The sequence below is a fragment of the Helianthus annuus genome, chromosome 17 (genome assembly GCF_002127325.2).
Source record: "Helianthus annuus cultivar XRQ/B chromosome 17, HanXRQr2.0-SUNRISE, whole genome shotgun sequence".
NCBI lineage: Eukaryota > Viridiplantae > Streptophyta > Magnoliopsida > Asterales > Asteraceae > Helianthus > Helianthus annuus.
This window is the reverse complement of record NC_035449.2, coordinates 181,796,288-181,940,466: the sequence shown is the minus strand read 5'-3', so window position 1 is coordinate 181,940,466 and position 144,179 is coordinate 181,796,288. Positions and strand designations below refer to the sequence as shown.

The 144,179-nt window shown below is 37.0% G+C and overlaps 7 protein-coding genes and 2 long non-coding RNA genes across 10 annotated transcripts; 6 read left to right on the top strand and 3 right to left on the bottom strand.

Annotated features, from left to right (window-relative positions):
• Positions 1-34,114: 34,114 nt before the first annotated feature.
• On the bottom strand, positions 34,115-40,956 carry LOC110920801 (chaperone protein dnaJ 15). Its single transcript, XM_022165000.2, has 12 exons — positions 40,859-40,956; positions 40,474-40,661; positions 38,976-39,099; positions 38,798-38,880; positions 37,802-37,913; positions 37,617-37,721; positions 37,045-37,095; positions 36,806-36,895; positions 36,390-36,498; positions 36,160-36,308; positions 35,885-35,938; positions 34,115-34,534 (listed from the first exon to the last, which is right to left on the bottom strand). The coding sequence occupies exons 2-12, from the start codon at positions 40,614-40,616 to the stop codon at positions 34,295-34,297; spliced, it is 1,260 nt and encodes a 419-aa protein (XP_022020692.1). The 5' UTR covers positions 40,617-40,661; positions 40,859-40,956; the 3' UTR covers positions 34,115-34,294.
• A 2,645-nt stretch (positions 40,957-43,601) lies between these two features.
• Positions 43,602-45,593, top strand: LOC110925316 (glycosyltransferase BC10). Its single transcript, XM_022169271.2, has 2 exons — positions 43,602-44,060; positions 44,949-45,593. The coding sequence occupies exons 1-2, from the start codon at positions 43,602-43,604 to the stop codon at positions 45,591-45,593; spliced, it is 1,104 nt and encodes a 367-aa protein (XP_022024963.1).
• Positions 45,594-64,474: 18,881 nt separating this feature from the next.
• On the top strand, positions 64,475-67,331 carry LOC110925903 (glycosyltransferase BC10). The gene is made up of 2 exons (XM_022169702.2): positions 64,475-65,014; positions 66,642-67,331. Exons 1-2 carry the CDS (start codon positions 64,520-64,522, stop codon positions 67,284-67,286), a joined length of 1,140 nt encoding a protein of 379 aa, XP_022025394.1. The 5' UTR covers positions 64,475-64,519; the 3' UTR covers positions 67,287-67,331.
• A 196-nt stretch (positions 67,332-67,527) lies between these two features.
• Positions 67,528-70,331, bottom strand: LOC110923342. Its single transcript, XR_002583996.2, has 3 exons — positions 69,552-70,331; positions 68,925-69,037; positions 67,528-68,162 (listed from the first exon to the last, which is right to left on the bottom strand). It is a non-coding gene; the product is annotated as an uncharacterized LOC110923342 (long non-coding RNA).
• A 15,810-nt stretch (positions 70,332-86,141) lies between these two features.
• Positions 86,142-88,450, bottom strand: LOC110923429. 2 transcript variants are annotated; one of them, XR_002584084.2, is made up of 3 exons: positions 88,172-88,450; positions 87,855-88,087; positions 86,142-87,415 (listed from the first exon to the last, which is right to left on the bottom strand). It is a non-coding gene; the product is annotated as an uncharacterized LOC110923429 (long non-coding RNA). The 2 variants fall into 2 exon arrangements; XR_004885413.1 differs by having other exon boundaries at positions 87,904-88,087.
• A 21,488-nt stretch (positions 88,451-109,938) lies between these two features.
• On the top strand, positions 109,939-110,532 carry LOC110925319. The gene is made up of 2 exons (XM_022169274.1): positions 109,939-110,101; positions 110,234-110,532. The coding sequence occupies exons 1-2, from the start codon at positions 109,939-109,941 to the stop codon at positions 110,530-110,532; spliced, it is 462 nt and encodes a 153-aa protein (XP_022024966.1).
• Positions 110,533-110,700: 168 nt separating this feature from the next.
• On the top strand, positions 110,701-111,332 carry LOC110925320. Its single transcript, XM_022169275.1, has 2 exons — positions 110,701-111,061; positions 111,157-111,332. The coding sequence occupies exons 1-2, from the start codon at positions 110,701-110,703 to the stop codon at positions 111,330-111,332; spliced, it is 537 nt and encodes a 178-aa protein (XP_022024967.1).
• A 3,128-nt stretch (positions 111,333-114,460) lies between these two features.
• Positions 114,461-115,764, top strand: LOC110921685 (reticulon-like protein B6). The gene is made up of 5 exons (XM_022166038.2): positions 114,461-114,615; positions 114,825-115,038; positions 115,105-115,171; positions 115,248-115,320; positions 115,398-115,764. The coding sequence occupies exons 1-5, from the start codon at positions 114,504-114,506 to the stop codon at positions 115,538-115,540; spliced, it is 609 nt and encodes a 202-aa protein (XP_022021730.1). The 5' UTR covers positions 114,461-114,503; the 3' UTR covers positions 115,541-115,764.
• Positions 115,765-127,957: 12,193 nt separating this feature from the next.
• LOC110925321 lies at positions 127,958-129,460 on the top strand. Its single transcript, XM_022169276.1, has one exon. It carries the CDS (start codon positions 127,958-127,960, stop codon positions 129,458-129,460), a length of 1,503 nt encoding a protein of 500 aa, XP_022024968.1.
• The last annotated feature ends 14,719 nt before the right edge of the window (positions 129,461-144,179 follow it).

Sequence of the window (144,179 nt, the reverse complement as noted above, 5' to 3'; positions counted from 1 at the left end):
CCCCAACCCCAAGCTAAAATGCTAAAAACTAAACCCCCAAAAAACCTAAAAAAATCTAAAAAACCTAAAAAAATCTAAAAAATATCTTAAAAAATCAAAAAAAAAATAATATTTTTTATGCTCAAATTGCTACTTTTAGTGGCCAAAAAAAATTTTTTTTTTTAAAATTGATTTTTTTTTTGCTTCGAAAAGTAGCGATTTTTATATAAAAAATATTAAAAAAATATTTGTGTGATTTTTAGCTATTTTTAGGTATTTTTGGTTGTGTTCACATTGGTTCTCGCAATAACAGGTGGTTCTCGCATGATCTTCTCCCTATATATATATATGGGACCGCTAAAATGGAAACCACCTCTAGTTGTAAGAACCATGGGAACCACTTTTTAGCCCTTAGATCAACTAGATGGATGTATGAGATTAAAAGTAGTTAATATCAATATTAAAAGTTTTTTGTCTTATTATGTTTTTAAGATTTTATTGTAAAAGGGTATTTAGGTAAAATTGCTTTTTTTGTCTTTTTATAGATATTATTTTTAAATGTCTTTTTTGTCCCATTCATTAATTACTTTTTTTGTCTTAAAAATTTTTTATTAAGAAACTGATTTGTTTGTGTAAAAACTTTTTTGAAATCAGATTTTTATAATATTTTTTTTAAGATTAGTTTAAAAAAACGTTTTGAAGAGCCGTTTTTTACGCCCCGTTCTTACGCCCGGCTTTTTTAGGCGTCGTTTTTTTAACGCGCCGACATTTACGTTAAAAACTTTACCCGCCGTCTTTTGCCGTGCCGTTTTTTACGTCACGATTTTACAAGCCGTTTTTACGCCTCATTTTTTACGTCCCGTTTTTACGCCCAGCTTTTTCACGGCTCGTTTTTAGCCCGACTTTTTCACGCGCCATTTTTACGTTTTACGCGCCGGTTTCTTACGTTAACGTTTTTCTACGTTTTACGCGTCGGTTTTTTAGTTTTACGTTAAAATTTTTACGTTTTACGTTAAACTTTTTACATTTTACTTTTCACGTTTTACGTAAAAAGTTTTACGTTTTACGTTTTACATAAAACTTTTTACGTTTTACGTTTTACGTAAAAGAGTTTACGGTTTACTTTAAAAAAGTTTACGGTTTAAGTTTTTTTTCTTTTACAAAAATTTCTTTTACGCAAAAACGAACGCACCCAGAAAATGGCAAACTCAGGAGGTGTCTCAGATATATTGTTATCATCATCGACTAGGGGGGAAAACATAAAAAACCAACAACATCAAAACAAAGTGTATCTCGAAAAAAAATGGGTTTTGGCTCAGATTATCCGATAATCAAAAGGCTGCAAAAAGTGGGGTTGCAGGTTCAAAAAACCTACCCTACGCTGTCCTTGCCGCGCCATCGTCATTAAAATCTAAGTTTTTTTTTCATCATCGCCGCCCATCCAACGAATCAAAACCCACAACAATCAAGAATACAAACCCAAAAAACAGAAAATCAAAGAACCCCAATTCAAACCCTCAAAATATATCAAAAATACCCATCATAATCATGAACACAACCAAAACCCCCCATCGGTTTCCAATCGGTCTACTGTAAAAAAACCCACAGAATCATGCAAACCACCCCCCCCAAAAGGGCACAAAGCTTCCAACAAGCCCCTTCGCCCACCGAATCAAGCAAACCACTACATAAATCACCTCAAAAATGAACCCCTGCACATTTTTACCAAATCGCAAACACAATTGATCAAAACCCAACTGATTCAAAACACAACTTGAATCAAGCAAAATCCATCTTGAATAAAAAACACAACACAACGGAATCAAAACCCACCTGCTGACGTCACTTGCCGGAGCCCCACCGGCTGCTACGCCGCCGCCGTCCCCTTTATCTCAACCACTGCCACAGTTGCCGTCTTTTGTACCCACCACCGTCTGAGTTGTAGGTGGGGTTTGTACCCACCACCAACTTTTGAACTGCCAAACACCACTCACACAATCCAACACCCACCCTTCATCGGCTATAGGAACGACCACCACCATTCGGTGGTGATGAGTGACGGCCTGCAGCGAACAGACAGAGAAAAGGGACGGAGAGAGAGAGAAACTCGAAGAGAGAGAGAGAGGTGGCGGAGGAATTGTGCGGCTGCAGCAGCGTCGTGGGGACGGCCGGCAACGACCACCGACGCCGGCGATGGCGACGGTAATGGTGGTTGAAAGAGAGAGAAACAGGGGGTGGGGTTTTAAAAAATGGATAGGTAATGGTGATTTGAAGTCTGCATCTTTTAAATAGAGAGGAGAGAGGAAGGATTTGACATTTAGGGTAAATGACTAATATACCCTTTTTGTTGGCTGAATATGATTGGTGGAGAGTGGTTCTCACGGTTCTTACAACTGGGGGTGGTTCTTATTTTAGCGGCTCCCTATATATATATAGGGGGGCTGCTAGAATGAGAACCGCCCCGAGTTGTAAGAACCGCGAGAACCACACCATCCGGGTCGCCGTTTACCACACCATACGGATGTGTTTATAATTTACACATCTAGTTGTAAAAAAAATCATGGTAAACGGCGACCCGGATGGTGTGGTTCTCGCGGTTCTTACAACTCGGGGTGGTTCTCATTCTAGCGGCTCCCTATATATATATATATATATATATATATATATAGGGAAAGGTTATCATACAAAACACCTTATCGTACATTAACATACGCGAAGGGTGTAACCGTTCGATCAGGTAAGTAATCACGCATGGAACAGTTTTTTTTTGATAATCACGCATGGGAGGCACAAATCACGCATGGAACCCTAATTAATCACGCATGGGGGCCTTTATTATACAAATCACGCACGTTGTATGTTAATCACGCACGTTGTAATCTTGTCGCGTACGTTAACGTACGTTTAGGCTTTTTGTACATTATACTTATTCTATATATATATATAGGGAGGGGCTCATGCGAGAACTCCATTTATTGCGAGAACCGCGAGAACCAATGTGAACACAACCTAAAATAGCTAAAATAAACCTAAAAAAACCTAACCCCCCCCCCAAAAAAAAAAAAAAAAAAACCTAAACACCCCCCCCCTAAAAAAACCTAACCCCCCCCCCCCAAGCTAAATGCTAAAAACTAAAACCCCCAAAAAACCTAAAAAAAACCTAACCCCCCCCCCAAAAAAAAAAAAAAAACCTAAACCCCCCTCCCCCACCCCCAAGCTAAAATGCTAAAAACTAAACCCCCAAAAAATCTAAAAAAAAAAATTTTAATATTTTTTATGCTCAAATCGCTAATTTTAGTGGCCAAAAATTTTTTTTTTTTAAATTTAATTTTTTTTATTTATTTATTTTTTTTTACTTCGAAAAGTAGCGATTTTTATATAAAAAATATTAAAAAAATTTGTGTGATTTTTAGTTAATTTTAGGCATTTTTTGTTGTGTTCACATTGGTTCTCGCAATAAGAGGTGGTTCTCGCATGATCTTCTCCCAATATATATATATATATATATATATATATATATATATATATATATATATATATATATATATATATATATATATATATATATATATATATGTATGTATATATGTATATATATATAGGGGATGGATCATGAGAAAACTAATTTAAATGAGAAAAGCAAAAAACTAACTAAAAAAGCCTAAAAAACATAGCAAATTTTTTTTTAATTTTTTTAAAAAAATAGCAGGTTTTTATGCATGGAAAAAAATTTTCAAAAAATACAATAATTTTTTTTTCTTTTGTTGTATTGCACATGTGCACTATTACGGATATAGTGCACATGTGTAGTACACATATAATGCACATGTGTAGTAGAACAAATTTTTAATTTTTTTTTTTTGAAAAAAAAAATTAGATATAAAAACTAGCGATTTTTTTATAAAAAATTGTAAAAAAAAATTGGTATGCGTTTTAGCTTTTTTTAGGTTTTTTTAGTTAGTTTTCTAGTTTTCTCATTTATATGTAGTTTTCTCATGATCCTCTCCCCTATATATATATGTAGGAACAGGATCAGGAGAGAACGATTTGAAGTGTGAGAATAGTGAGAACGATTTTCAGCCATAGGATCTTTGTGATTTGTGGCTAAGATGATGCGGTGACATTTTTGTAAATAATGAGAACCTTATAACTATCAGGAGGGGTAAAATTGGAAGATCTAAACAAAGGTGCACATGCTAATCACATGTCATTTTCCTCCATCATATTTAAACGCCAATAACTTTTTTATACGTGATTATTTTTCTAAAAAATTACACCATTGATATATTTTTCTAAAAAATTACACCATTTTCCTCCATCAGCATTTTTTTATCTTTCCAACGAGTATACTATTGATATACTTTTCTAAAAAAATGAAATGGGTTTTATGGCGTTTTTCTGAACTGGGTGTTTTATAGCGTTTTTCTGAACTATGTGTTTTTATGGCGTTTTAACTAGGTATTTTCATGGCGTTTTTCTGAACTGATAGTTTAATGGCGTTTTAAACTGAGTTTTTCATGGTTTTTTTTTCTGAACTGAGTGTTTTATGGCATTTTAACTGGGTATTTTCATGGCGTTTTTCTGAATTTGGTGTTTTTATGGCGTTTTATTTGAACACCCAGTTCATGTGTGTGGGTTTTTTGACAATATTACCCCATAGTGTAATTTAGCATCAATGCCACATGTCAACTCCAAAATCGTTCTCACCGTTCTCACACTTTTCACCGTTCTCTCTAGATCCTGAATATATATATATATATATATATATATATATATATATATATATATATATATATATATATATATATATATATATATATATATATATATATATATATATATATATATATATATATACAGGGGAAGGTTCTATAAAGAACACTAAATATTGCGATAACACGTAGAACAAAATGAATCATTATTTTTTTCAATCCTAAAACCTAAAAAAATAAATGAAAATGTTATAAATGTAAGATTTATTATTTCTCACACTAGAATTTAAAACAAAATATGAAAAATCTTCAGTTTTTAAATAACCTACACGTGTAGGTTATGTGTAGGCTAAATTACCTACATGTATGTAGACTATGCGTAGGGGAAAAGGCATGTTTTTTTTATGTATATATAATACACATATAAATGTAAGAAACATAAAATTTAAGAAATATTAACCTAAATCCCAAAATTTAATGATTTAAAGTTGTTCATTTTATTCTCGCAATAATTAGTTTTCTGTAATGATCCTTATCCTATATATATATATAAATGGGACCAGGAGAAAACGCCAAAAAGTGTGAGAACGGTGAGAACGGATTCTGGCGTAACATGTGTCACGCGACATAATGAAGGGCGGAGGGGCTTTTTTGTCCTTTTATTTTTTTTAAACGCGTGTCATATCACCTTTCCATTTTTTGGCGTTTAACAAAGACGCGGCGTTTTTTTTTTTTTTGTTTTTTAGATCAGGAGCATAGTAAATATTTGGCGTTTTAACTAACTATGGCTTTGATTGTTTTGCCAAGTAGGATGCAGACCTATAATGTAAAAACATCAGTAATTTTCTTGATGTTTATTTTTTTTCTATCAATTGTTGTGCCATGTAGGATGCAGGCCTATAATGTGACAGGCAATTATGGCGTTTTGAAAAGATAAACAAATTCAATTTTCCATGTAGTGGCTTTTAATATAATAAATGTTTGGCAATAATGTTACCGTCTCTTCATTTTACTGTTTTGCAATTACTGTTTTGTTCAGTTTCTGATACGTGGTCGAAAACCAGTGTTCGTTAATGTTTAAGTTCATGTATTAGCTTAACTTTTAATCTCGAATAGCCTACTTTTAATGGGATTTGTGTTTTGCAGGTCTTACGGAGTTTAGGGAGCTATTTGGGAGCTTTACGGAGCACCGGGAGCGAACGGGATCAACCAGGGATGTGTAATAAACAAAACCGGGTTAATCACGAAGATTGGATGTGTTTTGGGGGATGTTAATGGGTTTAAAATGAATATATTGGAAGATGGCATGATAGAGGGCTGAATTACGAGTACGTGGGCGAAAACGGTGAGTAAAACGGAGCTCTAACGAAGAAGTTATAAAGAAAACAAGAAATCATGAAATCCGCACCTACAGGGGGCATCGGGGACGCCCTAAATGGCCGTCGGCGACGCCCTCCCTGTATGTGTGTCGCGAATTTTGTTGTTTAATGAGTTGGGGACGATTTTAAGGTGAGGTTTTGACCAATTTTCGGGGGTTACGAGTTGGGGAAGCTGAAAACACCATCTTGGAACCATTCTTGATCATCTTCTTCACCTCTAACCTACCTCTAACATCCCTAACCTCTAACCCATCACCATCCACACTTCAACACCCTAGTTCACCATCACCATCATCTTCATCCATTCTCCACCATCCAAACCCTAACCCCTACCATTCAACTCTCCCTCAAGACTCAAGATTATGGTATGGTGTTCGTGTTCGTCATCCGGTGATCGCGGCCATTCAACCATGAGCGGCTAGTCTCCTTGGTTTCACCCCAGTGTAGATTGTTGTAAGATTTTCTAGGGTTTATACTTTTGTATTTTGATTTGATTTTTTGACAAGTAGTTTAGTATTTGAACCCTTTGATAATTGTCTTGCATTTGAATTTAATTTGTGAATTGTCGAATTATTATAAAATTTGACTTTGCGAAATGAATTTGTGCACTTATGCCTTATTTTAGGTTAGGATTTACATGTCCGAGGTAATAAAGTGCATTACGGTACGTTGTCTATGATGTTGATAGCAATTGGCACCTAAGCTTCGTGATAGAAATTCGTTAATCGCTATATGCAATTGAATCAAGTTAAAACATAGGAACCCTAGGTCTTACAATTACCGAACCGGGTGTGATCCGTTTTCCCAATTCTCATTTTCAATTAAGTAATTTAGCGTTGCAATCTTAGTTAGTAAGTAGTTGTTTTAGATAATATCAATTTGTCAGTTCACTCCGATTTCTTTTCAAAAATCAAACAAACAACTAAAAATTAGCAAGCTTCATAATCACTTTATACATTTTTGTAAATAGTCTAACTAATCGAACAGGTCGTGCGATACTGACCAAATGCTCTTCATGGATACGATACCCGACTTACCCTAGCTACCTAGGTTTAATTGGGTTTTTGACTGATCGGGACGACACGGTCACGTCAGTTTCATCTGTCAATTAGTGTTGCTTTTTCCAGTAATACTTTGTTTGGCATTTTTTGGCGTTTTATATAGCAACAACGTGCTTTGCTAGCATCCATTCTCACAGTTTTCATACTATCAGGCGTTTTGGTGTTTGTAGTTTTTTGGCGTTTTATACTCAAATTTTTTTATTAGTAGAGAATTAGATAATAAACAATAGAGAATTAGATAACAAACAATAAAAAATTAAAAAAAAATAAAAATTCTAATCTAGTTTCTCATCCAAATCTTCACTGTCATCAACCTCTTCTACTTTAACCTTTTTGGCGTTTTGAACCTGTTTTGAATACCTTATCTAGATCCTTATTTTCCTACATAATGCCTGTCTTTAGAAGATGCTTATTATTAGTGGCATCCTGTATTGTGGTTTGATATATACTTGTTTGGTGACATGTTGAAGATCAACGTCTGCTCGAATGTATTGATCCCTTCATGCCATCCATATCTCCATCAAGAACAAAGTGACATGATGACATATCAGTGTCATCAGTCTCTTTTTCATGAATTACTTGTTGTTGGTGTAGACTTTCTGTCCGATGTTGTTCGAATAGATTCGATTTATTTTATGATGAATTTGTAATAGTTAGTGAAACGGTCTAACGAACGTGTATAGACCCGCTCGTTTGAAGTGGTCAAACGAGAGGGTTATTCGTTTGACCGTGTGTGTGTTTGCAAGACAAAGGGGGGTAGCTATAAATAGCAACCCTTTGTCATTGTAAACACTTGAAGCTTTAGGAGATTTTAGACCTCAGAGGGAGAGATCACCACTTGGTCTCTCTCCGGATGTGTACTCCTTTGGTATGGTTCGGTTAGCTTGTTAATCAGGCCGGCTTGTAATCTTATGTTGTAGAATCAATACAAGTAAGTACTTTTATCTGTCTCTAATCGTCCCGTCTATGAACTGATCACACACCGATCATAGTTTTGGTCCAGAAACACGGTCCTACAAGTGGTATCAGAGCCATGGTACCCGATTTAGTAAATCTAACCGTTTGCTAAATCACATGTGCTCTAGGTCTGTGATTTTTGTTCAAGATGTAAAAAATGGGGAAACATGAAGAAAACCCAGATCTGGACCGTATATGCGGATCTGAGCTGAAACGGAACACACCAGTGGGTTAGGTTTCATGTTTTACACCAAAATCATCAAGTTTTCATCACTTTGAGGTATTTTTCGTCAAATCTGCAAATCTACAGATGGTGTTCTTCACTGTGTTCTTGATGAGTATGGCGGCTGTTAAGAAAGAACTAGGGTTTCTCCAGTTACCCTTACGAAGAACCTCATCAGATACACTTACGAAGAACCAGTCAATCATTTCCACTCACGAATAATCCACTTATGAAGAACCAGTCAATCATGGTGACTTACGAAGAACCATACTCATATGTTTCCTACGAAGAACTTGAAACTGCCGAAGAACCTCAGCATACCAAACGTGACGAAGAACCTAGTTAACATGTCACCACGAAGAACTCTTGAAGATGTCATCTACGAAGAACTATAAGGTCTTTTGTGGGTCTTAGCATCAACAGGTCTTTCATGGGTTTGATGTTATACGAAGAACCTTGTTTGTGAAAGACCTTCGTCAAAGCGCCCTTCACCTACGAAGAACCATATCAGCCGAAAAACCCTGACTGCGAAGAATCTGAGAACACGAAGAATACCTTTTATGATGGTTATTCTCTGTTGTTTGCTAAAGAGAATATCATGAAGAACCCCATCAGTTCTTCGTAGCATACATTCTTCGTGGGAGATGATATAGTCGACTGAAACAGGGTAGATGATGGTGGCGGCAGCTCAAATTTTTTTTTTGGGGGGGATTTGGATGTTTTGGTTGTGTATCGCAGAGAACTGTCGATATCAGCTGGAAGATGTTAGCGGCTGGTGTGTTTGAGGGTACCAACTGATGTTCTTTGAAGGTGGAATCGGAGGGATGTGTATGTGAAAAAGGCAGAGATAGAGAGTTTAGAAGTGAGAGACAGCTGGAATCTTTGAACAGGGGTTTGCAAAAGTAAAGTGATAGGTTTTGAATTAAAATGATAAATGGGCTGATGACATCACATTACAAATTGAATTGAATTTTAGTTTGCAACTTTAGTGGGCCAACTTCAACTTATTCAATTTACACTTGGGCCTACTTGTTTTCACGTATTGGTGGGTAACAATTGTTGTGGCCATAATTTATTTACTAGGCTATGTAGACCATTTTGTTACCAAAAGAATGTTAAGTGATTTGCAAAGCGAGGTCAGGTGTTCGTGAAGCTTATTTGAATTAAGCTTTAACGCCAAATTCATACGGGTTCGGGAGCGCGCGGGGTGATGAAGCATGATGAAAACAGATGAAGATATTTTGAAAAATGTGGGGTAGTCACGGTTGCCGATGCAAACGTGAAATTTGGTGACTTGACTACTATGGGCCAAAAACGGTATGTTTACTTCCGCACGTCAATGTTTATGTTGTTATCGGTTTTTGTAAATGCTCGAAAGCATTTTGTTTGTTGTCATATTCTCGAATTTGGTAACGATTGAATGAACCTAGAGAGTCAAGACAGGTCCTAACGAGTTCACAAAGTCAAAGAGTTATGCCTATGATGAAAGTTTTCGGATTAGGTGTTAGCAGAACTTTGGGGGGATACAAGTCGGATCCTACGGGGCTAGGGGACTTTCATTATCAACTAGAATATGCAAAGAAGAAATCCGTTTTCGTGATTTTTCGAAAAACCGAGAACATTTGAAAGATTGTACTCAATGGAGAGAATTTGTTCAGTAAAGTTGACGACAGTTCCGCTCAGCGGATGTAATTGGTGAACATTTGAAAGATTCTACTTAGTGGAGAGAACTTGTTCAATAAAATTGACAACAATTCCGAAGTGGAGGGAATCTGTTAAGGTTTAGAGATTTTACCATAGAAATGGGGGGATAAAAATTTTCATATGTTGAATTTCTTCGGTAAATTTCTAAACACAATCACAGGTGGTAGAGTTGTGATTTTCTGGTGATACTAACGGTTCGACATGGAATCTTTTGCACAGACACATATTTGAGGATTTTAATTAATTCTCCAGCCAGCGTGAAGGGTTTTGCATGGAAACATACAGGTATCTAAAGTCTAACAGTAGTTTTAAATCGCTGTTCACTGAAGACCTAGGGAATCTTTATGAAAGTTGATAGTTCAAGGCTGAAGACCTGCAGGATTCGGTTTTGGGTTTGATGTTTCTTTGGGATTTTACAGGGATCTGGGGGTAACTCAATTCGTTGAGTTTGCATACGATGTACTTGGTCAAGCCGACTTCCTGAGTACTGATGCTGAAGATCCGTAGTGCATTACGTGGTCAACTTCACAAAGGCGAGACAATGAGATCTGGATGTAGTTCAACTAAGTGTGATGTTTGGTTGAGCTTGCAAGGGATATACTCGGTCTAGCTGACTTCCTGAATGTTGATGCTGAGGATTAAAGTGCATTACTTGGTCGATTCCACAAAGACGGTTTACAGAAGACAGTTCACCAGAAATCTCTACCAATGTAGTACGCTTGAATGAAATAGAGTTCTTATGACAGATCAAGACTTGATGGAATTCTTAAAGAATGGAACCCTTATCAAATGCCGGTTGGAGTATTGGAAGATCAGCGGAAGATCGGTCAATTGAGCCTTGTGAGGACATTGCACAACACCCAACATGGATACGTGTACTTTAAGGGGGAAATATTATACAAGGAGCGTCAAGATACTACTTACCTGGATCATCGGTCAAGGGGGAATTTGTTAACACAAAGAAGATAAACACTTGACTGAAGATCGATTGCAACTGCATTTTCAGCATTCGACAACAACGGACAAGGGGGAATTTGTTGGTGCAGATTTTGTGTCCAATGCTGTTCGAATAGATTAGATTTATTTTATGCTGAATTTGTAATAGTTAGTGAAACGGTCTAACGAACATGTATAGACCTGCTCGTTTGAAGTGGTCAAAGGAGAGGGTTATTCGTTTGACCGTGTGTGTGTTTGCAAGACAAAGGGGTGTAGCTATAAATAGCAACCCTTTGTCTTTGTAAACACTTGAAGCTTTAGGAGGTTTTAGACCTCAGAGGGAGAGATCACCACTTGGTCTCTCCTCGGATGTGTACTCCTTTGGTATGGTTCGGTTCGCTTGTTAATCGGACCGACTTGTAATCTTATGTTGTAGAATCAATATAAGTAAGTACTTTTATCTGTCTCTAATCTTCCCGTCTATGAACTGATCACACACCGATCACAGTTTCGGTCTAGAAACACGGTCCTACATTTGTCCATCTCATTCAGCAAAAGCTTATAGAGATACCCACCTTAGAGAAGAATCCATTCAGTGAAACTCCATTCAGAACAATACTCAATATAAAAGAAACGAGGTTTCCCATCTGTGGCTTTTTAACTATTTTTTGGCGTTTTAAAGTGAATGGTTTCTAGGAAACATGGCGTTGTTTTTGGGTGTGATCAATTGATTGTGCTGAGATGTCTCTCTTATAGGATGTTTTTGGCGCGTAGTTTAGGCGGGATTTTATTTAGAATAAATGATATTAATAAAGTAGCCGTCTTTTCAGTTACTGTGTGTATTTTTACTGTTTTTGTTCAGCTTTTTATGAGTTTTTAGGGTGATAGACGTGCCATCTTCCAAGTTTGGCGTTTTTTAATAGCGTTAAGTAGTTTTTGGCGTTTTTTTTTTCATTTTTAGTTTTTAATAATACTTGTCCAAATTACTTTTATTATAGTTTGGGAGTTTTTGACGTTTTATTGCATTATGGCGTTTCACAATCATTATGTCTGTTTGGCGTTTTCATTAAAATAATGTATTTTTTGTTTTTAGCTGAAAAATACATAACAAACAACAGAAAAAGAAAATTAGAAAAATAACAATAGAAACAATTCATCTTCCAAATCTTCACTGTCATCAGTCTCTTTCTTCTTTGAAACATTTTCACTGGCGGTTTGACTTTGGCATGCGTGAGTTTTTGTTGTTGAAGTAGGCTTTTTTGTGGCCGTTTGGAAAGACAAAATGACGTGAGTTTTTTGTTTGAATATTTATCTTCAAATCACTCATCAGTGCCATTCGTCTCTTCATGCCATTATAATATTCATCAAGAACAAAACACAAAAAATGACATAAGTCTGATACCAGCATCTTTTTGTTGAATATTTTCCATCTCATGCAGCAAAATGTTATCGAGTCACAGCACCTCAGGGAAGAATGCATTCTGTGAAACTTCGCGTAGAACAATATTGAATACACAAGAAACGATGTTTGCCATTTTGGCGTTTTACTGAGGAAATAGTGTATCTAAAAGAAACGTCGATTTTTTGGAATCTTTGATGTTTAAGTGTTTTGGCGCTTTCTAAGATGATTGGTATATAGTAAAATATGGCGTTTTGAGTTGGTGTGTTTGATGTTTTAGGTTTTTTGGTGTTTCTAACATGAATGGCATATATTAGTAAATATGGCGTTTCCGGTTCGGGGGGTGTGTTTAATGAATGTTTGAGATGTTTTGTTTATATAGGGATGTGTTTTGGCCCGTAATGGCGTTTTATTCATTAGTTTGGCGTTTTTGGCAGAGAATTCTAAAGACCCTTTTACCTTTAATGAAGCGTGTCCACTTAATAGAATTCGTGTTATTTACGAAAACGCCACCGCGCCAATCTAGTCCATAGAGTGTTTTGTTCGGACTATCCATAAGCGTTCTCACCGTTCCCACACTTTCCACCGTTTTCTCTAAATCCTAACCCTATATATATATATATATATATATATATATATATATATATATATATATATATATATATATATATATATGGAGAATGGTTATTGTACAAGAGATCTAACTCGTATAAAGTGTAGGAGACTTTCAAAAGATAAAGGTATTGTAAGGAGATCCAATATTGTTGACTCATCCAGCCATTTTCTCAACGGCTATAACTTTTTCATACAATAATTTAAAAATACACCGAATTAACGAGTATTTAATTCTCTTTAATTTGAGTAGACTATTTCTATAGTTTTCTTAATTTTTAATTTTTTACAAGATACGTGATTACACATTCAATATGATTTGTTATAATATGTTATTACAATTATAAATCATTACATGATTACACATTCATATGATTGTTAAAAAATGATGTATTACAATTATGCTTATTATGCTATTACATATTCAATAATGAGAACTTAATTTTTTATATGTTATTACATGACTAAATCTGTAATTTACGACATTACGTGGTTATTATAGGTTGATTGGTTAATGTTTTGGGTTACATTTATACTTAATACGTGATTAGACCTATAATACTATGCATTCCGTGAAATATTATGTATAATATGTTTTGTTATTTATTACAATTATGGTTAGTACGTAACTACATAATCACTTATTGGGTTTTCAAATGATACTATAATAAAATCACTTAATCACGTATGGATATTCAAAATCGTGTAATCACGTAATGACACATAGTCGACTAATGTTACGTAATTACGTACTGATACATAATCATGTAATGTTACACTTGTTTCAAGAATAAAGTGTATATTATGTAATAACGTGCTGGTACATAATCACGTAACGTTACAAATCACGTAACGTTATGGATTTTAAAAAAAATTAAAAAATTAAGAAAACTACTGCAATGGCCTACTCAAATTAAAGAGAATGAAATGTTGTTAATACGGTGTAATTTTTTTAAAAATTTTATCGTATGAAAAAATTATAATCGTTTGAAAATCCTGACGGACATGGGTTTATAAGTCAACAACTGATCTTCATATTTTACCATTTCCCCATTTATTTCCCTTTTTGTATCACGTGATTTCTACTTTTGAGTACCATCTAATCTCAACCATTATATTGTTTAATCAAACGTCAAAAAACTGACACGCTAAAGAATTGTTATACATGACCCTTCCCTATACTATATCGTTTATTCCAGTGAAATTTAAGCATTTAATTTTTTTAATATATACATGACCATTCTCTATGCTATATCATTTATTCCATTGAAATTTAAGCATTTAATTTTTAATATATTTCGTTATATCAATTCATATAATTAATTTAAAGACTAATTAAATAACCAATGCATTCACTTACATAAAAAGTAGGAACATTACCTACATGAATGTCTAGTTTTAGAAATGTGATGCTAGAATCTTTATAACCGAAGTTGGTCTTATTAAAGACAAAAACGTTGCTTTAAGTACGTATACTTTTGTCTCTAGCTTTGTTATTTCTCAACGTAAGATAATACCATGTAGGTTAATTATTTGTATAACTAATTATGTGGTAGTTGCCCAATTGCATGTATAATATCCTCTTCTATTAAAAATTTATGTTGATGTATTGCACTTTGCCCTTTGTAACCTAGAGGAGTCCTTTTTATATTATTGCATCTGATGTTATGTCTAATTTACGAGTATTCTAATGATCTAATATTATAAGCCATAATGGGGTTGCAATGATCTTGATATGGATTCACTTGAAGAGTTGTAGGGCCTTAAAAACTTAGTAAGTGATATAAAACTGGGTTTGTATTGTACTTTTTCTCTTACCATATATTATATGCACTATATTGACATGTTTATACAGCTTTCTGTTGAAAATTGAGGACTACATTGTATATATCTTGCATACAAAACAGGAAAAACGAGCCTTTATTTATAGGCTTTACAAGAACGAATAAAAAAGGAAAGACTTAAATATGGAGATGATGTTGAGGAATCCATAATTTTCTCTAAATTATTTTTTCCTTTTCTAACACTCCCCCTCAAGTTGAATTGTGGGATATCCACGATTCAACTTAATTTTCTCTAAATTATGTTTGGTTTTTTTGGTTTGGCTACCGTCTTCTTGACATGGTAGTTTGAGCTATTGAGTTACCGCCTTTAGACATGGTAACCTTTGATTTGACTTGAGTACCGCCTTTCGACATGGTAACTTTTGGTTTGATTGAGGCTACCGTCTTCTTGACATGGCAACCTATTTTGGGTTTTGGTTTCCCCTCAAGTTGAAAAAATTCAACTTGGCCATTTGGGTCTTGGCATTGAGTTTTGGTTTTGAGGTTTGGATTTTTGGTTTTGATGGTCTTTTAGGTTTTTGCTTTTGGTTTGGTTTGAGCCACCGTCGGCAGACATGGTGGCTTGGTTTTGGTTTGGAGACACCGTCAATAAACATGGTGCCTTGGTTTTGGTTCTCCCCCGCAAGCTAAGTGCGGAGCGTTTTTTTTTTCTTGCGCCTAAAGAAACAGCTGTTCTCCTTGTACCTTTTGTCGTCCACTAAACTTTTGTTTCAGCCGTCAAAATATTGATGTCTTCGAAAAATAATGGCCACCTCCTCCACTTATTTTCGAAAACAATATAATATAATAGCCAATACCTTAAATTGCCGCCCCCGCTGAGTTGTCTCGAAAACAATAATAGCCACTAAACTGAGTTGTTACGGCAGGAAGAAGCTGAAGACTGAGTTTTCTGAAGCTTTTGAAGGGGTAGGTTGTTGAAATTTTTTTTTTTATCTTTTGGAGTTTGATTTTGATTTTGAGTTATGGAAGAGAGGATTTCTGAATCGGTTTTGTTTTGTGGTTTGAAGGAGATGGGTTTTCACTGAATGGCTTTGTTTTGTGGTTTGAGCGGATTGATCTCAAGATCGTATGCACCGCTCTGATACCATGTTGAAAATTGAAGACTACATTGCATATATCTTGCATACAAAACAGGAAAAACGAGCCTTTATTTATAGGCTTTACAAGAACGAATAAAAAAGGAAAGACTTAAATATGGAGATGATGTTGAGGAATCCATAATTTTCTCTAAATTATTTTTTTCCTTTTCTAACACTTTCACGATACACACTTGAAAGTTGATTCTGTATTAAACGCATCCAGGTAGTTTTGATAAATGTTTTAAACTTAACAAAGGTGGTGTTTTGAGTTTAAAGTTAATGTCTGAAACAGTTTTTTGGGTTTTTATAAGCTAAAGTATAAATTCAATCCATAGTTTTAAAAAAAAAGTAACTTGGTTTGTGGTCACCTTTGCAAAAAGTTGTAATAATATACTTGTGGTAGCGACTCATATGCAGCTTTACTTTTGCTTGTAAGCTCGAATGTCCGATGTCAGGCAAGATATAATAACATTAGCCTTGTCATGAAGGTTGTTCTCGTGATCACACTCTGATAAGGGAATAAGTCTAGGTAAAAAGATTGAGAAAGTAGTTCAGTCTTGAATCTTACCTTTAGAAGGGTTACATTCAATAATGAAGATTGTAAATAGGCAAATTGAAAAATAATAATCCCATCTTTCTGAAATTTGCCAATAATAATCCCAAGTCACGAATTAGCCGCCAATAATCCGACCTCGTCCAATTTTTTTGTAAAATACTCCATAATTAATTTAGGCTAACGTCGTTAATAAAAATGCTGACGTGGCTAATTAATTCCATCTATCTACCACATGTATCTGCCACATGTTAAATGATTAATGACATGGATTATTTTAATCCAAAATTGATGAGTGACTATACAAAAGGGGCATTAACACTTGAACGATCAAAATATTACACAGTTGAACGATCAAAACACATCTCTTCAAAACCCTAAAATCCTTCTCAAGAAGAAAGCTGCAAACGAACGATCAGGTATGATAAAATTGTTGCTACATTCTTGTTGTTTATGTGATTGAATCTTGATTTAATCCTTCTCTCACTCTTTAAACCAACAGGCAATGTTGCAGAAATCGGCCTAGGCGGCCGATTAATCGGCGCCTAGGCGCTAGTCGGTGGGTTACGGCCTAAATTTAAGCTAGTCGGTCAAAAAATCGGTTATGGTCAAAATCGGTAAAAGTCGGACAAAATCGGTAAAAATCGAACTAATCGGGCCCATGTTTTTTGACCCAAAAAAACCAATTTTTAAAACCTGGCCCATGGTTTAAAGCCCAAATTTTAGTTATAAACCTATTTTAACATTTAAGTTTAGGTATTTTAACATTTAGCCCCCTCTATCTTTCACTAGTTTACATATGGTTCCTAAACTTTTAAATTTATTAATAAAAAGTATAAAGTTATCTCTCTCTCTCTCTCTCTCTCTCTCTCTCTCTATATATATATATATATATATATATATATATATATATATTGTAAAATTATACTTAAAAAGTCCAATCCGATTAATCCCGATTATCCCTAGGCGGTACCTTACCGCCAGACTAGCGCCTAGCGCCTTCTACAACATTGCCAACAGGATGGATGACAAGGTTATTGTCGAAGCTAGGCACGGTGGTAAGCTGAAAAAAAAAACCTAAATTGCACTATGAAGGAGGTGATACTCATATGTTTGAAGTAGAAGTAGACAAGATGTCTTATTTTGTGCTGATCGATTATGTGATTGAGTGTGGGTCTTACCAAGATAAGAATATTGAAATTTTCTACTTGATGCCTGGAAAGAATTTTGAAGATGGTCTTGTGCAGATTACCAATGACCAAGATATCATGGATATGCTGAAAATTTTGGGGGAGAAAGATGCCTGGCACATCCTTCATTTGTATGCACAAGGTAAGAGATTTGTAGCCTTCAAAGCCCAAATTGTAGCCTTTAAAGGGTTTACCAAGAGAGTTGCAAACAGGAATTTAACACCTACAAAACAACTTCTTGAAACCATACCTGATGCCATACCTGAAGCCCATACTGTAGCCCATACTGTAGGCCAAACTGAAGCCCAAAGTGTAGCCCAAACTGAACCACAAACTGAAACCCTAACAGTCTTCAAAGGCTTTACAAGAAGTATGGCAAACAGGAACCTAACACCTACCAAACAACTTGTACAGTTTACTAATTCACCTGACACAAACATAAGTCCTGTTGGTTTCACACAGGCAATTCAGATTAGGTGGTCAACACCTACCAAACAACCATTTGGATCTGATGAAGATAAGGATGGATCTAAATCAGAAAGAGGAGAAGAAGATGCAGACTGGATGCCAGATCAGTTAGATGGTGGTTCTGATGATGATGAGGAGGAGGAGTGGAGGGCATCTGTGACTGCATTAAAGCAAAACAATTTATCAAAGAAACAAATTGTTGAAAGGTTATTGAAAGACTTCAAATGTAACAAGGCTGTTGAAGAAACAAAATTTAGTGAAGCAAAACAGTTTATGCCTTTAATATGCAGCCTTGATTTTGTCCAGTTTATGTACAACTTATGTCCAGTTTATGCCCAGAATATGGCTTATGTCCAGTTTGGTTTATGTAAGTATGGTTTATGTCCAGTACACCAAACACATGCAACCATTGCAATAAAGGGGGTCAATATTACCAAAATCACAGTCGAAACATGATATATTGAAAAACAACCTATTACATAGTCGATACATGACTAAAGAGGGTCATTACAACCAAAAAAAACCTATTACATAGTCGATACATGACTAAAGCGTCAATATAACCAAAACAACCTATTACATAGTCGATACATGACTAAATCGGGTCAATATAACCAAAACAACACTACTGCAATGCAAACAACAGCAAGAAAACATGCTTTCTTTGATTGCTTTTTCAAACTCTTATTCTCTTCTTCTATCAACGTCTTCTCCAATACCAGTCTTTCATTGTCCATCTCAACAAAATGACAGTTGCATTCACTTAATAACACAGCATCGACTTCTTGTTTCCACATAAAGAATTTGCAATCAGATCCTTATAGACATGCGTTACAAACAATTGGTTAAGATTTGAAATTCAATATCTTTTTTTTTGTAAATTAACTTGCAGGCCATAGAGGGCATCCATAAAACTCTTCTCCTTGCCTTGAACCTCGATTTTGGAGCCACCCTACGGATTGCAACTAATTCATGGTTACAATAAACTCTTCCATCCGCGCCAAGTCTGAAAATTTTGGGCGTTTTTGAACGAATTGAAGTAGACGATGATGATGAACTCATATTTTCGTTATTGGGATCGATTGAAGAAGCTTAATTTTGTAGATTGAGGGTTGGCTTATGAATTAGGGTTCATCTTGGTGTGCTCTAATCATTCATATTGGGTCAATTCCCCTTTTTATAATCAGTCAACAAAACAACTAAAAGATTTAATATAATCCAAGTCATTTAAAAAAAATCCATGTGGTAGATAGATGGAATTAATTAGCCACGTCAACATTTTTATTAACGACGTTAGCCTAAATTAACTATGGAGTATTTTACAAAAAAAATTGGACAAGGTCGGATTATTGGCGGCTAATTCGTGACTTGGGATTATTATTGGCCAATTTCAGAAAGATGGGATTATGATTTTTCAATTTGCCTTGTAAATAATAAGCCCAACCAATTGTTATTAAAGCCCAGTTATAATGCTATATGTTAGCCCAAACCAGTTATAATGTTATATGTTAGCCCAAAATCGAAGGATCAAACGTCGCGCCACTGAAGGATACCAAACGTCGACTCAGATTGAACTTCTGTTGTGCTGTCGTTGTGGCCTGTGAACGACGCAGACTGAGGCAGAAGAAGTGTTGAACTACTGATCATCCATTCATCCGCAAACAGCAAATCACTGATCAGTTGAATCAAACATCCATTCATTCATCCGCAAACTGAGTTGATCCATTCATCCGCAAATTGAAGATCCACAAACTGAAGATCCATTCATCCGAAAATTGAGTTGATCATCCGCAAATCTTACACACACACATTGTGAGTATTCCTTATTTCTTTTCTTCTTGAGTTCTTGAATTATTTGATTGTGATTAGTTGTATTCTTGGTAATTTTTATGTTTATACTTTTCTAATTTTCGTTGTTAAACTAGGTATTGTTATTCAATCTTGAATTATTTGAAGTGACGACAAAACCACAATCTAAAAAATAATCTTTTATTGGAAACTTTTTCAAAAGAAAATACGAAAAAAATAGTGAAAATCGGGTTGAACATGCAAATTCAAGAATTAGAAAATCCATTTAGTGAGGTAACAACTAGTTTGATAAAAAAAAATATGTCGGTTTTAAATCCTTGTAATGGTTTTTCTAAGTTTGACCCATCGAAGATATTGGCGTTTGCTAAGATGTACCTGAATGATTTTAGGAAAATTGGTAATTAATAAACCAACCTTTAACCAGTTGATAAAGAATAATCCTACCTACAGAATTGGTAAATAATAATACTACCTTTCAATATGTTGGTACTCAATGGACCTCCGTTAGTTTTTTTTAACTGAAGTTAGTTTTTAACTTTTATTTATTACACAAACAGTCCCTGTAGTTATAATTTACTAGTTTTAACTATGAGTTATTAGCCAAAATGGTCCCTGAGGTTTGCACCGCCACCACCACCACCACCACCACCGCACCGCCACCACCACTACCACCGCCACCACCACCACCGCACCGCCGCCACCACCACAGCACCGCCGCCACCACAGCACCGCCGCCACCACGCGGCGGTGGTGGTGGTGGTGGTGGCGGTGCTGTGGCGATGGTGGTGGTGGTGGTGGTGGCGGCGGCGGTGCTCTGGTGCGGTGGTGGTGGTGGTGGTGGTGGCGGTGCGATGGTGGTGGTGGTGGTGGTGGTGCAAACCTCAGGGACCATTTTGGCTATTAACTCATAGTTAAAACTAGTAAATTATAACTACAGGGACTGTTTGTGTAATAAATAAAAGTTAAAAACTAACTTCAGTTAAAAAAAACTAACGGAGGTCCATTGAGTACCAACATATTGAAAGGTAGTATTATTATTTACCAATTCTGTAGGTAGGATTATTCTTTACCAACTGGTTAAAAGTTGGTTTATTAAATACCAATTTTCCATGATTTTACTACACAAGAAATAGGGACTCTTTTGGGTGATATTGAGCCATTTCATCACACTATAAGCGATGATGATAATTTTGCAAACTTGAATGGAATAAGTGATCTTGCGCGTGTTATAGTTGAAACGGGAACGCACCTTTCGTGTCCTTCAGTTTATCGAGTAGTGAAGCTAGCTTTGCTTTTACCAGTTGCAACCGAAACCGTTGAAAGATGTTTTTCAAAATTGAAGCTTGTCAAAACGGATTTACGCAATCGAATGGGCACAGAATTTTTGAATAATGCTATGGTTTGTGCGGTCGAAAAGGTTTTTTTACATGAAGTAAAAGACAACGATGTGATGGAACAATTTCAAGCTATGAAAAAAGGAAGAGTACAAATCTATGAGGTATTTGTTTTACTTTATTTATTTATTGTCGTTTTTTTAATATTGTATGATTGTACGGTGAATTTTTTTTATTTTTTTTGGGATACTACTGAGTTAATTTTCTAGTTCCGCCACTGATCATTGTGTTAGCATAATAAAGAAGTTTAGATTAATTGTGGGCTTTTGCCCATTAGCTAGTAAGCATGTAGCTCGGCTATATAATTTATATTTCTATTTCATGGTTCTTTGTGATTTTCTAATGCAATAAATCCTAGCCTTTTTTTTCCTCTAGTGCTTTGGTCAATTGAACACTTGTCATATTTCTAATTATAATGGTTGCAAACTTGTAAAAAAACCTGCTTTACCATTTGATAAAACCTGTTTTACCATTTGATAAAAGTATATGGTGCATTCTGATGTGTGGGGTTCATCACCAACATTAACTAAGGGTGGCTCGATCTATTATGTATCTTTAATAGATAATTATACCTGTTATACATGGGTGTATCTAATGAAACATAGATTTCAGTTTTTCAGCTTTTACAAATAATTTAGAGACTATGTTAAAACGCAACATTCGGTTTTGATAAAGTGTTTCAGGTGTGACTTAGAGGGTGAATATACCTCTAGTGATTTTACTCAGTTTTTTGTGTATGATGGTACAATACACCAGTCATCTTGTACCGACACCTGATGATTGTCGTGAGTGTCATACAAAAACCTAAATAACTATTTAGATAGTGTAAATAGGGTATCGAACCAGAGGAGTATGGTTGAAAGCGTTGTTGATTAAGTATAAAGAAACTACTTGCAGAAATATAAAATCGGTTGTTTGATTGTTTGATTAAACTAAAAACTACTAAAACGAGTTTGTAACAATGAGAGAAAACAATGGTTCCTCCGGATTTTAGATTCAAAATAGACTTCAATTATGTGTTCGATTGCTACAATCACATAGACATGATTGCATAATTCAATTAATCGATTGTGATTATCGAAAGACTACTAACTTCGATTGAAAAACAATGGAAGGTTATCATACAAATAATCAATTGACATTACCAACCCTAGCCCCTATCAAGTATATCCCAATTGCTAGAATTCTCGGGAATTGAATGAATTAGAATTAAGTTTTAACGTAAGACCAGTCGTTACAATCCAATCAATCGAATCAAATGGTAAAAAGCATCGAATGATTAGATTACCAAGTTCAAATACAATTTGAAACACATAAAATTAGTCTACTTACAAGAATCATCCACCCGGAGGAAACCACTATGAAATTAGCCACTCATCTCGATGAATCGATCTTCAAAAGCTTGAACAATGGTTGATTGCATATTCAATATCTTGAATTTGGTAAGAAATTATGATGGAAGAGATGAAAAGTGCTCAAAATTGGGCTACTAGATCCCTAAATTTGTTCCCAAGCATGAGTGAATGATTAGGGTTTCAAAAATTTGTTTTTATACCTTAAAAAGTTAAAACCACGCAACTTTCAACCAGCCTCGCCGTAACCTATGCTCACCAGCTGTAGGTTACGGCTGACAGCTTCTACCTCTTTTGTATTTACAGGCCGTAAGCTACGACTAGTCTGTCGTAGCTTATGGTGGGTTTTTTCATGTCCTTTTCCTTCACAATTCCACTTTCACAAAATGACCAGCAGGCCCCCGAACTTTATTCTTTCGCATTTCCCATGTTTCCAAGCTATCTTCTAAGCTATAACTCATCCCGAACAACGGCTTTAGCTATGCTTATCATCTTCGGATGTTCTGCTTCATCTTCGAGCACTTTAATTCTACCGATTTAAGCGATTATCCTGCAAAATCATAATTTATCGTAGCTATCACATTCAAACAATATAATCACCTAAAACGCAATAAAGACCCATAATATAAACACATTAATGCTTGGGTTTCTCCCCATTCATCAACACCCCTCAGCAAAATAATGTTTCCGAAAAGAAACACCTTCATCTTATGGAGACTGCTTGCTCGTTTCTTCTATTTGATGATGTTGCAAGTGTTCTTTGGGGAAAAGCACTACTAACTGGCATTGCCATGCGATTAATCAGATCCCCACTTCTCATAAATATGGGAAATCTCCATTTGAAAAAAAAAACTACACCGGGAACTCCCAGGTTATGATGGATTGAAGGTTTTTGGATGTACTTACTTTAATCTACATCCTCATATTGAATGAGGCAAATTGAAATAAGGCAGCCTTATGTGTATTTATGGGTTATGCCAGTGGTCTAAAAGGTTTTAGCACTGGACATAAAGGTTATCATTTGTTTGATCACCTAAGAAGCTATATGTATGATGGCATGTTGCCTTCCTTGAGCATATTCCTTTCTATTCGATTCCAGCTAATCGCATAATGTAACAAAGTCGGATCTTCAAAATATTGATCCTTTTTGTTGTTGACATTGATGAATTAGCATTGTCTGATGTTCCAGATACATCTATTGCACCTGATGTGTCAATTCAAGACACCCCTACATCATTAGGCACAACTTCAGCTCCATCTATGCATGAGATGACTACTTCGTCTGTTGAGACTGGAACTCCTTCGTCTGTTGAGACTGGAGATCCTTCACCTTAGATAAGGTCCATTCATGAACGTAAATCTACCAAACTACCATAATTTCCTTACTTTGCTTATTCGACTTTGTTTGCTTCCTCTATAACAAATATAAATCATCTATATGAACCTGATTCGCATAGAGAGGTTGTCTCTAACCCTCTTTGGCAGAATGCTATGGCTAAAGAGCTTACCGCTCTTCATCAGACACGCACATGGGATTTGGTTTCATTACCACATGGAAGGTTGTCGTTGGGTACTTAAGTTTAAAACAAAGTCTGATTAGTTTGTTGAGCGATACAAGGCCATACGTGTAACAAAAGGATACTCTCATAGATGTTGCATCTGTTCTTCAGCAGAAGATGTGTCAAATGGATGTCAAGAATGCCTTTCTAAATGGTGGTCTTCATAAGGAGGTTTACATGAATCCTCCCTGGTAATTAATCATCAGCCTAGTGAAGTTTGTCGGCTTCGAAAAGCATTATATGGCCTCAAGTTGGCCCCTCATGCTTTGTTATTAAAATTCTCTATAGTGATTGCTTCTCTTAGTTTTGTTCCTAGCAATCTGATTCAACATTGTTTGTTCGATGTACCATTGCAGGACGCATTCTTTTGTCTTTGTATGTGGATGATACAATTATTGCAGGTAATAGTAATAATGGCATTAAGCCTTTAAAGTGTGATTTGGCTACTATGAAGGATTTGGGCCTGCTGCGGGTTTTTTTTTTTTGGCATCGAGGTGGATTAGTCTAAGAAAGGATACATCATTCCTCGAATAATATATATATATATGATCTGTTACAGCGGGTGATATACGCAAAATACAACATATAAATTATATCAAATAAGGTATAAAATCAACCCTTTTATGTACTAATGTTGGAAAAGTGTGTTTTTTGTATACTTTTGATTTTCAGGATTAAAGGAGCTTAAATGTACAAAAGGAACAAATCTAAAGGCAAAAACCAACATAAATACAAAAGAAGAGAAGTTGACACGCCATGCCTACCCTCCAAGCTTCACACCAAGACCAAAACAACAAATCAGAAGACAAGCACGGGGTCGTGCCACCAAGGCATGGGGTCGTGCCCCATTCCACAATCCATGAAGAAAAAGACAAACAGAAGCAAACAAGAGACACGGGGTCGTGTCCCATGGACACGGGCCGTGGTCAACTCCCAGATATGCAAAATTTCCTAAAGTACAGCAAGTACAAGACCACAGGGTCGTGCCCTCTGACACACGAGTCGTGTGAGCATACGAACTGACACGGCTCGTTAAATGAAGACAGAGAAGAAGAAGAAGATTGATTGTAAGAGTTTTTTTCAAACAAAGGCCATGTTTGGCTAATCTCTTACATTACTTGGTGAAGACAAATCTTTTATGTATTACTTTTGATTTCCAAGCTTTGGTTAACTTTTTATTTGGGTGTGTATTAATGACTTTAATAACTATTTTTTCAAACAAACACCTTGACAGATGAATTAGTGCGTACACGAGAAGAAGACCAGAGAAGAAACCTAGCTCAAAGGCTTACCCAAAAAGTTCGATATGGAAATTCCAACCGTGGGAAAAATCTAGGTTCTACCTCTGCACCCTACTGCAAGGCTTGCAAGAAAAAGCATTCGGGAAAATACTCCACTTACTGCAATTTCTGCAAAATACCAGGGCACAAGGAAGAAGATTGCAGGAGGAAACCTAATAATGGAATGTGCTTCAACTGTGGAGAAAAAGGTCACATCAAGCCAAACTGTCTGAAACTAGTTCCAGCCATGGGCAATAAGACTACCAAAAATGCTAGAGCATTTGTTCTGACGGCAGATGAAGCCAAGATGATTCCGGACGTGATAGCCGGTAGGTTTTTAGTTAATGATGTTTTTGCTAAAGTATTATTTTGACTCTTGTGCGAACCAAAGTTTTATTAATACTTCATTTTGCAAACTTCTCAATCAACTATTAACTAAACTCCCACAAGAATGTCTAGTAGAGACAGCAAATGGGGAAACCATTAAGATTTTTGAAATCTTGCAGGGAGCAAGAATAGAATTTTTAAATCAAAAGTTTATTGCAAACCTTTATCCAATGAATCTGACAGGATTTGATGTTGTATTAGGAATGGATTGGTTAATAGCCAATAAAGCCAGTATTTTATGTGATCAAAAGTCAATCCAAGTAAATTCACCCAGGGGTGAAAAGATCACAATAAAAGGAGATAAGCCATCTAGATCCACAAAATTCATCTCTGTGATGAAAACAGCAAGTTATATAAGAAAAGGATCATTAGTGTATTTGATTTCTATAATCACTAACACTAAAGGAAAAGAACTAAAAGATATTCCAGTAGTATCTCAGTTTCCAGATGTGTTTCCAGAAGAATTACCAGGACTACCTCCTGACAGGGAAGTTGAATTCAGAATCCACCTACTACCAGGAACAGCGCCAATTGCCAAAGCACCTTACCGTTTGGCACCCGCAGGAATGCAGGAACTAAAGAAGCAATTAGATGAAGTGTTGGAGAAAGGATTCATACAGCCAAGTTCATCGCCGTAGGGAGCACCAATCTTATTCGTTAAAAAGAAAGACGGATCAATGCGTATGTGCATTGACTACCGCGAATTGAACAAGGTCACGATTAAAAATCGGTATCCATTACCAAGAATCGATGATCTGTTCGATCAATTACAAGGAGCTCGATTTTTCTCTAAAATCGATTTACGGTCAGGATATCATCAATTAAAGGTACAGGAAGAGGACATTCCTAAGACCGCATTTAGAACAAGGTACGGCCATTATGAATTTACTGTCATGACATTTGGTTTAACCAATGCCCCAGCTGCATTTATGGACATGGTGAACCGAATATGTAAGCCATGTTTGGATAAATTCATAATTGTTTTTATAGATGATATTCTCATTTACTCTAAGAGTAAAGAGGAACATGCAAAGCATTTGCACGCACTTCTATGTTTATTAAGGAAAGAAAAGCTTTATGCAAAGTTTTCAAAGTGCGAATTTTGGTTAGAACAGGTACAGTTTCTTGGACACCTAGTCAATCATGAAGGAATTCATGTGGATCCCACCAAGATCGAGGCAATTACCAAATGGAAAACCCCTGAGTCACCAACCGAGGTTAGAAGTTTCTTAGGATTGGCCGGTTATTATAGAAGATTTATTCGAGATTTTTCTAGAATAGCCATTCCCTTAACTAAGCTAACCTGTAAATCTGTTAAGTTTTAATGGGGACCAAAACAAGAAGAAGCTTTTAGAATTCTTAAGCACAGACTAACCAATGCACCCATACCAGCATTACCAGAAGGAACTGAAGACTTTGTAGTCTATTGTGACACTTCTAAGTTACGTTATGGATGTGATTGATGCAACAACAAAAGGTTATAGCCTATGCATCTAGACAACTTAAGAATCATGAAAAGAATTATTCAACCCATGATTTAGAATTTGGAGCTATAATTTTTTGCTTTGAAAATTTGGAGGTATTACCTTTACGGTGGTAAGTTTACCATTTTCACTGATCATAAGAGTTTAAGGTATATCTTTGGGCAAAAGGAGTTGAATATGAGGCAAAGACGCTGGATGGAATTTCTTAGTGATTATGATTGTAATATCCAGTATCATGCAGGAAAGGCAAATGTAGTGGCTGATGCTTTAAGTCGAAAGTATCATGAAAAGCCAAAAAGAGTGTGTTCTCTTAAATTAAATCTACAAGTAGATTTAAATGAACAGATTAGAAAATCACAAGAATCAGTAATCAAGGATGATACTGAAAAATTAAAAGGAATGGCCAAAGAAGTAAAACTAGGAACAGATGGAATTTGGAGATTCCATAAGAAAAGAATGCGTATACCTAAATTAGGGAACCTACGCCACCGCATACTAGAAGAAGCTCATAAGTCTAAGTATACGATGCATCCTGGAAGTGATAAGATGTATCAGGATTTAAGAAAGAATTTTTGGTGGATAGGAATGAAAAAGGATATAGGAGCTTATGTTTCCAAGTGTTTAACCTGTTCACAGGTTAAAGCTGAACATCAGAAACCCTCAGGTTTATTGCAGCAGTTAGAAATACCAGTGTGGAAATGGGAATTGATAACAATGGATTTTGTTACCAAATTATCCAAAACAAGAGAAGGTAATGATACAATCTGGGTGATTGTAGACAGGCTAACTAAGTCAGCTCATTTCCTACCAATGAAGGAAACTTTCAGTATGGAACAGTTAGCTAAGTTGTATGTAAATGAAATAGTTTCATTACATGGAATTCCTTTATCAATTGTTTCTCATAGGGATAGCCGTTTTACCTCTCATTTTTGGACAAGTTTCCAAAAAGCCATGGGACCAAGTTAAATCTAAGCACAGCTTATCATCCTCAAACAGACGGACAAAGCGAAAGGACAATTCGGACAATGATGCTTAGAGCTTGTGTAATTGATTTCGGAGGTAATTGGGACGATCACTTACCATTAATTGAATTTTCTTATAATAACAGTTATCACACCATTATCAATGCTGCACCATTCGAAGCACTTTATGGACGAAAGTGCCGAACGCCAGTCTGTTGGGCAGAAATCGGAGAAAAACAACTCTCTGGACAAGAAATAGTACAAGAAACGACAGACAAAGTCATTCAAATCAAGGAACGACTGAAAGCAGCACGTGATCGACAAAAGAGTTATGCTGATAACAGATGAAAGCCGTTAGAATTTCAGGTGGGTGACAAAGTGTTATTGAAAGTCTCTCCATGGAAAGGAGTTGTAAGATTCATCAAAAGGGGAAAGCTAAGCCCCAGGTATGTTGGACCTTTTGGGATTATTAGAAGAATAGGACCTGTAGCTTATCAGCTACAACTGCCAGAGGAAATGGCAGGAATACATGATATATTTCATGCATCTAATCTCAAAGAAATGCTTAGCTGATGAATCACTGGTAATACCTTTTAAAGACATAGAGGTAAATGAGCAGTTAAAATTTGTAGAAAGGCCTCTACAGAATGAAGACAGAAAAGTCAAGAATCTCAAACACAAGAGATTAGTTCTGGTCAAAGTGAAATGGGACTCCAAAAGAGGACCAGAGTATACATGGGAGCTTGAATCAGAAATGCAAAGGAAATATCCACACTTATTCCAGTAGACCTCGAGGACGAGTTCTGAAACAAGGTGGGGAGGATATAACAACCCTCCTAAATATTTTCAACATCCCTAATATAATTAAAATATCCCAATATGTCCCAAAATACACCCCGTATACGAAAACGGGCCCCAAATACCTTTAATTTAATAAAATAAAAATAAAAACAAAATTTAAGGGGTTGTCGCGGGGCGCATAGCCCTTGGCTACCTCTTACGCGGGCCGCGACAGATAGGCCACCAGGCTTAACCCGGTGCCGCCACATGTCGGGCTCGTGGCGAAGCTAGTTCGATGACTGGGCCAGGCTAGGGCCTACCCAGCCTATTACGCGGGCCACGTAGCCCTTGGCTACATCTTACGCGGGCCGCGAGGGAAGTCGAAGAGGCGCAATAATAGAGGCCTTCAGCCTCAGTTCTAAACTCGCTCACTTCTCTAGATCTCTCTCAAAATTCTGCATAGCTATTATAATCTCGGGCATAATACCCCCCTAAATTAACGAAGTTTTGCCCCGTTGTAAGTATCATAACCCCGGTTACGTATTAGATACACTGCCCGATTGATCCAGGGTTCCGTAACGGCTGTCGAGGTTCTGCCCGACGTAGTCGTTGGAATGCCGTCTCGGGGAGGGTATTACTAATGTAAATATTGGGTTATTATACTAACACGTATGCATTTGTGTATTTAATAGATAATCACCAGGAAAACCTAAAGGAAAACCTAAGACAGCAATGTGAGTAATCTCCTTTTTACAAATTGTTTTTACAAAACCTCACACGATTAATAATATATTAAACAGTTATTTAGTATTTGTATTCTACAATTATCGTTGGTATGTTGGGGTTTTGTATACAAAATTTGTAACTACTTTGCGAGGAGTAACATGACCACAAGTCGGGTTGAAAGTACCGTGGGTGGTAATTAAGTAGATGGAAACAAATGTAATTGCGTGACCGCCCTCAATACTGTACAATGGTTTTTCTTAACTCAATTAAATTGAGATTTACTCACCAGTATTTCCCACTGACAAAATGTTTTTAAACGCGTTTCAGGTAACAAAATATGAAAGCCAAATAGAAGCCAGCTGGACAGCACTGAAGGCTTGGAAAAGTGGCTATAAAGTTACCTAAAATAAAGAGATGTTTTATTAAATAAAATAGGGTTTGTCCCTATAAAAATGTGTGTACTTAAAAACTTGGGATTTTCCCACGTGTTTAATATTATGAAAATGTAGTATTTTACTCTGATAAAATATTTCCTAACTACGGTCCTGATGAAATTTCCGCTGCCAAAATGATAAACATAAATACCACCGAAACTAGCCGCGGCCGCCCGTTCCCGGGTTTGTTAGGGGACGGGGGTTGCGACATGTATGGCCTTCAAATAATTTGTGGTTTTAGCAAATTTTAACGTACATACACATGATCGTCTCCAATAGTCAGTTCACGTTTAATGCTTGCTATGATTAAGCCTTAACTTATGGAATCTCGACCTCTGAACATAATATGTCCCTTTACATACCCATCTTTCCAAACCAAAATTGGTCCAGACATGTCATACTAGGGTAGCATATGGAGCTAATGATTTGTCTTGTGTCATGTTAACATATAATGTATATATGTGTGGACGCTCGGGGGGACAAAAGTGAAAGTGCACTAATTTTAACGTTATTTTACTAATTTCATGAAAATAACGTTAAAAGAGGGGATGGTTAATCATGCAACATGTGGTGGCGTTGATAGCCGAAAGACAAAAGGGTACATGTACTAATCGGCCTTTGTCCCGATTGTTGAGTGTTATGCGCCTTGTGTCCAAGGCTTGATGCAAAACTACTATCGAGCCGGGGGTCTCACTGGAAGCAGGCTCTTTATTCCTACAGGGTAAATGTAAGGCTGTCTACATCTTACCCTTCTCAGACCCTACCTTAACTTTGCTATGAGTGATATTTACTGAATATGATGATGATGATGATGAATGTTAAGATACTTCCTTTAAGATATTTTGATGTTTAGAAGTCTAATTTGATGTTGGAACAAACTTTTTTTTAGGTGAAATACATTATAGCATTCAAAATGAATTCATTTTTCTTATCTATATAAGGTCATAGGGGGTGGTGCGTTGTTTTTGCGAGATAACCAACGACAACGCGTTATAGCACCACGAATTCAGATTTCGTTATTTTCTTCACGGCACGTGATGGTTTTTTGTGAGGGTAATTGTTGGTTGGGGGGAATTGTTGGGTGTGGTGGTGAGTGATGACCATTGCCACCAAAAAAGGTTGTGAGTGATGGAAAAATGGTTGATGACATGGCGGAACTTGATTGGGTGCTTGTGAGTGATAGAATTCTATCACTAGTGACCACCCCCACCCCCTAATTACATTGAAAATCACTAGTTTTTCTCTGTCATTTTCAAATAAATAATATTCTTTTACTTTTATCATTACTTTTTCTCTCTCTTCCACTCAAAACCGCTTTCAAAAATATTAAAATATTTATAAGGCCACCCGTAGTCGTGCCCAAGGGGGCGTTTTTTGCGCCGGAAAACGCCCAAACACGCCGCCCCACCACCCCCTGGGCGCGTTTGGCTGGAATTGTTGTTTTGGCATTGTTTAAATCACGCTATGTGGGCATTGTTTTGGCCAATCACAGCTATCTTCTTTAGGTTTGACCAATACCTTTTTTTGGTTAGTTTTTTTATTTTATTTAATTATTTACACCCTTTTAACATAATGCCCACATCCTCACTACACTCATTTTAGAAAAACGCTCAATAATGCCCCTTGCTGACTGTACTGTCACATGGCGGAAAACGCCCAAGGGTGGGGGCATTATTCACCCTTACCACTACGCGTGGTCTAAGGTTTGAACAGTGTTCCCATATATTTACAGATAAACAGTAGCATTTTCTCTCTACTCCACTCAGAACTACTCAAAACCACTGACAGTCATTCCTTATAATATAATTATCTCACTCACATAAATATAGAAATTCTATTGTGAATGGTCTTAAAAACCTTGTTAAAAAATTAAAATTATAAAATCACTATCCACATAAAACACAAGATTTTAAAATAATAATTTATTAATTAAATTAAAAGATAAGTATAGTTAAGAGCAATACCTGCGAAAAGTTGACAATAATTACAATTATTTAAATACAAATTCTAGTCAGCTACCACTAAATTCAGGGATTTAATTAAGTCCTCTCCACAAAAACCTCTTCTTTCCAGATTTCAAGTCAAAATTATATATAGACAAGTCAACTACGGCTCTTATGGACTTTCAGACATTTTATTTTCTTTTTAGACCACACAGTGTGTGGCGGGCGTTGTGATGACATGGAAGGCTCCACCACGTCAGCATATCACGCCATGTCTTGGCTAGGTGGTGGCGTGGTGATGGGGTGGTAGTAATCTCATCGACGTGGAGGGCAAATGGTAAGGTGATGTGGCTGCGTTTCATTTGTAGGTGAATTTTGGTTAGTTTTGATTGGTTCTTGTTTAATTTATTTTTATAAAAGCATCATTTTCACGCCCCTCCCACCTCCCACCCTGTGTTTTTTTACCACACCTTCTTGCTGACGTAGCTGCCACGTGGCGCTTAATGCCCTATCTTTATGCTCTCCCATACCGTATAGTCTAATATAGTTCCTTTTATTTTTTATAAAGCATATAAATGTTTATATTTCTAAACTTTTAAGTTTTTAAGTAAAGTTTCCAAATTTTTAGCTTTGCATTTTCAAATTTATTAGAAGTTTATTATATTATATGTATTACAAGTTTGTAATATTCCTATAGATAAATCATAAATATTTAATATTTGATGACTGTGCAAAGTCGGTTAACCGATGATCGGTTAACTGAGGGTTCGGTTAATTGAAAAGTATTAACCATAATCATAACCGATGGTCGGTTAACTGTTGTTCGGTTAATCATTGGTTATGGATCGGTTTCGATTAATTATCCAATGTATATAAAACTTGCAAAATTATAACTCATGAATATAAAACTTGCAAAATTATATAGATACCACATGGATATTGGTAATGGGCTCTATGTACATAATAAAACAAACACTTATGGACCTTCAATTGGACTAAAAGGTTAAAAAGATCTAGTGGGCCGTGAACTTATAAATAATATTACATTAAGAGAGTTTGATGTGTGTGTATGTATATATATGTTTGGCTAATCGGTTCGGTTACTTTTTGTTTTAGGGAAATGATTAATCGAAACCGAAAGTTCAATTATTCGGTACGGTTAATTCGATTTCAGTTAATTTGGTTTTACGCTCACCCCAATTTGATGTTACGTCCCAAAATCCAAATATAATAAGATTACATATACTTTGACCAACATGTGCTTTGATTGGTCAAAACTTTACTTGATTGGGCTTGAAAACTTTGAGAAAGTGACACATATTTGATTTCGTATCCAACCTTTTCTTTTAAGTATATCTTATATCCTATAGAATATCTTATATGCAGTACATACAAATGTTTATACGATGTCGATTTCTCGTGTATTGGTCACCCCATGACCTTTTAAAGTGGAGGTCACGGATTCGAGTCTCGATTGGAGCAAAAATACTCTATGCTCTAGGATGAGCCAGAAGTTTTACCGCAATGAGCTACCTGGTGGTGGATTTCCTCTGAAATAGTGGTGGGATAGCGCTGGGCTGTGTCATCAGCGCCGTCTACGTTTATGAACATGTATGGCCTTTTCCATTAGATTTACCCCAGTGATCGGGCTATTGTTGGTCGTTAAAAAATAACAAATGTTTCTACGGTTTATGTGCTTAAGGCTGAATTTGACACACCATCAAATTTGACAACTTTCTACATGTGTTGATGTTGATTTTTTTTTTCTTTTTAATAAAACTAAAGTATAATCCAATCCAAATCAATGTTGAAAAGTAACTTGGTCTGTGAATCATCATCATTCACATAAATCAAAATAAAACATAAATAATACCACAAAGCCAAAAAGTAAGAACCAACCATCCTTCATTTAAAAAATGAAATTAATTAATCAAACACATGGAGGTACTAAAAAAACATAAAAAAACCCTGTATAAATAAGTAAAACAAAAAAAAAACATAAACAAATTGTATGCATCAAGACACAACAAGATTCATCGAATAAAATCGTCGTCCTAAAGTTTTGAATCAAACCTATGAAAAATGATCTCAAACCGACTTTCTCTCACCTTTGAGGTTAAGATTGAACCATTTCTTCTTAGTTTTGGAATCCGAGGTTCCTTCTTCATATGGACTGTTGCTGTTTTCACCGTCACCGCCATCTGGAGCTTTGGTGTGGTTTCCTCCGTTGCTGCTAGCTTGAGCGTTACTCCCACTACCGACAACCACAGACCGACCTGCTGTGAACGATGATTGGATGCTGTCTCGTTGTTTTAGAAGTTCGTCCACCTGTAATATTTATCATTAAAAAACATCTGATTTTTTTGAAGAACAATATAGATGGTGTTTGGATATGTGTTTTGTTGTTTGACGTTGTAACAAGATTCAAAACGCGTATCCAAGCAGCCCATAGAGATTAATTACCAAAAACAAATGTACTAAAGAAACATTTCAGTAGTGACGTAAATGAGCAGAGCCAAGCTCGAGCACGGACTCGGCCTGTTTATTAATTATTAAATACATATATAATTGTTTTTATATATTATGAAGTATAGGGGAAGGTTCATTGGGGAACACTAAAAAGTGGGGAACTGACTCAAACGAACTCCGATTGGACTCATTCCAGCGGCATTGGAACCGGCTCGTCGAACCCTAACTAGGATCTTTTAACCCTAAACCTTAAATCCTAACTCCTAAACTCTAAACCCTAAAGCTAAAAACTAAGGCTAAAACCTAAGCTAAACCGTAAAATCTAAACTATAAACCCTAAAAGCTAAACCCTAAAGGCTAAACCTAAAGCTAAACCATAAAGCTAAACCTTAAACCCTAAAATTAAACCCTAAAGCTAAACCCTAAACCCTAAAACTATACCCTAAAGCTAAACCCTAAAAGCAAACCCTAATATATTTAGGGTTTAGTGTTAAGAGATCCTAGTTAGGGTTCGACGAGCCGGTTCCAACGCCGTTGGAATGAGTCCAATCGGAGTTCGTTTGAGTCTGTTCCCCACTTTTTTAGTGTTCCCCAATGAGCCTCACACATGAAGTATATTGCTTTATATATAACATAATATATATTGTTTAGTTATCTATCATAATTAGATTTATAAAAATATGTATTATGTAATGATATACTCATTATATTAAATGATATTATATTTATATAAGAAAATAGCTTTGTTTAGGCTCACGAGCTTAGTCAAGTCTGGTATACAAAGCCCGGGCTCGAGCTCAAGCTCGATTATCATATGAGCTTCATTTTAGGGGCTCGAGCCTCATTTATTAAATGAGCTTCAATTCAGGCTCGAGCTTGGCTTGTTTATGCGACCGGTCTCAAGTAGCTCAAGAGCTCGTTTACGCCCCTATGTACTAGATTGCTTATGCAATACAAAAATATTTGTGTTTTGTTTTAGATTCTCAGATATTTGTGCAAATATTAAATCAAAATCATTACGGTGGTTAAGCGGTGTGTTCCACAACCAAAAAGGTTGGGAGTTCAAATCCTGCGGCGTGCAGGCTACGGTGTATTTTTTTTCTAGAAAATCTATGAAGGGTTATTCAAAAAAAATGAAAATCATTCATTGGAGAACAAGAACAAATTTTTAAAATTTTATTAAATATATACAAAAGCGTAAGCACTTACGTTCTGTTTTTCCTGGGTGTATCTATTGGTCACTTCTTGGAATCGCGCCAAAGCCTGCAAAATAGCCAAATGAGAAACATACGGACCACAATCGTGACACGCTCATAAATAATTAATGCGTTAATTATGTTGACAAAAAAAATGTATTTTCACTAAAAAAGACTTTTAAGCAACTTCCAACTTGTTCGACCCATTTGACACGTTCCTGTTTTATGTATATTTTATTTGACTCATTTGACCCGACTCGTTTATAAGTAAACAAGCCAAAACTACACCTGTCTGTATTCTGTCTCAAACTGACGTAGCTCGGTTCTTTTTCTCAAAATCTGCTGCTCAATATCCTTGAGTTTATGAGTCGTATCCTCATATGTAGTGGCGCATATAGCCTCGATCGTATAAGATGCTGTTTTAAAAAAATTATCTCCTGCAATAAAAACGAAAGTTCATATCCTACACAAAGATAAAATACCAAAAACATATTAAAAACCAAAGAAAAAAGCCTTACCGTAAACGGCAAATATGTGAGTGCCGGACCTCAGTTCCGAGACCTCACATGGTTGAAGACCTTCCAACCTTTTAAAGAAAGCTGCTTCGGGATCCTTAGCCATTGCTAACTGCCCAATTAATAAAAATATTAATAACCCAAAATGATTTTTAAAGTGTAGAAAGTATTAAACTATGCAGTTAATGCGGTAAAAAATCGGATAGCAATAAGAAGAAAAACGTAAGAAGAAAGGTATTGATATCGGGAAAATCAGTGATGTATCGTTTAAACATCGGTCAAATATCGGTCAATATCGCTGATAATATTGGTACCGATATTTGACATGGGGACCGTTAACCGATATAACGGTGATATATCACCGATGTTAACAGTATAGTTAAATAGTGGTAGTATTAAGGTTGTTGGCGAATGCTTACTGCATTAACAGTTGAATCCATTCGGTATACTTGAAAATGCAAGAAATACATGCCCGCTGATGTCACCTTACCCGTCTTTTCGCTATCTTCCTGCACGAGATGATGCCGTAAATCAGAATTTTGAAATTGCTTAGTGCCATTTGTAATTTAGGCTTAATAATCATTAAGCATTATCACACGATATTATAAGCGGGGAAAAAAAAAACATGAAATCAGCTGAATAAAAAAAAACGAATTACCTGCAAAGCGAGACTATAGCCCCCACCGTTATCTTGCTCAAAATAAAGTAGCTGCAATGTTAAATTAACAAACATGATTAATATTAGTAAACTATAAGAATTAAGCATATTAAAGTTTAGAGTAAAATACCATTTTCGTTCCTGAGGTTTGGCCAAATTTGCGACTTTTGTCTAAAGGTTTGTTTCTCCGCCTCTGGATCCAAAAGTTTTGAAATTTTGTCATTTTCATCCGACTCGTTAACTCCATCCATTTTTCTACGTTAAATGAGGGGCATTTCCGTCTTTTTAGATATTTTTATTAAAATAAAAAACACTATAAGAAATAAAGATCCACCTCAGTGGACTTTCTCCCCACCCAAACCCTTTAATTTAATCATCACAAAAAATGTCTAAAAGGACGAAAAATACCCATGACTTAACGTTAAAAATGGATGGAGTTACCGAGTCGGATAAAAATGGCAAGATTTCAAACCTTTTGGATCCAGATGCAGAAAAACAAACCTTTGGACGAAAGTCGCAAAAGTGGCCAAACCTTAGGGAAGAAAATGTCATTTTACTCAAGTTTAAAGTACCTTAAATTTGCTTTGTGCAGATGAAGTAACTCTAACAACAATTCCTGATCGAGCTTGTTCTTCACTTATCGTAACACTAAAAAAATGTGCGCTTTGCTTCTCGACCTGCAAATTTTATATATTTCAGGTAACAAATTTACTAAATAAAGATTTTGTAACACATAAATATTAATATTAATATACACCTTTCCACTAACTGATGATCCTATTGGAAGGGGTCGGACAGTGACAGTTCCGTTTAATGCTTCTTCAAGAACATTGGCAGAAATCGTTGTCTTAATAGGAACTCCAAGCTTACTTAAAATGACAAAGAAAAAAAATAGTATTTTTAGCAAAAGTGAATTATAAAAATATGAGTAAAATGCCATTTTCGTCCCTGAGGTTTGGCTAGTTTTGCGACTTTCATCCAAAGGTTTGTTTTTCCACATCTGGATCCAAAAGGTTTGAAATCTTGCTATTTTCATCCGGCTCGTTATGTCCATCTATTTTTCTCCGTTAAGTCAGGGGTATTTTCGTCTTTTTTGTTAACTTAAAGGGCAATTTGGTCTTTTTCACTTAAATAGCAATACTTGTAAATTATGGTAAATGCTTGTACATAAAGTGAAAATAACGAATTGCCCTTTAAGTCATAGTTGTCGATAGCGAATAGCGACAAATAGCGACAAGGCACCTATAGGCTACGTAGCGAATAGCGACGGCTATTTTATAAATAGCGATTACACTAGAAAAAGAATTTTGAAAATTTTTATATGTATATTACATCAAAATACCCTTGTATATATGCTATTTTACATGTATATTTAACAAAAACCTATAAATCCAGCTATTTTATAGCTATATCTAATTGATATTAACATCAAAAAAAAAAGAAAAAAAAAAGCCTAACTGTCGCTAAGTTCTCTATTCATCGCTAAGACCCATATAGCGACACTTGGTCGCTTGGCTACATAGTGTGCTATAGCAGTCGCTATAGCCGCTATTAACAACTATGCTTTAAGTTAACAAAAAGAAAAAAATACCCCTAACTTATCGAAGAAAAATGGATGGAGTTAACGAGCCGGATGAAAATGGCAAGATTGCAGAAAAACAAACCTTTGGACGAAAGTCGCAAAACTGGACGAGCCTCGGGAACGAAAATGGCATTTTACTCTAAAAATATGTTTCTTTTTAACAATAATTACCTGAATAGTGCGGCAAACATAGTATTCACGGTTCCGAGATTTGATAAGTCGATTTCCATGTCCACGCCTTCGGCATCAATAGCCTATTCGGTTGATAAAATGTAATGAAATGAAATATAAAGGATAGAAAATATAAAACTAATCGATTTCACATAATATTTGACAAGAAAAGGACTACCTCAAACCCTGAATTATCATATTGTCGTCTTTTTTCCGGGTCGGATAATATGTTGTAAGAATATGCAACCTCTTTGAATAGTTCAGAGGCTTCGGGATTACTAGCATTTTTGTCTGGGTGATACCTGTATATGATCGATATTTGACAAGAAACCAATAACTCTGATTATTCTTGGTGGATTCAAAGTTACAAGTTTACCCTTAAGGTGAGATGAATTGTTTTTAAGAAGTTGATCATCTGCTTATGCTTAAGTATAAGTTGTAAAAATAAGCAAATCCTAACACCCCGTTAAACGAATTTATAAAAATAAAGTTACGAATTAAATCAAGGAATATTGGATTTTAATAATCCCAACTATTCGCAGTTGGCCGCCAACAGTCCCAACTTCAAAAATAACCACTGCCCACTGGCAGTCCCAACTATTGACATATTGGCCACCAATGGACCCTGACTAACAGAACCCTAACACTGTTAGTATCCGGTTGCCGGAAAACCGTTTTTGTCCAGAAAAAGGTTTCTAAAGGTCCGATCTAAGGTTACAAAGAGGTTTCGGACGAAAATGTTGAGGTCTAAAACCGAGCTGATTATACAAAATATACTATGTGTAGAGGTTTTAAAAAGCGAAAAGTGCAAAAAAGCGACGAGGTCTAAAACCGAGGCACGAAGCACAAAGTGCCAAAGCGGCGGGCTTTTTGTAGCCGAGGCGCAAGATGATTATATGATTTTTTTATATATATCCCATAGGTTTTTAGCATCCCTCATGGTTGTAAAAATCCCGATTAGTCGCCGTTTAATCACTAATCGGAGTTTCACCAATTAATAACCGATTAATCGCTAGGCGGTCCTATTCTGGCAAAATTATGGCCAGACACCAGCCAAATTTCGACCAAATCTTATAAATTCCTTCCAATTACTTAAAAAATGGGTCAATGAGGGGTTAAAACATGTCTACTTTAAAAAAACTACACATAAAAATGTGTGTATGTATATATAACTAAAAATTATATATATAAAAATCTTAGTCCGATTAATCCCTATTAATCCCGATCAATCGCTAGTCAGTACCCCACCGCCCGACTAGCGCCTAACGATTCTTACAACTCTGGCATCCCTTATCCAAAATATTGCTATAAGTATGACTTTACCTACATGCACAAGCCAAAAACCGATTGTACAACAGTTTGATGCATAAAAACACCCAATATAAAATTCATCACCAAGACTCCTACACAAACAACAACAATCCCAAATAATTAAAAAAAACAACAATTCCCAACAAACTTCTCAACAACTATGCAAATCAAGAACCACAAATCAAACAAAACAAGTAAAAAAAGAAGAAAGCCACTAACCCAACAATTTAAAATAAAAAATTGTTAATTTCCAACAATAAATCAATGAATATGAGCTAAAATCAAACATCATCAAGGCTCACACACAAATCAAGAACCATAAATCAAACAAAAACAAGTAAAAAAAAAAGAAGAAAGTCACTAACTTTAGAGCAAGTTTCCTATAAGCAGATTTAATCTCCTGATCAGAAGCCTCTCTTGAAACACTCAAAACCTCATAAGGGTCTCTTCTATTTGCAATCACAGGTGTTGTGGAAGAGGTTCCCCCTTCCATCTTTGACCCACCCATCGACAATTCTCTTCAAATCCACCCAATAATCTGTCAATCTCAGACCTTTTTCAACAACAACAACAACATTCAAGATCAATTGGTGAAGAGGGGGGATTATGGAGATTTTGAACAGGGAAAAGGGGCAAGATCCGAAGCAAGATTCATATACATGAAAAGAAAAAACAAAAAGTAATTAGGGTATTTTGAAATGGTAAAGAATCTTGCACTGTGAAAGATGGATTTGGGTTTTTGATTTTCACCTTTAATTTGCGTTGGTGAAGAACGTTGTCTGAGCTGTAGTTTAGCCCACCTCAAGAAATCTGTGATCTGGGCTAACAAAAATGCTTTTTTGTATATAGTTTTGAAATAATATTTATTTATTTATTATTTAACAAAGATTTGTAATATTAAATGTGTTTATTTTCGTATTTATGGTTTATTGGAATCTTGAAATCTAGAATTGATTAGGTGTAAATTGAGTCATAAGCTAATTAAAAGGAAAACATTGGTTGTTTATTTGTATTATAAGTTTAAAAATTTAAAAATACGTGGGGTGTAATTCGGATAACTGAGTCAGATTAGGTTATTCATGTTCGGAAATAGAACTATAGTTATGTAAGTAGATATAAATCTTAGTAATCATTAAGCATCTGAATAATACTTGTAAGGTGTTTTAAGAGATTAATGTAGAATAGAATTTTACTTTGAATCATTGACTATAACGAGGTCCGAAGAAATTTAAGCTATGAAAATGTGATGAAATTGATGTAAGGGTTATGTATATCGGAGTAACTTGTAAATTTTGTTTCAGAGGTTTGCACTGGTTAACATGTTCAGTTCATCAGTAACACATATGTCCATTGATGTTTAGTGTTTTAACATTGTGTGTCCCTAAGCCTAATGGTCGTTAGTTTTTTTTGGTGAAATTACTAATATACCATCCTTCCATCTTCTTCAACCAGCCCCCATCATCAAAACCCCTATCTGCCATCACCAACCACCAACACCAGCCGACCACCACCACCTCCATCAATTTGAACACCAAACCACACCAAGAAGCTACCACCTTCGTCGATTTGTTCATTCATTTGACCATCGCACCACCGTTTCACCATCTAAAACCTCTCCACCGTCCTACCTACAAACCCCCCAAAAACTAACAGGAAAACTAACAACCGTTAGATCTAGGGATGCATAGTGTTAAAACATTAAACGTCAGGAGGGAAAGGTGTTAAGGGTGGACTCAACATGTTAATTAGTGCAAACATCAGGGACGAAAATTGCAATTTTTTCTACATTGGTATGTACAAGTTTCATTTCCTAACCTTGGGTGATGTTCTCGTATTTGCATAAGTAACTTTATTTTTTGTTTATCAATCCTCTTAACGATTGGTTAAGGTTAACCACAAATATCGACATAATGTTATTAGTTTAACCGACTAAAAAACAATGTAGTCTAAAAAGGTTCATTAATACAAGTTTAAATACTAATCTTGGTTTTGCAATAAATAGGTTGATGTCTTTTAAATGTTTGGAAAATCTACTTAACGAAACTTAATGTTATCTTATCTGTAAAATTCCTTTTTAACGTATGTGGTACTCGTTTTTCATGTGTAATATGCGTATATGACTTTAAAGTGACTATTTTGCTGTCGATTTTCGAAAGTTGGCACTAGATCCACCATTATTGTTCAGTGTTTAGTTAATAATGATTAAAAACATGAATCCTTCAAAGATTATATATGCAAAGTAGGCTTTACTTGCTTTTAAACAAAAGGAAGAGCTTTACTCCTATTAACTTTTAAAAAAATTGCCCTTATAACGTGAAAGATCTCAAAAAAATATAATAATTTCGTATAGGTTGGGTTCGTGTCGTCTTTTTTAAAAGCGTTTTTACGTGATTTTCTTCCATCATAAAGTGGGCACATTTTTTACACTAGTTTCTTCGTTAAAAAGCTTCTATGATTAAAAACTACATAATAAATGAAAGAACATGAACAAGGAATTTCATTCAATTAGTTAAATGAACGAACATGAACAAAGGACGTGTTCGTTCAATTGCCTTAGTGAACATTTAATAAGATGTTCGTTTACGTTGGTTCATGGTCAATTGGTCATTGGCTTAGTTTATGCACAGTCATTAAAAGGTTTTTTTTATATTTTTTATTTTTAATGTTTAGTTTATCACGCAAGCGTTTAAAATAGAAGTCTTAGTCATTTGAAGCTTATATCTTGTTAAAATAATGATCTTTGAAACATTAGTTTTAAATAATTATGTTTCTACTTAATATTACTAACTTGTGCCTTTTTTGGGAAAATCATGTTGATGATTATCATCTCAAGTGCTTACCAAGGAGATTGTGTCAAGTGTTTGGGACTAAGAACATTGTTTTTTTTTTAAATGGCATACGTTTGTTTGCGTTTGTAAACCGATCGTGAACAAATTCAATTCCTTAATGGACAAATACGAACATGAATTTTCGTTCGGTTATATGTCCATGAACCATTCGTGAACAAGTTCAATGCTAAACAAATGAACACGAACAAGGCTTTATTCGACTCAGTTTAGTTCGTTTACATCCCTACTTACTTTTATGTCACCCCGTTAATGGTTAACTACAAATCATATGGTTTATCAGAATAAAGGAGGGTTGTTATGTTACTTTCCCTATTACCATGATTTTGTGACACGTTAAGCTTATATCACACATTACATAATTTAAGACTAAAGAAACAATACTAATCATGATAGCATTAAGATTAGTGTGAAACTTTCATGTTATATCATGTGTAGTGATCAAACCATTCTTGCAAGCAAAAAATGGAAAAGCATTTGTTTTGTACCTTTTTTATAATTCGGTTACTTAATTTGTATTATAAAAAGATTTAAGATATCATTCGAAACTCTACAAGCTTTTCAAAATGCGTGTCAAAACTAATACAAAACAATGGATCAATGAAGGCTACATCCATATAACCTCGACCATAACCATGTGTTTAGTCATGTCGCTAATCGTGTTCGTTCTTGGCACATTCGTCGTTGATCATTACAAGACGATTGTAATCCCACATGATTTGTATTTCCCTCCATTCACCGCGATCACACAAACTCAGACTACTTCTATCCACTCGTGTCATGAACCGTCAAGATCTTCATCTACTTCTTCAGCAACTCATCAAATTGTCGAATTTACTGATTCGACTGGTGTTGTGGATCTTTGGCACTCGATGAGCGACAGTGACCTCATGGAAAAAGCCGCAAGGGTCCCACGTGTCGCGAACGATCCATGGAAAGTAGCCTTCATGTTCTTGATAAGGGGAAGTTTACCCTTGGGTCCATTTTGGGAAAGGTTCTTTAAAGGGTATGAAGGTCTTTTCTCAATTTATCTTCATACGTCTCCGGATTTTAACTATGAACCTCCAAATTCATCGGTGTTTTATAAACGACGAATTCCAAGCAAGGTTTGATATGTAAAATCTTTGATTTGAGAGCAGTTTCTTAGAGTTTAGTTCACGTACAAAGTGACTTATTGTACAAAACGTACGTAAGGCATGAAAAAAAAGAAACGCGGTGGCATTTTCGTAATTATTTGCTCATAGGGTAATTATCAAAATTACTCTAAAAAAGATCTTGTAGGGTAATTATCAAAATTATTCTACAAGTGTATCTTGTGGAGTAATTTTGATCTTGTATGGTAATGATCAAAATTACTCTACAAGTGTATCAAAATTACTCTGCATCAAAATTACTCTACAAGTGTATCAAAGTTAATCTGCAAGTTTATCAAACAACATACAATTCAAAATTACTCTACAAAATCATTTGTAGAGTAATTATGATACTCTACAAAATTACTAGATCAAAATTACCCTACAAGAACATTTTACAAAATTACTCTACAAGATCAAAATTACTCTACAAGATCATTTGTAGAGTAATTTTGATAATGACTCTACGAGTAAATAATTACGATAATGTCACCGCGGTTTTTACATTTTCACTCTATTCGTACGTTTTGTATGATAAGAGTATTTGTATTTGATATTTTGTCTAGTTTCTTAATAATTTAGTTTTTATAATTTACTCCTAAAAAGCAATGTTACACTTTATATTAATTTTTCACATAACTTGTGACACATTTTTATTCTTTATTATTTCTTTTTATAAATTCAACAAATGTAAATGGATTCTAGAACTAGTATCATTCGTTAATTTTGCAACCAATTATGATAAGTCGTTAATTTTCAACCAATTATGATAAGTCGTATATCAGTCGTTAACTATGTTACCGAGTTCTTAATTACATCCTAATATTCAATTTAATATGACATTTTTCGTGTTTTCGACAGCATGTCCAGTGGGGGAAATCAACTATGATTGATGCTGAGAGACGACTACTAGCAAATGCACTACTCGACTTCTCCAATCAAAGATTCATATTACTATCTGAAACTTGCATTCCTTTGTTCAATTTCACGACCATCTATAACTACCTTATTAACGCCAACCAAAGTTTCCTTAGTTCCTTTGACGATCCAAGGAAGATCGGTCGTGGGAGATACAACAAGCGAATGGGTCCCACAATAACGCTACAAGATTGGCGTAAAGGCTCACAATGGTTCGAAAGCAATAGAGAACTCGCAATTGAAATAATCTCGGATAAGTTGTATTATCATGTGTTTCAAAACCATTGTTCTCCACCTTGTTATATGGATGAACATTACCTACCTACGCTTGTGAACAAGGTTCGTCCGGACTTGACCACCAATAGGACCGTTACATGGACCGACTGGTCTGGTGGTGGGTCCCACCCGGCAACCTTCAGAAAAATAAACATTACAGCAGCGTTTCTAAATCGAGTTAGATATGAGTCCAATTGTACGTATAATGGTCGTAATAGCTCGATTTGCTTTTTATTTGCTAGGAAGTTTCATCCGAGCACTTTAGAGTCATTGTTGAAGATAGCTCCAAAGTTGTTCGAGTTTAGTGGGTAAGTTATTTGTAGTATTAGTATATTAGATAGTTATTTGGTGTCTTCTTTCTGCACTAGTATAACTATACATTGATTTGTCTTTCCCTTTCATAGTACACTCATTGAAAGAATAGGTTCCTTGCCCTTCTTTATTGATAATTATCAGTATAAATAATACAAAGAGTTTCACTATTTTTGGTACATATAAATATATAATCACAAATTGATGCACATAATCAATGCCTAAGATATACGCTATTATACCCCCGCAGTCGAAGCGGGAGGAGACCGTATGCTGAGACTGGATCTGAAATCTTTAAATAGCATGCGTGGTAACCCCTTGGTAAAGATGTCCGCTATTTGATACCGGGAAGGGACATGAAGAACACGTACTTGACCTCGCTGAACCTGTTCACGAACAAAGTGTATGTCTGGCTCTATGTGTTTGGTTCGCTGATGTTGAACCGGGTTACCTGACAGATATATAGCACTAACATTGTCACAGTAAACGAGTGTAGCACGGGATAGCGGCAACTGAAGCTCAAGTAGTAAATTCCGTAGCCAGCAAGTTTCAGCAACTACATTTGCCACGCCACGGTATTCAGCTTCCGCACTAGAGCGGGAGACGGTAGACTGGTGTTTGGAAGACCATGAGATGAGGTTATCGCCGAAATAAATGCAGTAGCCGCTGGTTGAACGACGGGTGTCAGGGCAGTCGGCCCAGTCGGCGTCCGTATAAGAAACTAAGGAAGGAGATGGCGAACCTGTGAGCATCAAGCCGAGAGTGGCAGACCCCTTGACATACCTGATGATCCTTTTTAGAGCATTCCAGTGATCAATGTGAGGTGCATGCACGTGCATGCAAATCTGTTATACCACGTAAGTAATGTCCGGTCGGGTGAATGTGAGATATTGAAGAGCGCCAGCGAGACTACGGTAGAGAGTGGGGTCGTGAAATAGATCACTGGATGTGCTACTAAGCTTCGAATTTGTGTCGACTGACGTGGCAACCGGGTTGCAGGACTGCATTCCTGCTCGAGCAATGATGTCAGCAGCATAAGATTGCTGCGAAAGGAACATAGTGTGAGCAGTCTTGGAAACAGAAATCCCCAAAAAATAGCTGAGAGGGCCTAAATCTTTCATTGCAAATTCATGAGCAAGACTTGACATTAAGCGCTGACGAAGGAGGTCGGATGACGTGACTAAGAGGATGTCATCAACGTAAAGAAGCAAGAAGGCTGTATCGCTGCCATGGTGGAAGGTGAAGAGAGAAGCATCACAGCGACTGTGTTTAAAACCCAGAGTGAGAACGTAGTCTGTGAATCTTTGGTACCAAGCCCGAGGTGCCTGTTTTAGCCCATAAAGAGATTTCTTGAGACGACACACGTGATCAGGGAACTGTTTGTGTCGAAAGCCCATAGGCTGATACATGTAAACCGTCTCGTTTAAATTCCCATGTAGAAAGGCGTTAGTAACGTCTAACTGATGAACCGACCACCGTTTTGATAGAGCAATGGACAATACTGTACGAATTGTCGCTGGCTTCACAACCGGGCTAAAAGTTTCCCCGCAATCTATACCAACCTGTTGTGACCTACCGTCACACACCAAACGTGCTTTGTATCGTTCCAATGACCCATCCGATTTGAATTTATGCTTATATAGCCACATACACCGAATAATATTCATATCTGATGAACGAGGTACTAACTCCCAAGTTCCGTTTCTAATTAGCGCGTTGTACTCCGTAGTCATGGCGGAGTACCATTCCGGTATATTAAGGGCATCAGTGGGTTTTTTGGGAATGGGTTGAATAGTGGTGGATGTGGTGGTAATGTGTAAGTTGAGTGGGTGTTTGGGTTTGAAAATTCCGCTCATAGAGCGGGTGTGCATGGTTCGTTGCGGCTGGGCGGTGGACGGTTGAGTGGGTGGGGTTGGGTCAGGGATCGAATGGGTGTGAGAGGGGACCGCGGAACCGGTTGGAGGGTGGCCAGCATTGCTGGTGGTCAACGGCTGCGAGGGGTGGACTAGGTGTAGTGGGCTGTGGGTACAGGGAATGGAGGTGGTTGGGCTGTGGTGAAGTGGACTAGATGGATTAGGTGATCTGGGTACCGAGGGGAATTAAAGGGGATGGGCTGGTTGGATAATGTGTAGTAGTAGTTGGTTGTTGGGTGGGGGTTGTAGGAAATCGGATTGGGCCGAGTGGGTTTGTAGGGTTATTAGGGCCTGGTGAAGTGTTTGGGTGGGCTGAGGAGATGTGAGGACATAGGTGAAATGGGAAGGGATTGGACAGAAAGTCGTATGAAAGAGTTGGGCCGATTTGTTGACTAAACGGGAAGGTGGTTTCATCAAACGCCACATGGCGTGAGATGAAAATTTGTTTTGTTTGTAGGTCGAGACATCGATACCCGCGGTGAGTAGCGGGATATCCGAGAAAAACGCATGGTTGAGAATGATATTGAAGTTTATGTATGGATGTGGATGGGGTAAGAGGGTAACAAAGGCACCCCAAAACCCGAAGGTGATCGAATGTGGGTGTGGTTTGGTATAATATTTCTGTCGGTGATTTGGTTTGGGAACGGGTGTTAGGTAAAATGTTGAGAAGATAGGTGGCGGTTTCGAGAGCAAAATGCCATAAGTGGGTCGGTAGGGAAGCATGAGCAAGTAAGGTACGAACCATGTTATTTATTGTGCGAATTTTTCTTTCGGCTTTACCGTTTTGAGAGGAAGTGTAGGGACATGAGAGGCGGTAAAGAATACCATTGGTGGTGAAAAGGTTTGAAAAGAGGTGTTAACATATTCACGTCCATTGTCGCATTGAAATATTTTAATGATTCATTCGAATTGGGTTTTGATGGTGGATGCAAACTGTTGAAACGATGGGAAAACTTTGGATTTGTTTGCGATGGGATACGTCCACAAGAAATTAGAATAGTCATCTAAGAATAGCACATAATATTTGTGACCACCTGAGCTAATAATAGGAGACGTCCAAACATCACTATGAATAATATCAAACGGTTGAACATTATAATTATTTGATGCGAAAAATGGTAACCAAATACTTTTACCAAAAACACAAGACTGGCATACATTATTATGAAGTTTATCAAAAACAATAGAACTAGAAGTTTTTAAAGAATGCAAAGAAGAGCGTCCAGGATGGCCTAGACGGTGATGCCAGAGTTGTGCGGAAATAGCAGCAAGAGCAGTAGGTTGAGATGGAGATGACCCGAGCACCAGAGGGTAAAGATCACCGCTGTTGTTGCATCTGAGGAGCGGCTTCTTGGTCTTATAATCCTTCACAAGAAAACCAAATGGGTCAAATTCCACAGAAACAGAATTATCGATAGTAAAGCGACGAACGGATATTAGGTTTTTGACAATTTTAGGTGAGTATAGGACGTTTTTAAGGATAAAGGGTGGGAAGGGTTTGGGAAGGTATTTTGTGCCCTGTCCTAATACCGAAATGGTGTCGCCATTTCCTACAATAATGCTTTGAGACACGCACGAATTAGAAAAAAATGGTAGTTACCTGATTCATGAGATGCATTGGGCGTTGCTCCCGTGTCCATATACTGAGTAGGGTCGGGCTGCTGCAAGGACATGGTGTACATGGCTTGTTCGATGTCCGTCGGGCTGTAGGCAGTGTGAGCCTGAGAGAGGCGTGGGTCGAGGATACCTGAAGTGTGGGACGAAGCACTGTTGGGCCGAGTTGTAGTTGGATACATGGCTTGTGGAGATGGGCCGAATGGTGGATATGGGCTGTAGGGTGGGCCGGTCATCCACTGGTTATGAAACTGATTGGGCCAAGGGTTTAGTGAACGCCCCCTGCCATAGTAATCGCGTCCCCTGCCACGTCTGCCCGACCGACCGCGGCCCCTGCCGCCGGTCCGGTCATCTTGCCGATGCATATCGGACAGCGCTGCACGCTGTGTGGTGGCCGTGAGGGCCGCGCCAGCCGCTTTGGAAGCATGTAAAGCTTGTTCGGCTTTACGACTTTCGACCTGAATAATCTTGGAGCGAGCAGTGTTGAAAGATGGTAACGGTCCCTGTTGTTGCAAGATAGTGGCAATTCCGTCATATTCTTCATTCAAACCGGCAAGCAACTGAAGTACAAGTCGTTCACCGTCCACGGGAGCATTGACATTGGCCAGTTGATCAGCCAAGACTTTGAGTTCTTGGCAGTAAGCGGACACATTCGGGAAGCCGTCCAGCCTGGTGTTGGAAAACTTGTGCATGAGATGAATTACACGAGCACTCATGTTGTCATGAAAAAGATTTTCGATGGCAACCTAGGCGTCGTATGTGGTGGCAGTCTTGTTAATAATGGTGTGTAAGAGGTCGTTTGAGATTGTGTTGTATATCCATTGCAGTACAATAGCATCCAGTCGTTCCCAATCATCAGACTTTTTAGTGGTTTCGGTGGAAGAGGAAGTGGTTTCCGGTTTGCTGGTGATATGGTCATAGACAAGAAAAGCTTTGCAGTGAAGTTTGAAGATAGTGGCCCAAGAGTTATATTGGCCAGATTCGATTTCAAGAGTAATGGGTATAAGGGTTTTTATGTTTGTGATGGTTGTGGCGGGGTGAATCTTGGATTCAATAGTGATCGGAGCAGTGGTATTCTAGCCAGTCTGGCGGCGGCGGAAGAGGATGGGGAGGAGAGGGGTGAGCCGATTAAGGTTTAGAGAGAAAGAGGGAGAGGATCAAAGGCTGATACCATGAAAGAATAGGTTCCTTGCCCTTCTCTATTGATAATTATCAGTATAAATAATACAAAGAGTTCCACTATTTTTGGTACATATAATCACAAATTGATACACATAATCAATGCCTAAGATATACGCTATTACTCATGTTTCAACGTTTTCCGCCACAGTTTTCTTACTTTTTATTGTTATTTATGATTGTATGTTTTTACCTATTAACATATTGTATGAGCAGTATAAGATTCAATATATTAGTTAAGGTCTAGTTTATATCAAGATTAGGAGATAGATTTAGTTAGGTTTCATTATAATTATTTACGTTGAAGAGTGTGGAGAAGGAGATGGGTTGGTGGGCCTTGGGTCGGACGTCGCCAACAAGGAATATTTGGTTTGTCTCCTCTGACATGACCATTAGTGCTTGCAGAGGATTGGTGTCACGTGGCCTGTCAATTGTCCTTGTTGTCGAGTTTGTCACCAGCTGCGAGTGGAGATCATGGAGCAATGAATGGTGCAGTACACACTGATTGGTTACACGTCACTTTCCTTTTGTACTTCTTGTCTTCTGCACGATTGATCATCGTGGGAACTGTGTGGCCAGAGCCTGACTCACGCTGATTGGCTGCAGCTCCTACCACTGTACTATTTGTATTTGTATTAGCTGTCACTGCATTGTGTTCGCATACGAGAGCTTGCACATTAGCTCAGGTGATAGTTGTGTGTTGTGTTGCTAAGTTTGGGTATGGTCTTCTGTGTGCATGCTTTGTAAGGCTTTTCGCAGGATTTAGGACCATACCCTTCACTCGTTATATCCTTACATATACTCGATTATTAATATTAATTATTTGGTTTAGGATCAAATATAAAGGCTTCTAAAAATAAGAAGTCGTACAAAGGGTATTAAACGAACTCTGATTAACCTCATTCAAGCAGCATTGGAACCGTCTCATCGAACTCTACGATGTGAGATTTTAGGTTTCCACTTTTGAATTTATAGGTTGTAGATTTTAAAATTTTTGTTTATTATCATTGTGTTTTTTATTTATCATTGTGTCTTTTCTAAATTTGCGTCATTGTGTCTTTTTTGCGACTCATTATGTCTTTTTTCCTCGACGTTGTGTTATACTTTATTGGCATTGTGTTATATTTTCTTCGATATTGTGTCATCTTATGCGATTCATTCTGTCTTTGTACGCTTCTTATTTTTAGAATTCTTTATAGAATAACTTAACCCTAATTATTTATGCGTAATATTTTGTAGAATTTTCATTATGTTATATTTACGTGACATAAATTCAATTTGCTTCATACACAATAACCATGTAATAAAATCACATAATACAATATAAAAATAAATCTTATAAATGGAGATTAACAATTATATATATATATATAGGGGACCGCTAAAATGAAAACCACCTCCAGTTGTAAGAATCATGAGAACTACACCGTACGGGGCGAGTTGGACCAATTTTTTTTCATAAACGTAGATGCGTGTATTATAAACACATTTGTAAAAAAAAATCAAAAAAAAAATGTCGTGTGTGTAGTTTTGAGCACCACAGTACCCGTAAACACAAACTTGTGGTGCTCAAAACTACACACACGACATTTTTTTTGAATTTTTTTTACAAATGTGTTTATAATACACGCATCTACGTTTATGAAAAAAAATTTGGTCCAGCTCGCCCCGAATCAAAAAATTCTCATGGTTCTTACAACTGGAGGTGGTTTTCATTTTAGCGGTCCCATATATATATATATATATATATTGTTGACCAGCATTGATGAATAGTAACTTTATTTTTATAATAATATATAGCTTTTTATTATTTTATTATTTAATATGTTATATTTAGGTAGAGGATCCTGTACATTAATCTAATATTGTGAGAATGGTGAGAAATAATGTGGTGATGACAAATGTCCTAGATCTAAATTAATTCAGAAGTGTGAATTAGTAATTTTCTATTTCTTTCAATAATTAACTGATTAAAAGATAACTGCCCAAAATAACCGCCACCATTTATTATAGGAATTCGAATTTAAGAATTAATCTACGAATTTGTGTCAATCTCGTTCACCGGTTATTAATTCTGTAGTGTTATATAATTCTGTAGTGCAACCACCATTCAGAACTGTATAGTGTTATATATTTTTATATAGTGTTATATAGTGTTATATGGTGTTATATAATAGTTTTTGGTGTTATATAATTCCGTAGTGTTATATAATTATGTAGTGCAACCATCAAAAAACACTATATAACACCATCAATTATTAATTCTGTAGTGAAACCATCATTCAGAACTGTATAGTGTTATATATTTTTATATAGTGTTATATAGTGTTACATTGTGTTATATGGTGTTATATAGTGTTCTTTGGTTTACATAGTGTTATATGATAGATGCATAGTGTTATATAGTGTTATATTTTTCTGGTAGCATGTCTATGATGGATGTATAGTGTTATATATGTTATATATGTTACATAGTGTTATATGGTGTTACGTAGTGTTATATGGTGTTACATAGTTTATATGGTGTTATATGGTGTTATATAGTGTTATATAGTGTTATATGATGGATGTATAGTGTTATATGATCGATGTATAGTGTTATACATTTCTTGTAGCAGTTACATATTTCTGTATTTTTAGAATTTAGGATCGACAGAATTTAGCAGTTAAATTTGAATCGCTAGAATTTAGGAGAGAATCACTAGAATTTAGGAGAGGTTATCTAATTTGAAACATATACAAAGACACTATTACCCCTACAATTATAATTTGGTCCCTATTGATCTCAACTATTAGATAAAAAATCTAATGGTTTAAAACACTTCTTACACTTCTAACACTTTAGACACTTTGTACACTATCCATACCCATTATATATATATATATATATATATATATATATATATATATATAGTGGAGGGTTCAAATGAGAAGAATTTTTTTGTAAGAAGAAAAAAGAAGAAGTTTCAACCAATAAGAATGTTTTATTTTACTTCATTTGATATTTGCATTTAATTTTAATATAAGGGTATGTTGGTAAACTTACATAAATCATTAATTTGTATTCTTCCCCCTTTAATAACTAACTAAATTAAATTTGTAACTCTTTTTCAAAATATATATTTTTTCCAAATTAAAAAAACAACTTAATTTAAAGTGTAGAATAAATTACTAATTGTGTAGGATAAATTACGAGTTGTTATGATATATTTCAAGGTGTGTAGGATAAATTTCGATTGTGTAGGGTAAAATTCTATAATGTGTAGGGTATATGTAGAAAAATTTTGATATGTGTAAGTTTTGTAGATTATATGTAGGATAATTAATTTTTAGTTGACTAATTAATTAAAGAGAGAAAAATTAATGATATGAGTTATAAATGAAATAGTATTTTACTAATATGCCATTTCTTCTTTTTCTTCTCACATTAAATTTCTTCTCAAACGAACCTTCCCCTATATATATATATATATATATATATATATATATATATATATATATATATATATAGGATAATGCTAGATAAAAAACCCTAAAATTCTTAGAAAACTCTGGAAACCCAAATGGGAAGCCATTTTTACCCAACCTCCCGACATTTTTTTTTTTTGAAAAAAATTACACATGTAATATACATGTTTTAGAGTGTTTTGGGCCAAAAAAAACAAAAAAGCGCCGAAGGGATTTTTTTAAAAAAAATAAACAAATTTCAGCTCCTAACACGTGTTAAGCAAAAAAGACAGAATTTCGCTGAAAATTGCTGAAACTTGTTTTTTTTTTAAAAAAATATCCCTTCGGCGCTTTTTTGATTTTTTTGGCCCAAAAGTCTTAAAAACATGTATATTACATGTGTTATTTTTTTCAAATAAAAAAATGTCGGGAGCTTGGGTTTTCTCGGGTTTTTTATATATATAGGGTTTTCTATCTAGCCCTACCCTATATATATATATATATATATATATATATATATATATATATATATATATATATATATATATATATATATATATTCAGAATATACATTTACCATGGCAGGGAACAGTTCTTCCCTGCCATTGGTCAAAATAGGCGGCCGCCCCTCTTCTATTGGACCAACCATTTTATTATTTTATATCCACTTTAAATTTACGGTTTTGCCCACAGTTTAAAATTACGCTTTTCTCCCGACTAAAAAATATAATAACCCTTTTGCCAGCAGCTCAAAATTACGATTTTGCACTCGGTTCAAAAATTACGATTTTACCCTCAGCTTTTTATTTTATACCCACTTTAAAATTACAGTTTTGCCCCCAGTTTAAAATTACGTCTTCGCCCCAAGTTCAAATAAAATTATGCTTTTGCCCCCAGTTTAAAAATACGATTTCGCCATCGGTAAAAAATTACGTTTTTACCCTCAGCCAAAATTACGTTTTCGCCCCAGCTCAAAATAAAATTTTGTTTTTCCTCCGGCTCAAAATTACGATTTTACACCAGTTTATTATTTTATATCCACTTTAAAATTACGTTTTTGCCCCAGCTGAAAATAAAATTTTGTTTTCCCCTCGATTCAAAATTACGATTTTGCACCAGTTTAAAATTACGTCTTTGCCCCCAGTTCAAAATAAAATTATGCTTTTGCCCACAACTAAAATTTACGATTTTCCCCTCGGTTCAAAATTACGATATTACCCTCAATTCAAACTTATGTTTTTTTGCCCCGGTGCAAAATAAAAATATGGTTTTCCCCTAGCTAAAAATTAGGATTTTACCATAGGGAAAAAATTTGACTTTCCCCCAAGTAAAAATAAAAATATGACTTTGCTCGCAGCTAAAAATTGTGTCAATGTGCTGCCTAACACTCTTTTTACTTTTTCTTTCTAGCAAAACTATGGTACTGTTTTTTTTTAATTGATTGAGAATTATTCGGACATCGCCCCGCAACGCGGGCGGAGAAACACCTAGTATATATATATATATATATATATATATATATATATATATATATATATATATATATATTGTTGACGAAGATTGATGAATAGTAACTTTATTTTTATAATAATATATAGTTTTTATTATTTTATTATTTTATTATTTAATATGTTATAATAGTTTATCATTATATTTACTTTTAATAACATATTTTTCTTTTAAACATATATTTCCTTTACTTTCTTTTTAATAATTGTTTTTTTCTTTTTTGAACATATATTAATTTGTCGATTAATTTGATACTTCTTTAATAATTTACGTTTATAAATTTTTTCTAAAAACTTAAGTACGTAGTTGTGCTTGATTTCTTTCCCTGATATTTTGTTATAAGTTTTGTTAAAACCGAAATTGTACTCAAAATAAAGTATTTATTTGGTATCACAAAACAAAAACGGTACGATGATAAACTAAATCTTTCTAATGGTTTGACAGTTTGACTTTCTAAACAACATACTTTATTTTTAAATCACGTTTGTTTTACATTATCATTTGCTCAGTTTCGCCGCAACGCGCGATATCAGAAAACTAGTTAAGTTTGCATCACACATTGTTATGACTTATGAGTCTTAGACTATCATTTTACGTTATTATATTTTTTTAATGGCAATTGTTACACAAGAATAGTTCTTAAATATTCTTTTTACTCAGGTTTGAACCTGAGATTTCCCTTTTAAGAGACAAGTATAAGATAACCTGACCAAGTCTTAATTGAGGCATGTTTCATTGTATTTCTATACCGGTACGTGTGTATATCATCGGACCTTCTTGGCTGGTTCCCGCCTATCTTTGGTGGTGTTTGGCGGCAAACCAACATTAAGGAAGAGGACCCTGTCCGAGTAAACGACCTATTTCAATATTTTTTGATCTTTTGATCAACTACATAATGCTAATTAACGGCTTTTATGTAATATTTCAAAAGCCAAATTTATATCATAAGTTGTAATAACATAAAGTCTATGACATATTATACGAGGGATGTATAGAGTAAAGAACTAATTTTAAGCAAACAATCTTAAAAATTGCATAGACATTTATAACAATGTAAAATATGATACACTTTTTAGCAACCCTTTTTTCTCTATCATAGTAATTGTGATTAACATTCATTTACTACGTACAATATGCGTTTATCGCATTTGTTTACGTAATATAAATGATAATATTAAAAAAAGTAACCTTATTAGACTATGCATTGTGAATTAAAGGAGGGATGTCACATGACCCATTAATGGGCTCAACATTTCCCCCCTCCATTAATGGCTTTAGCTCATGGGGATTCAACCATTGGGTTAACTATGGTTAATGGAAAAAGGTGGGGTCATGTCTTTTCCAACCAATCACATGTTTTTTTATAGTTTTGATTTAGTTATTGGTATTTAGGTGTTTAGTTATACCATAACATATTATTAACATGTATTTAGTTAATGGTTAAGTTCTTATGTGACAGTGATTTGACGATAACGTGACAGTAGGCTTAGTTAATCGACAACACATAGCCTTATCGACAACACATAGCCAATAATACTATGTCACGTCAACTTGTGCCACATACCACTACCCTTCTCTTTCTACACTGGCTGGTGAACTAGGATTTGAAACCTTCAAAAAGGTTGAAGGCAATTGCGGCGGTGTTGCTACCTTACCCCTTCAACCAGTGCTAGGAACCAGGGAACCCCCTGTACACCTTAGAGACACATATTATTTTTTTAAAAAAAATAATTACCATACTATAAATTAGCAACATTTTGTTGCTTTATGTTATGGTACCGTATGCATAGAGAGTTTTTCAAAAAAAAAAAAACATTTTGATTTTTACTTTTAACCCAAAGGTTTTTATCTTTTACATTTTATCCCCTTTGATTTTTTTACTTTTAAACTAAAGCTTTTCATTTTTGCAATTTAACACAAACACTTTTTTTTTTTATTTTCAACTTTAGTTCCTCGTACTTTTATCTTTCGCATTTTTTTTTCGTTTTGTTCTAAATTTTTAGTTAACACGCCACAACGTGCGTGTGAGGTTCAACTTTTTTTCATCTGTTTTTCCCTTTTGACAGGCCCGTTACAACACGTCTATTTTTCTTCATTTGAGAAGTTCATCGCAACGTGCGGGCCCTAGATCGACTGGTTATTCTTTTCTACGTTTTACGTTACAATCTATTTTTTCGCATTAACATGGCGCAACAGGCGTATGTGGTTCAATGATTTTACTTATGTGTTTTCGTTTGGTGTTATTTTTTCCTCTTTTATTTATTTTATTTTTACGAGCTCTTCTGATGTTGGTGGTCGCTGGCAGTGATATGGCACTGGTGCTACTTGGCACGATTTTACGAACGTATTTAACATATTAAGTATTTACTAATAATTTGTTTCGAGTTTACCACTGTACCTCCTTTACATAAAAAAATTAGTGCATATTTTTATGTGCGTGTCGGTATGAATTCGGTTGCTCTACGTTTCGACGTAAATTTTTTCTAGAAATGAGTCAGGTTAAATATAATGCGTTTTCGTTTTAAAAAAAAAAAACCATTTTGACGTGCATATTTTTATGTACATTTCGGTATAAACGAGTTGGTGTGTGTTACGACGTAAATTTTTTTGGAAACGAGTCAAATCGAATATAATATGTTTTCGTACTTGTAACACCCCGTGTTTTCGAATGTCAAAGTCAAAGTCAAAGTCCAAGTCAACTTTGACTTCTTTGACTATTAATGTTTCTTTTGCTTCTGTATTATGTGGAGTAAGTGTTGTCTAAATGAAATGATCGAATGTTTAACCAAAGCGACCGATTTACGACTGTGAATAGTAGGAAGTAACAATGCGATAAAGTTAACTAATCAGTAATCAAACCGATCTAACTATCATCGAACTCGAAACTCGAATTACGCGAATTTTGGTATGGTTATACGTGTGTGTGTGTGCCTTATGTGTTACCTGTGCGTGTTTACTTTATGATTTGTGTGGTGATCAATCGAAACTCGAATCAAAAGCAATCAAACTCAATCAAAATCGAAGTCGAACGGTGAATTAAAGATGATTGTATGTTAGATATAGTTGTTGGGACTGAAAGTAATTTGACTAGGAACTCTACCGTATTCGTATCATCGTCCATCGAAATCGAAATATCGAAAACCGTCGCGAAACACTCGAAAAGGGTTGCTGATCAAACAGGAAGCACCCTGATCGAACAGGGCAGCCGATCGAACAGGTTGTTTGATCGAGCAGGCCATTCGATCGGAGGTCCTGGCCGATCGGTTGACACTTTCCTCTTTTGGAGCCTATAAATAGCCCTGTCATTGTCACTCTTTCTACTTTTGGAAAGCTCTGACCGAACCAGCCCTTGTTCTTCACCTTTTCTCAGATTTCTCTCAACTCCGGTAAGTTTTCACTCTAATTCTTGTACGTTTTTGATCATTACATGATTCTACACCTTTCTATCTTTCAAAACTTGAATTCTAACTGTGAAATCACCAAGATCTAAGTGTTCTTGGATGATGTCATCATGGTGTTCTTGAAGAACATCATACCTTGGCCTCATTCAACCATGAATAGCTTATATCTAACCGATTTCCACATAAACAAACTAAGATTTGCAAGAATCTTAACATTTTCGGGTTAAACATCAAACTACCGTTCCGAACAATTCACCGGCCGGACTTGGGTGATTCCTGTCCGAACCGGTAAAGCAAGTAAGAACCCACGTTCTATGGTTTAACTCGCTGTCAAAATACCTTGAAATCATAGCAAATAATCAAACAGCCAAGTGTTAGACGAAAGGCCGACCAGGTCAGAATTGCTGGCCGAACGGCTAGGCTGTTCGAACGAACAGCCCAGCCGATTGGACATACCAGCCGATCGACCGGTCCAGCCGATCGGCTAGCACGTGGTCCCACACTTTTCAAACTTCATGAAGTATGCTATTGACGAAGTGGTGTTCGATCGAATATGCTACTCGATTGGTAAACATTACTCTTCGGATCATGAGATACTATGCTTCAACACTTAATCGATTTTACAAACTCGTTCGTAGTATGGAGTGCCACCCGATCGAGCATGCTGTACGATCGAGTGACATCCTGCTGAGGACTACTTCTGAAGTTCCTAACCGATCGATTAAGCCGGCCGATCGAACAGACCGTTCGATCGATCGACCTGAAAGGTAAGAACACTTCAGGGTTCCCAAATGCTACAACGAAAACTTCAAAAGTTCAAACCATCATACACAAACACATCAGAGGAAGAAACAATCCACTCGGATGGTCCAGCCGATCGAGCCTACCAGCCGATCGAACAGGACTGTTCAAACGGACTTCCAAACCGAACGAACAGCCCGTTCGATCGAACCTGCTGTTCGATCGACCAGGCTATCCGATCCGTTTACCCTTGTTTGCATTTCCGCGATACTCATCATTATGCTATCGAACTATTCAGGCTAACCCTACACTCAGCGCTCCCTTCAATCTATAATCAACCACTGTGAGTTTACTCGAATCCCTTTTTGCTTTAGCACTTTTGGGTGTTACATACGTTACTTATCAAAATCACAATCGAACACACTATTCAAACTATTTGATCGCTAACCGATTGCATGTATTACGTGACTAAATGTATGCTTGTTGTTATGTTTACACGTGGAATGCTGTCTACCTGCCTTAGTAACGTAGTACTATAGTTTGGACTCAGCACCCGTTCTCACGGGGGTTGTTAAGGACAATTACTTGCATGGATTACAGTGGTAGTCATGTATTGCGAACTGTCTCGGACAGTCAACGCGCAGTCGTTGGTATCGATAGATCCATGTCGATAATTAACATGCATCATTTCCCTCTGTGTACGTGCTGGTTATGCGTAAACTATTCGAACTCTATATGCTAGTATTAAACTTGTATGCTCACCTTTACATTTTATGTATTGACTTTATCTTAACGTATGTGACAGGTGTTTAAGATATTTGCTTGCTAGGGAAGTGAAGCTAGAATAAAGCTTTAGAGGCCCCCAACAAATAGTTGTCTGTCAGGAACAAGCAACTAGGGCATAGTTGTCTGTAGATCTTGTCAGGCTGGGTCTTTAGGAGCATTTGAACAATATTTATGTTTTGTATTAACTTAAATCTGAGTTGTCGGAACAGAACTACTTGTTTGGATGTTATCTGTAATAATGTATTTGTTTATTCGGGATACGGTATGGGACGTATCTTTAACTGGATTATATAGATAGTTGTTATGGAAACTTCTGAACAATCTGTTTCGCTCAGTGCCACGCCCCGATGATTCCGCCATCGGTTGGGGTGTGACAGTACTTATTTTATGAATGTTTCGTAAAATTTGTTTAGAATAGAGTGGAGTCAAATTGTGGTTTTTTTCCTTTTTTTCAAAAGCTTTAATTAATCTCTTTTAATTATACATGTCAACTTTTCCGTTATACATGTTAACATTTTCTATGTATGAGCTGGGTCACATATAATACGTTATGTTTGTACGGTATAATTTGATTTACTTTATTTTTTGATCCAATCACAATGCTTATATAGGTTACACTAAGTTCAATGAGATACATCGTAACGCGCATTTTCATATGGTTAACGCATTATATAACGTTTGGACTAATACATTCGATGTTTGCGACGTATCTGCGCCGCAATGCGCGCGAGTCTTATTGATAGTTTAGATAACTTTGTATAATTTAACTATTAATGAATGATGAGCATGTGCCCTCATATGTTGGTATTACATTGAAAGAGAAGTGCGACATTAGCAAAATGTGTCGGTGATCCGTTGGTAATCTGTTGCAAATCATATTAACCATCGTATATGTATCTCATGGCCATTTACCGAAGGATTTCCATTGGTAACGACTTTCACCAACAGATTGCCAACGAAACCGGTCATTAGTGATACTCATTTGTTTTGTAGTGTCAAATGATACATATACCACTTGAGATCAGTATTTAGGCCGAGTCTCATTCACCATACTACTACCTCCATCTCTTCCATCTCTAATAGCTAGGTGTTTCATCGATGATATATTTGTTTTTCGATGACTCTCATAGGGATCGAGGCCTCGGCCTCGAAATCTCAGAAACAACAAGGAATGGTATAACCCAATAAGCAAGACCTACTCGATAAATCCTTGTGTCAATACATCAAAGTATTAAACTACACATAATTTTCAGTTTTTATATAACAGCAGTTTAGCAAAATTGATTCCAAAATATATAATTTTTTTTTCAAAACTTAAATTGCATTTTAAAATACAATTCATTTTTCACGACAGAATACCCTCAAAACAATACACAACTAGTTCATTTTTTACCTTTTTATTCATTAATAAATAATTCAAAAGACTGCTCTACAATGGTCCTATATACCTAAGTTTAGTAGTATATTCTTACACAAATATTAAATGTAAAAATTAAATAAAGTAGAATTAAGTATTTTTATTGGTTGAAATTTTATCTTTTTTATTCTTACAAAAAATTTCTTCTAATTTGAACTCCCCACTATATATAGGGTGGTGGTCCATTAGCAAAGGCAAAACCTTTAAAAACACATAGGTTGGGAAGGGGAATATCTTAGATTCAAGTCTCACAAACGACATGAGATTAAAGAAATTAGCCATACACTATATAGAAACGGTTTTATTTTTAAATTTCAACATATAATCATTTTTCAATCTGGAGTAACCTTTAATTGTTTATTTGTCCTCACTCGGTCACTCTTGATGCTTCCCGCCATTATGAAACAAACTTTTTTTTTTTTTTTCTGAAAAGTGAACTTCATTAGAAAACGGGTGCGCCCTCGAAGCAAGGGCCGTCAAAGAAACACTTACAAGATATACAATGGATTAATTAAGAACCCAATCCTTCCAAACAATATTGGTAAATTTAGACATACCTTTTAACCACAAAAAGACCAAGACTTTACCATCGCGACAACCTCAACGACCTTCGGACTCGTCCCCTGGAAAACTCTAGCGTTCCGAGCTTTCCATAACGCCCAGCATGTAGTCATAACAATCCCTCTTATCACTTTTTTAGCTCATTTACATCCTGAAACTGAAACTTGCTGGTGAATACCCAACAAATCCTTAAAATCAAAAGCCATAATTGGCATAATTTTACACCAGTGACCCACTGCTGACCAAACACCGAAAGAAAAGCCAACCTGTGAAGAGATGCATCACGCCCTCCTCCACCGTATCGCACAAACTACACGAACCATCTTGAACACGTCCTCATCCACGTATATTTTTATAACTTGAAAACTTTAAATATATTATATCGTATTATATCATTTTTGGTATCGTTTTTGTAATATCATATTTATAACTTAAATTGTTTATAATTTAAAATTTAGTATAAAAGGTTTTTGTGTCTTAAATTGATCATAAGAAAGTGATAGACCGCATACAAATGTTAAAAAGACAGATTAGTGATAAGTTGCGAGATACGACTCTAGCAGTCGTGATCCTTCCTAATATTTACTAAACTTCAAATATAGCTTAGCTCTGTCTGTTTCATTCACATAATAAATCAGTGTTGTGAAAATCACGATTAGTCGGTGATTAATTGTTAGTCGGCCAAAGGCTGGGTAATTTTCCGTTAATCAGTTCATTAATCGGTAGTCGGGCCTAGTCCCCCGGCAAAAATCGGCGATTCCGGCCAAAAACCTGTAAATTCCGGCCACTTTCCAACCAAACCATGTGAATTTCTGCAATTAATTTGTATACTTAAAAAAATGAGGTGGGGAAGGGTTAAAATTTGTCTACTTTAAAATATTTACCTATAAAAATGTGTATATGTATACATAAAATTGAAAATTACATATAAACATCCTAATACCATTAATCCTGATTGATAGAGGAGAGACATCGTGTAAGAAAGCAGTGACAAAAGATTCATAAAGTAATACCATTTTGTTCTAGGTTCGTTCTTGATCTTTATAGGGTTCTAGTTTCGTTCTCTTTTTATTGTAGTTATCATTCTACATTTTAGATTATATGCTTTGTTGAGTAAGACGTCAAGAAGCAGTTGATTGGTTGTAAGTTAAAAGGGGTTTAGAAACGTGTTTTTGAAATGAATAAAATTTGGATTTTTCATGTTCAAACAAAAGGTTTGAACTAAAACTTTATATACTATTGTTGTTTGGGCTTTTTCCAGGAGATGTGTTTTAATGAACTTTACTTAAAAAAAAAAAGGCCTTTGTATACCATGTTAGAAGATCTCAACCTAATGATGACAATTAAAAAAAGAACAAAAATACAGTAACATATTTATGAAATCAATTAAAGTGCGGATTCCATTTATTAGAAGATCCCATATATATGTACATTTACTATTTTACCACTTGCGTAGATTCATAATTAATTGGTCACAAGATGCATGAACATAAACATGATATGCACTATGCACACATCATGTTAGGAATTTATATTTATATACAATAATTTATAAATAATACAATCAAATTATTTAACTTTTTTTACTAAAACATTTCAATAATAACTTTTTACAATATATATATAAATATATCCGATTTCGTTTATAACAAATCAAAAGATGACAAATATAATATTTAACATAGTTTTTTAGACGAAACGTCGAAACCGTAAAACTTGAATTACATTAATAGTAAGATGATTTAACGTTGATCCCACTCCGCTTTCAAAAGACCATTTGAAAGCGCTTTCAACAGTTGTCCAAGAAGACAAGGTTGACGTCATTTGCTAACATGTTTTTGAACATTTGATTATCCCGATTTATGTCTTTGAACTGTAATTAAATATCTGACTATTCTGAGTCATTTTAATAGGATGCCTAAGAATAAAGTTAATGACGTTGGGCATAAAATACAACAGGTTCATTCACGTATAAAGGCCGACATCACACTTATCAAAGTCAGCTCTGATACATTCAAATAATCAAACAGTCGAAAAAGTATACCGAGACAACCGTTTGTTACAAAGCTCAGTCGCCAAAACTACCAAACCACCGTCTCAGTCTAATAAGTTTTAACCATTGGGTTAGTGTGAAATCAAAGGGAAGGTTTAATTTGTAAAAATATAATATAATATAATACAATAATGTAATAATAATAATAATAATAATAATAATAATAATAATAATAATAATAATAATAATAATAAAATAATAATTTGAAAATATCCTTTAAGAAGAACGTTGATGGCTTCAACTTTTTGAATCATAAACCCCCTTCTTCTCCATCCGCCATTTTCAAAATCCAATCAAACTCAACAATGAAGAGCACTCAAAATCTCCTATCTGTGATGCTCGTCTTCGCTTTCGGTTTATTTTTCGGTGTCACTCTCATTTTCCACCTCAAAGACATCTCATTCAGTCTCCGATTCACCCAATTCTCTCTCTCCACCACCCCCTCCGCCACCTCCACCGCCGCCCCTGCCGGAGTAGATTTGGTAGCACCACCGTTGCCGGTTGATTTGGGATTAAAAGGGTTCCTGAAGCCGCCGGAACTTATGCACCATATGACCGATGAAGAGTTGATTTGGAGAGCTTCCATGGTTCCGAAAGTTAGAGATTATCCGTTTGAAAGAACGCCGAAGGTGGCGTTTTTGTTTCTGACCCGAGGTCCGGTGGTGTTGGCGCCACTTTGGGAGAGGTTTTTTAAAGGGTATGATGGTCTTTTCACCATCTACGTTCATAGCTCCGATTCGTCGGCGAAGGTGACGGTACCGAAGGATTCCGTGTTTTACGGCCGGAGAATTCCGAGCAAGGTAAGTATTTTAGGGGCGTCTTAGTTTGTCATTAGAAAAAAAAATCTATTTATTTATTATTATTTTATTTAACATGTTTTTTTAGAGTAAATTGTGATTTTAGTATTTGAAGTTTGACCAAAGTTGTCACTTTAATCTAAATAGTTTTTTTTCTTACCATTTTAGTCTAAATAGTTTTGTTTTATTTCATTTTAGTCTCTGACTTTTATCATTTTTGCCATTTTCATTGACCACCACCACCTCCCACCATCCACCCCATCAAAACCTTCTATCATTGCCACCACATGCCTGCACTGTTTGTTTTTAAAATCTTTCTTTTTTAAAAAAAATTGAACAGTTCATTTTTTATCTTTCTTTTAAAAACTATATGTTTTATAAACTTTTTTTTGAAACAATTCAATTTTTAAAGTCGTTCAGTTTTAAAACACGTTTATTATTAAAGCGTTACTTTTAGAACCGTTTTTGTAAAGCATTCCTTTTATTTTAAAAGCGTTATTTGATTCGTTTATCTTTTTCAAATTCCTCTATTTTTTGGACTCTTTGTTTGTTCGAAATTCGTTCATTTTTAAACCTTTTTTTTATTAAAATCATTCGCTTTTTAAAAACTTATATTTTTAACATAATCTTTTAATACCTTTTGTTTTTTTATAAACGTTGTTTTTAAAATCTTCGAAAAAACCGTCCGTTTGTATAAAATTCTTTATTTTTCACCTTTCGTTTTTTAACAATCGTTTTTTAAACTTTGTATTATATAATTTATTTATTGTCGATAGCAAAAATAAACTTCAAAAAATGAACGATTTTAAAACTCAGAGGAATTTAAAAATGAACGATTTTAAACAAACGAACGGTTTTTTCAAAGATCTAAAAAACGACGTTTATAAAAATAAAGCATAAGGTACTAAAAATTATGCTAAAAATATAAGGTTTTAAAAAGAGTATGATTTTAATAAATAAGAGGTTTAAAAATAAAGGAATTTCAAACAAACAAACAAACGGTCCAAAAAAATGGAAGATTTAAAAAAAAATAAACAAGTCGAATAACGCTTTAAAAATAAAAGTAACATAGTTAGTGTTAGGGGCCAAAACCGTTATAAAATGTAATCTCAAGGTCTGTTATGTCAAAAGATTCCTTGTTGGACTGAAGAGGTTAAACTGGTTAAACCACAGGGGCCAAAATAGTAATTTACTTTTTTTTTAAGTTAAATGCCATTTTAGTCCCAGTGGTTAGGGCCATTTTGCCAGTTTAGTCCAAATTTTTTATTTTTCGCATGTGGGTCCAAAAAAATTTCACTGTTGCCATTTTAGTCTACTGTGTTAACTTCATCCATTATTTATGTTAATGAGAAGGGCGATTCAGTCATTTTATTTGGCCGAATTGCCTTTCTAGTTAACAGAATTACATATAAAATGACCGAATTGCCCTTCTGGTTAACAAAAAAACTAGATGAAGTTAACCCAGTTGACTAAAATGGCAACGGTGAAACCTTTTTAGACACACAGGAGAAAAATGAAATATTTGGACTAAACTGCCAAAATGGCTCAAACCACATGGTCTAAAATGGCATTTAACTCTTTTACTTTTTGTTGTTAGTTTTTAAAAGATTTGGGATGTGTACTTTTGTAGGATGTTGAATGGGGAAAAGTCAACATGGTCGAGGCCGAACGTCGACTACTAGCAAACGCGTTGTTGGATTTCTCGAACCAACGATTTGTTCTTCTGTCTGAAGCTTGCATTCCTTTGTTCAACTTTTCAACTGTTTACTCGTACCTCGTCAACTCAAAGCATAACTTTGTGGAGTCCTATGATCTGGAGGGGGCCGTTGGTCGTGGTCGTTATAGTAAGAAAATGGCCCCCATAGTGAAAATTAAAGAATGGCGAAAAGGGTCACAATGGTTCGAGATGGACCGTGACCTGGCCATTGAGGTGATAGCTGACAAAATGTACTTCTCAGTTTTTCATGACTTTTGCAATGGTAAATGTTATGCAGACGAGCATTACATACCGACATTTGTCACTAAGAAATTCGGGGAAACGAATTCTAATAGAACTTTGACTTTTGTTGACTGGGCGAAAGGCGGACCCCACCCAACTAAATACACGAGAAACGATGTGACTAAAGATTTTTTGATGAAGTTAAGGAATGATAAAAGTTGCGAGTATAACGGGAAGAAAAACCAAACATGTCACTTATTTGCAAGGAAGTTCACATCTCATGCTTTGGATAGATTGTTAAGAATTGCACCAAAACTTATGCAATTCAACCTATAGCTTTCTTTTCTAAAATGTTTATTTTGATTTATCTTCTTGAAATTATTTTATTCTATAATTGAAAAGGGAAAAATTTTCCCTTTAATCTGTGTTACATTAATATATTTTGAATTATTAAATTTCCTAAATCAATAATTAATGAAATTAAGCTAATTATGAGATAACATTCTAAATCAATTTAACTAGATTTTTTACCGGACGCGCGTTGCGGCGGCGTAGACGCACAACATAGAAACATAAGTAACTCAATTGCGCTTTGCTTTAGCATACGACGAAAGCCAAAATTCAAAATCGGCTGTTAACAAATACAAAAACTGCCTCTAATCCAATTTAACACAACTTTAAGTGCTCTAATCATAAATATTTGAGTTAATAACACAAATAGGTGATATATAACATGAAGATACTTGAATTATTTTTACAAGAGGATACTCTAGTTCCAAGCATTTCAAGAGTTAGACCTGCCTGGATTTGTCCCAGCCGATCAATCGCCAATGTTTCTCGACTCTCCGGCTTAGAGAAATCTTCTCACCCTTGCTAGTACACACAATTGATGTCAGCTGAAGTTTTGCTAAATTGTTCTTAACGGACAAAACATGTGCCGCAGTACATACATCCTATGTTAACAGCGAACACTGCTAGATAGGTTCAGACAGTTTCAAGATAAGATCTTAAATTAATGCCCATAACCGACATACCTTGATAAAGACCGCCATCTCTTGGTCCATCCAATATGCTTCGTCAGTTACACATTATATACATGAGACTCCCCTCACATTCTTGTAATGGCACTTAGTTCCTTTGAGAATGAGTCAAAATTTAATCGTCCACCTTCCTTTATAAGTCGTCATTGACATTCGGGCAGCAAGAGCCATGCTGCAATTAGAATACAATAATGTGATTAAATAATAACAAATCAAATTTGCATCTAATTAACCAGCTATAAGGACCAGATCTGAAATATTATAAGTAGGTTAAATAGAAGTAAAGCAAATTGCATCTAATTAACCAGCTTAAAAAGGACCAGATTTGAAATATTTTAAGTTGGTTAAATTTAAATAGAAGCAAATCTAATTAGTAGAACATAATTAACCATCTTGAAATAAAACAAAAAGGAATACCTCTGCTTCATATGGTTGTAAAGAATGCTTTATGTACTATACTAATAGCTACAATATTTCTTACTTACAGACATAAATATCTATAATTATAATTAGAACATGAAGTCTTATGTTGCATTTTAGCAGGAACCATGGTTAGTTACTTGGTTGTAGTTAAATGTGAAGAAGAATAGACCTCACAAATCTGATCCGAACCAAAAAGATTACAAAGTATGTGGTGTGCCTAATTCAGCAAGCAAATAAAACCCAAAATAGAGTTTAAGGCCTCTTCTAGAGCTTTTTTTTCATTGAGTACGCTCACCAAATACATGTAATCATGACCCCCTTAAATAATTACACTTGCCAGTCAACATCCCTCTGCATATCCCATTTTTGGTTTAATAAGCAAGATTGTTCACATATGTGTTTTCATTAAAATATTGCCACATAAAAATCAACCACTTATTAAGAAAAAAAGTAAATAAAACAAAAGAAGCACGTACGTTTACTCTACTTGTAAGCTACAAAATATATATACCTTACGGTGAACGATTGACTCATGAAAAGCATAACCAAGAGACTGTGTCACCCACAACAGCTCATTGTGTGGAAGCTGCCCAAATCTTGCAAGTAGCGGAACCATCCCAAGGTCTATAATACATGAATTTAGATAGATTATTATTATAAAACCTTTATATTCGTAATAAGTATACTATATACGATATTAACATCTACCAACATCAATTAAATGGGACCAAAGTTGAGTAAGCGGCTGGCACTCAATCATGGAAATTTGCTAAACTCAACCACCAAAGTTGAGTAAGCGGTTGGCACTCAATTATGGAAATTTGCTGAACTCAACCAAGGGGAGTGGCACTAATCATGGAAATATGTTTATATTCAGGAAAAAAACTTCATGATATTCTTTTAATTCATCTGTTTATTTCAATATAGTCAACTAACACAAAAAATAATACCAAGATATTCACTTTATGGTTAATGTTTATACAGTTTCAAAACATATTAAGCAATCACGACGTATGAACATTGGTGGAATTGAGTACAAACAATAAGAATTCGCTGCAAAAGACAACCGATTGAATATAAATAAGAAATAAGCCTAAAACAAAATAGCAACCTTAAACGATCGACAAAAGAAGTATACCTGCTTCTTATCTAAGATGAAAACGACAGAAGTAACCATAGCGCCTATTGACAGAGTCGAATCCCCCCCGCTAATTGTTACCGCCGACAGAAGTAACCAGATTTTCCACACCCGAACCATCTTAACATTGACGCCATCTATTCCAATCATCTCCGACGAAAAGTGTCACCGTTGTAACCACCATCATCTGAACTCATAAACAGATCGCAGGCGCCGTTCTTTTCTACTACACTTGCAAGCGACACATGTTAAACCCTAACAATCGTCACCGTCTCCGACTACATCTACCACTGACGGATCTTCCACACCCGAACCATCTTAACGTTGACGCCATCTGTTCCAATCATCTCCGACGAAAATTGTCACCATTGTAACCACCATCATCGTAACTCATAAACAGATCGCAGCCGCCGTTCTTTTCTACTACACTTGCAAGCGACACATGTTAAACCCTAACCATCATCACCGTCTCCGACTACATCTACCACTGACGCTGGTCACCGTCGACAACTACCACATCCCTTACTCGGAACCACCGCCATCATCACCATTAATTACAAACATCATCGATCACCACCACCGACGGCGCCCGACGGAACCCTCAATGTCACCGTCGCCTGTAACCACCTCCGCAACCACCATAACCAGAATAAAATGCCCGGCCGGTCGGAAACCATGGTCGGCCTTCTTCTTCTTCTCTGATTCTCTCTCTCCCTCACTCTAAAACGGTTTGTCCCTCATTCCCCTTGTCTCTCAAGTTTTTTGAGTGTGGTTTTGTCATTTGGGGCTGCTTCTTTACACGCGAAATTCCCAAAACACCCCTGTTTTTACTGTTCAAAGCGTTCACTGTTCAAAGCGTTCATTTTTTAATATGTAGTATGCGTTCACTGTTCAAAGCGTTCATTTTTTAATATGTAATAGCCTAGTGGTATCTTGGTGGTGGGATAAGGCTTATGACCATTTGGTCATGGGTTCGATTCTCACAAAGGGGGTTTTTCCCAGATTTATTGGGTTTCCTCTTGAATTGGTGTATAGGCATTATATTGCCTAGTGGAGATGGATATGATCGGGTGGTTCTGCTGGTGGCACGATGATACTCCAGTGGTCCGTTAGTGATCCAAATTTACCGTTCAAAAAAAAAATATAATATAATATAATATAATAAAAGAGTATGATCCAACAATTTCATTTTTAAATGCATTAGAGCATACGAGCCGTTCATTAAAGCGCCAATTTTAAAGAGAATTGTGCAAAAGCTATAATGCACTTTTATATTTATGTGATACATACAATAGTTATATAATCGTCTCTCTTTTTCTTTCGCACTACTTCTGATTAACTTTCATTTCTGATTAACTTTCATTCACTATACATAATCGTATTATAAGGTTCACGTAACTCTTTATGTAAACTTTGTTTTATTTAAACAGGCTTTATAGAATTTATTTGATTACAAAAATACAAAAAAATGACACTATCAACCGATTTTACCCTTCTTTAGACAATTTTGAACCGTTTTATCCACTTGCAAGTCAGAATCAATGTAGTAAATTGACACTCAAAAAGCACATGTTTTAAAACCACAATTTCTGAAAAGGGTAAATTACACTTTTCGTCCTTTATGTTTGTAGCAGGTTGTAATAGATAACCTTTAACTTCAATAATTACAGTCATGGTCCTTTATTTGGAAAACCCGTTGTAGGTTTTGTCCTTTGCCCCTAACCTGGTTAAAATTTTCAGTTAAATATGACATGTGCGTTGCACATCAGGGCTATTTGGTCATTTTACATATTAAAAAATATATTATAATAAATAGAATAGAAATACTTTAAAACAATTAATTAATTATTTAATATATGTTTTATATATATATATATATATATATATATATATATTATATGTATCATTTCACATAACCTGCACATCTAAACCACGACTATCATCCATCTCCATTACCTCCACCACCCCACCACCACCGCCCCCACCCCTGACGACCACGAGCACCACCGAACCCTCAGTTCAGAAACCCTTGTAGATCTCAACCTCAGATCTTAATCTTAAGAGAAACTATCCTGTTTCACATCACCACCAAAACCCCCCAATCACCACCAACCCCCCCCCCCCCCAATCAAGATCTGCTGACTTGGAATGGTGACGACGCTTATGGTGGTCATCGCCAGTTCAAGGGAAAATATTGTTTGTGATCCAGATCTGGATCTGATTTACATGGTGATAGTGGTTCAACAAACGGAAGATAGATGGAAAAATATCTAAATCGAATGTTTATCTCAAAAGCCTAAATTGTTCTTAAGTGAATAGACTTAACTGAAAAATTTCACCTGGTTAGTGCTAAAGTATGAAAGGTGTACTGAGTTTTCCAAATAAAGGACTGTGACTGTAACTATTGTAGTTAAAGGTCATCCATTGTAACCTGCTACAAACATAAAGGACGAAAAGTGTAATTTACCCTTCTGAAAATGGTAGTTTAAGAGAATGGTAAATTAAATTTTGAGTCCTTGTGTTTTAAGAGTTTTAACCACTTGAGTCGAAAATCAAAATATTTAATGCCCTGAGTCCCTACAACCACTTTTCTTAACCATTTGAATCCAAATTTCTAACACCATCCACCAAGTCTGTTAACTACGAGAGTAATTTAGTCATTTACACAAAAAGTACAAGTCTTATATGCACATGAATACAATGAACAAGTCTTTAATGCATACAGTTTTAATATATATATATATATATAATATAAACACGCACACACATCTACACACCCTTTCTCTTTCATCCTTGCACACTTTTCTCTCTCTTTAAACACCATCACACCACCATCTCCACCACTGCCCCACCGTTATCCCCACCAGAATCACAGTTCAGATTTAGAAACCAGCAGATCTCTAATAGGCGGCAAAGGTGGCTAAGGGTCCGAAAGGACCTAGTCGTTTGGCCAGAAGAGGTTCCAATGGAGATGTTTAGATCTTGTTTTAGGGTCACCAGAAAATCATTGTAGCGACAGTGAGGTGGTTTCACGGCTAAGGTTGGTTAGAAAAGGTAAGAAAAGTTAAAAGGGGAGTCTTGGGTGTGCGTGTTTGTTGCGTTGTGATGTGAAGGAGGGTTGCCGGTGTGGAGTTGCAGGTCACTGGAGTTGGATTTCCTTGCCAGAGTAATGTGGGGGTTGCTGGAATCTCTTATAAACAGTTAATAAAGGTCAAGGGTTGCATCTACAACTTCAAGATAACCTTCAATTAACCTTCTTTTATATATTAATTTCTAAATTTTGAATGTGGGATTTCTTAATCTTTTTATCCAGATTTCCTGTGATCATGTTGCTGTAGATTTTAAGAAGACAGTATCTGCGGCTAAAATGGCGTTGAAACAAGGGATGTATTAGGGAACTGTCAAGCAGTAGATGCAGCTGCTCTAGTGATACATGAAGATAAATCCTGGACATTAGTAGTTTTTATGTTTTTAAGTGGTTTGTCAAATGTCAATCAATCAATTGTTGTTAAGTTGTTGGATGGTTTTGTTTTACAGAAGTTATGAAGGTGTTGCGAGCAAAGCGACAAGCGAAGATGAATAAGGAACAGCCGGAAACAATTGTGGAAAAGGAAAATGATGGTAACGAATTGGAGAGTTCGAGTTGGGTGAGTGTCACACCCCGATTTCCGGTGGGCCCGGATGGGTTTAGTTGTGACGGTTGGGTAGCAGTTATCACAATTAAATAATAATAATGCAACAGAAGTATTAAGAGTAAAAATATTCATTCATCACATTAAAGTGTCGAATATTCAAAATACAAAGATTGCTCAATTGTTCAATAATAACCCACAGGCGGATCGAAGTAAACGAAGCATAGACATTATTGGCCATAAGCTAGGAGTTGCAAATTCCAATGCTTTTATCATAGTGACTCGGATTCCCAGCCTAATAGTCAAGGTTTGGTACCTGCAGTTTTGTCTTTTGAAAATGTGTCAGCTTTCGCTGGTAAATACAATTAACTGACTCATTTTGAAAATAGTTTTTCAAAAATGGTTTTAATACATAGAGAAAACCTATAGGTAATCATTTAATATTTCTTGGGATTTAGTCTTGTCACCAAATTTACATATTTGCCATACAATGGGAACCAGATATCAAACCCGGTCATTTTCAGTGCTATAATGATTAGGGTACACACCAAAGTTGAATAACGTGTCTTACAGTCGGTATGCCTACCCCGACACGTTATTCTGTATGGCCATAATAGTTCATGAGTCGGGACGCCCGGACACGGTACCAATAACCCCCAATTGTTACAATTATCAAATATAACGAATTAAACTGGGTTCTTACATTTATGAGCAATCATAGGCGACTCATTTATGTAATACCCGCTCCAAGTGGCGTATTCGCCATACCCCAAGTTTTCAAAGAAAATAAGTTAAAAGTATTTACCTTTTAGCTAGCTTCCAATCGTTACCGGTTTTCAAATACAATAAAAGCCATAAAGACAAAGTACTAAACTCAAGTCTGATTATATGGGGGTTCTATAGTCCAGAGTGAACAGATTTAGCTATCTGTTAGAATTTATACGGGGTCATAGGTTAGTTCCTTTGACACGACCCGTTACATAAGAATAAGATTAATCGTTAGGTTAAGCATAAATGATTAGAATGTGGTTTATACCTATCCGAGTGTATGGACTCATTGGATAAAGGTAATTTAAACCAACATTCTGATTTGGAATGATTTAAAATGGTTTTGACCCGTTATGCCTAGTTTATGCGAACTAGGTTCGCATAACTAGTTATGTGCATAAAGACGAGTACGGAAGGTCGGATGGGCATAAGACAAGTCTAAGTAGTAAAATACCTTCTTAGTTGAAGTACTTACTGTTATAAAGTCAATTTATAAGTTTAGTTTAGTTTAAAATCATTCATTTAGCTATTTTGACCATACAAGGATATTGTGGTCATTTTTAACATTATGATTACGACTTGTCATTAAACCCATCAAACGAACTGACCATGTGGTATAACTTCAGTGACTTATACTCAACAATAACATGGTTCTAAAAACAAGTTTAAAACAGGCCTAGACGTTGACCAAACGGGCCAGAATCAAAAGTCAAACTGCTTGACTTTTGACATAGAATAAGACCCCAAACTGAATTGAACAAGTTGAGCAGGTTATAATCACTTTATATTAGTTATAAAGCTTATATAAATGATAAAACGTCTGAATTTTAAGTTACAGAAACCTTTTATGCATTTTAGTCGAAAACTTCATGTTTTACGTAATATGCTCAACTTACAATTCAACTAGTAAACGTGATTGTCCGAAGGTATGATCACGGAGGGATCATACCAACATTATTATGATCACGTAGGAAAGTTCGGATTGAACTTAACCTTGACCCAAATGGTCAGAAGCTAAAGTCAAACAAAGTCAACTTTATGACTTTATCTTCAAAATAATTAAATAAAATGAAATTGCACCAAAGTAAACACTTACTTGGAAGTGTTTGGCAGAAAAGAACTTGAGAATAGGAGTCCTATTGTCCAGAGGAGAGCTCCAAGCAGTTTTAGAGTGAAAGAATGAGTATGAGCAATGAATGAATGAGATTCAAGGCCTATTTATACTTGAGGATAGAGCACAAGATCAATCCAAGTGTTATGATATATTGTAGGATGTCCCCAAGTGTCCTAAGACGTGTAAGGAGCAGAGAAAGGTGGCACAAATGTGAGAGAAGTGGCAGAATGGCATATGGCCTTGGGCTGCAAGCAAAACTTACGGACCGTAAAATATAAGTGCTTACGGTCTGTAAGGACCTTAAGCGCGCAGTGATTCAAACTAGCTTATGGACCGTAACCCGTAAGGCTTTGCGGTTTGTATACGACCACCAAAAATGAATTTTTAAGATTTTTACATGTTTAGTGCTTGGACTTTACATCTTTGGCCGTTTGGCACTTTTAGTCCCTATCTTTCCTCGTAGTTGGGATTAGTCGGAGATCCGGGACGCATTTTAGCTAACGCACAATAAAAATTTCTTTTTCTCCTTCCCAGATTCGGGATTAGTCGGAGATTCAAAATTCTTTTCAGTTAACGTTCAGGGTAGATCCTTCCTCCTTCCACATAGTCGGGATTAATTGGAGGTTTCTCCCTCTACATAGACGGGATTAATTGGAGAACTGGACACGTGTCATCACATAATTGGACGGAATTTTCGGGGTGTTAGAGTGAGCCATCTTCATCTGATTAATATTTTTACTAATCACTAATTAGCAATATATATATATATATATATGACTTTAAAAGTCAAAGATGAAGATTATGCAGTATCTTATATACTTTGTTCTAAATTATCAGGTGTTGGCACATGATAGAACAAGCAGGCAACGGCCCGGTTCGTTTTCAAAGTCAAAAACATGGAGACAGTCGTTGCAGAGTATCTCTGAGGCTGCAACTGCTAGCTGATAAAGTTCAATTTTTGCACAAGGGATGAATTATTTTTAGGTAGTAAGAAACACGAACTGTAGGGGTGTTAAATTGGTGGTGATCGTTGTGGCGGTGGTGGTGGTTTTGTTGAGAGAGAAAGATAAGTAAGAGAGAGAAAGATATTAGGGAGAGAGTGATGTGTTTGGAATTTGTACATGTATATATTTAATAATAGTTTTAATAATAATAAATTGGTTTTTTAAGTATAGGGGTAATTTGGTCATTTAACAAAATTTAACAGAATAATTCTAACAATGTTCGAAATTTGGACTCAAATGGTTAAGAAAAGAGCTTATAGGGACTCAGGGCGTTAAACATTTTGATTTTAGACTCAAGTGTTTAAAACCCCTAAAATACAGAGACTCAAAAAGTATTTTTCCCTTAAGAGAAAGATAAAGTCTCCAAAACAGAGTATTTGTCACTTTATCATATTTTACGATTAAAAAACAAGAGATTCTTAAAGAATATCTTTAAAAAATGTAAAAAGGATTTTAGAACATTGATTAGATCAATCTATTAACTATGCTAAAATAAAACAATCTTATGCCACATGACATAGACTTAAGCCTATTATTGCCATGTGTCAATCCCTACTCCACATCTCTTTGGTTTAGGGTGGGGGACAATTTTGTTTTAATTCCATTCTTCATCTTAATAACCTTCATTATTTACTTAATGACCTCCCTTATTTGTTGTGTCTTTAGAGTTTAGACTACTATACTATTTAAAAGATATATGCGAGATATGCTATTGATGGAAAGACTTATAATTGGAGTTGAATATACTTATTAATTATTCCCCTTATGAAAAGATGGGATTTGTTAATATTCTACTCTATAGTTTAATAAACAAGCACATTATTTTCGGATCGCGATTTTTACATATAGACTGTTATTGATTATTGCAGTGATTATTGTTTTAGTATTATAGTGAAATTGCTTCCAAGGTAACAAAGACAATTTAATCATGTATACATATTCTTTTTTTTAAATATGTCATTTATCATACAATAAATATTATAATTGTCACATAAGCAAATAACATCAGTATATTACCAGATGGTAGAAAATTGGAGGCCGCAAATTTCAACAGATGTTATACGGGTCCTATAAATTTTGATAAACCCGACTCTTGAAGAAGGTGATCTCGACCACCATGCTCCTGTAACTCGAGTGAAAAATGTGTTTTATATTATTTTACAAACGCTGCTCCTAAGTCCGAAATACACTAAGTTCTATATTGGAAAAAAGTTATATAAATGAATGAAAAACTAATTAAAGTACCTGATCCGAATATTTGCAGTTCCGGATGATTTTTGTTTTAGCAACAAAATGGAGTTTTAGTGGAATAATCAATGTAGTTTTACTGATAAGGAACCAAAACAGTGATCGTCGTGGGTATTGAGATGCGACGACGGACATAAGTTGTTCCTTGATCGAAAATGAGTGGTTCCGGTCATTGTAGGAAAGGGTCTAGCCATCGTTTGAAGCATATCGGACATCTGCTCCGCCTGGGGTCACACTTAAATTGTATTATTGGTTGTTTTAATTGATCAATCGATATCTATTGCTTCAGCACAATCTGGAAATGTTGGACCTGGCAATTCATTCGAAACCGCTTAGCAGGCTGAATGTTATATATTGCTTCCTAAAAAATAAAATGATGTTTGTTCATACATGCCTTTCCGATAGACTGTATACTATAACTTTCTAATAGACTGTATACTGATGTGCGTAAAGTGTGTTATAATTTAAATGTATATTTTAAGCCCTTTTTACACTTTTAGCCAAGTTTTAAATTTATAAAACACGATATTTACTAACACTAAACACACATATGGGCAAGTGCACCCATCGTGGACGTAGTATAGTGTTGGTAAGATACCGAGGTTGTCCAAGGACACAAGAGCTTTTAATACCGTTTTATCCTCAACGTCTAATCAAATCAAAATGTTAGAAAATGATTTTAAACTAAGAAAATAAAACTTAACTAAAATGCTGAAAATAAAAATAAAAATAAAAACAGATAGACAAGATGAATCACTTGGATCCGACTTGTGTGTTAGTGTAACCTTTGATTATTTTCGCACTTTTGCACTTGTTTAAGAGATTATCTTAGTTATTGTAGTAGGCCCCTCTTTTGAAGGCGACGTTACCCTCAACCCCAGTAGTTTGAGTCAGCAAGGATACAATCCTAAAGGGTCGGATTATTGAAAGATAATTAATTAAGTTATTAATGCATAATGTGGTAGGCCCCTCTTTTGAAGGCGACGTTACCCTCAGCTAAGTAGTCTGAGTCAGCAGGGATACAGTCCTAAGTAGCTGGGTTAAAGTTTTAATAGTAGTTTAACTTATGAGGGGATCAAAGAGTTTGGACCCCCGTCATCCAATACCTTTGGGTATTGAAGGAGGTCCTACTAAATTTGACCCAGGTCCCTTGCATGATCTCTAAACGCTGAACAATGGCAAGACTTTTACCAAACCGTTTCCTTAACCCCCGACCAGGTAGCCAACATGCCTCCAATATAGACCGTGGAGATATGAATGGTGAAAATCTTTTATTTTATATAGACAGTAAAATAATGTCAAGACACCACGGACAAACGATAAGGAAGAATCACCTTCAACATAAGAAACTAGTAATTAAAGTCATTAATACAAAACCAATTAAAAAGTGCAAAAGATTAAAAATAAAAAGTATTACACTAAACACTTGTCTTCACCAAGTGATGTAAGAGACTTAGGCAAACATGGCCTTTGATTGTCAAGAACTCTTACGATCAATCTTGGATCTCGAGACGACTCACACACTCTATGATGGGTAATGGATGATGGTGGTGGATGATGGTGTTATGGTGGTGGTGGGTGGTGGGTGAAGTGTGAGAGAGGTGGTGTGCCAAGGGATAAGTTGAAATGTCTCCAAGCACTCCTATTTATAGGCTGAATAGAAGCTCGGGCACGGCCCCGTGTCCATCCTTGTCTCTCTCCTCATTAATTGTAATTCACAATTACAATAAATGCGTCTGCAGGAGTCTAACCACGCCCCCGTGTTCACTGGGCACGGCCTCGTGGTGGGCAATAGAAGCTTCTAAAGGTTTGTCTTTTCTGCTGCTTCTTGGGCACGGCCCCGTGCTCGCTGAGCACGGGGCGTGTTCAGTCTTCTGTTTCCTTGGTTTTGCTTGGGAAGATGCTGTTGAGGGGTCGGGCATTCCACTTTTGTTCGTTTTCTTGTATTTATGTTAGATTTTGCTGTCTTTTTGCTTCTTTTGTTAATTTGAGCTCATTTAATCCTGAAAATACAAAAGGAAGACAAAAACACACTTTTTCCAACATTAGTACTAAAAAAGGGTTAGTTTTATGCCACATTTGATATAATTTATATGTTGTATTTTGCGCATATCATATACTACAACTTTATAACTAATATACCATTAAGCAATTAGGTTTGACTAAAACTTATATTGACATTTCTATGATTGATTGTTCATTTGTGGCTAACCAAGTGTACTGTTTTTTCAATAAATATGATGCTCCTTAAGAGTTTGGTATTTTGCTAATTTGATTTCTTTTTTTAGTCTTTGTTTAATAAATAAATTGGTTATTATCCACATGGCTTCACAAGATATAAAGGAAACATCATTTACGGAAAATTAATTGCACAAACAATTTGTTTCGAAATCATCTATGAAGTCAGTATGTTGGTTATCATGTAATTACTTATACCTAAAATTAATTTGATACATTTGGGTAAAAAGATTCCTTTCGCATTTCAAATGAGGCAATTCCCATTAGCTATATGTTTCGCGAGGCCAATCAACAAAAACCAAGGATAATCATTTTTAGGGTTGGTTTGTACTTGAAACAACTCGTTTTCACTCATGGTCATTCTACGTCACTCTATCAAGAATAAAAACCAGAGATGGAGTAATTTCTTTCAATTCAGCGTAATTTAATATTTACGTTAGTAATTGAACATTTCTTTGTTAAAAAATTATGTCAACGGTATTAAATAATATATTTTAGGGAAATTGGCCTGTAATAATCCCACCTAGACCTTATTGGCCATTAATAATCCCACCTCAGAATATTCCCCCCACCAGTCCCACCTTTCACCTATTTTTCCTATAATGGTCCCCCGTTAAAAAAACTTAACGGAGTTAAGCTTTTTTCCAAATTACAAACAAATTTTTTAGGGCTTTTGATTAGAACGACGATACGAGTCCATTGATGTAAAACTTGTCTCGAAACGGTGGTCCAAATGATGAAAACGACGCTTCAATTCGGGTGCTTAAATTTCCAATTAACCAAAATCAAGTCACTTGGAGCACCATTTCGAAGTAAGTTTTACATCAATGGACTCGTATCATCGTTCTGAGCAAAAGCCCTAAAAATATGTTTGTAATTTGGAAAAAAAGCATAACTCCGTTAAGTTTTTTTAACGGGAGGCCATTGTAGGAAAAATAGGTGAAAGGTGGGACTGGTGGGGGGAATATTCTGAGGTGGGATTACTAATGGCCAATAAGGTCTAGGTGGGATTATTACAGGCCAATTCCCCTATATTTTATTATGAGGACACCCATGTAACACACGGGAACTTAAACTAGTTTAATCGAAATCTAATCTAATGTAATCTAAATATTAATAAAATACTCCAATTAATGCCACATGACAATCTTTCATTCAATCTTATAATTTTACTTTTATTTTATTTAAAAATAATTTTATTATCCTTATTATTATTTATTATAAATTCTCTCAATGTTAATTTTAATATTATCTAATCTTCTATCTAAACTCTAATAAACCATTCCAATAAATGCCACATGCGAATTCCTTATGCTATCTAAATATAATATTAATTTATATTCCATTTATATATTTAAAATACTTTACGGATAACTAATTAAAAATATTATATGGATAACTACAATTAATATATTTTACTACAAGTAACTTCTATTTTGTTTAATCTTATTATGTTTAACTACAATTACCACATGACATTTTTTTGTTAAATTTTGTTATCATTAACAAATAAATATATTTTACTACAATTAAAAATATTCTATTTTGTTTAAGTCAAACTGGATTTAAATAATCCCAACTTCTCAATTTAGCGGATAATAATCCCAATTTAGTTATTTGCCGATAATAATCCGAACTTGTCCACTTTTGGGCGATAATAGTCCGCCGTTAAAAATAGCTTAACGGAGTTAAGTTTTTTTTCCAAATTACAAACCGATGTTTTAGGGATTTTGATCAGAAAGAGGATACGAGTCGATTTTATGTAAAACTTACCTCGAAACGTTGCTTCAAACGACTTGATTTTTGTAATCGAAAGTAAACACCCGAATTGAAGCACCGTTTTCGTCGTTTGGGGCGAGATAAATTTTACATCAATCAACTTGTATCCTCGTTCTAATCAAAAGCCCCAATCGGTTTGTAATACAAAAAAAAACTTAACTCTGTTACGCAATTTTTAACGCAAACTATTATCGGCCAAAAGTGGACCAATTCGGATTATTATCGGCAAATAACAGAATTGGGATTATTATCGGCCAAATTGAGAAAATTGGGATTATTTAAATCCAATTTGCCTTTGTTTAATCGTTATTATGTATAACTGCAATTATCACATGACAATTTTTCGTTCAATTTTGTCATCCTTAACAAATAAATATATTTTGCTACAATTAAAAATATTCAGCAATATAGATAACGATTAAAAATAATAAGATATAGTCAAATATGTCGTAGATTCTCCGATGTATTTAATGAAAAATATTTCATTATCCTTACCTTGTTGGCTAACGGTACAAAAATAATTAAAAAGTTTCCTAAAGAATTGATGACCGCGACAAACACTTTACAAGTGAGTTGGGTATTCATTGCTATGAGTAAAAGATTACAAACTTGTGGAATAACTATTATGTACGTCTACTTGTTTTGTTTACAAATAAACTATTTTTATTACTCATCTGTATACACTTAACCTAGTTATTAATATAGGTTTGTTGATAAGATTGTAACTAATGAAAATTATTATGTTTATAAGATAGTGCTACAATTTACGACACAAATTATTAACACAATTGATTTGACACGGAGTTAAATGACCTAGCATTTGAGGTAAACGAGCCTCATAAATTAGTTGACATGTTAGTGTCACGATCAAAAACACATTCAAACAAATTCAATTCGCTTAACCTATTTCTAACATGTGTAACTTATCATGTTAAATAGGGTAATAGGTCAACACAACATGTTTATGACTATATTTATCAAAACAACATAGTTTTGTAAATAATAAATATGAATTGTAATTTTTGGATAACTTTTATTTTATCGTGTTAATTATATTTTATTATTATTTAATCATATTAACCATGTCGTGTCATTCATGTTATGAACAACTTATATTTAATCGTGCTAAGAGTGTGGAGTCTTGTCATTCTTATAACTGAACCAATTACTTTTGATCGTCTTGTCATGTAACCCGCTTATTAAACATATTAATGACACGATCAAAAACATGTTCTAAGAGCATTCATATTGGAGACTCTTTACTTATACTAGTGGGAATGCTCGCGCGTTGCTGCGGGTTTCACGTAAGAACCTTGATTGTTTGTTTGGTTTGATAATTGATCAATTCATTTAGCATAAGATTCTTTAGCTTTATCATGAACACTGATTTATTAGGTTTGATATTGATAATACTCGCACATTGGTATTCGTTTTTCATCTGTTTTTTGCTACTAAGGTGAATTTATGAATATTAACAATTAAAAAGTCTTGATGCAAAATATACCAAAATTGCATGCACTATAATGTTACAGAAACAATAAAAACAACGAAAAGATTACCTATAATTTAACCAAGAGAAGCATGAGCATCCAACGGCGTTTCATCAACGAACACCCCAACAAAATTTAACGAAAAAGCTAATCTTTTTAGGGTTCCTCTGATAGGGTTTGTGAAATTAGGGCAATACAATCAGGAAACGTAAACGGTTTATTGAATGATTCAAGGGCAGGTTACAAGATGATGATGATATACGTAAAGATAAAAGAATGGAAACAGAGATAGTCCAGGGCCTAGCCCTCTCTCACTGCACAACGCAGGAGCCCTAATCGATTAACAAACTCAATCCTACCTCTTAACACGCCTTATTCTCTGCTACTTATAATACCCCCAATATTACACTTTAGCCCCTTAAGAATACCTACAAGTCACTTCCCTCTCATAGTTGATTCCCATCATTACTCCCCCCTTCGAAACAGTCTTGTCCTCAAGACTGGGATCGGCTGCGACGTCTGATGGCCGACCCTGCCCATGCAGCACCCATAAATGATAGGATCCAACAAGTAACTCCATAACAGGATTGTGAAGAGTGACATATGGACAAAAAAATAAAGGTATTGTACCGCCTTTCCAACCAAGGCGTCTATCGTCGATTTTGAATGTACACACCACTGTTGCCATCGAAAGCTGTTTTTCCAATGGTGGAGGTCGCTGAGACAAAATTAGAGTGAGTAGGAAATCCTCGGAACCCCCGAGTCGACCAGCAGATTGGGTAGGCACGCCCACAAGTGAATTTAAATTCCATTGCAACCCAGCCATATAGGAGCCAAATCTGTCTGGAAGAGTGTTCTCACATAACAGACCCAAATCTTGAGAGTCCGAGACCACAATAAATGTCTTCTCCTCACCATGGCCCACCACTATGCTGGAGCCCAACATCCCTTGTAAATCACCCGTCATGACCCCATTAGGGCTATGGGACATCAAACAACCAAGGCCAATTGAGTTTCCTTCATATCTAGAAATTATAGCCTTCCCTGGAGCTAATATTGACGGAGAATTAGGGAGAGATGACGGAGATCTGATCAAAGGATCTGCAGAACTGCCTGAACAATATGAATAAGTATGACTTGTCGACATCAAATGGCCATAACCACTCTAGCGTTATTCGGATCTGGAGACTATCTCCTCCGATTTAGCGATTACACATTGAAGCGATGAATCAGAAGGCGAAGCTGGAAGATGTGAAGTTGATCTGGAATTAAACCTCGAATCCCGTTGGTGCATCCAATTGAGAACCAACTTTCAAAACTCCCTGGATTCAACGAGATCCTCTTCTAACACTTTCAAAGAGGTTTCGATTTTAGCAACATCACCTTGAAGTTGTTTGATCTGCTGTTCCTGAGCATCCAATCGAGAATTATGATCCTGAGCATCAAATCGCAAGGTTTGATTCACCATGATTGAATCGGAATTTGGAAGAACACCAGTTGATGAAATCGGATCTGGAAAGTGAATCGGCTGAAAGCAGAAATCAGAAATTAGATTCGAATCAGAGATTGAAATCGGAGAGTGAAATCAGATATTGAATCGATAATGAATCGATTGGAGATTGAATCTGAGATAGATCGATTGGCTGTTGAATCTGAGATCGATTAGTGGTAGAGCAGAAGTTGCAGATCGGACCAATGATAGGGTTTGTGAAATTAGGGCAACACAATCAGGAAACGTAAACGGTTTATTGAATGATTCAAGGGCAGGTTACAAGATGATGATGATATACGTAAAGATAAAAGAATGGAAACAGAGATAGTCTAGGGCCTAGCCCTCTCTCACTGCACAATGCAGGAGCCCTAATCGATTAACAAACTCAATCCTACCTCCTAACACGCCTTATTCTCTATTACTTATAATACCCCCTATATTACACTTTAGCCCCTTAAGAATACCTACAAGTCACTTCCCTCTCATAGTTGATTCCCATCATTACTCCCCCCTTCGAAACAGTCTTGTCCTCAAGACTGAGATCGGCTGCGACGTCTGGTGGCTGACCCTGCCCATGCACCACCCATAAATGATAGAATCCAACAAGTAACTCCATAACAGGATTGTGAAGAGTGACATATGGACAAAAAAATAAAGGTACTGTACCGCCTTTCCAACCAAGCGTCTATCGTCGATTTTGAATGTACACACCACTGTTGCCATCGAAAGCTATTTTTCCAACGGTGGAGGTCGCTGAGACAGAATTAGAATGAGTAGGAAATCCTTGGAACCCCCGAGTCGACCAGCAGATTGGGTAGGCACGCCCACAAGTGAATTTAAATTCCATTGCAACCCAGTCATATAGGAGCCAAATCTGGCTGGAAGAGTGTTCTCACATAACAAGCCCAAATCTGGAGAGTCCGGACCACAATAAATGTCTGCTCCTCACCATGGCCCACCACTGTGCCGGAGTCCAACATCCCTTGTAAATCACCCGTCATGACCCCATTAGGGCTATGGGACATCAAACAACCAAGGCGAATTGAGTTTCCTTCAGATCTAGAAATTATAGCCTTCCCTGGAGCTAATATTGATGGAGAATTAGGGAGAGATGACGGAGATCTGATCAAAGGATCTGCAGAACTGCCTGAACAATATGAATAAGTATGACTTGTCGACATCAAATGGCCATAACCACTCTAGCGTTATTCGGATCTGGAGACTATCTCCTCCGATTTAGCGATTACACATTGAAGCGATGAATCAGAAGACGAAGCTGGAAGATGTGAAGTTGATCTAGAATTAAACCTCGAATCCCGTTGGTGCATCCAATTGAGAACCAACTTTCAAAACTCCCTGGATTCAACGAGATCCTCTTCTAACACTTTCAAAGAGGTTTCGATTTTAGCAACATCACCTTGAAGTTGTTTGATCTGCTGTTCCTGAGCATCCAATCGAGAATTATGATCCTGAGCATCAAATCGCAAGGTTTGATTCACCATGATTGAATCGGAATTTGGAAGAACACCAGTTGATGAAATCGGAGTTGATGAAATCGGATCTGGAAAGTGAATCGGCTGAAAGCAGAAATCAGAAATTAGATTCGAATCAGAGATTGAAATCGGAGAGTGAAATCAGATATTGAATCGATAATGAATCGATTGGAGATTGAATCTGAGATAGATCGATTGGCTGTTGAATCTGAGATCGATTGGTGGTAGAGCAGAAGTTGCAGATCGGACCAATGATAGGGTTTGTGAAATTAGGGCAACACAATCAGGAAACGTAAACGGTTTATTGAATGATTCAAGGGCAGGTTACAAGATGATGATGATATACGTAAAGATAAAAGAATGGAAACAGAGATAGTCCAGGGCCTAGCCCTCTCTCACTGCACAACGCAGGAGCCCTAATCGATTAACAAACTCAATCCTACCTCCTAACACGCCTTATTCTCTATTACTTATAGTACCCCCTATATTACACTTTAGCCCCTTAAGAATACCTACAAGTCACTTCCCTCTCATAGTTGATTCCCATCATCCTCATATACGAATCTAGCACAATTCCAGAACGACTTATCCCGAGAGTTTCCCCGTACTCGTCAATTTTCAAAATCCACAATCGCGAATGTGCACATAAGTTATTTTATGAAGATCAAAAGAAGTGGCATATGAAGGTCGATGTGAACAGAAATGACATTTTGTTACCAGCTTTATTTTTACAAAAAACAAGAACCAAATGGCCTGAACCCAAGTTCTATCAGCATAATCGTATTGACTCTTGACAGCTACATAACTTGCCAGGTCTAGTAAGCTTTGTAGCAGACAAACCACGCAAGATCATTGTGAATACTTCATGAATAAGAAGAACCTGTTAATCTGAAGCCCGTCGTCAAGTCACTCAATAGCATGTACATTGCGTAAAACTACAGGTGGCAAATCGGGTTATAACAAGAATCGATTAGGGTGAAGGAAACATTGTTTATCAAAACATTGTTTCGGTTCATTACAATACTGAAAAATCCAAAAAATAAAAAATAAAGGCGTAATACGCCAAAAAGGATATCAAAACGATCGAGAACCATAAAAAAATATTACGGGTACCAGTTTCGATTATAGCGCTATCGATTTTGGTTTGACATCACATCCCATATCCCATCACACGCAATGATCATAAACTCATTATTATCCGTCAACACCATTTGTCTCACATCCGGTTCAGCAATCACCAACTTCTCCTTCTTCATGTGCTAGTCTCCAAGCGCACGGGTCACACTTAGTTGACCGTTCAGGTACCCGTCTTCATCAAAGTAACCACCTCACCGCTCGCATCTTTCCTTTTCTTGTAAACAAGTTAACCCCTTGTGGTCTTGAGTCATCTTTGTTGCAGACCCGTTCTTACATACGACCGCACGAGAGTCACCAGCATTGGCTATTATTATATGTCTTCCCATGATCAAAACAGTTAAAGCTGTCGTCCCACAATGATCGCTCACACTGCATTCGTCAGCCTGTAAAAATGCTTTGTTATGTGATTCTTTAACCATTGTGACTTCTAATTCTCCGAGGTTTATTCTTCCTGTGGCGAAACCTTGACCTGCAATGTAGACATCGAGAATTAAGAAGATTGAATGGAAGTCTGATTTTGACTTTAAAAAGTCAAACTTTCAAAACCAAATGGGTTCAGCACTACTGCATTAGTTTATTAAATCGGTTTTTAAGTTATTTGAATCAGATTTTGATTTTTCGGAGGTGAATTCAGATTCGGTTAGATTCGAATAAACTGATTTATGAGAAAAATATATAATTTACATAAAATAAAAAAATATATATGTGTTTGTTTATTGAAAGTATATGTAAGATTCATAACCATACCCATATCTATTATTCATCAGTTTAGTTCATTTATCTGAAAAATATCTTTTGTGATCAATATCAGGCTTAGCTGACCACAAAAAGTCAAACTTAAATTACTATAACAAGAAACTTCACTATCCCATTGACTTCCAAATTTGATCCAAGATCATGAGTCATACTTGATCTTAGTTGAATATATATATAGCAACATATATATATAGCAAGGACCTCATTAGCAGCTCCTTTAACCTGCAATATATATATAGCAACAAACAAGAGAACATGCTTGAACTTAACAACCAAAGCATTTCAGTACTTTGACTAACATTCAGTCAAATCAAATGGAAACCGAAAGAAATTGTTGGGCCCTCTCTATAAACATTGATGCAAACATCAAAGGTCCCATTGCGACCTACATAAACAATCCCAAATTCAGATTCTTCTAGTTTGAATCACTGGTAAATATCTATGCAAAACAGAGGGAAAAAAGTGGAACCTGATGGTACGCCATTACTCATTCCGTATGTATGTGCTTCAATTTACTATGGTTTGGTCCGAGGGCCGTCACGACTCTCGCCTATAGGGTTAATCTTCACTGACCGATTCAATAACTTTTAAGCTTCTCACTTGCCGATTCATTGTGAGGTAGGAGGCGGTGGTCATTGGAGAGGAAATGGTAATGCTTGATTGTGGTGAGTTTCGGATGTGTGGGGAAAGTGAAAGAGATGATTAGATATGAAGAGTTACATTGATGATGGCTGCCTGTAAGACTCACATTGATGGCTAAGCAAGCAGATCCCGAATTTAGTGTACGTAGGGTATAAGGAGTGGTTAAACACTTTAAAGTGGCAAACCAAAAAACCGACCAATGAGAGTGCGCCATGTCAATTAGGCAAAAGTGTTTAAACTTTGGTGAAAAATGTTGGCAATGGTTTAAACACTTGGTGAAGTGGTAAACTATTTTTAAAAAAAAAAAGGAAAAATATGTGATTGGTTGAGATAGGAATGGACCCCACCCACAATACCCTCCCTCTCTCTCCTTCTCCCTCTTGCCGAATCGGTGTTCCATCACCGATTTACCCAACTGAATCGGCAAACTATATGTTGGCGGTGGGGTGGCCACACTTTACCGAATCGGTAAAGGTGGTTTACCGAAACCACTCCGCATCCCCGTAGTATAGATAAAAGGGTAGAGCCGTAGAGGGTTAGGAATGAAAGAAAATGGTAAAAAGTTATGCATTTTAACTTGACTCTTTGTATGTCATTTTAAAAATTTGTATGAAAATGACAATTCTATCCATAGAAAATGCTTTATATAGTATTATAAATTATTGATATTATATATAATATAAGGTAAAAATTAGAGAAAATATAAAAAACACTTACATTAGAGTCTCTATAGTAGAGAAAGATTTATAAAGAGTAAAGTACAACCTTTATATTTAGAGGATCATATTAACTCTAGTTATATTTTTGTTGTGAGTATGTAGGAAAGAGAAAAAATAATAAAATAATAAAATAAGTGTTTGTGAGTAACTGAGTATGATAAAGATAGAGATAGAGAGCTGGATGTGAGAGGTTTTTGAAAAATAAACAAAATACAGTGAAGAGTGTGTTTTTTAGTTGAATTATATAGATTGAGATGAAGCCTCCAATGTGAATGCTCTAACAAGTTCAACCTGCTTAACCTATTACTAACATGCATACCATAAGTAACTTACCGTGTTAAATATGTTAATAGGTTGACACACCATGTTTATGACTCCGTTTATCAAAACAACATAGTTTTATAAATAATAAATAAGAAGTGTAATTTTTGGATAATTTTTTATTTTATAGTGTTAATTATTTATGATTATTTAATCGTGTTAAACATACCATGTCATTCATTGTATGAATAACTTATATTAATCGACTTAAGTGTGTGGAGTCTTGTTATTCTTGTAACTGAACCAATTACCTTTTATCGTTTGTCATGTAACTCGCTTATTAAATATGTCCATAATAGTGTTTAAGAAAGCGACACGTTAAGTTAAACATGTCATATCATCTTTGAACGGTTTAACACAACACGACACATTTTATTAACCGTATTGGAGGACGCAAAAAAGGAAATCCACATATACGGTTTAGTTCCCTTTTATATATATCTACACCAAAAGTAGTTTGCATCATATCTTTTTAATCTTTCATATCGTCAATTTATTTTTATTCTTTTTAATTTTACATTATTTTGTAGTGTTTAAAATACCTTGTTTTATCTTTCATATGGTTAATTTTACACCTTTGCCTAACTTCCTCTCAACCTTATTTTTTGGTGATCCGCCCACTTGAACCTAAAAATCAACCAATAAATGACTCAATAAAATTAGCTAGTGCTGTATTTAAACGATCAACTGGAATATATAGACAGCTTGGTAGTTAAGACTCCAATAATTTCTTACAGAAATATAACTTGCAGGATCATATTAGAACATCATCAACCTTAAGTGCAACCTAAATGGCTGGCTATATGAAGATTTTCTAGGCATCATGTAGCAACACGGGTAGCTTATCAATATATTAATGACTCCATAGGTAGGGAACACCCCCAAGGTTATGAATTAGTAACTGAAAATGAGAAGCACAAGCTAGACAATCACAATTTCTGAAGGTTGTAAATGCTTTCAGTTATTCAACCTTCGATAGATGTACCAATTTGTGTATAAAATCAAAAGAGCTAATTACTGTTTTCGTCCCTGTGGTTTGTCAAAAATCACTATTTCAGTCCATTAGTTTAAAAATTGCGATTTCAGTCCCTGTGGTTTCACTTTCGTAACCATTTCAGTCCCTGTGGTTTCACTTTCGTAACCATTTCAATCCATTATTCTGTTAAGTACAGGGACTGAAATGGTTACGAGGTGGACTGAAATGGTTACGAAAGTGAAACCACAGGGACTGAAATCGCAATTTTTAATCTAATGGACTGAAATAGTGATTTTTGACAAACCACAGGGACGAAAACAGTAATTAACTCAAATCAAAACATTCTAATGCATTTGATAAATAGCAAGAAATAATTCACTCCTGATCTAGAACCCTAAGTAAAACACAATTAGCCAATCTAAACCAATCTTGTAGTTGAAAAAAAAAAAGATGAACCAACCAAGGGAGAATGAAAAGAGAAAATAACCAAAACAAGCATCACCACCAAATAAAAACTTCAAAAAGTATAACTGATTAACCTAAAACCATAAATAGAGGCTCAGTCACAGGTTTAAAATCCAAAACATACAACTAATTGATAAAATTGAACAAAATGGTGAAGTAGAAAAGAGATACCTAACAGTCGACGTTATGAGAGGATGAATTGGAAGAGGAAGAGTCGTGATGGTGACCAGTGTTGTAAAACATCTCTGCTATTCGGTGAAATATAAATAAATTCATAATCATCAAAATAAAACAAATGATAGTAGTAAATAAAACAATTCTTTAACAATAATGTGTGTTTTATAACAATGAAGTTTAGATGTCACACCCCGATTTCCACGTGTCTCACCGGTGGGCCCGGTGGGGGATTACCGTGACGACGTTGGCAACAATATAGTCAAACCACACAATTATATAATGCACAGCGGAAGCTTAAGATAAATATATAAACTTCAACCTCTGGTTGTAATATCAAATGTATTACAGAAGTTGAATAAATCCACAGCGGATCAAAATAAATAAATATTGTTCATTCAGATACGGCATCGAGTTTGCGAGACTATTCGTGATGCTTAGGCAGCTAATACCAGCCAATTTCGTCTAGCACCTGCACTTAATCTTTTTGGGGAAAATACGTCAGTTTACACTGGTAAATACATTCAACTGACACATTTGAAAATGTTTATTAAAATTGATTTGAATGCACAAGGCACAAACTCTTTTATAACTTGGGAAAATTATAATAAAATCTTGTGAACGTTTTACATGTTCTTTTATGCGTTCAGTAGCCCGGGTCGTGCCGGGTTAAAGATTTATAGACACACCACGTTTGCGTAAAACCGTAGTATAAAAACCAACGACTACGTCTTTTAATTTAATGTCGACACTTTATACCGGGTGTACGCCTACACCGGGATGTCGATGGTCGTGGCCATTTCGTAAAATGATGCCAAGGATATCCGGGACAACGGTCATTAAACCCCCCAAAGGCTTATAAGCAACAAAACTGTTTAAATGAGCCGATCATATTATTTAATTAACCACCTAAGCGATGGAAGAATATAATGCTCAATCAAGCGGTATTAATATACCGTAACCCAAGCCCATATAGGGGAAATAAGTTAAAGTATTTACCTTTGCAAGTATATTTCCTTAATTGGATTAAATCACCGATAGCTTTTACTGGGGCTCCTAATCTGGAACGAAGGTTTTAATTAACCTCTTAGAATCCTAACGAGTCTTTATAATGGCCGTAGCCTAGACCGGTTGGTTCCGATATATATAGATATGGTTTAATCGCGCGAAAAGGCGAAAACCGAGAATGAAGTGTGATTCTGACCCAACAAGTTCAGAGACTTGTTTTATACGGGTTTATGGTTCACACTCTGGATTTTGGGGTTCAAATAATATAATTTGACCCGTATCGGCTAATTTATGAAAACTAGTTTCATAAGCCGAACTGTGCGCGCAATAGGCGAAACGGTTAATCATGAGAGTCGTATGCTTATTTCCTAAGTCAATATGCCTTAAATGGGTTGTGGTATCAGTAGGATACCTTCCGTGACGCCCGTAACGAGTTTAAATTAATATTATGCCCCGTAGGGACTTTTCGGTCATTTTAAAGAATTTTAAAAGGGCTTTTCGAGTTCTACAGGAAATCTGAGTTTCCCGAACAGCTTATAAAGCTTAAAATACTTTATTTATTATTTAAAACCAGTAGCAACTGGAATCGGGTCAAAAGACCTTGTAGAACTCATGTTTTGGCCAAAAAGGGCATATTCGGTATTTACCGAACCGTAGCCATAACCGCAGGTTATGAGCGAGGTAAAAATTATTAAAAATCTTTAAAATTCCCAAAATATTATTTTAATACAGTGGGTAAAAGTTTTAGTGACGAAATCTTGGTTTAGATGGGTGTTATGCTAATTGCGTCGTTTATTACAAAAGTTTATTTAATTTGCGCTATTTAGCATAACTCTCATTTTAGACCTCGGATTGACGTGAAACTTTAAGGACATGCTTATAATTTAATAAGCAAGGTTTTGGTCCGTTCACGTGTCCGGAATACTCGTTTTAATCTCAAAAGGCCGTTACGGTCAACTTTTAGGCGAATGACGGAAATGCGCAAAAGACTCGGATAACTCATGAACCGATCACAGAGGTTTATACCAACATGTGACCTGGTCCTAAGAGAGTCCTAAGGCATATCTATACCTCACTAAAACGGGTCAGAACTGAAGTCAAAACAAAAGTCAAACTTTTGCGACATTCGGCTCCGAACCGGGTCAATATAGCAAATGGTCGATTCAAACGAGCGCAAACAAGTTTATATACTTAATATCATATTTTATAAGTGTCAAAACAGGTTTCATAACATATACATTACAGATTCTGCATAATTCGCTAAAATAGCTTTCTGTTGACTTTTTAACCGCACGTTTGACTCGATATTTGACGTAGTTAGAGTGGTGATCAGGGGGAACCTTTTTAGAGGTTTATTACCCACATAATTACCTACTCAAAACTACTTTTGATCCGTCATAAGACTGAACCATTTGCAAGATATTGTAATGACAACCGTTAGTTACGACGGTTGAGTTTCTAAGCTAAAACTATGGAAATGTATGACCAAAATGGTTATGAACGACTTACAGAAGTGTGTTCTTGCTTATAGAGCAGAGAAAAGGACTTGAGAGCTCTTGCAATGATCAGAGATGTGTGTTTTTGATGTTGTGAATGTTATGTGCATAATGTGGCTATTTATAGCCAATGCCAAGCATCTACGATCATTACAAACACTCACAACAGTCCAGAGATGATGGGTAGGTGTCCCTGAGAGCTATGGGTCGAGTAGGGGGCACCCATGCCTCATTGATTGATGTTTGGTCGTTCAAATGCTCCAAAAGGCAAGTAGTTACAACTTTCTGCATCTGGGCGTCTAATGCGGCCCGCATGGGAGTTCCATGCGTTTCTAATGCGGGCCGCCTGGGATTTAAATACCAGGCGAGTAAAAGAGGAGGCTCGCGGCCCGCCTCAACTTAACCACAAATGCAATGCGGGTCGCGTGGGGCCTGTTTTTCAGATTTTTAAAATCTTTTGAAATGATTACGAAATCCTGGTAATTAATAACGAAATCTTTCGTAATGATTTACCTGACCTTTCGGGTTTGAAGGGGTAACTTTGCGGTTTGGCCCTCGGTTATTTACCGATAGGGGCCTCGTGTTATTTACCCGCATTATAAAGTCACCGGTTAGTTTATTAATTATTTGGAAAGCCTTAACTTTCACTGTTGACGCTTTTAACCCTTCTCATACGAATCTGAGTATAACTCTCTCGTTTTATGACGGAACTTCGCGGAATTTATATAGTATATTCTGGTGAGCGTATAACACTGTTACGAAGTCTTGGGAACGTTAAAGGGTCACTCAGAGGTATAATTAAACATGTTGACACAGTTAACCCCTGTAGTTCGAAATCTCTCACTTTCTTCCGCGTTTCGCTTCCGTACGATCTATGATTTATTCGTTTGAAGGTTCAAGCGTTATTTAGGGTTACTATACAGCATATTTACCCTTGTTGACATTTATAACCCTCGAATTTATATACTTTCAAGGTTTGTCAAAATTAGTCCTTTATTTATTATAGATGCCACGTGTAAACAAATGACACGTGTTAACACATCATTGGACACAAAATTTCGAGGTGTTACATCCTCACCCCCTTAAAATAAATCTCGACCCGAGATTTACTCAAATAAATAGGGGTACTTTTCTTTCATTGTAGCTTCGACTTCCCACGTATATTCAGGACCTCTACGAGCATCCCATTTGACTTTTACAATCAGTACGTGCTTTCTGCGAAGCTTCTTCACCTGTCGATCTTCAATCGACAAAGGTTTTTCTATAAATTTTAAGCTCTCATCTATATGCACATCTGTGTGTGGAATCACCAATGATTCATCGGCGAAGCACTTTTTGAGATTGCAGATGTGGAACACATTGTGAATTCCATTGAGCTTTTCAGGCAAGTTCAACTTATAGGCAACTGATCCGATACGTTCAATGACCTCAAAAGGTCCTATGTATCTCGGACTCAGCTTGCCCTTCTTGCCGAAACGCATCACCCCCTTCCAGGGTGACACCTTAAGCAATACTTTTTCACCCACTTCGAAGTGAAAATCCTTACGCTTTGGATCAGCGTAGCTCTTCTGCCTATCGCGGGCAGCCTTGAGACGTTCCCGGATCTGGACAATCTTGTCCGTCGTCTGGAGAACAATCTCTGGTCCCGATAATTGGACCTCTCCTACTTCCGCCCAACAAACAGGCGATCTACATTTCCTACCATATAATGCCTCAAAAGGCGCAGCCTTTATGCTGGTGTGGTAGCTATTATTGTAGGAGAATTCGATCAGGGGTAGGTTCTTATCCCAGTTACCACCTAAATCGATCGCACATGCACGAAGCATGTCTTCTAGCGTTTGGATAGTACGCTCACTTTGGCCGTCCGTCTGTGGATGGTAAGCCGTACTAAAGTTTAGACGCGTGCCCAAAGATTGCTGGAAACTCTTCCAGAAGTGAGATGTGTATCTAGTATCCCTGTCGGAAATAATAGACACAGGTATGCCGTGTAAGGCTACAATCTTATCAACATAAAGTTGGGCTAACATATCGGAGCTATACGTCTCCTTGATGGGTAGAAAATGAGCTGATTTAGTCAGCCTATCGACTATGACCCATATTGTATCGTTTCCTTTCCTGGTTTTGGGTAACTTGGTTATGAAGTCCATAGTTACGCATTCCCACTTCCACTCGGGAAGTTCAGGCTGTTGTAGCAAGCCAGACGGCTTTTGGTGCTCGGCTTTGACTTGAGCACAAGTCAAGCACTTTGCTACGTGGGCGGCTACAGACTTTTTCAAGCCTATCCACCAATAATTTGCCTTCAAATCTTGGTACATTTTGTCTGCACCAGGATGGACTGAGTATTTGGAACTATGGGCTTCCTGGAGAACAACATCTCGTAGTCCTCCATAAATCGGAACCCATATACGTCCGTTCAGCCTCAAGATTCCATCCTTGCTAAGAGTCAACTGCTCCTCAGTTACTCCTAGCTTTTCATTTGGATAATTAGCTTCCAACACAGCCTCTCGCTGTGCAGCCAAAATCCTTTCAATTAAATTGTTCTTGACCTCAATGCTCTTGGCATTGATTCGAATAGGTTTTACCCTTTCTTTTCTGCTCAAGGCATCGGCGACCACATTCGCCTTGCCGGGATGGTACCTGATCTCACAGTCATAATCATTCAGGGTCTCCATCCAACGGCGCTGTCTCATGTTCAACTCTTTCTGGTTGAACAAGTGCTGGAGGCTTTTGTGATCAGAATAAATCACAAATTTAATACCATAAAGGTAGTGCCTCCACAACTTTAGTGCAAATACAACGGCACCCAACTCCAAATCATGGGTGGTGTAATTCTTTTCGTGCACCTTTAATTGCCTTGAAGCATAGGCAATCACCTTGCCCTTCTGCATAAGCACACACCCCATGCCCGTGTGTGATGCATCGCAGTAAACTACGAATTCATCTGTACCTTCTGGCAATGTCAGCACAGGTGCGTTGCTTAGCTTTTGCTTCAGTATTTCGAAGGACTCTTGCTGCTTTGGGCCCCAAATGTACTTTTCTTTCTTCTTGGTCAAGGAAGTCAAGGGCGCAGCAATCCTCGAAAAATTTTCAATAAACCTCCGGTAGTATCCTGCTAACCCCAGGAAGCTACGGATTTCGGTAGGCGTCTTTGGCTCTTGCCAGTTCATGACTGCCTCTACCTTAGCGGGATCTACTTGAATACCACGCTCACTCACAACGTGTCCTAAAAACTGGACTTCTCGTAGCCAGAATTCACATTTCGAGAATTTGGCGTAGAGTTTCTCACGCTGTAGTAATTCGAGAATGCAACGGAGGTGCTTCTCGTGGTCAGCTTGATTCTTGGAATTAGATAAGGATATCGTCGATGAAGACTATGACGAATTTGTCCAAGTACGGCTTGCAAACGCGATTCATGAGATCCATGAATGCAGCCGGTGCATTTGTGAGCCCAAAAGGCATCACTAGGAACTCGTAATGACCATAGCGAGTCCTAAATGCTGTTTTATGTACATCTTCATCTCTCACCCTTAGTTGATGATAGCCCGACCTCAAGTCGATCTTTGAGAAGTAGCTTGCTCCTTGCAGCTGATCGAATAGATCATCGATCCTTGGTAAAGGATATCTATTCTTTATGGTAACTTTGTTCAGCTCACGGTAGTCGATGCACAACCGCATCGATCCGTCTTTCTTCTTTACAAACAGGACAGGAGCTCCCCAGGGAGATGAACTAGGTCTGATAAAACCTTTCGCCAGTAGTTCATCCAACTGGGTCCTCAGTTCTTTCATTTCCGTTGGAGCTAGCCTGTAAGGTGCTCTTGCTATCGGAGCTGCTCCAGGAATGATGTCTATTCTGAACTCCACTTGTCTATCTGGTGGCAAACCAGGTAGTTCTTCGGGAAAAACCTCAGGATATTCAGAAATGACAGGAAGATCCTCGATCTTCGGCTTCGGTTCTTCAATTATTACCTGAGCCATGTAAATTACACAGCCTCTGTTCAAACACCTAGAAGCTTTCAGCATAGATACGTCTTCGGGCAACCCGTACTGCGTATCTCCTCGAATGGTAAGAGATTCACCACTCGGAGTCTTTAAAACTATCTGTCTCTTGCCGCAAATGATTTGGGCCTGATTATGGGATAACCAGTCCATGCCTAGCACAATGTCAAAACCCGCTAATTTGAAGGGAAGTAGAGATAAAGGAAAAGAATGGTTCCTAATGGACATTTCACATCCTTCTAGAACAGTAGAGACGGTTTCTATCGTGCCGTCTGCTAGCTCTACTTCGTATTTCGCATCAAGGGTTTTGATAGGCATATTTAGTAGTTGGCAAAATTTCTGGTCTACAAAGGATTTATCAGCGCCAGAATCGAATAGTACTCTTGCAAATATATTATTTACGAGAAAAGTACCTGTAAGCACATTGTCGTCCTTAACCGCTTCCTTTGCATCCATGCGAAAAACTCTCGCATTTGACTTCTTTGTCTCTTCCGCCTTCTTGGCATACTTTGGGCAGTTACTCTTGATGTGCCCTTTTTCATTACAACCATAGCAGGTTGCATCCTTGATCTTTTTGCACTCCACAGTCTTATAATCCTTGGACTTGCAGAGTCCACAGGAAGGAGTCTTTGATTGTGACTGTGAGTTTGATGCAAATCTGCATTTCCCAGAGTGGGGTTTCTTGCAGATCTTACAGTTGGGCCTTTCACCAGTTTGCCCATCCTTCTTTGCCTCCGACCCTCTTTTGCCTTCACCGTTTCCACGGTGCTTCTTCCCTGATCTTCGTGAGGTATCATCCTCACGTTTTCTCTTCTCAGCCTCCTTGTTCCTTAGTGTCCTTAGACGGACAGCGTCCAAGGTGAGAGACAAGGAGAGGTCAGTAACTGACCTGAAGGTCGTCGGCCGAGATGCCTTTACACTCGCCTTTATTGCGGGCTCCAAGCCCCCAATAAAACGGGCGATTCTTCGAGGTTCTGGTGTCACAAGGTATGGGACCAGACGAGACATGGTATTGAAACTTGTCAAATACGCCTGGCAGTCCAGGTTCGTCATTACCAGTGACACAAAGTCAGCCTCGATCTTCTCAACCTCATGCTGAGGGCAGTAGTTTTCTTTAATGAGAGCAATAAATTCCTCCCATGTCATCTTGTACAAAGCAGACTTACCAGATGCCTGCACCAACGCCCTCCACCATGCCAGGGCCTCGCCCTTAAAAGACTGGGACACATACTTCACCACATCCCTCGCTGCACACCCGCTGATGTCCACAATAGTGTCCATCTCATCTAGCCAGGTGATACAATCAACAGCACCTTTCTCCCCTGTAAATTCCCTGGGCTTACATGATACAAAATATTTATAGGTGCAACCCTTAGCACTGGATGCATCAGTATATTCTCTATCGCGATGAACACTGTGCTGAGTGGACGAGTGTTTGTCGTCATCCTTCTTGGGTTCAGAGGGTGGTTTGGAGTGTGTCTTTGGTTTAGAGGGTGGTTTTGACACGGTTCTGCCTTGGGACTCAGTATATTGACGATCAAGAGCTGCCTGAACAGCATTGTCAATCAGAGCCTTCAGTTGTGCGCCTGTCAGATGCACTGACGCATTGTCGTATTCGTCATCATTAGTATGGCTATTCTCTCCATTGGGATCCGCCATTGTAACATGAATCTGTTACAGAAGATGACAAAATTTCATTCAGGAGATTATTATATAATCGTCTTTTATGACAATTTGTCAACCATGGTACAGAGACCATATTTGGTTAACTTATTATATCATTTAATATTAGGATTTGAATATATCCTATTTCAGCTATATGAATAGTATTGGCGGCATAAAGCCTAATCACGAGGATGTTTTATAATATTAGCCGGGATTTCAGAGAATCAAAGGCATAGAGGTTTGAACCGTAGTTCTCTTACCCCTTTCTGGCAGGGAGTCATAGACCACCACTGTCTTTTGTCGTTATAAGACAATTATTACGGCCCATAGGCGCTACACCTCTAATGGATGTTTTTAATATGGTTGGCCCGTAGGCACTACATCTCTAATGGATGTTTTAATATGGTTGGCCCGTAGGCACTACATCTCTAATGGATGTTTAAATAGTACTGGCCCGTAGGCACTGCATCACTAATGGATGTTTTAATAATATTGGCCCGTAGGCACTACATCACTAATGGATGTTTTAATAATACTGGCCCGTAGGCATTACATCACTAATGGATGTTTTTATAATTACTGGCCCGTAGGCATTACATCACTAATGGATGTTTTTATAATACTGGCCCGTAGGCACTACATCACTAATGGATGTTTTAATAATATTGGCCCGTAGGCACTACATCACTAATGGATGTTTTTATAATACTGGCCCGTAGGCACTACATCACTAATGGATGTTTTAATAATATTGGTCACCTTCATTGGTGATTCAACCCACGATTTATAAATCATTTAGTTGGGTTTTGAAATCCTTAAAGGATTATTGTATAAGAATGACGTGCGTGATTTTAACGAATCACATCTGTCATGAATGTTAACATGCGTACAGAGGTTAACAGGGAATCAGAATCTTTTCAATTAGGTCGTACCATCTTGACTGGATCTTAAAAGACACCAAGCTAGGTTTCACCTTTTAAGATTCTTTATCTAGGCAGATCAATATAAAAGGAATGGTTTTGATTTATTTTATACATATTAAAACAAAACTCATAACGTACATTCCAAAATCTCAAATACAATTTACATATTTCCCTAAACGGGTCTTTCAAATAGTACATACCTCATAGAGGTTTTAAAATAAGTGACAAGTCCACGCAGGGACTAATACAAGATAGATGTCCATGTAAGGACTAAAGATAAGTCCACGTAGGGACTGAAATACGATAAGTTGTCCGCACAGGGACTTATTTTAAAGTAGAAATTACATTCGTACAACTATTAAGGGCTAATGGTCACGTTTCTTCTTTTTGCCCTTTAGTAGGTTTGCCAAGCCCTTGAGAAATCCTCGGTGGCTTTTCTTCTCTTCCTCGAACTCTCTCTCCACACGATCTAGTCGATGGAGTATTTCTTCCTGTTCAGGAGGAGAGAAACGTGGTTGTGGCGCTTGATGCGGAACTGGAGGTCTGGGAGGTATTGGATACCCATGAGCTGAGTAGTCCGGTGGTCCCATGTTTCCATGTGCTCCGTCAGGGTAGCGCGCATTATATCTGTGACACTCGAGGTTTTTCCGAACGATCACCTTGTAATATTTTGTGTATATGATTATTATTAAATGAAAACGTGATCCTTTGTGCATTTTATGTGTTGTATGTATTATATATGTAGTATAGATATATAATAGAGCCGAGACCACGACCCGAGACCATGACTCGCAACCGGGCGGTTGCGAGTGGGCCACTCGGTCTCGAGTGGGCCGTTGAGCCGAAACCGGTTTGGGCCGAAACCCCCAAGCCCAACCCGAAACATCCCCTTGTATATATATCCCACCTTTCCCCCACTTCTTCCATTTTACACACACAAACACTCCTCAAACTCTCTCAACTAGAAACCCTCAACAACACACCCCAATCCCTTCCTATTTTCGGTTCAAGCAAAGATCCCGGACAAGAAACTCGGTCAAGACTATCACTCGGACATTCCATCTTCTTGGTTCTCTTTTCTTTGTTTTCGGCTCCTCCTCTCATAACCGGTTAGTGCTATCTTGTGGGTTATCTTTTGTGTATAAGATGTATGTATGTTGTATGAACTAAGAAATGGTTGGTTAGTAGTTTATGCATGATTATTAGGATGTTTTGCAAAGTTTGTGAATATGTGTTAACATGACTAAAAATGACATGATATTGGTAGTTTACAAGTGTTCATAGCCAACTACACTATGCTTCTTTGTTTCTTGCAAGAATGATGATGTTTAGCATAAGATTTTCGGCTATAATGTATGTTTTCTTGTTTAGCATCAAGATCTTGTTAAATGTGTGATTTTCGGTTCATAAATATGTGTTTATATTGGCATGAAAACCCTAGAAAAATATGAAGATAGGATGAACTTGTTTGAATATGGCTTGAAGATGTAAAAATGGCAAAGTTTGATCTATCTTTACTAGTATTCAGCTTTGGCAAAGTGTTAGTGAAACCTTATTGGTAGTTTCCTAAAATGGGCCTGAATTCTTGGTACAAAAGGGACTGATGCACCTGCATCATCACGTGTACATGAAAGCGACAGGTTACGACTCGCAACGACAGCCTTCCGACTCGAAACCGCACCGTTGCGACTCGCAACCAAAGCATGACAAGTCGAAACCACGTGATTGCGACTCGAGACTACGTCGGTTGCGACTCGCAACCACAGCATGATGACTCGAGACCACGGTTACGACTCGCAACCACAACGTGACAAGCCGAAACCACCTGGTTGCGACTCGAGACCAGCTGGTTGCGAGTGGGCTGTTCATTTTGGTTACTGGGCCCACATGTGTTTAACTTGGGCTATCTGTTGACTGGATTACGTGTTGCTGTTGACTGCTTAATTTCTTAGGCCGGCCCAGTAACCCACTGTTTACTTATATGCTTGATACGTGTTAGTTATGTGTAAGTTTTTACGTGAATGCCTGTATACCGAACCTGACCTATACCGGTAACCATGTTAGGACGTGGTGACCAACGTGATTGACAAGTAACCTTAACCTACCGAGCAACCCAAGGTGAGTTCACAACTTAAAAGCATGCGTCCCGGTGGTTTGGGACACGAGACTAACAACCCTATCCCCTGGTAAAAGGGGATACCATTTACATACCTTCCCTAGTCATTGGGAACAAAACTTACTTTTCCTTCCCGGGTATTGGGAAACCTTTTGGTTAATTACTGTTTATACGGATTGCAACTAACGGCACTAAACGAAACTCTATCACTCAAGTCCCTACTACAAATACCGATTAGTCGCCGGGTTAGGCGAGCGGGTTATTAGTTGATAGCGCTATTTAGGTGTTTACCAGCCTCACACCGTGCCCTGGTTTGGGACGGGCGTGAACTAATGTACTCAGAAATCCGTCAATGATGATAGAACATTGACATCGGGGCATCCTGCGGATACGCAACGGTTACCTAGTGTTCGGTATTGGAAAAACAGTTTAGTCGCTAACTTTTGGGGTAGCTCCCCAGGGCATGTATAAACGGATAAATTAATCGGTGAAACAAAGTTTTTGGTAATTAAAACTGGACAACTAGTGAACTCACTCAGCATTATTGTTGACCCCTTACTGCATGCTTTGCAGGTAACCAGTGACGATGGAGCTTGCAGCTTGGGAACGTGTAGTGTCTATTCACCCTTGTGTTGGGTGTTACCTTATTTTGAAACATGAACTTTGTTTTAACCTACCGTACTTATGCTTCCGCTACTTAATACTGTTTTGGAACTTAAAACTTTAAAACTCTGAACTTAATATTTGCTAAGCTTATGAATAGTAAGTATTACTTTTGTTATCAACTTAAGTATTCGGTATAATTGGTGGCTGGATCCTGGTCAGTCACGCCCTCGAAGCGGGTGTTATCCGCAGGTGGATTTTGGGGGTGTGACAATATCTTGCCGACACCACATATGGGTCGCGCTCATAGCCGTAGTTGTATTGTGCTTGTGACGGTTCGAACGGGTTGTAAGCTGTTGGACCCGTGTAAGCAGGTATGGGTTGGTCATACCCAAATGGTGGCGAATTTTGTGCAGCTGGTGCGGAGTTCGCCTCCTGTATAGGACTTGAAGGTCCTTCTTCTTGTAGTGGCGGATAGTGGCTACTACTAGAATGTCGAGGAGTGCTGAAGTGGATACCCCCTCCTCCTCGTGTAGACATACGAGCATTTGTCCTCCTACGCCTTGGCGGATCAGGTATTACTGGTTGCGCCGGTGGCGGAGGTGGTGGCGTAACTGCCTCAAAGCGTGAATCCTCAGAGGGATCCTGTGGATGTCGCGGTTGTTGTGACGTCTGTTGAGGTGGCGTGTAATACCACTCATGTCGGTCAAATAACGCTTGGAAACTGTCTGGCCCCTGATAGGGTGTGCCATGGAAGGATGACCCATCAGAGACTTCTATCGGATGCGTGGGCGTACCACGAGCAGGTTCAGTTGGATCAGTATCTTCATCCATATGGTCTTCGGAGAAGTGATCTTGTGGCCCTAATGGAACAAAGCCTGAAGGTTCCTGTATGTAGTCAGCCGGATTAAACTGACCTATGAAGTATGGAGTAGGGTCGTCATAATTCCGGGTCGATACCGAACGTTGTAGAGGTATGAAGGAAGGTTGTGGGTTGTTGGGATCATTTTCTGAGTTTGGTCCAAAGGAGTGCCGGTAGGATAGCGTTGAGCTGTGTGAGGTGGAATGCCTCGCAGGTTCATAAAGATCTCTCCGTCGTTGTGGTTCTTCACTCCGTGTCATTGAAGGATGTCTTGTACCTGATGGTCCAGCTTCGTTATCGTGATGTGTCACGACTTCTCCTCTGCCTCTTCTTCCCCTTCCTCTTCCTCGGAATATAACAGGTGGCATTTTCCTGCTTTATAAAACTTTAAATTTCAATAATAAAAGAAAAGACAAAATTGGAATAACAATTCGAATTTGTCCTAAGTTCTTGTCTAGACTCAAGTATGTGCAATTGTGTCATTGAGATTAAACACATTAGGATAGTGTTTAATTCACTCAACGTTGGCTCTGATACCAACCTGTCACACCCCGATTTCCACGTGTCTCACCGGTGGGCCCGGTGGGGGATTACCGTGACGACGTTGGCAACAATATAGTCAAACCACACAATTATATAATGCACAGCGGAAGCTTAAGATAAATATATAAACTTCAACCTCTGGTTGTAATATCAAATGTATTACAGAAGTTGAATAAATCCACAGCGGATCAAAATAAATAAATATTGTTCATTCAGATACGGCATCGAGTTTGCGAGACTATTCGTGATGCTTAGGCAGCTAATACCAGCCAATTTCGTCTAGCACCTGCACTTAATCTTTTTGGGGAAAATACGTCAGTTTACACTGGTAAATACATTCAACTGACACATTTGAAAATGTTTATTAAAATTGATTTGAATGCACAAGGCACAAACTCTTTTATAACTTGGGAAAATTATAATAAAATCTTGTGAACGTTTTACATGTTCTTTTATGCGTTCAGTAGCCCGGGTCGTGCCGGGTTAAAGATTTATAGACACACCACGTTTGCGTAAAACCGTAGTATAAAAACCAACGGCTACGTCTTTTAATTTAATGTCGACACTTTATACCGGGTGTACGCCTACACCGGGATGTCGATGGTCGTGGCCATTTCGTAAAATGATGCCAAGGATATCCGGGACAACGGTCATTAAACCCCCCAAAGGCTTATAAGCAACAAAACTGTTTAAATGAGCCGATCATATTATTTAATTAACCACCTAAGCGATGGAAGAATATAATGCTCAATCAAGCGGTATTAATATACCGTAACCCAAGCCCATATAGGGGAAATAAGTTAAAGTATTTACCTTTGCAAGTATATTTCCTTAATTGGATTAAATCACCGATAGCTTTTACTGGGGCTCCTAATCTGGAACGAAGGTTTTAATTAACCTCTTAGAATCCTAACGAGTCTTTATAATGGCCGTAGCCTAGACCGGTTGGTTCCGATATATATAGATATGGTTTAATCGCGCGAAAAGGCGAAAACCGAGAATGAAGTGTGATTCTGACCCAACAAGTTCAGAGACTTGTTTTATACGGGTTTATGGTTCACACTCTAGATTTTGGGGTTCAAATAATATAATTTGACCCGTATCGGCTAATTTATGAAAACTAGTTTCATAAGCCGAACCGTGCGCGCAATAGGCGAAACGGTTAATCATGAGAGTCGTATGCTTATTTCCTAAGTCAATATGCCTTAAATGGGTTGTGGTATCAGTAGGATACCTTCCGTGACGCCCGTAACGAGTTTAAATTAATATTATGCCCCGTAGGGACTTTTCGGTCATTTTAAAGATTTTAAAAGGGCTTTTCGAGTTCTACAGGAAATCTGAGTTTCCCGAACAGCTTATAAAGCTTAAAATACTTTATTTATTATTTAAAACCAGTAGCAACTGGAATCGGGTCAAAAGACCTTGTAGAACTCATGTTTTGGCCAAAAAGGGCATATTCGGTATTTACCGAACCGTAGCCATAACCGCAGGTTATGAGCGAGGTAAAAATTATTAAAAATCTTTAAAATTCCCAAAATATTATTTTAATACAGTGGGTAAAAGTTTTAGTGACGAAATCTTGGTTTAGATGGGTGTTATGCTAATTGCGCCGTTTATTACAAAAGTTTATTTAATTTGCGCTATTTAGCATAACTCTCATTCTAGACCTCGGATTGACGTGAAACTTTAAGGACATGCTTATAATTTAATAAGCAAGGTTTTGGTCCGTTCACGTGTCCGGAATACTCGTTTTAATCTCAAAAGGCCGTTACGGTCAACTTTTAGGCGAATGACGGAAATGCGCAAAAGACTCGGATAACTCATGAACCGATCACAGAGGTTTATACCAACATGTGACCTGGTCCTAAGAGAGTCCTAAGGCATATCTATACCTCACTAAAACGGGTCAGAACTGAAGTCAAAACAAAAGTCAAACTTTTGCGACATTCGGCTCCGAACCGGGTCAATATAGCAAATGGTCGATTCAAACGAGCGCAAACAAGTTTATATACTTAATATCATATTTTATAAGTGTCAAAACAGGTTTCATAACATATACATTACAGATTATGCATAATTCGCTAAAATAGCTTTCTGTTGACTTTTTAACCGCACGTTTGACTCGATATTTGACGTAGTTAGAGTGGTGATCAGGGGGAACCTTTTTAGAGGTTTATTACCCACATAATTACCTACTCAAAACTACTTTTGATCCGTCATAAGACTGAACCATTTGCAAGATATTGTAATGACAACCGTTAGTTACGACGGTTGAGTTTCTAAGCTAAAACTATGGAAATGTATGACCAAAATGGTTATGAACGACTTACAGAAGTGTGTTCTTGCTTATAGAGCAGAGAAAAGGACTTGAGAGCTCTTGCAATGATCAGAGATGTGTGTTTTTGATGTTGTGAATGTTATGTGCATAATGTGGCTATTTATAGCCAATGCCAAGCATCTATGATCATTACAAACACTCACAACAGTCCAGAGATGATGGGTAGGTGTCCCTGAGAGCTATGGGTCGAGTAGGGGGCACCCATGCCTCATTGATTGATGTTTGGTCGTTCAAATGCTCCAAAAGGCAAGTAGTTACAACTTTCTGCATCTGGGCGTCTAATGCGGCCCGCATGGGAGTTCCATGCGTTTCTAATGCGGGCCGCCTGGGATTTAAATACCAGGCGAGTAAAAGAGGAGGCTCGCGGCCCGCCTCAACTTAACCACAAATGCAATGCGGGTCGCGTGGGGCCTGTTTTTCAGATTTTTAAAATCTTTTGAAATGATTACGAAATCCTGGTAATTAATAACGAAATCTTTCGTAATGATTTACCTGACCTTTCGGGTTTGAAGGGGTAACTTTGCGGTTTGGCCCTCGGTTATTTACCGATAGGGGCCTCGTGTTATTTACCCGCATTATAAAGTCCCCGGTTAGTTTATTAATTATTTGGAAAGCCTTAACTTTCACTGTTGACGCTTTTAACCCTTCTCATACGAATCTGAGTATAACTCTCTCGTTTTAAGACGGAACTTCGCGGAATTTATATAGTATATTCTGGTGAGCGTATAACACTGTTACGAAGTCTTGGGAACGTTAAAGGGTCACTCAGAGGTATAATTAAACATGTTGACACAGTTAACCCCTGTAGTTCGAAATCTCTCACTTTCTTCCGCGTTTCGCTTCCGTACGATCTATGATTTATTCGTTTGAAGGTTCAAGCGTTATTTAGGGTTACTATACAGCATATTTACCCTTGTTGACATTTATAACCCTCGAATTTATATACTTTCAAGGTTTGTCAAAATTAGTCCTTTATTTATTATAGATGCCACGTGTAAACAAATGACACGTGTTAACACATCATTGGACACAAAATTTCGAGGTGTTACATTAGATCAGTGAGCACTTTCACAACTTCCAAAAGAATGCCATGCTTGTTAGCACAGTCCACTTGTTTCAATAAAACACTAAATCAAACAATCAGTTTCTTTCAGGCAATAACACAAACACCTTGCGGGCATGCCATTGATCAGGCTCTTCTATGCCTAAAACATGATGAAATTGTCAAATTGAAGGGTGTGTGCCTAGATGATTGTAGTTTTTTTACCTGATTCGTTGCCCTCGTGGGGGGTTCATGTGACGGATAAACATTTAATATTCGTCTTCCATGTTTCGAGAGTAACTCCTACATGTGGTTTCTAAGAAAATATGAATCAAATCGTCAAAAAATCACAAATCAATCAACAAAAAGAGGATTATGAAACAGAAAACCGCATACCCAGTGCAGTTCTTGACTCGTATGATACTACGTGTGACCAGAGGCGCAGGATTTACACTCTGTTCCCGAGTCTCATTTAACAGGGGTAGGGGAGGGAAAAGAGATGAAAATATGAAAAACCATGTTCCCGAGTTTCATTTAACAGGGGGAGGGGAGGGAAAAGGGAAGAAAATATGACCATATATTCATCCTCCCAAATTGGAGAGATTAGGAGAGAAAATTTTCCTTCCCCTCCCCTCCCCTCCCCCTGTTAAATGACTCGGGAACATAGTGTAAGGGGAGGGAGGGGGCGCCCGACCCCCCGAACTTTTCGGCAAGTAGTGTTATATATGTACGTTTCGTATAGGATTTTGTAGGTATATACGTTTTCGACCCCCCGGTTTTATAAAAAAAAATTAGGTATATACGTTTTCGACCCCCCAGTTTTAATTTTTTTTTATTTATATAGCTCAAATAAAATATTTAATTAGCCCAAATATTATAGCTCAAATCATTATATTTGGTAGAATACTAGAATGTATATTATATAACCCAAAACAAATCATTATATAGCCCAACTTAAAAGCCCACCCTATCAAAAAAAAAACCCAAATTCGTTTACTTTGGGACATCGACCAGAAGAACAAAAGCGACAAGCCAGAACTGCAGAAGAGGGGAAAACGCAGGTTCCATAACTGTTCGACTTCAACTTCTCGTTCAAGAATAGAAGCCAAAACGCTGCTCGTTGTTATGGTCTTGTACTGTTGTTCGACTTCTCCAATCTTCATAAGGTTAAAGGTATGTGTTTTTTATCTTTAGGTTTAATTTAGGGCTGCAAATTATGTGATTTAGGTTGAAATTAGGGGTGAAATTGGTCCGAATTTTTGCCCTAAACTTGTTGAATCTTTTTGTTACTATGTCTAATTTTATTTGTTTAATCTTATTGTGATTTGATTTAGATAGAAATTAGAGTTTGAAATTTACGTTAATTTGTTAACTTGTTTTGTTATTAGATTATGCTATGGGGAAGACGGGCAGAACTATAATTCTCATCCAGGATAACCGGGTGCCCACATTCCTCTCTTCTTTTTAATGTTTTGGTGTCTTTGTTCGTTTGTTTGTTAAACAATGTTTACGGTTTAATGTTTGAGAACGTTTTTTATTTGATATTAATGTTTGACCTGACCTGACCCGACCCGAATCGAATCACCGACGTCCGACCCGAACATACACCTCGAAACTACGCGATAGAAATTTTTTTTAGGTCCGTTACCTTCCGACTCCCCGAACTTTTTTTTCAAGCTTCGCCACTGCGTGTGACCCCTGTTTTCTTTATTCTTTAGGGTTAAAAACGCAAATTGAAAGCTGTGAAAAAGCAGAACAAGACCTAGAACTTATCAACCGAAACGGTGGTGACCGGTGGAATTCTCCTCTACTCTCGCATCTGTTTCCCTCTCCATCATTGAAGATTGCAGATGGAAAATGGAAGGACATTCGATTTGGCTGCCTTACATTCAACGAAATGTATATTAGGGAGAAGGGAAATTGAAAGGGTGAAGGATAATAACGTCTAGTATCGATGACCGATGAAGGGGAACACACAAGTTTGTAACGCACAGTGTACAAGTTCGTTGAATGTAGGAAGGGAAAGAATGGTATAAGACCAATGGGTATGGGCTTCGTGAAAGGCCCGTCCCCCCCCCATTAGGAACGTCCCACACCGCCCCCTAGGGGCCCGACGCAGCAAAGGCGTCGGAAATCAGACGGTGGAGACGGGGCACGGAGTGATGGGGTCCATTCAATATATCCGTTGAGATATAAGCTAATTTAAAAAAAAAATTCAAATCAATTTAAAACCTTTATAAATACCCACATATCTATCCACTTTTATATCAAAATTCACCCACTTTCTCCAAACAGCTCCCACATTTTTATACAAAATACCCACATAATCTTCTCTAAAAAATACACCATGTCATCTTCTTCTTCATCGGATTCGACGGACACCATGGAAGCCGTAAATCTTTTTATAAACAAGGTGGTAGAGGCGACACAAATAATTTTGGAAGAAGAAGAGGAGGAGGTTTCGTCACAACCACGAAACAGGAACCCACACATCGAGCGAGACCGAGAAAGTTAGTGATATTTTTATTCTTATATTTATATTCTTATATGTTTATTCTTAATTTTTTAAGTTTATGTTTTTAGTCTTATTTTTTAATTATAAGTTATATATATATATATATATATATTTTGTTATCTTGTAGGTGCTAACCAAAGATTAATCGTTGATTACTTTGCCGACGAGCTGCTGTACTCGGAGGTTATTTTTAGACGCCGTTTCAGAATGAGTCGTCGACTTTTCTTACGTATCGCCGACGATTTAGCCACTTATCACCCGTTTTTTACCATGCGACCCGATGCTAGAGGCAAAATGGGCTTCACCACCTTACAGAAATGTACTGCGGCGATTCGTCAACTTGCTTATGGGACGACAGCCGATTCTTGGGACGAATACTTAAATATGTCCGAAAGAACTGCTAGAGAATGTTTATACACGTTTTGAAAATTTGTGATGAAGCTCTACAGCAAAAAATATTTGCGAAAACCGAATCACAATGACGTTCAAAATTTGTATCAACACCACCAAGCAAGGTTTGGTTTTCCAGGCATGCTCAGGAGCATTGATTGCATTCATTGGCCATGGCGGAATTGTCCTACCGCTTGGCGAGGAATGTATACGCGAGGCGATCAGGGACATCCAACAATAATTCTAGAAGCTGTTGCGTCTCAAGACCTATGGATTTGGCATGCTTTCTTTGGTATTCCTGGTTCGAATAACGACATCAACGTTCTACAAAATTCGAAGGTTTTTGACGATGTTATAAAAGGGGTCGGTCCTGATACGAGTTTTACAGTTTCGGGCGTGGAGTACAGACGCGGGTATTATCTTGCCGATGGAATATACCCACAATACTCTACAATAGTTAAAACGGTTAGGCATCCTGCGGATGAAAAAGAAAGAAATTTGCCAAGTTTCAAAAAGTGGCTAGAAAAGATATTGAACGGTGTTTTGGGATTCTCCAACAAAGATGGCATATTATTGAAAACCCAGCACGCGCTTTTACACCCAAAACGTTGCGATACTATATGTATGCTTGTATTCTTCTGCATAACATGATCCTCGAAGACGAAGGACATGCAATTTGTGAGTATGACGAGAACGCGGTGGAGGAGAATAATGTTCCGGTTAGCGGAGAACAACAAGATTTGAACAGGTTCTCCTTACATAACGATTTCACACATGTCAATCTTCAATTGGACTTGATCGATCACATTTGGAGTCTCGGAGAAAACAACGCGTAGTTTTTTTTATTTATTTGTAACTTTAGGCTTTTTTTTTTAATTTAAGTTTAGGTTTTTTTAATGTTACTTTAGGTTTTTTTTTAATGTTACTTTAGTTTTTTTTAATGTAGCTTTAGGATTTTTATTTTAAATGTAATTTTAAGTTTGTATTTAAATGTAACTTTTTTTTTATTTTTATTTACTTTGTTTTAATTAATATGACAAAAAATAAATAATAAAAAAATAGGGGAGGAGCATCCACCACACCCTTGGATAGTCTCCAAGGGGATGGTCCTCCCCCATGCTTACGTGGCGCTTATGTGGAGGATAGTCCCTTTGGAGACTATCCTCCCCATACCCAATGGTCTAAAATTAGGTCTTTACCTTAATTCCTGTTTTCTAAAAGGGTAGAAAAGGAAGGAGAGTGTGAAAATATAGGAATTTGTTTTGGCTTTTGGTATGCCATCTTAAAAAATAGGATGTAAATTACCTTTATGTACATGGGAGATGCTTTATATAGTATATAGATATAGAATATAGATATATAGATATATAGATATAGATTATAAATTATAAATTATAGATATTATATATAATATAAGGTAAAAATTAGAGAAAATATAAAAAAACACTCTTACATTAGAGTCTCTATAGTAGAAAGAAAGATTTATAAAGAGTAAAGTACAACCTTTATATTTAGAGGATCATATTAACTCTAGCTATATTTTTGTTGTGAGTATGTAGGAAAAAGAAAAAATAATAAAATAAGTGTTTGTGAGTAACTTAGTATGGTAAAGATAGAGACAGAGAGCTGGATGTGAGAGGTTTTTGAAAAATAAGCAAAGTACAGTGAAAAGTGTGGTTTTTAGTTGAATTATATAGATTGAGATGGAGCCTCCAATGTGAATGCTCTAACAAGTTCAACCTGCTTAACCTATTACTAACATGGAGTTTTTTTCCCAAACTAGTGTAGATACAAAAAGTATTTACCTATTTGGGTACTTTGAAAAATATTTACCTATTTGGGTACTTTTCTATATCCCTTTAATATTTTACCTAATTTATATATTTCTTTTCATTTTTCTACCCAAAGTTAAATTAGATTACTCACAGAATTAAAATCAGCAAAAATATGAGTAATTATTTTTTTGTAAAAAAAATAAAAAATTATGCAAATATTCAAAAAAATATGCAAAAAGTCTACAAAAACATATGCGAAAAATCCACAAAAAATCTGCAAAAATATATTAAAAATCTACAATAATTATGCAAAGTTAAAAAAAATATGCAAAAAATATTATAAAAAAACATATAATCTACACTAGTTTGGGAAAAAAACTCCATTTCTTTTTCCGTTTTATTTTCTTTTTATAACCTGAAATTGTCTAGGCCTCATTTAAAATAAGCTCATAAAAAATAAAACAATAAATTCACAAATTTACTTCCCTAAGTAATATCGATTAAGTGATAGTAATCTGGTGGAAAGTTTGATATTTCAAACAAGTTTATTTAAAATCAAGCAATTTATAAAATAAAATTACAAATTTCGAATTTCTTGAAATTTGAGTTTTGAGAAAAGATCCTAGGTATTTTAATTATTTCAATTTTATTAATAGTGATTATTTCTCCAATATTCTGTACGTATAAGTAGTTTGGCTGTTTTTTTATAGATATTAACCCCAAACGAACTACACAATGTGGACCATCAAATCCACCAACTATTACCTTATAGATTATATGTTTTTTTTATAATATTTTTTGCAGATTTTTTTTAACTTTGCTGAATTATTGTAGAATTTTTAATATATTTTTGCAGATTTTTTGTGGATTTTTCGCAGATTTTTTTTTAAATTTTTGTAGATTTTTTTTTTTTAATATTTGCAGAATTTTTTATTTTTTTACAAAAAATAATTACTCATATTTTTGCTGATTCTAATTCTGTGAGTAATCTAATTTTACTTTGGGTAGAAAAATAAAAAGAAATGTATAAATTAGGTAAAAAAATTAAAGAGATATAGAAAAGTACTCAAATAGGTAAATATTTTTCAAAGTACCCAAATAGGTAAATACTTTTTGTATCTACACTAATTTGGGTAAAAACTCTACTAACATGCATACCATAAGTAACTTACCGTGTTAAATATGTTAATAGGTTGACACACCATGTTTATGACTCCGTTTATCAACACAACATAGTTTTATAAATAATAAATAAGAAGTGTAATTTTTGGATAATTTTTATTTTATAGTGTTAATTATTTATGATTATTTAATCGTGTTAAACATACCGTGTCATTCATGGTATGAATAACTTATATTAATAACTTATATTAATCGACTTAAGTGTGTGGAGTCTTGTTATTCTTGTAACTGAACCAATTACCTTTCATCGTTTTGTCATGCAACTCGCTTATTAAATATGTCCATAATAGTGTTTAAGAAAACGACACGTTAAGTTAAACATGTCATATCATCTTTGAACGGTTTAACACAACACGACACATTTTATTAACCGTATTGGAGGACGCAAAAAAGGAAATCCACATATACGGTTTAGTTCCCTTTTATATATATCTACACCAAAAGTAGTTTGCATCATATCTTTTTAATCTTTCATATCGTCAATTTATTTTTATTCTCTTTAATTTTACATTATTTTGCAGTGTTTAAAATACCTTGTTTTATCTTTCATATGGTTAATTTACATATCTACACACGTTTACATGATCTTTTTCACGTTTTTACAGAAAAAACGTCCTTTTTTTCTAATAATCTCTTTAGAGAATGTGATAGAAGGCTGAAAAACTCTAGTATGCAACATAACATAAAATATAACTAATATAAATGCCTAACATGAAGATCAAATATATAAGAACAAATTCAGTTTCATGACTTCAAATTTTGTTTTTAATATTAGTTTATGAATAGAAATATAGTTTCTAGATGTTAAAGTTGAATATTATTACAAAATAAATTCAATTTATAAGATTTGTTCATGTAATTGTGAGGAGTCAAGTCTATACTGTCATCCCAAAGTCATACCTTTCTTTCGATCCCAAAGATTTCTTGAATGCAAAGCTTAGAACTCTTATTTTGATTATATAACATATACATCTTTCTTTGAATCCACATAAAACACACACACACACACACAAAACTTCAAAACCGGCATACCATTTGATCTTGATTAACATGCCGATATACTCATCTTCTGTTCCCGAAGAATCTAACGATTGTAACAGTCTAAACGGTAAATTGTTTGGACGTGAACAACCGTTACATTCCGTACTTGGCGGAGGACAAGGTATTTTTAAAGAAAAACAACTTGCTTTTTCACTAAATGTTGAGAATCTTTTAAATATGTGACCATATTGACTTATTGTCGTTTAGAGCATTCAGAGTCCATCCACCAAATTATGTAAGAGAGGTTTTTATATTATAAAAAGTGGTTGTGAGTGGATGAGAGAGAAAATCTGACTGTTCATCTGACACGAGACTTAATGTACGTTGCAGTCGCGGATATAATTTTATGGAGAAATAAAAGCTTGTCTGCGGCAATTATGCTAGGGTTTACGACGATATGGTTTCTCTTTGAAGTCCTCGAATACACCTTTGTTTCTGTTGTTTTTTACAGCATGATCCTTGGCATTTTGATGGTTTTTATCGGAAGGATTGTGATGTCGGCTCTCTTGCCCTTTTACAGGAACTCGACAGACCTTACCGATGAGTAATGTTCATCAACCTCATACTTTAATTATATATGTCAACACACTTACATTGTATATTCGTATAGGAAAAAGTTGTACATAGCTCTGGCTTATCTGTTCCTGGGAGCTCCCCTTCTTATAAGGAATTTCTTGGTAAGTATATCTATACAAAAAAACCGTATTTGGTTACATTAAACTTATTTTCGTTATTTCTATGATTCTGTTCTAGGTGACCGAGTTGGCATTGTTGATGACTTCGGTTATCGTAAACCATTTCAGCCCGTTAAATCTCTTGTTTTTCTGTAAGTTTTGTTTTGAGATTTGAAATATATGTCACAAGGCTATCTTAATTAGGACTGAAGGGTTTCTTTGCGTGTAGGTGTTATTTGCCTTGGGACTTTACCGGTATTTTACGAGAAGTGTGAGAAGGAGGTCGATTTTCTGATCAACAAAGGGATGAAATATGCGACAAAGAAGTTAAAGAACTTTGAAAAATATGTTAAGGAAAAGAAAGCAAATTAGTGTTAAGTATTGGCAGTGGCGGAACTAGAACATCAACTCAGGGGTATCCCAAAAAAAAAAATTTATCATGTAATCATACAATATTAAAAAAACATGCCGCCCAATTGCCCAAATCAATAATCATTCAATTTTGGGCTAATATTTACTTATTTGGGCTTAGCAAATGTGTATTATTTACTTATTTGGGCTTACCTAATGTGTTATTATTTACTTATTTGGGCTTACCTAATGTGTTATTATTTACTTATTTGGCTTACCAACATCTTATTATTTTGTAAAAAAAAATTTTTAGGGGTGTCCTCGTACTTGTTCAGGGGTGTCCTATGTATAAAAATCAAAAAAAATAAAAAATTTAACACTACTAGTAAAAACTTGAGCCGTAGCCCGGGCTACGCCCCACATAACTAAAGGTCCGCCCCTGAGTATTGGCTTATCATTTCTGTTTACAAGCTTACTAGCTTAGAACCCGTGTGTTACACAGGGGTTGAATAAATATAATTTTATATATTAAGTAATAAAAAATTTATATCTTAAAAAACACGTTTGTTGCATAGGTTGAATAAAACTGCGTATTACAGAGATTGAATAAAACTGTGTATTACATAAGTTGAATAAAATGTAATTTAATCGGTTAACACATACAGTCATCAAAACATGTCTTTAAAAATGAATTTCGATGTACTATTTATTAATTATAAGGGAAAACAAAAAATAAATAGCCTCAATGAATGATACGTGTCACTTATAGTTTTCTTTTATTATATAGTATAGATACAGATTCGTGATTATACTCATATAAGTTATTTAGTTTAGAATTAACGGAGAGAAAAAAAAAGCTTAGCCGTTCAAAAAAAAATACAAATTATTTTATTTATAATTTTGTTTTATTAAGGCATTCGTAGACTACAAATAACCTAATATAATGATCATATTTTATATATAAAATAGAAATCAGATTATTATTTTCTAGCATATGATGCCCGATGTAGTGTTGGTTCCATCACCTCATAAAAAGATATATTTGTCTATATATAAGTCATATCTATCTTTTTATATCTATTTATTTCGTCGAGTCCCAATGTCCCATACACATTATGTTTGGGAACCATATCTCATTGACATATGAGTTTACTTGGCCATATAACCAAGAGCTTTATTTAAACAATTGTTTGTGCAAAAAGAAAAATATGAAATCAGTAAGTTACCAAATAGACACAGCCGTGCTAGACTATGAGCATGGTTGTGCACAACACCAAGAAGCACAAAGTCAATAAGTTAACCCAATAATGGTCAACAAAAGTCCTCGATATACGGAGACACGTACATGCTAACCTTGGCACACCCGTTTTTAGCTAAAGACAAATTATGGAAGCTACGAGATCCGACAAAAATGACACTCGTCCAAGCCCTGTCGGTACACCTGTCTAGGCACGGTGGTACCACCCTTGGAACGCACATGCTCATAACAGAAATCTAAACCAAATGTACCAGGAGAGGCAAGAAGGATAACCAATTGTCGGGCAAAAGACTAGGAACGCCCATGCGTATCCGTGTTCAGTTTCAGCAATAGACAACAGTTATGAATGGCCATACATCATTTGGGCATGGCCATGCCTATTCTCCACTAAGAGAAAGGCTTCATGAAGGTTTCTATATAAGACAAAGGCAAGGAGATAAAAGGGGATAAAAGTACATCAAAGGACAATGCTTGTCTCCCCAAGGACAAGACCCTTAGACTGAAGGGTATGGGGAGGCTCATCCCCATGAGGATGGGCCGCCACGTAGGCGCCACATCACCATCTCATGAAGGATGGGCCTCCATGATTTTTGAGGGGGGTGAAGGATTAGCCTACCCCACATATTTTTTCATTGTTTAATTTATTTTATTTGTTTAACTTTTATAAAAACTACTCAACATTTAAATAAAAATAAGACATAAAGGAAGATAATAAAATCCATTACATAACATAAATAAAAATTACATAACCTAAAAAAAAAATTATGCTACCTAAAATTTGTAAAAAAAGACTCGATTTAAAAAAACACATAAAGGAAGATAATAAAAGCCATTAACTACTCGTCTTCATCACCGTCCGCGACGTTAACGTTGTTCCAAATATGTTCTACCAAATCCTGTTGAAGGTTTGCATGGGTGAAGTCGTTGGTTAGCGAGAACGAGTTTAAATCCTGTTGTGGCGGATCAACCGGGACAGTGTTCCCGTAAGATGCATTCTCATCATACTCACAAATCGCCCGACCTTCGTCTTCAATAATCATGTTATGGAGCAAAATGCAAGCGTACATACAAAGGCGCAACCTCTTCGGTGTGAACGCACGTCTTGGGTTGAAAGTGGGGAAAATATGGTGAAAATGGGTGTGTTTTATAGAAAAATGGAATTTTTTTTAATTAATTCTAGCCGTTCAACGGCTATTTTTTGAATTATGTAGGCCCGTCCTCCCCGGTTGTGGGGAGTCGTTTGTGCCGAGCCGAGCCCAGGGGGGCGGTGTGGGGGACCGGCGCCGGTCCTAGCCGGGCCTCAGCAAACGGCTCCCCACAGCCGGGGAAGACGGGCCCATGTTTGAATCATATAGCCGTTGTAACGGCTATTTTAATTAAAAAAAATTACTTTTTCAATTTAAATAAATACCTCTATCTCATCCATTTTTATACAATTCTCTCCCATTCTACTCCCATTCTTCTCCAATTCTCTTCCTTTTTTATAAAAAACACTCCATATTTTTTATACCATTTGCTCTAATCATGAATCCATTCAACCCAAACAACTCCAACCCAAACAACCCCAACCCGAATAATCCCAACCCGAACCAACCTAACTCTTTTTCGACTCCCGCTTACACTCCGACTATGGATCCTTCGTGGGGGGCTCCGCAATTTTCGTTTTCGGGTTTCCAACAAACACCCAACGCCTTCTCACAAATGTCTGAACTTCAACAAATGCAACAATACCAAGCACTCCAACAAATCATGCAACGCAACACGTTTGAACAACTCCAATCGCAACCGCCAACTTCCCAACCGCAACCCCCAGTTCAACTTGACGATGATGATGAAGAAGTCGTCCCCGAATCGCCACCGCAAGAGCTCAAGCGCAAAAAAAAAGGAGAAGGGGAAGAAAGTTGAAAACGTACCCGAAACCGCGCCAAAAAGCGGTTCGAGAGCAAAGGGGAGACCTTGGACGAAAGTAGAGGAGGAGTTTTTGGAATGCGGCAACGGATAGATTTAACACGATTATGGAGCATGGTCCGGCTCGTGATGTCGAATTCGTCTCGAACAAGTGGCGTAAAATGAGCAAGGTCATCAATAACTTTAACCAGATTTATAACCAAATTTACACTTCTCCTCCTAGCAGGAGTAACGACCAGGACATTCTTAACCTTGCTATCGCCAAGTGGGACTCTCAAAATTCAACGCCTTTCCCGCACTTCCGAGCATGGAACGTTGTAAGGAAAGAACAAAAATGGAAGCCGGTTCCAAATGAGGTCGCAACGGCCAAACGGACTAAAACTTCCGAGTCCGGAAGTTATAGCGTGGGAGGCGTGTTGCCCGTTCACGAGTCGGAACGTCCCACCGGAAGGGACAAAACAAAAAAAGACGCGGCCGGAAATGTAATTTTTTTAATGTTATGAAATGAATTTATTTAGGTTGTTTTATGTTGTAATTTTTAATGTTTTTAAAGTTTTTATTAAATTAACAAAAAAAACTTAGAAAATTATAAAAAAAAATGTGGGGTAGGCTCGTCCTCCACCCCCCTCAAAATGAATGGAGGCCCATCCTCCATGAGATGGTGATGTGGCGCCTACGTGGCGGCCCATCCTCATGGGGATGAGCCTCACCATACCCCTTAGTCTTAGCATCCAAGCAAAAATCCCACTATAAATTGAGACCTTGGTTTCTCATTTCAAACCATCCATTCATTCCCTGGAATCCTAGAATTCCTTCACCCCAAAGGCTTCATGAAGGTTCCTATATAAGTGTCACATCCTGATATTTCCACGTTTCACCGGTGGGCCCGGTGGGGGATTACCGTGACGTAGTTGGTAACATTTCAGTCAAACAACACAATATTTAAATGCACAGCGGAAGCAAAAGATAGATATATTTCAACCGAATATAATTGTTATATCAAATAACACAAACAGTTGAAAATAATCCACAGGGGGGATCAAAAATAAATAGGAAACGTTGTTCAACAGTTTTGACATCCAAGCTTGCAAGACTTATTGTGGACGCTAGGAGAAAGCCAGTCTAGTTCGCGTAGTACCTGCACTTAACCTTTTTGGGAAAATACGTCAGTTTACACTGGTAAATACATTCAACCGACTCATTTTGAAAAGTTTAATAAAAATTGATTTGAATGCACGTGGCACAAACTTGTATAACTCGGGATAATTATTTTGAATATAATACTTGTAAACGAATTACATGTTCCTTATGCGTTCAGTAGCCCGATCCGTAGACCGGGTTAAAGATCAATAGACACACCACATTAATTATTCATTTATGCACTGACGGGTGTACACCTACACCCCGTGCTCAGGTCGTAGCCATCTCGTAAGATGATGCCAAGGATATCCGGGACATGGTCATTAACCCCCCAAAGGCTTTAAGCAAACAAAACATTTCAAAACGAAGCATATCAATGATTTAATCTCTATTCGATCAAAGATTCAATGCTGGACCAAGCGGTAATTTATATACCGTACCCCAAGCCCGTATAAGGGAAATTAAGTTAAAAGTATTTAACTTTGCAAGTATCAATCACAATAGCAAGTGCGTGTAGCTTTTACCGGGTCTCCTATTCTGGAACGAAGGTTTATAACAACCTATTAGAATCCTAACGGGTCTTTAATTAAGCCTAAACTTAGACCGGTTAGTTTTAACGAAAGATACGGTTCGAATGCACGATTAGGCGAAGACCGGAATAGAATGTGTTTTAGTCTCGACAAGTTTAAAGACTTGTATAATATGGGTGAACTAAACACCTTCTGGATTTTGAGATAAAAACGATAAGGTTTGACCCGTTTTGGCTAATTTATGTAAACTAGTTACATAAACCGAACCGAACGCGCAGAAAGCGTAACGGGTAACCAAGAGAGTCTCCTACAGGTTTCCTAAGTTAATATGCCCTAAATATGTTGTGATATCAGTAGGATACCTTCCATTATGCCCAAAACGAGTTTAACCTTAATACAAGCCCCGTAGGGGTATTTTGGTCATTTTAAGGGTTATAAAAGGGGTTATTTATAATTCTGATGTTCGGGTCTGAAGTGATCAGTAAAACCACTTACTTTAACAAGTTACATCAGTAGGTAATAAGTCTTTTTATGACAAAATGGTTTTAAACCTATACTAGGCGTTTAATACGCGTAAAAGCCATTTTAAGCGATTACCGGGTTAAACAGGAAATTTGAGTTTTCTGATCAGGTTACATAGTTCAAAATGCTTTATTTATTATATAAAACCAGTAGCAATTGGATTTGTGTCAAAATACTATGTAGAACTCATTTTATGCCCGAAAAAATGTATAATCGGTATTTACCGAATCAACGCCATAACCTTAGGTTATGAGCAAGTTAAAAATAATTAAAAATCTTTAAAAATCTCAAAATATTATATCACATCAGTGTGTAAAAGGTTTGGTGTCGAAATTGAGTTTTAGATAGGCTTTATGCTAAGTGCGCCGTTTAATTAACAAAAGTTTCTTAATTGCGCTATTTAGCATAACTCCTATTCTGGACCTCGAATTGTTATGAAACTTTAGGAACATGTTTATAAATTTGCAATAAAGATTTTTTTTGCTCTCTCACATTTCCAAAATTCTCGTTTTATGGTCAAAAGGGCATTATGGTCAATGTTTAAGCATTTAACGGAAACTTGTAAACGAAGCGGACAATAAATGAACCAGTCACAGAGGGTTACACTATCATGTAACCTGGTCCTAAGTAAGTCCTAAGGCATTTCTAGACTCTACTAAAACGGGTCAGAACTGAAGTCAAAGCAAAATTCAAAGTTCTGCGACTTTCGGTTCCGAACCGGGTCTTAAACAGAAAATTGTCGGATCAAACAAGCTTAGACCAGTTCTTATACTTATTACCAAGTTAAATGAATGATAAAATAGGTTACATGCCTTCTACATTGTTAATTATGTGTTAATTCATAAATTAGCATTCTGTTGACTTTTCCTAAACAACTTTGATCCGACATTTGATCTAGTTAGAATGGGAATCAGAGGGTGCCCTTTTAAGGGTTTAATGCCCACATAATGACCAACTTATAACTACCTTTGATTCGACTAATCACTGGACCATTAATGATTAATCGTTAAGTCAACCGTTAATTACGACGGTTTGACTTTTAAGCTAAAACTAAGTAAAAACTCAACTAAGAAAGGTTAAGCATACTTACAAAAGTCCTATGCACGATTAGTGATCCCTAGGCAGAGCTCTTGAGCTCCAGAAATGACCAGAAGATGATTGAGAAGGAATGATCAAAGTTTGCAAATTTTGGGGCTTTATATAGTGTTCTTGAATGCTTAAGATCATGATAAATCATGCTATACATGATCCCTGATGATTAACAAGTGTCCCTAAGGCCTAAGAATTAGTTTAGGCAACTCTTGGAAGTGCTAAAGGGCAATACATGTTGCTTACAGGGGCTGAACAGCCAACTGAAACGATTTTCTGCATCTGGGCGTGCCAGGCGGCCCGCGTAAGTGTCTCCCTGGGCTTACGCGGCCCGCTTGAGGGTGGTGGTCAGGTTACACAAGTTTTTCAGTTTGCACCCTTGGCTCTTGGTTCTTCGAAAGGTTAACCACACTTTGTTTCTTGCATTTTGAGCCCCTCTTATTGACTTATAAGGGGTTCATGACTTATACCCACTTTGTTAAGTTCTTGGTCACTTCATGTCACCCGAAAAGTCATAATTTTCAACGTTGACGCTTTAACCCCCCGTATACGAATTTGATCATAACTTCCTCATACGATAACAAAACTTTATGAGATTTTTATCGTGCATTCTAGTGAGCATAATTAATCGTTACAAAGCTTTGGGTTTGCTAAAAGGTCATTCAGAGGTATACTTTAAACATGTTGACACATTTAACCCCTGCAGTTTGTAATCTCTCACTTTCTTTCATATTTAGCTTCGTATGATCCATGATTTATTCGTTTGAAGGTATGAGCATCCTGTAGGGTTACTGTAAAGTGTATTTATCCCTTGTTGACATTCTGAACCCTTATATTCCCATGCTTTCCATGTTTGTCAACTTTAGTCCCTCTAGAGTATACTTTTACACGTTCAAACTTATGACACGTGTCAATACATTATAGGACGTGAATTTTCGAGGTGTTACATCCTCACCCTCTTAAAAGAAATCTCGACCTCGAGATTTGTTAAAATGCTTGAAGTACTTTTTGTCGCATAATGGACTTAACTTCTATAACATATCTGGAGTCTTCCCAAACTCCCAAAGTGACCCTTATATTAGATACATGTATCCTTTTGGAGCTTCTTAACCTGTCGATTCCCAATCGATACAAGATGCTTATCACATCATACATCTGCATATCATTACGGGGTAGTGCTCATTGAATTATTTGCGAAACACATCCTTTAGTCACTAGGGTGCAATGTATTACGAGCTCCGCCAAGCTCCTTAAATAGGTTTTAGCTTATAAGCTACTTGATCTTGATACATTCGATTTCCTTCGAATGATTCTATATATTCAGAGCTTAACTAGCCTGATAATTTAACGAATTTGGCACACCCTTCCTGGGTGATATCTTTTGTTGAACCTTATTTCTTAACAAGAATTTAGGAGGGTTGCTACTTTCATTAATTCTTGATTTTCTGCCGAATACTGGCAACTTACAGATGATTAGGGATTCGTATGATCTTATTCGTTGTTTCCAATGCAACTTTCAGATCCTGATAAGTGGACTTCCCAAAGTCTCGTCCATCCAGCGGATGTTTTGATATTTCATCTATACAAGGTCTCCAAAAGAGCCACCTTGATACTTATATAACAGCTATTATAGAAAAGCTTATCTTAAGGTGAGATGGTTATTCCAACCATTGCTCAAAACTAATCTTAAGGAGTAGCTAACCCTTACAGTTAGTCGAACAAATCGACGATCCTGGGCAGCTGATGGCGATTCTTAATCGTTGCCTAATTAGGGTTGCGGTAAACAGCGCATAAGAAAAATGAACCGTCTTTCAAACACTTACTTAATTAGGGTTTCGATTCTTCCAATAATGGCACTAGCCGTCTTGGAAATTTCTTAATGATACAACCCTAAATGGGATATAAATCTTAATCCTACCTGCCTTTCAGGGGTAAACAGGGTAATCTTAGGAGGAGATAATCAAGATACAAGGAGGTTACAGAGATTTTTACAAATCTCAGGCTCCAATTCATCCATCATTGCCTGTGTCAAATAAGTGACACGTTTATGTTACAAGTCCACGAATTCCTTAATCAGGAACATTTACTTGACAATTCCATTCTGGATATCTTCTTTGAATACCATTAGTTGACTTTAGCACCATATGACCTATCAGAGTATCTTTGGGGTCCCATGCAATAAACCTCCATACTGATCAGGCATGGAAGCAATCTATGGAACTTATTAAGATACACCAATCCTCATATGACGCTTTTATCATACCATTGGGTATTCTGAATTGATAGAGATCAAAGAAATATCAACTACGTATACTGACGCACTTCTTTCTAGAGAGAGGATACTTCTAAAATTCTACGACTGAAGGTTTCTGACAAGAATAGAAGAAATGGTTCTTATGATTTCGCAGGTAAGTTTTATCTTACACTTAATATCTGGAGTTATTACTGGAAAATTTCTAAAAGTTGGCTAAGTGAAGGGGTAAGGTCCCAAAAACCCCATAAAAGGCGATTGGAATCATACCAAAACCTTACAGATCAAACCTTATACCTTGCGCGACCGCGCACTGGTCCTACAAACAAAGATCTAAAAGAGCAGTCAAGCTGTCAACACTTGCGCGCCCAAAGGAAATCATAAACCTTTGCGCTTTCTCCCATAAATAAAGGATGAAAATCCTGAGATAAATACTTCCGCCTTTATATCCAGACTTGGATATATTTACTCAGACTTGAGAATTATTTATCCACCTGTCTCCACACGATAAGGTGGCACACCAGATTGCAGCAGTAATCTTCTAGAAAGAATGCAATCGTGCACCACCAAAACGGTTACAACCGAATGGACACGTGTCACCATCTCATACGTCTCTGGGATCACAACGAAAGTATGCAAATGGAGAGTAATCTCCACTTGATCACTTTACACGTGGCAAATTCCCAGCCTTCGATCTAAGTCACAATCCGTGTGCTCTCACGTCAGATCAGAAAGCTTAACGGAAGTAAATGTAACCGCTTACGGGGTTAGCATCTTCCGTTAACTTTTCATTAACAGGTTTTCCCGCCCAAATGACTCCCGGCTATAAATAAGAGATAAAACCCAGGTACGAAACAAGTTACACACACTTACCAAATACATCATCTTCTTCTTCATACCAATACTTATTCTCACACCGGAGTCAGGTCAAGGAGAGAACCCCCTTCTCCCCTTGACGAGGCTAACGGTGCTCTTTTTTGCAGAGTTATCGGAGAAGAAGGTCAATCGGATCTGAATCAGTCGAGTGGAAGCTAACCTTTTATGCGGATTCAAACCCCCTAGATATTTCGGTTCCGACCATTTATCTAGTGTTTCTTCACTAAGCTTAGGTTCTTATGAGAGACTTAGCAACACCTGAACCTAACGTGTCTCCCAGCAATCAAATCAAAATGAGGGATTTATCTGGTGTCATTATTAACGTGAATTGCCTCTAATCATTCACCAGGAGGGTTAAACGCCTCCATTCTTAACCCCTTTAAACTTAGCTGTAAAATCTTAGACAACTTTAGGGCAGTCTTAGCTTTGACTGGTTATTTCTTAATCTATATAACGTGAGTAGCTGAGGTAGATCCATAATGGATTTATAACAAGCAGGCTTTGAAACCTTAATGTGCCTTCTTTTTGCCGATGCTAACCACCAATAATTATTTGCATTAAGCTTAGGTTTTTGGGTAGACTGATTGGGGCACTATCTCAGCCAATGCGTTAAAACTTGTAACATACTGTCAACAGCCTAGAACTTCTATGGCGAGGGTCATAAAATTCTTATTCCATCTTTTCCCCATTTCGCGAAGCGGATACCAGGTTTTTCTAATAAGGTCCTTAAAACTTGGACCATCCCACAATGTATAAGAGGATCCTTCTTGAGGATTTCATTAATGTCCTCATTAATTAAGGGCATTGCCATCGAATGACTTTGATGTATATCTTACCATGTTCTTTCCAGCATAACCGCTGAGATACCTAATGGTTTCTACTTCATCCATCAATTTCCTGAAATCGATGGCCCCTTTTTACTATTGAAGTCTCTTGACTTCCAAGAGACGGAGTACTTTTAAGTACATTCTAAAAGGAATGGGCTCCTTGCCACAAATGATTTTGTTTGGGTTATACTTCGCATTTGAAGCCTGAATAAAGCTCTTCTTATGAGCAGCGACATGTGTTTTAGAGCGTGCAACATCTGGCTTCTTGAACCTTTTCATGGCTTTTCTCATAGCCTTTCTAATAGCTGCGTTAATCACAGTTTTTGGAGATTAACTCCATTAATCACAGTTTTCTCATAGCCTTTCTAATTGGTTTAACAGATGCCGGATTGCTTTAAACACAATTGTTATGCAAATTGCCAGATCCGAGTTCCCAAACATCAGATCTGGTGAAGAAATTGACACCATAGTATTGGACCCACCAACACCCTGTCGGGGGGACATCCAATCTGGTCGTAATGTTGATGTACGTCAACAATCCAGAAATAACAGCCATTAGAAAGTTAAATCAAAACATATAAACATGGTACAAGGAGGCCCTTCGCGGAGGCCAAATAAACGATGTCATGGTCAACATTGGAGGGAACAACAAGTTGTGTTTCCTGTTGTCCCTGGAGGCCCTCAGGAAGAACGACCAGTAATCATTACTGGCATCTTCAGCCATTACCGGAGAGACTATATGTTTATAGACCCGGGAAGCTCGATGGACATCATATACGAGCAATGCTTCAAACAGCTCGATCCAGAAGACAAAGCACGTTTAGAACCGGTTGATTTTCCTCTCACCGGATTCTGTAACGAAGCTGTATTCCCATTAGGGCAGATAGCTTTCCCGGTAACTCTATCGGATGGTGAGCATTCACGAACAGTCACAGTAAATTTCATGGTCATGCCGGCAACATCACGACATGATGTCTTGCTCGGGAGAAGGTCACAAAGAGAATTCAGTATGATCACCTCTATCCCGCACGCTGCATGCGGATTTCCAACGGAGACTGGAGTAGCAATTCTATACTCAAGCAAGGAGGTCATGTATGTAGATGACGAACCACCGGCGAAGGTAGCCAAACCTTCGACACCAAATGAGCCAGAGAAATGGGTCCTGAACAGCGAATACCCGGAACAGACCATCCTGCTAGGACACACCATTTCACCGGCAACACGGGAACAATTAAAAGAGTTGCTGACCAACAACAAAGATATATTCGCGTGGTGCCCAGCAGGCATGACGGGGGTTCCACGCGACATAGCGCAACATTGCTTGAATATCAAACCAACAGCAGAACCTGTTGCTCAGGGGAGGCGTAGCTTTAGCGAAGAAAAAGCAAAAGCCATGGACGAACAGGTAACAGAATTACTCAACGCGGGAATCTTACACGAAGTTAAATACCATACATGGGTTGCCAACCCAGTAATGGTACAGAAACATAGTGGCGGATGGAGAATGTGTGTCGACTTCAAAGACCTGAATAAAGCGTGCCCAAGAGATTGTTACGCACTTCCGGAGATAGACAAAAAAGTCGACTCTCTAGCGTCATTCAGATGGAAATGTTTTCTTGACTACTACAAGGGCTATCGTCAGGTCCAGATGAAGGAAGAAGACGAAGATAAAACTGCATTTCGCACAGACAAAGGCATCTTCTGTTACACTAAAATGCCCTTTGGCTTACGCAACGCAGGCGCAACTTACCAACGCTTGATGGACAGAGTTTTTAAAGGCGACATTGGCAAGACAGTCGAGGTATACATGGATGACCTCGTCATCATGAGCCACGAAGAAGAGACAATGCTCAACAATATTCAGCGCACGTTCGACTCATTGCGCAACGTAAACCTGAAGTTAAATCCAACAAAATGCTCTTTCGGCTTGGAAGAGGGGAAATTTTTGGGCTTTATAGTCACAAGAGATGGGTTTAAAGTGAATCTAGAAAAAGTTCAGGCCATTCAGCTAATGCCATCGCCGCAACAATAAAAGAAATGCAAAGACTCGCCGGGCGCTTAGCGGCCTTAAACAGATTCTTGGCTAATCATGCGGCAAGGTCTTATCCATTCATCAGCACGCTGCGGAATTGCGCAAAGAAAACTGACTTTCAGTGGACACCCGAAGCAGAAGCAACATTCAAACAAATGAAAGAGTATTTAATTCAGTTACCAACGCTGACTGCACCAAAAGAAAAAGAACCATTGATCCTGTACCTGTCTGCGGCGGAAGTAGCAGTAGGAGCAGTATTGATGGTAGAACGAGAAAACATCCAGACCCCAATTTACTATATAAGTAAGATGCTCACCGGCCCAGAAACTCGTTACTCGATGATAGAAAAGCTAGTCTTGGCATTAGTACATGCAACACGACGCCTACCCAGGTATTTTTCAGGCCATGTCATCACAGTTCTCACCAATTATCATTTGGGCCAAATCTTATCCAAACCCGACGTAGCGGGAAGGATGGCTAAATGGGCTATTGAGCTAGGGGGATATAATATCTTGTATAGACCAAGACCGGCAATTAAAGGGCAGGTTCTGGCAGACTTTGCCACGGAAGTTCCCATCGATAAAGTTCAAGAATGCGAAGCAATCCAGAACCCTATTCCTGTTTTCGATGATAGGGTGTGGACCTTACACACAGATGGCGCTTCCAATGATGACGGAGCCGGCGCAGGCCTTCGATTAGTCAGTCCTGACGATCACGAACTTACATACGCCATACGCTTGGATTTCCGAAGTACAAATAACGAAGCCGAGTACGAAGCATTCTTGGCAGGTCTCCGCCTAGCACTTAAAATGAGAGCAAGGAACCTTGAAGCCAACGTCGACTCAAAGCTAGTGGCCAAGCAAGTTAATGGCCATTATGATGCTAAAGGAGAAACTATGGCATTATACCTTGAACAAGCGCGGGCATTAATCAGCCAATTCCAGACATTCAGGGTTAATCATATAAACAGGAGTGAAAACAAGCATGCAGACGCATTGAGCAAACTGGCCGCGACCAGCTTCAAACACTTAGCAAAAGAGGTGCGCATAGAAGTACTGTCCAATCCATCTGTTCCTCTCAAACAAGTCAACATCATAGAAATCGGCAATCCATCGTGGATGTCCCCGATCATTTTGTACCTACAACACGGGAAACTCCCAGAGGAAAAAGCAGAAGCCAGGAAAATTCAGAATAAAGCAGTAAACTACGAAATGGCAGACGACATTCTTTACAGAAAGTCATTCATGGGACCGTTACTTAGATGCGTTGACAAGACAGACGCACAATACCTGATCAGAGAAATCCATGAAGGCTTGTGTGGAATACATGCTCGTCCGCGTATGGTAGTAGCCAAAATAATGAGCGCAGGATATTATTGGCCGGGAATGCACGTAGATGCGGTAGAGATCTTACGAAAATGCACAGCATGCCAACGCCACGCGCCAAAGACGCTCCGACCAAAAAATCCGGTAGTACCAGTCATATCTGCTTGGCCATTTCAACAATAGGGCATCGATCTTGTTGGCCCATTTCCTGATGCGCCAGGTGCAGTAAAATTCATCATCGTTGCGGTCGATTACTTCACCAAATAGGTGGAAGCCAAAGCTTTGGCCTCAACCACAACAATGGTAATCCGCAAATTTATATGGGAACATATTATTTGCAGGTTTGGATTACCATTGCGTATCATCTCGGACAATGGCACAAACTTCGCCTCAGAAGATCTTCAAAAATGGTTCAAAGAGATGAAGATCGAGCATAATTTCGCCTCCGTCGCGCATCCACAAGCGAACAGTCAAGTAGAAAGTATAAACAAGCAGATCGTTGATGGCATAAAAGCGAGACTTGGAACAGCGCGTAGGGGATGGGTCGACGAACTCCCCAGCATCCTATGGGCACACCGTACAATGCCAAAGACTAGCACGGGAGAAACCCCGTTTAGCCTGGTTTAGGGCTCAGAAGTGGTAATTCCAGCCGAGGTTGGTCTTCCGTCACCACGCATGATAGCCATGGAAAGGCAGAATAATGAGCAAGAGCGAAGAATGGACTTAGACCTTCTTGAAGAACGGCGCGAAAACGCCGCCATCACTGAAGCAAGGTACAAGCCCAAACTCGAAAAATATTATAATGCGCGCGTACGCGTATGCACTTTTGTTCCCGGGGATTTCGTCTTACGCGACAATGAAGCATCAAATGCGGAGAAACCAGGCAAATTGGCCCCAAGGTGGGAAGGACCATATGTCATCAACGAAGTCCTAGGCAAGGGGGCATATACCCTTAAGAGAATTGACGGGACTCTAGTGCCCCGCACCTGGAACACGCAGCAGCTGCGCAGGTGTTACATGTAGGACAACTCACTCACAGGCAATATGTTTCCTATTTTCCTATTGTAAGCCTTGCGCTTTATTAATACGAACACTATTTTCATGATCATTGTTTGTTACAAATTGCATTAAATTCCTTTGGTTCGCGCGAAAACAAATGGTAAACATTGTACACCTCATGAACAGTTTGGAAAAAAGAAAGAAAAGCGCAGCATAAGCGCATATTCTGGACAAACGTTCACACATGAGCACAATACCTTTTTTCTCATTCGATCTAACTAATCAAAGCAATTAAAAATATGCAACACATTGTAATCCAAACATACAAAGCAAACCCTAGCAGGGATAATATTACATCAAAAATATGCACATCGTCAAAAGTGTAACCACAAACACTTAAGCAAGATCATGACAATGATCTTCACAAAGAATCGTTCAGATTTACAAAAAAGGATGAAGATAGTCCTAAAATTCAAACACCTAGCCAGCATCAGAATCATCATCAACAGACATCTGCCCGCACCGACGAGTTCTCCGACGTTGATATACCTACCGGCACCCTCCCTTCCGGAGCAGTGGAAAGCGAGTTATTAAGCCATCAGCATCTAGCACAGTACCACCATCAACAACAACCTTGTGCTGGAAAAACTTACAGCTGGAACCAATCGCCGCCGGAGAAACGGGTTCGATCGGATCCTTTCTGGTAACAATTAGAGGCGGTGAACAAGAAAGAAACACGAGACCTTCAGCAGCCTCATAAATCCTAAAAGCATCCAACAAGCGACGAGTATAGTAAGAACGTTTCATCTTCTTTACCAGAAAAAGCTAAAAGCAAAGCATCTTAAATATGCATATATATAGGGAAACTCAGCTTCAAGAAAGCTCAACCATCATGATTAATTGTTAGGAAGTATCACATCCAAACGACGCTATAGGAACTGGAGTCATATCTCCATTAAATGAATCTGACAAACGCCGTTACACATCCCAATAAAAACAGGCAAAATCATGCAAATACCACCTTTTCTGCTAACTGACGTCATTATACGTCATAACATGATTTTCAAAGTACAATTTTTTAATACATATGAATCTTCTTATCGAAGATTCCTCATTCTTCGTAACAAAAAGCATTTCCCTCTCAAAAGTCCAGTGCTCCGCTTACTTGCATAAGTACAACTGATGCGTGTGTAGTGCGATATATTTTAGATGTATATTTAAGCCCTTTTTACACTTTTAGCCAAGTTTTAAATTTATAAAAACACGATATTTACTAACACTAAACACACATATGGGCAAGTGCACCCATCGTGGACGTAGTATAGTGTTGGTAAGATACCGAGGTCGTCCAAGGACACCCAAGAGCTTTTAATACCGGTTTATCCTCAACGTCTAATCAAATCAAAAAGTGAGAAAAATGTTTTAATCTAAGAAAATAAAAACTAACTAAATGCTGAAAAATAAAATAAAATAAAAACAGATAGACAAGATGAATCACTTGGATCCGACACGTGTATTAGTATAACCTTTGATTATTTTCGCACTTTTGCACTTGTTTAAGAGATTATCTTAGTTATTGTAGTAGGCCCCTCTTTTGAAGGCGACGTTACCCTCAACCCAGTAGTTTGAGTCAGCAAGGATACAATCCTAAAGGGTCGGATTATTGAAAGATAATGAATTAAGTTATTAATGCAAATTGTGGTAGGCCCCGCTTTCGGCGGTGACGTTACCCTCGGCTAAGTAGTCTGAGTCAGCAGGGATACAGTCCTAAATAGCCGGGTTATAGTATTAATAGTAGTTAACTTATGAGGGGGTCAAAGAGTTTGGATCCCCGCCATCCAATACCTATGGGCATTGAAGGAGATCCTACTAAATTTGACCCAGGTCCCAAGCAGGACCTCTAAACGCTGAACAAGGGCAAGACCCTTACCAAACCGTTCCCTTAACCCCCGACCAGGTAGCCAACATACCTCCATATAGACCGTGGAGATATGAATGGTGAAAATCTTTTATTTTATATAGACAGTAAAATAACGCCAAGACACCACGGACAAACGATAAGGAAAGATCACCTTCAACATAAGTAACTAGTTATTAAAGTCATTAATACAAAACCAAATAAAAAGTGCAAAAGATTAAAAATAAAAAGTATTATACTAAACACTTGTCTTCACCAAGTGATGTAAGAGACTTAGGCAAACATGGCCTTGATTGTCAAGAACTCTTACGATCAATCTTGGATCCCGAGACGACTCACACACTCTATGATGGACAATGGATGATGGTGGTGGATGATGGTGTTATGGTGGTGGTGGGTGGTGGATGAAGTGTGAGAGAGGTGGTGTGCCAAGGGATGAGATGGAATGAAACCAAGCACTCCTATTTATAGGCTGAATAGAAGGCTGGGCACGGCCCCGTGTCCGCTGGACACGCCCCCGTGCCCGTCTGACACTCTCTCTCCTCATTAATTGTAATTCGCAATTACAATTAATGCGCCTGCTGTACTTTCACCACGCCCCCGTGCCCGCTGGACACGGCCCCGTGGTGGGCAATGGAAGCTTCTATAAGTTTGTCTTTTATGCTGCTTCTTGGGCACGGCCCCGTGTCCTCTGGACACGGGGCGTGTTCAGTCTTCTGCTTTCTCTTCTTTGCCTTGGAGGATGCCGTTGAGGGTCCGGGCAGTCTACTTTTATTCCTTTTCTTGTATTTATGCTAGAATTAGTTGTCTTTTTTCTTCTTTTGTGAATTTGAGCTCATTTCATCCTGAAAATACAAAAGAAAGACAAAAACACTCTTTTTCCAACATTAGTACTTAAAAAGGGTTAGTTTTATGCCTTAATTGATGTGATTTATATGTTGCATTTTACACACATCAAATACCCCCACACTTGAACTTTTGCTTGTCCTCAAGCAAAACTCTTTAAATGTGGCTTACACTCCCAAATAGAATAGGTAGAAGAGAAGGTTTTTGGCTTGTCCTAGAGTGTCGGGAATCCAAGATCTTTGTAAGTTTTATTTTTATTTATTTACAATCCTATTCGTTATGATTTATTTAGAACGTTTCATAAGATAAATTACTTATTCGGGCATAGCATGCCTTATTAAAATTCCATTTATATACAAGTTCACATACCTCACGGGAGATCACTCAACACTCGGCCGAAGGTGTAATTTTTAGTGAATCACTCGAGAGCGGCATGGAACTTACGCCTTCCATAGGCTTGCCAAGCAATCAATCCTCCTCCTTTTTAACTTTTTACCTTTGTAAATATCAAGAGGACTTTTTGGGTGAAGGGTTAGGATTGGGTTAAAGGTGGGTGGTTGGGTTAGTGGTTAGTAAAAGGGCGAAAATCGTAAAAAGCGTCGGTTTTCGTGACATACCTTGTTTTTAGTGACTTTTTATTTTGAAGTATTTCTCCAAACAAGCTTTTATATAGCTTTTGTTTGTTTTTGACTTCATCATCATTTTTTTTAAGTCACATAAAATGGCGAGCTTACGAAAAACCGAGCTTGTTACTAAAATAAAGGGTGAAAAATAAAAAGGTTTTTGGTGGGTGAAAAGGTTTTAGGGTAATGAAATGAAAGGTTTAGGCTCAAAGGGGCTAACTATGGGGATTTTGGGTAGGTGGTAAAAAAAATGAAAAATAATGGTGTAGAAAGAAAAATATGGTTAGTCCTAATGCCTCCATCACTTACTTACTTGGGTTTAAGTTGGTAAGGACCGGGAATGTATCGTCGTGGCAAGTTCTAGAGTTGTAAGAACCAAGCGGCTATTCACACAAGAAACGAAAAATGAGCATTTAGTCTAAAGATGTATATTTGTATGCTCAATAAAGGCTCAAAACTCACTTTTGTGGGAATGGGTTTTTAATGTGATCAAGTATATATAATCGAATTTTTAACTAGACTTGTTATGCCGTTTCGTAATTTTCTTATGTTGGTTCTTTATTATCACGACGCTATCGGTTGTAAATTTGTAAAAATATAACCTTTTTAGAACTTGTTATTCCCAAATTAAACCAAGACAAACAAATAGTAAAAAAAAAAACGAAAAGTTTTTGAAAAAAATTTGGGCTGTTTAGCGGTTCCAATAGAGTTTTGTGTAAGGCTTGTATTTAGGATTTGCAAAATTCAAGGTTTTAGCATCCCCCCCACACTTAAATTACACATTGTCCTCAATGTGTCCAAAAATAATATTTTCGGTTGATTAGAATGTGTAAAAGTGGGTTAAAAAACAAAGATTTATGTTACTGGCATCCTGGACACGGCCCCGTGGTAACCGGGCACGGCCCCGTGGTCAGGTGCCAGTAACAGAAATTAAAGAGTTAAGACAGAAGCCTGGACACGGGGGCGTGTCCGCTGAACACGGCCCGTGTCCAGTTACCTGAACTGGGTGTTTTTCTGCAGGTGGCTCAGCACGGGGTCGTGTTGGTTGGGCACGGCCCGTGTTGAGCCTTCTGTGACGGAGATTTGTGTCGGGTTGCTCTGTTCTTCGTGCATGGGTCCATTTTTCTCGTTCCCTTTTTCATCCATTACCACCATGAGTGTGTTTTATTCATTAATAACCATCAATCTTAGAAACCATCATATCATTGCAAACATAGAGAATTACATATAGTTAGCTAAATAACTAAGGGATACATGAGGTTATCATAAAGATTCTACTTATTTAGGAAAATTTCGGGAATAGCTCCCCGATGTAGTAACACCCTTTAGCCGGCGGCTCCTCGGTTGTTGTTCAAAGCCATTCTTCTATCTCCCTTGGGAGGTAGAAGGTAGCTTCATTCTCTTCAGTGGCTTGAGGAGGAACACTCACCGGGACTCCGCTGGACACGGGGCGTGTTCAGTCTTCTGCTTTCTCTTCTTTGCCTTGGAGGATGCCTTTGAGGGTCCGGGCAGTCTACTTTTATTCCTTTTCTTGTATTTATGCTAGAATTGGTTGTCTTTTTGCTTCTTTTGTGAATTTGAGCTCATTTCATCCTGAAAATACAAAAGAAAGACAAAAACACTCTTTTTCCAACATTAGTACTTAAAAAGGGTTAGTTTTATGCCTTAATTGATGTGATTTATATGTTGCATTTTACACACATCAACAACACTAGACTGGGGGGACTTGAAGGGGTAAGGTCCCAAAAACCCCATAAAAGGCGATTGGAACCATACCAAAACCTTACAGATCAAACCTTATAACTTGTGTGGCCGCGCACTGGTCCTACAAACAAAGATCTAAAAGAGCAGTCAAGCTGTCAACACTTGCGCGCCCAAAGGAAATCATAAACCTTTGCGCTTTCTCCCATAAATAAAGGATGAAAATCCTGAGATAAATACTTCCGCTTTTATATCCAGACTTGGATATATTTACTCAGACTTGAGAATTATTTATCCACCTGTCTCCACACGATAAGGTGGCACACTAGATTGCAGCAGTAATCTTCTAGAAAGAATGCAATCGTGCACCACCAAAACGGTTACAACCGAATGGACACGTGTCACCATCTCATACGTCTCTGGGATCACAACGAAAGTATGCAAATGGAGAGTAATCTCTACTTGATCACTTTAAACGTGGCAAATTCCCAGCCTTCGATCTAAGTCACAATCCGTGTGCTCTCACGTCAGATCAGAAAGCTTAACGGAAGTAAATGTAACCGCTTACGGGGTTAGCATCTTCCGTTAACTTTATGTGCCCTTTTTCGCCACAACCATGACAGGTCGCATCTTCTATCTTCTTGCAATCCAAGGTCTTATGCTCCTTGGACTTGCAGATTCCATAAGGTGAAGGCTGAGATTCTAATCTGCATTTCCCGAGGTGGTATTTCCTACAGGTTTTGCATCTGGTCTTTTCACTGGTCTGCTGTTTGTCCTTCATATCCTTGCATTCATGGGTCTTGTGATTCGTCTCCTTACAGATGACACATCCCCTGGTCTGATCATAGAAACATTTTCCGAAGTGTTTCTTCCCGCAGGTTTTACATTCGGGTTTTGCCTCCTTTGGTTTGGACTGGTTATAGCTTGAACCGGTCTTACCCTTTTTGTAACCCTTATTTGGGGTATTATCGCGCTTTCGCTTATGATCCTTCAACACACGGTCCACAGCGTTGTTTACGGCTGTATCTATCATAGTCTGCAACTCGGTGCTTGTTAAGTTTAGTCATGCATCATCATTCCGATCAATTGGATGATTGTGAGCTTCAGAGGAGTCAGCCATGGTGAAGCTTTGAGGGCTACAAACCAAGTAGTAATAATTTGTTTAATCATATAGCGAATTGTCGAATTTGATAAATAAATAGCCATGGTGCAAATAAACCATATAGGCCAATAGATAGTATTTAATTTATTTGATTATGTTTTGCCTAAGTTTTTAAATAAACCATCTTTGGCGTTTAAACGGAATGTAATCCTTCATATTTATTAGACAGGGGACATAAGTCACGACTGCCAATGTCATACTGACATCTTTTATATATAGCACAAGGGCTTGTTCCAAAGGACTTTTGATGGCTCAGAGGCCTTGTCACTAGGGAAATATAAAACATAATCAATGATTCCTTTGGATCGGAAAATTTCTTAGTTCATTGTCTTGACAAGAAGTTATGAAATAAAACTATCTTTTTCATGCATTCATCTTTGCCCGTAGGTATACTTCTCGAATGGATGTTTTGATGCGTACATCATGTTCGACGTTTATTAGCCGTGATTTCTATTTATCGCTTATGCTAAAAGGGGTTTGGAAGTTCCTAATATAAAGATGACAAGCGTGATTTTATTGCATCACCTTTGTCAGGAGTGTCAACATGTTTGCAGATGTTAACAAGGATCTGAATCTCTTTTTAAACAGGTTTTACCATCTTAGCCAGGTCCTTAAAGACATTCAAGCTAGGTTATACCTTTTAAGATTCTCTTTTAATATTTATACTGGCAGGAAAGGAATGATATTTATTTTATTCAGGATTTTCACTATTAATCCCAAATTATAAGTTAGTAATAGCACAAAAGGCTTAGTCGCGTGGACAAGTTTAATTTATAAGTTATGATTCTCGTAGAATCAAGGTATTTAAGCTCGAACGTTGTTCACTGCCTTTTCTTGACAGGTAGTTATAGGCTACCACTGTCTTTAGTCTCGGAGGACGTTAATTATAGCCCGTGGGCACTTTACCCTTAAGGGATGATTATTTTTAATAAAGAAAAGTGGGGTAATCCAATTTAAGGATGACTCATGCGGTTTTATCGAACCACGTCTGCCAGGAATGTTAACATGTTACAGGTGTTAACAAGGATTTGAATCTCTTGAATAGGTTCTACCATCTTGGCCTTGTAATATAGGTTAGGTTTACCTTTAAGATTCTTTTTAATAATTAACGCAGAACAAATTCTAAATCGAGATGTTAATAAGGATCTGAATCTAATTGAGGAACTACCGTCTTGGCCTGTCAAATGACACATGGCTAGGTCTTGTCCTTTTTATATTTTGCCATTTTATAATAATGGTAGATCTTGTAAAAGAAATGTTATTTTTCATTTATTCCATATTTCATGTTTAGAATGAAAATTTAAGTTTAATCATTCCACTATAAAATTTAAAAAGTTCAGGTTTGCCCTAAATGGGACTTGAAAGTAATAATGTTGTCCTCGAAGGGACTGAAAGATAAATATGTCCTTATAAGGACTATTAAAGAAACGATCTTTAGCAGAAGGAGTTTTCTTCTTTACTTTATTTCTAAATGTTTTCTCCCTGGATGCACATTTCATCCTAGTCGCAGCACGAAGCTCGGCCTTCCCTAGGCTCCAATTAGGGAGAAATTCCACTACGGCTTCTTTGCTTAGCGACGTATTAGAATATAGAATTTAGAGCAAAAATTCTCCGAATAGAGATAAGGGTATTCCTACCTTAAGTCTAGACTCAGAAGGTCAAGGAATGTGCTACTGTGTCACTGAGATTAAACACCAAAGACTAGTGTTTGATTCACTCAATGTTGGCTCTGATACCAACCTGTCACACCCTGATATATCCACGTTTCACCGGTGGGCCCGGTGGGGGATTACCGTGACGTAGTTGGTAACATTTCAGTCAAACAACACAATATTTAAATGCACAGCGGAAGCAAAAGATAGATATATTTCAACCGAATATAATTGTAATATCAAATATCACAAACAGTTGAAAATAATCCACAGGGGGGATCAAAAATAAATAGGAAACGTTGTTCAACAGTTTTGCCATCCAAGCTTGCGAGACTTATTGTGGACGCTAGGAGAAAGCCAGCCTAGTTCGCGTAGTACGTGCACTTAACCTTTTTGGGAAAATACGTCAGTTTACACTGGTAAATACATTCAACCGACTCATTTTGAAAAGTTTAATAAAAATTGATTTGAATGCACGTGGCACAAACTTTTATAACTCGGGATAATTATTTTGAATATAATACTTGTAAACGAATTACATGTTCCTTACGCGTTCAGTAGTCCGATCCGTAGACCGGGTTAAAGATCAATAGACACACCACATTAATTATTCATTTACGCACTGGCGGGTGTACGCCTACACCCCGCGCTCAGGTCGTGGCCATCTCGTAAGATGATGCCAAGGATATCCGGGACATGGTCATTAACCCCCCAAAGGCTTTAAGCAAACAAAACATTTCGAAATGAAGCATATCAATGATTTCATCTCTATTCGATCAAAGATTCAATGCTGGACCAAGCGGTAATTTATATACCGTACCCCAAGCCCGTATAAGGGAAATTAAGTTAAAAGTATTTACCTTTGCAAGTATCAATCACAATAGCAAGTGCGTGTAGCTTTTACCTGGTCTCCTATTCTGGAACGAAGGTTTATAACAACCTATTAGAATCCTAACGGGTCTTTAATTAAGCCTAAACTTAGATCGGTTAGTTTTAACGAAAGATACGGTTCGAACGCACGATTAGGCGAAGACTGGAATAGAATGTGTTTTAGTCCCGACAAGTTTAAAGACTTGTATAATATGGGTGAACTAAACACCTTCTGGATTTTGAGATAAAAACGATAAGGTTTGACCTGTTTCGGCTAATTTATGTAAACTAGTTACATAAACCGAACCGAACGCGCAGAAAGCGTAACGGGTAACCAAGAGACTCTCCTACAGGTTTCCTAAGTTAATATGCCCTAAATATGTTGTGATATCAGTAGGATACCTTCCATTATGCCCAAAACGAGTTTAACCTTAATACAAGCCCCGTAGGGGTATTTTGGTCATTTTAAGGGTTATAAAAGGGATTATTTATAATTCTGATGTCCGGGTCTGAAGTGATCAGTAAAACCACTTACTTTAGCAAGTTACATCAGTAGGTAATAAGTCTTTTTATGACAAAATGGTTTTAAACCTATACTAGGTGTTTAATACGCGTAAAAGCCATTTTAAGCGATTTCCGGGTTAAACAGGAAATTTGAGTTTTCTGATCAGGTTACATAGTTCAAAATGCTTTATTTATTATATAAAACCAGTAGCAATTGGATTTGTGTCAAAATACTATGTAGAACTCATTTTATGCCCGAAAAGGGTATAATCGGTATTTACCGAATCAACGCCATAACCTTAGGTTATGAGCAAGTTAAAAATAATTAAAAATCTTTAAAAATCTCAAAATATTATATCACATCAGGGTGTAAAAGGTTTGGTGTCGAAATTGAGTTTTAGATAGGCTTTATGCTAAGTGCGCCGTTTAATTAACAAAAGTTTCTTAATTGCGCTATTTAGCATAACTCCTGTTCTGGACCTCGAATTGTTATGAAACTTTAGGAACATGTTTATAAATTTGCAATAAAGATTTTTTTTTGCTCTCTCACATTTCCGAAAATTCTCGTTTTATGGTCAAAAGGGCATTATGGTCAACGTTTAAGCATTTAACGGAAACTTGTAAACGAAGCGGACAATAAATGAACCAGTCACAGAGGGTTACACTCATGTAACCTGGTCCTAAGGAAGTCCTAAGGCATTTCTAGACTCTACTAAAACGGGTCAGAACTGAAGTCAAAGCAAAATTCAAAGTTCTGCGACTTTCGGTTCCGAACCGGGTCTTAAACAGAAAATTGTCGGATCAAACAAGCTTAGACCAGTTCTTATACTTATTACCAAGTTAAATGAATGATAAAATAGGTTACATGCCTTCTACATTGTTAATTATGTGTTAATTCATAAATTAGCATTCTGTTGACTTTTTCTAAACAACTTTGACCCGACATTTGATCTAGTTAGAGTGGGAATCAGAGGGTGCCCTTTTAAGGGTTTAATGCCCATATAATTACCAACTTATAACTACCTTTGATTCGATTAATCACTGGACCATTAATGATTAATCGTTAAGTCAACCGTTAATTATGACGGTTTGACTTTTAAGCTAAAACTAAGTAAAAACTCAACTAAGAAAGGTTAAGCATAATTACAAAAGTCCTATGCACGATTAGTGATCCCTGGGCAGAGCTCTTGAGCTCCAGAAATGACCAGAAGATGATTGAGAATGAATGATCAAAGTTTGCAAACTTTGGGGCTTTATATAGTGTTCTTAAATGCTTAAGATCATGACAAATCATGCTATACATGATCCCTGATGATTAACAAGTGTCCCTAAGGCCTAAGAATTAGTTTAGGCAACTCTTGGAAGTGTTAAAGGGCAATACATGTTGCTTACAGGGGCTGAACAACCAACTGAAACGATTTTCTGCATCTGGGCGTGCCAGGCGGCCCGCGTAAGTGTCTCCTTGGGCTTACGCGGCCTGCTTGAGGGTGGTGGTCAGGTTACACAAGTTTTTCAGTTTGCACCCTTGGCTCTTAGTTCTTCGAAAGGTCAACCACACTTTGTTTCTTGCATTTTGAGCCCCTCTTATTGACTTATAAGGGGTTCATGACTTATACCCACTTTGTTAAGTTCTTGGTCACTTCATGTTACCCGAAAAGTCATAATTTTCAACGTTGACGCTTTAACCCCCCGTATACGAATTTGATCATAACTTCCTCATACGATAACAAAACTTTATGAGATTTTTATCGTGCATTCTAGTGACCATAATTAATCGTTACAAAGCTTCGGGTTCGCTAAAAGGTCATTCAGAGGTACACTTTAAACATGTTGACACATTTAACCCCTGCAGTTTGTAATCTCTCACTTTCTTTCATATTTAGCTTCGTATGATCCATGATTTATTCGTTTGAAGGTATGAGCATCCTGTAGGGTACTGTAAAGTATATTTATCCCTTGGTGACATTCTGAACCCTTATATTCCCATGCTTTCCCTGTTTGTCAACTTTAGTCCCTCTAGAGTATACTTTCACACGTTCAAACTTATGACACGTGTCAATACATTATAGGACGTGAATTTTCGAGGTGTTACAATAAGACAAAGGCAATGAGACAAAAGGGGACAAAAGTACATCAAAGGACAATGCTTGTCTCCCCAAGGACAAGACACTCTTAGCATCCAAGCAAAAATCCCACTATAAATTGAGGCCTTGGTTTCTAATTTCAACCCATCCATTCATTCCTTGGAATCCTAGAATTCCTTCACCCCAAAGGGGGCTCTCATGCCCCCAAACTCACCCCTTGAAGTTTAGGGATCACTCCACAAAATCATTTGTAATAGCTTAGTTTGAGAGAGAAAGAGAGAAACCTTGTTTTCTATGGCCTTTCTTGGCTAAACTCTTTGAGCTACTTGGGTTGTAGATGAAAATTAGTATGAATTAAATGTTTAAAGTTTGGCAAAGTGGTGTGTTATGTCTTTGATAATTCTTTCTACTCTTCTTCTTCGTTAATGGGGTTTAGGATCAGTTTTGGTCTTCGATCTTATGGGTGTTCTTGATAACCTTGATGGGTGAAGCTTATTAGTACACTTAAGGCATGTGAAAACCCATATACTAATAAGGAAAATCTTATCTTGGAGAAGTGGTTGACCCATTTGTGGAAACACATCTTGTGATCAACCCTCGTTTATTAAGGATATCATTGTTTTCCCGCACGTTCTATATGCTAGGCTTTAATGATAAGTCAAAGCTTGGTTATGCGACTTGTCTAACATAGTCTACATGTTAGGCTTGGCGTAAACCAAAAGTTGGTGAACCCATGTTACTAAGGTTACATCCTTTGCTCTGTCGTGATCTAGGCAATACGGTTGTTTGCAAATACAGTATCATGGAAGCTGAACGATTTCAATATTTTGGTGAACCCAAGTATCGCAGACCATCGGACAATACATCAATCAAGAAGACCAACATTCTGCAGACGTAGAAGGAAAGGGGCAGTAAACTTGTGGGTATCATTGTTTCTTACCATGTAGAATTGATAGGGAAGAGTATGACAGATTTGGAAATGTTGGGCTAAGTGCAGTTATGACTATAGTTTTCTGAATTACAGGTATGATATAAGTACTAAATGATCATAGTTTCATACCTTGTAGAATTCATGGGATCTCAAGGAAGAACAAATACATCAAAGATAGCTAATCTTGTTTGTACCAAATACATCAAACCACCTAAATTAAACTGAACAATTTTCTGTCCTTAGGTGAAAAGGTATCGTCCGGCCGTTTCCCCGCTCCCCTTTTGTTTTTGTAAATTGGGAATTTCCAAAAAAGAAATTCCATTTTCTTGAACAGTGTCAAACCAGAGCTAGCTTCGAGCATCGGGAGATCCAATTTCTTATATGAGCCGATGTCTTTTTGAGATATATGAATCTCACGAGACATCGACCTTGCTACCTTCATAAAACCTAGAATCAGTTCTTGATGAGTTCTGTAAAACCAATAAAAATGTGTGTCAGGCTGATTAATGTTTCTGATCTAAAATTACTACATGTTTTAAAGGGGTGTTTGGGATTGCTTATGATACAAAAAGTTTTAACACGTTCTTAACCGAATCTGACTTGATCTAACAAAGTCAAACACCATTTAACTTTTTAAAAAGTTTAACCTAAATCCACACATTCTTAACCGAATTTGACTTGATCTAATGGCATGTTTGGCTAAGCTTTTTGAAACAACTCATTGACTTATTGGCTTTTTCAGAAAGCCAATAAGTCAAAATAATGTTTGGGTAATTGAAAAGGACTTTTTGAAACAACTTTTTGTATAAATGGAAAAGTCAGTTTCGAAAAGCTAGTATTTTGTGACTTTTTGGAACTTCTTATAACTTTTCAAAACACAATTACAAAATTACCCCTTACCCTAAGCTAATCCACCCATAAGCTAATCCAAACACTTAAAAAAAAAACAACTTATTAACTTATTGGCTTTTCCCACCCCATAAGCTAATCCAAACACTTTTTTAAAAACTACTTTTCAAAAAGTCATAAGTCAGTAAGTCCTTTTAACAAAAAGTCCTTTTTTGAGTTAAATAAGCTTAGCCAAAAAAGCCCTAAAATTACTGATTTGCTAGAATTGTCATGTAATATTTAAAAGCAGCTTTACCGGATGACATTGACATTATACATGTATCCGAAAGTTCCCGAGTGAGGTTGGTTAAAGATCACGATGTCATACTGGACATTATAAATTCTGTCATTCTTAGTCATTTGGGTGGCATCAACTTCCAAAACAACTTTGCCACCAAGTTTGATAATGCAAGCGATATGTTTCAATGTATCTTTGCACATCATTCGTAGCTCATCTGTAAAAACACCTTTTTTTTGGTTTGTTTAAAATTTTAATATGAAGTTAATATGTGCGAGTTACCTAAGGTGTTTAAAGAGGTCGCGGTCAAATTAGTTGTGTCCCCCATGTAAACTGCCAAAGTGTGGCTGAAACTGAGATTTCCATCTCCTGCTGTTAAAATTTTTGTCATCCGCTGTGTACAGTTCTTCCTCGGTCTTGACTTTGGCTATCAGTTACATACACATACAAGATTAACTATTAACTGTTTAGATTATCGACAACAGT

What these genes read in the sequence shown, in the direction of transcription:
- LOC110925321 (XM_022169276.1), top strand. Translation starts at nt 127,958, where the DNA reads ATGCAAAGACTCGCCGGGCGCTTAGCGGCCTTAAACAGATTCTTGGCT.
- LOC110925316 (XM_022169271.2), top strand. Translation starts at nt 43,602, where the DNA reads ATGTCGCTAATCGTGTTCGTTCTTGGCACATTCGTCGTTGATCATTAC. An exon ending in AACGACGAATTCCAAGCAAG is followed by an intron (nt 44,061 to 44,948) that starts GTTTGATATGTA and finishes TGTTTTCGACAG; the next exon opens with CATGTCCAGTGGGGGAAATC.
- LOC110925903 (XM_022169702.2), top strand. Translation starts at nt 64,520, where the DNA reads ATGAAGAGCACTCAAAATCTCCTATCTGTGATGCTCGTCTTCGCTTTC. An exon ending in GCCGGAGAATTCCGAGCAAG is followed by an intron (nt 65,015 to 66,641) that starts GTAAGTATTTTA and finishes GTACTTTTGTAG; the next exon opens with GATGTTGAATGGGGAAAAGT.
- LOC110920801 (XM_022165000.2), bottom strand. Translation starts at nt 40,616, where the DNA reads ATGGGTGGGTCAAAGATGGAAGGGGGAACCTCTTCCACAACACCTGTG. An exon ending in TATAGGAAACTTGCTCTAAA is followed by an intron (nt 39,100 to 40,473) that starts GTTAGTGACTTT and finishes GATCATATACAG; the next exon opens with GTATCACCCAGACAAAAATG. An exon ending in TTGAGACAGAATACAGACAG is followed by an intron (nt 35,939 to 36,159) that starts GTGTAGTTTTGG and finishes GCTATTTTGCAG; the next exon opens with GCTTTGGCGCGATTCCAAGA.
- LOC110925320 (XM_022169275.1), top strand. Translation starts at nt 110,701, where the DNA reads ATGTATACGCGAGGCGATCAGGGACATCCAACAATAATTCTAGAAGCT. An exon ending in GGGATTCTCCAACAAAGATG is followed by an intron (nt 111,062 to 111,156) that starts GCATATTATTGA and finishes TGATCCTCGAAG; the next exon opens with ACGAAGGACATGCAATTTGT.
- LOC110925319 (XM_022169274.1), top strand. Translation starts at nt 109,939, where the DNA reads ATGTCATCTTCTTCTTCATCGGATTCGACGGACACCATGGAAGCCGTA. An exon ending in CATCGAGCGAGACCGAGAAA is followed by an intron (nt 110,102 to 110,233) that starts GTTAGTGATATT and finishes GTTATCTTGTAG; the next exon opens with GTGCTAACCAAAGATTAATC.
- LOC110921685 (XM_022166038.2), top strand. Translation starts at nt 114,504, where the DNA reads ATGCCGATATACTCATCTTCTGTTCCCGAAGAATCTAACGATTGTAAC. An exon ending in TCGACAGACCTTACCGATGA is followed by an intron (nt 115,039 to 115,104) that starts GTAATGTTCATC and finishes ATATTCGTATAG; the next exon opens with GAAAAAGTTGTACATAGCTC. An exon ending in GTTAAATCTCTTGTTTTTCT is followed by an intron (nt 115,321 to 115,397) that starts GTAAGTTTTGTT and finishes CTTTGCGTGTAG; the next exon opens with GTGTTATTTGCCTTGGGACT.